At 41.3% G+C, this 106,851-nt stretch overlaps 5 protein-coding genes across 14 annotated transcripts; 2 read left to right on the top strand and 3 right to left on the bottom strand.

Moving 5' to 3' along the window:
- Positions 1–467: 467 nt before the first annotated feature.
- Positions 468–40,307, top strand: cpeb3 (cytoplasmic polyadenylation element binding protein 3). 6 transcript variants are annotated; one of them, XM_041049406.1, is made up of 12 exons: positions 517–596; positions 2,062–2,109; positions 2,386–3,293; positions 10,358–10,511; positions 18,841–18,897; positions 21,451–21,474; positions 23,337–23,504; positions 24,602–24,691; positions 32,938–33,056; positions 33,296–33,410; positions 33,914–34,095; positions 35,650–40,307. In XM_041049406.1, the coding sequence occupies exons 3-12, from the start codon at positions 2,397–2,399 to the stop codon at positions 35,875–35,877; spliced, it is 2,034 nt and encodes a 677-aa protein (XP_040905340.1). In that variant the 5' UTR covers positions 517–596; positions 2,062–2,109; positions 2,386–2,396; the 3' UTR covers positions 35,878–40,307. The 6 variants fall into 6 exon arrangements, with proteins under 6 accessions (XP_040905341.1, XP_040905340.1, XP_040905342.1 ...); XM_041049407.1 differs by lacking the exon at positions 2,062–2,109 and having other exon boundaries at positions 468–596; XM_041049409.1 differs by lacking the exon at positions 517–596 and having other exon boundaries at positions 1,443–2,109; positions 10,358–10,442.
- Positions 40,308–43,203: 2,896 nt separating this feature from the next.
- Positions 43,204–63,204, bottom strand: btaf1 (BTAF1 RNA polymerase II, B-TFIID transcription factor-associated). Of its 2 annotated transcripts, none has more exons than XM_041049883.1 (38): positions 62,786–63,204; positions 61,552–61,675; positions 61,118–61,232; positions 60,728–60,871; positions 59,509–59,708; positions 58,193–58,326; positions 57,756–57,885; positions 57,546–57,614; positions 57,197–57,286; positions 57,018–57,113; positions 56,023–56,199; positions 55,685–55,825; positions 55,439–55,563; positions 54,460–54,580; positions 54,191–54,295; positions 53,916–54,065; positions 53,256–53,398; positions 52,915–53,089; positions 52,574–52,777; positions 51,774–52,194; positions 51,355–51,539; positions 51,101–51,257; positions 50,102–50,211; positions 49,686–49,887; positions 49,405–49,553; positions 49,125–49,277; positions 48,424–48,545; positions 47,915–48,082; positions 47,755–47,832; positions 47,533–47,662; positions 47,279–47,420; positions 47,018–47,148; positions 46,679–46,801; positions 46,028–46,180; positions 45,663–45,874; positions 45,324–45,483; positions 44,814–44,984; positions 43,204–44,424 (listed from the first exon to the last, which is right to left on the bottom strand). In XM_041049883.1, exons 1-38 carry the CDS (start codon positions 62,797–62,799, stop codon positions 44,284–44,286), a joined length of 5,565 nt encoding a protein of 1,854 aa, XP_040905817.1. In that variant the 5' UTR covers positions 62,800–63,204; the 3' UTR covers positions 43,204–44,283. The 2 variants fall into 2 exon arrangements, with proteins under 2 accessions (XP_040905817.1, XP_040905816.1); XM_041049882.1 differs by having other exon boundaries at positions 43,204–44,433.
- A 7,673-nt stretch (positions 63,205–70,877) lies between these two features.
- ccnj (cyclin J) lies at positions 70,878–75,005 on the bottom strand. Its single transcript, XM_041049980.1, has 6 exons — positions 74,874–75,005; positions 74,552–74,641; positions 73,631–73,841; positions 73,236–73,535; positions 72,221–72,380; positions 70,878–71,897 (listed from the first exon to the last, which is right to left on the bottom strand). The coding sequence occupies exons 2-6, from the start codon at positions 74,618–74,620 to the stop codon at positions 71,552–71,554; spliced, it is 1,086 nt and encodes a 361-aa protein (XP_040905914.1). The 5' UTR covers positions 74,621–74,641; positions 74,874–75,005; the 3' UTR covers positions 70,878–71,551.
- Positions 75,006–78,621: 3,616 nt separating this feature from the next.
- On the top strand, positions 78,622–84,300 carry LOC121189611. 2 transcript variants are annotated; one of them, XM_041049927.1, is made up of 3 exons: positions 78,622–78,680; positions 79,908–82,166; positions 82,344–84,300. In XM_041049927.1, the coding sequence occupies exons 2-3, from the start codon at positions 79,922–79,924 to the stop codon at positions 83,027–83,029; spliced, it is 2,931 nt and encodes a 976-aa protein (XP_040905861.1). In that variant the 5' UTR covers positions 78,622–78,680; positions 79,908–79,921; the 3' UTR covers positions 83,030–84,300. The 2 variants fall into 2 exon arrangements, with proteins under 2 accessions (XP_040905861.1, XP_040905860.1); XM_041049926.1 differs by lacking the exon at positions 78,622–78,680 and adding an exon at positions 78,908–78,998.
- A 125-nt stretch (positions 84,301–84,425) lies between these two features.
- On the bottom strand, positions 84,426–102,461 carry blnk (B cell linker). Of its 3 annotated transcripts, none has more exons than XM_041049929.1 (24): positions 102,339–102,461; positions 101,970–102,032; positions 95,606–95,652; positions 92,877–92,942; positions 92,191–92,237; positions 90,871–90,914; positions 90,667–90,784; positions 90,216–90,319; positions 90,017–90,086; positions 89,766–89,849; positions 88,765–88,790; positions 88,653–88,681; positions 88,475–88,522; positions 88,283–88,310; positions 88,129–88,180; positions 87,902–87,953; positions 87,769–87,793; positions 87,565–87,595; positions 87,010–87,085; positions 86,840–86,868; positions 86,571–86,626; positions 86,385–86,468; positions 86,119–86,274; positions 84,426–84,965 (listed from the first exon to the last, which is right to left on the bottom strand). In XM_041049929.1, the coding sequence occupies exons 1-24, from the start codon at positions 102,405–102,407 to the stop codon at positions 84,849–84,851; spliced, it is 1,521 nt and encodes a 506-aa protein (XP_040905863.1). In that variant the 5' UTR covers positions 102,408–102,461; the 3' UTR covers positions 84,426–84,848. The 3 variants fall into 3 exon arrangements, with proteins under 3 accessions (XP_040905863.1, XP_040905862.1, XP_040905864.1); XM_041049928.1 differs by having other exon boundaries at positions 87,769–87,796; positions 102,339–102,459; XM_041049930.1 differs by lacking the exons at positions 95,606–95,652; positions 101,970–102,032; positions 102,339–102,461 and adding an exon at positions 93,410–93,615 and having other exon boundaries at positions 87,769–87,796.
- Between the last annotated feature and the right edge of the window lie 4,390 nt (positions 102,462–106,851).

A 106,851-nucleotide genomic window follows, 5' to 3' on the forward strand; every position in this document is an offset into this window, starting at 1 on the left:
ACAGAGGTAAGACCTTTTAACTAGGCTAGATTCTGTTTGACAGAGTATATGGTCCACGCCTTCCCTTCTTGTCTATCCTAGGGTGTTAAAGTTTTTTTTATGATAATATCATAACAAGTATTTCAGCAGAATAGATGTAAGTAATGTAAATTTATATACACTCAATATTTATTGCAGTCATATAAAACATGAGCGTGAGTGCATGCGCCTGAGAGAGAGAGCGAGAAAGAGAGAGAGAGAGATGTTACTGTCAGTCATCGCTATTTTTATTTCTCCTTTAACGAGTCGCTTCATCTTGTAACTTCAACTACGGATCATCTTTGACACTGATATTTACACATTGATATTAACTTTATACTTCGCCGCAGCAGCCAAGAAAGAACATATGCTACATATTTGTTGACCAGCCACTGCAGAGTGAGAAACTACAACTCCCTACAGCCTCCGCGGCATCATCCATGCGCCGCAGTCAATCAGCTGTTGAGGCAACTGCTGACTATCTCGGCACAAGGGTAGCTCGTTTGTCATATCTAAACCCAGGCGAGGCAAACAGAAATATCTTTATTTACAGAGTCCCAAAAAGGTGAACGATAAAGGTAATTCAAACTTCACGTTAGGCAGAGAAGCGACAGCGCTGTGTGTGCATGCTGTTTTGTCGTTTGTGTGGTGGGGGACACATATGGATTAAAGGGGGATTTCAAGGCTAAGACAGCTTCATGAAATGTATCGGGTGCCTCGATCGGCGCGATAAATGGGCATTTGAAGGGTCAGGTTTTGGCTGTGTCTGTGGTGAAGGGGCCGGCGAGGTGAGCCACTGTTGGCTGCTGATTATGCTGCTTTGATGACCTTGGAAGCGCAGCTCTTGGAGGAGAAAACACGGATTAACTGGTGGGGTGTGTGCAATGCAGGCTATTGCGATTACATTGAAAGTCCAACTTGTATCAGTGCCATCATGCTGCTGAAATTATCCTGCATGTCATCTGGCAGTGTTATTTTCAAAGTCCACAGACTATTGCATTCATGTTATTGAAAGGCCTCAGTGTAGATTGCGTGTTAGCTCTCCTGCAGCCAGGTTCCGACAAACAGTCCGGAGGAGCTTTTTAAACAATGTTTTCATTGGTTTTAATTTAGCATAATTTTAACCTTGGATGATCTGACATTGTGCCATAGTCTATGGTTGTGCCTTGACTGCGCTTTAAATGACATTATGCTCAGTACAGCCTTGCAATAATCAAGCAAATTGTGCCCTATTTATATTTTAGATTTTCCTGCTCTCTATCGTGTTACTAATGTGGCAACTTTAAGCCTTTCCGAGTGCAAAACTGTCCTAATTATATTTGAATGTGTGTTTGCTAATTTTGCTTTTTTTTTGCAGGGCGCTGTCTCTGATATGCAAAGTAAAGGATCATTTTGCATGAAAGGTCCAATATAATCTCTAACTTTGTATAGATGACACCGAATAAAGCTTAGAGTGATATTCCACCTTCGGCTTTACGATATTATATTATTGCCTTAAAATGCAAGGTACATGGGTACATCCTGTGAATGCCAACCGGTGGCTGTGTCAATGCGGACCTCAGGCAGAGTCCTTCTTTGCGCTATAATAGAATTATCTTACTATAAATCATATTATTCCTGTAGGGACTTTTGAATTACATACTCATTTGGGCAGTCATCTTTATCTATTTTATTAAATTATCATAATTGTGTACAATGTGCTGAGATATGATAAGACTGATACGTGTTTTATGTTAAATGGAAATGGGAAATCTCTCGCCGGTAGGCTACACGAGAGATCTTTGCGGTATAATAAAAGTGGTTCAGGTGCGTCACTTTTTTTTACTGCATAAAAAACGGCGAAGTGCGCCTTTTTTTGGAAGTCATTTTAGTCAGAAAAGAAGAAGAAGAAAGCTCAGTAGTCGTTTGTGTCGAAGTGACTGGGTCAAGGTAGAACTGTGTTTTAACCTTGTTGAAGGACAGCTGTATTTACTGACGTATGTAAATGAACATAGGGGAGGTCCTTGGGCAAAAAACACACACTGAATCAGTTTCACATTGCAGCTCCGGAGTTCCTGCGTGGAAGGAAAAAACGAGACGTGGCGAAATCTGGTGAATATCTGCAGCCGTATGCTCCGTGTATAATTTGTGGGATTTGTGAATCATTCTGGTGTAGTCTTGGGAAGTGTGTTTTTTTTTTTCCTCTTCTTTTCGGCTAAATGGGTGATCACGCATTCGCTTTGCAGTTGCCTGGTCCCTCTAACATCATATCCTTGTCGGAGTTGTCCCAGTTCATCAGATACTACAGCAGCCCAGCGAGCCCGGTGTATGATCTCCTAAATTACAACAATAATAATAACTCCTCGTCTCTGTTTCCCCCCGTTTCAGCTCAGCAAACCATGCAGGATGATTTACTGATGGACAAAAACAAAGCCCAGCCTCACCATCAGCAAGATCCGACGCAAGTAGACCCTCCTCCCTCCACCCCGACCCCGTCATCGGAGCCCACTTCTTCTTCATCGGAGTCGGAGAGCCCGTCGACCGGGAGCAACCAAGCGGCTTCAGCGCTGAACGTCAGCAGCAAGGACAAAGTGCCGATGGAGTCGCCGATCCTGCCCGGGTTGAGCTTCCACCACCAGCCGCAGGAGACCGGCGGCCCCCTTTCCTCCCCTTCCTCCTCGTTTGGGAGCACTTGGTCCACGGGAACCACAAACGCCGTGGACGATAGCTTTTTCCAGGGAATACCCTCGGTGAACGGGACGATGCTTTTCCAAAACTTCCCCCACCACGTCAACCCGGTCTTCGGGGGTAATTTCTCTCCGCAGATCGGCCTGGCTCCCCAGTCCCAGCAGCATCAACAGCAAGCCCAGCAGCAGCAGCAGCAGCAACAACCCCAGCAGAGGAGATCCCCTGTCAGCCCCAGCCAAGGCCCCTTCCCCCAGAGAAACGCTTATCAGACCATCATGAATAACAGCAAGGGGTCGTCTTCTTCTGCCTCATCGTCCGCTTGGAATAATCACCAAAACGCCGCTTGGAGCACAGCCTCCAACCCCTGGAGCGGACTGCAGGCAGGCAGGGACCCGCGGAGAGCGGTGGGCGTCGGGGTAGGGGTCGGGGTCGGAGTCGGAGTCGGGGTCCCGTCACCCCTGAACCCTATCTCCCCCATGAAAAAGCCCTATACCAGCAATGTTATAGCACCCCCCAAATTCCCAAGACCTGGTCCCCTCACCCCCAAGCCGTGGATGGAGGACAGCGCCTTCAGGACTGACAACAGCAACAACATACTGCCTTTCCAGGTAAATACATTCCCAGTAAGAGCAGGCCTAGGCCTAGCTGTGTTGCTTCAGTCCGTGTCAAAAAACGCTGACCACTTTGACATGTTGTCACTTTTGCCCTTATGGTCCACCTCTTAAAGTATAGGACGAGTTTTTCGATGTGTTCTATATAAATATTCAAGGAAAACCCTGTCCTTGTCCGAGATAAAAATAAAACAAAGTAGGCTAGCCTGGGATAAGGTCACCCTGAGCTCATCAGTACCACAGATTTATTAAGGGTCCATATATTATAGTGATTCACAGGCTATTTGTGTCATATTTAATTTGCAGTCAATCATTGTGTGGCACGAATCATACACAGTGTGATTTTTTTCTTCCATAGATTATGATTTTATTCTTCCATTTTACAGTGTTTTTCACACAGTCATTGCAGGTTATCATTAGGGCGCAACCACAGGCATATGATTTTAATTGATTTAGGTAATTCACCATAAATCACCTATAATTTAAATGAGCGATATACCGAAGGTGTGACTTGTATGGCTTAGCTGAACTGACAAATGATCATCGCGTTTTGCCGGTAGCTGTCAACAGTTTTATGTGACCTGTGTGCAGGTACATCGTGTCGTGGAGGTCAAATAAATCGAATAAGACAGGCAGTCCTTGAAGTATTAACCATCGATCATGCCTATTTATACGCATTCAAAGACAAACACACTCAGTGGGTCCTAGAAAGAGTCGCTGTGCACGGTTTATTGCACTAAATGGTTAAATTTCCTCTGCCAGCTCACTCTCCGTGGGATTTAAAGGACTCGCGACGCATTCAGTTGCTCCTCGTAACCTTCTATATTCCCATGGACAAGACCCTTAAATGCATACTTTATTATCAGTTCGCCCAAAATGATCACGAAGAATTCCTTATGTTCAGTGATACATGTTATAAAATACACTAAGTTGTATGACGGCGCGAGTAGCAGAAAGAATGTGCTATCCAGTAAATAGAACAAATCATTCAGCCTAAATGGCTGTGTAGAATACATGGTAACTAGGAGTGAACACTGAGGGTTACATTTAGGCTCATTATCAAATCAAACTAATATGTATTACTAAACGCCGAATAACAACAACGACGACAACCATAATAATAATAATAATAATTATTATTATTATTATTATAACACGAATAATGATTATGTATCAGTTTTCCGATACGCTAGCTCTCCTCTGTTTATCCTTAACATTAGAAAATTCTTTATTTTTCTGTCGGTATTTACAACATCGCTGTTGATTCATGTGCGCCCTACGTCTAATTACAAGACCTTCGGCAGTACCTGAAGGCAACGTCCGTTCTCGCATTTGATTGGCTTGTGAGGGGATAGTGGGCGGTGTTTGAACCCGGCATGGAACCGGAGAGAAGGTTCGACCCGGGTAGGTAGAGAGGGTTTTTCACATACCAGAGACATAAGAAGCCAGTTTTAACCTCTTATTTTGAATTTCGACTAAAATATGTAACATAATACCACAGCTGACATAGATATGTGTCTGTGAAGAAGCTGCACGGCCATGACATGTTAATGGGTCATGAATTAACTTGTTGTTTTTATACTAAAAAGGACACTAACAAGCTAACAAGCTAAACAGCCTTGTAGCACTGTGTACCTTTCAGCTGTACAACAACATATTTTGGTCTATAGGTTCATGTCACATCATGTGACAAACGTTAGGGCAACATAAAAATGTTGTCCGAGGAAAGCGCCTGTCCTGTTTATTGATTGAATGCAGAGTTGTGACAGTTTCATTAGCATAAAGAAAATGGGTACACTCTACTAATTGCTAACTTTGTTATTTGTGTTTTCCTGTCAAATTTCAAATACATATTAATATATGAAACACATGTGAATATATATAAATTCCACAAGATTGATCTGTCCTCACCAGCACCACAGTGGACAAACATGACTGCTTCAGAAAGACATGTCTGACTGCAGAGTAGACTAACATGAACAGTCTCAATACTGTATGGCTTTTCTTTTTCACATGGGTAGTCATGTGTTTTCCCTATGTTTAGCTATGCTGCCTGACAAACAAGCCAACAAAAAAATAAGCCGGACGAATACACCCCCTTTAAGTCACCGGCTTACTTTAAAAGGAGTACTTGTTCACCCGATCAAAGCGAGGACTTGGGAGAACGGAGTGCAAGCCAAAATGTTAACCTGTTACTGCAGAGAGGACTACATGTGCAGACGAAACACAGCCTGGCACGGGGTGAAATTCCACCCGGCCTGAAACATATAGCCTTTTGAGGAGATAATGATTGTGTGTGTCAGTCAGGCCTCCCTGGGCTTTATTACTTGGTTTCCTCTGCCTAGAGCCTCTATCTGTGTTTTCTTGACTTGGCCAGCTAGCAGCTCTACTTATCAACAGGAGACAAGGTCAAGGGGCCACATGTCATGCTGTATAGAGTGGTCTGTTTACCGAAGTGAAAATCAGGAGGATAGCAGAGACGAAGTTCACCCGTTTATATGCCAATTAGGGCTGAAATGATTAGTCAGTTGACAGAAAATGTAATCTGCAATAGTTCTGGTAATCTGTTAATTGTCTGAGTCAAAAATGTCAACTATTTGTTCATACCAGCTGCTTAAATATAAGTATTTATATTTTCTCATTTTCTCTGTTTCATACTTCCTCAGACTATTAAAAAGTATAACCCATTTTTAAGGAAATTGCAGTTAGATACGTTAGATACATTTGCTGTAAATTAACATTAATCAATACATAAACACTAAGACTTGTCAAAGACATTAAAAACAAGTGGCCTAAAGCAGTGCAAAAAAGATATCCTGATTTTTGTCCCATGTACATGTCCATATAAAAGAAAATGTGATCGTATCAATCTGCCGTTTATTTTCTCTATCAGTTGTCAGACTGTGAATCATCAAAACATTTGTTGTGCTGAGGATGACGTCTTCAGATTTCTCATTTTGTTTTGACCAGTAGTCCAAATTTGCGTGAGAAATGAGCGTACGATTAGTCGATTATCAAAATAGTCATTGGACTAACTGATTAATCAGTTTAGCTCTGGGCAATTTTTTTTGAAGTCTCCAGCCTGACTCAAATTAACCTCGTTAATCTAACGATGTCATCAGGGTTGTTTTCTCAGACTTTAGGAGGAAGCACAGAGCACATTATACAAGGATTTTCACAGGCTCACTAGTTTTCCATGATGAGTAACCTGACCTTTATGTGGAAAAAAAAGCTCATACAAATACTTATATTGGCACTAGAAATAATTCTGTGTATCTTTAAGCATTTTCTGCTACTGAACTATATCTATTTCACTGAGAGGGTATTTTTTTTAAAGGGCTCATGGGGGCCTCTGCGATGTGAGACCGGCTCTAGCTCACACTTAGCTGCTTAACAATTACGCCCATAATTGGAGAAGGGTTATCACCAGGATGCAAGGTCATGGTGCCACATGTCAACCGGCCTGTTTACTGAAGTGAAACTCAAAAGCAAATCGCTGAGCCGAGCAGCAGGCCTGGGTGCACACGGCGGTCCCGCGGTGTCATGTGGACAGCTGGCGACAGGTGTACATGTTGTCATTCTGTAGATGTCCCTCAGTATTCTTCAGATGCCGCAGAAGGAGCGCAGGGTGAAATGTTGAGTGCCGCGTGCTCCGATATGTGCTGGTACTCGCCTGCTGCTGGCTGCCGCTTAAAGGCCGAGGAATGCGCGGAATGCAACTTAACATGTCAGTGTGAGGCTTAAGACACAAAGTCACATGAGCTTCTCAGGAGATACCCTGATTTAAAATGATGGTAGTGGCGATTGTTGCGTGGTCCGCTGTCATCATAATCACTTCGTATCAGATCAAGAAGTTTGGAGTTCGTAGGCAGGCTGACAGGTTGCGTCTCACAGTCAGATGCTGTCTGATGGTCATGCAAAACGACAGGGTTGAGGGTGTAACCGCTGTGATTTGCATTTGAACCTTTTGTGGTTTTATCTGCTTTCTTGTGCTGTTTTGTTTCCCCTGCTAAACTTGTCTCTCTGTTCTGGTAATGTATTTGTCTCATCTTTAGCTTCCTCATAGCCCAGATTTAACCCTGTATGTATTTAAATAGGATATGTGATATAGGTTATGACTGAAAGGCACAGCCAACTGCTGGAGGTGCCAGGGAACACGGGGCATGCCGGTTCAAGCTCGTTGGGAATGTTCATACATTAATCAGTTAATCGCTCTGTCAATTAAAGGAACATTTTCAAAACATTTTGATAGTTAAACAATTAATCAATCAATTAAAAAAAAATTGTAAGATGAACCGATAATGAAAATAATCACTTGCTGCATCTCTAGCTGGAACAGGTTCTTGAATTCTTGAAGGACATGACTTGACATGATTGATTGACATGATTGATTGTGTGTGTGGTGTTAAACACTAATGTTTAACATAAAAAGAATTCACTGCTGCTCACACTTCACATAGTTTATAAAGGGAAAAAAAAGAGTAAATGATAAGTTCACCAACTGTTTGTGAACCTGGCAGCCTGTAATCTTGCGGGATAGACTTTATTAAATACAGGTACTCAGCCATATCTTAAACGCTCAGTTTGTTTCTTATCATGATCTCCCTCATAAACGTGCTCTTGTACCTTGTTTATGTATCATGAGGAAAGATGAGCTCCAGTGTAGTCAGGATAGGTCAACCTGAACCTGCATTCCACACTCTGGAAACTTATGTGGTGTGTGAAGTGTAGTCTGTTCGGGGGACTTGTATATACTTTGGTATATATATCTCTTTAGGTCGTTTGGCTACAGTAAGCTCTCCGACCCCCCACACCCGTCACTGTGATCATCCACATGTGTCAGAGAGGAGGTGAGGGGGAGGAAACTAAAAGGTCAGCGTTTTAAGTGTTTACCGTTTGTACCAAGTGGGCAGATTTTTATCTACGTGGCGCTGTCGGGTCCAGAGTGGGGGGAATAACACTTTTGAATGCTCAGCCGAATGGGCGACAATAGCTGTGGTGTGCAAACAATGTGGCCCCGGCTCGGGCAGCGGACACAGGACACAGCTGCCAAGGCTGCAGCCTCCAGCTCCAGCTAGGCGCTTTCAGCCTTTACCTTTGGCACACATGACATTCTAATAAATTCATTCGCACACGGTGGGCGACTTTAATCAGCAATGAGCACTTTAACCTTTTAGGTGTTTGATGTAGTACTGACTGTCTGGTGCTGGACTGCTTCACAGGATCAGGAAATTAGTTAGGAGAAGTTTTTTTAAATCAAAATACTGACCAAATGACAGTGTTACTGCTACAGGGCCCCATCACAGCCACAGCAGCCATTTCGACTTTAACTCTGCGGGCAGTTTCAAAACCAGCTGCATCAGGTGGAACTGAACAAGATGTTCCTCTCAGACGGGGGAAACCAACTTCAGAGAGATACACTCTTATATTAAACTGGTGTGACTTTGTCCTGTGCAATTATCTGGTTAGTTGAGTTATATTTGAATTTTCAGATGAGTCTGAAAGACTGGCCCATTAAGTTTATGTCAGCCATTTCTATTTAGGTTCAATAAAAATAATGTAAGCACTTTTCTGTTTCCTTCAAGTCTAAAAAGCTCCCAGTAAATTAACACACACACGACATGGTGAACACGAATAACCTTATCTATAAAATGTCTATAAAATGTCCATCTCAAATTCTCACATTCCAAGATGTTGTTGTCAGATTGCTTTTATAGTCCAGAACGCAAAGATATTCAGATTTCATAGAAAACTAGAAAACCAGGAAATAAACTGGTTTGTGAAGCTGAAACCTCTGTATTTTATCCATCTTGGTCTTGCTTGCTTGCTTAAATTCTTTTTTATCAAAACACCGATTATATTTTTGTTGATTGACTAATCTAATAATTGTTCCAGTTTTATTCAGACCCTCCTCAGGTGTGTGGTAGTGACATTTGTCAAAATGAATCATACTGCAGACTGACTGACTCCAGACTGGGTCACAAGCAAAAGTGAGGAGAACCTCATCAATTACTAGAAAGGCCAAGGAGTAACGGTTTTAATAATGGATCGAAGTGTTTTGATTCTGAAGGAGCCTCACTGTTACCTGTTCACCTGCAGACTGAACGGTTAAGAAATTCTCCACTAAATGATGTAAATTAAGATGGATGAGGCTCCTGAGGGCAGAATGCTGTCTGTTCTTTCACTGTAGCCGTTTGACATGAAAAAGCTTAAGGAGCCTCAGACTAAGATTCATATCTCCTTTTCAATATTTACCATAATCCCCAGGGCTGGCATATAGCGTATATATTTTCATTTATTATTATTTATTTTATTTTTTTTCCTGTAACATCTAATCCCACATCCCTAATGTATATTAGTCTAGATTAGCTAAGAATGCATCCCACCCCGTCTCGCTGTTGTGACATAAGTAGGAGATGTTGGTACATGCAAGTTGTTACCAGTGATTTGCCCTTGAGCAAGGTAACCAACCAACCAGAATTTCAACAGCAAGGCTAAATGTGAAAGTTCAAGTCTGGGAGTTTTTAAAGATGGTGAAGCATTATCATGTCCTTCATTCGGGGTGTTTCACAGCTGCTCCTGCTGTTGTTGATTCAGAAACTGCACATGAAATGGAGCCTTTATTTATCTCAGTTCATTTTAGTTTGTAATATTTAACATTGATGTACAAACGGAACAATATTTTGTGTTATACATCTTTGGAAGCTAAAATAAAATACTACTGAATGTGTATGTTAATGTGCAGGAAATACTGCATATTTATATATATTTATATATTGGTAATGCTGCGTGTTCTTTGCATGTGTCATACCTGATGGTTGCTATAAGTGTAGCGGCCACAGCAGTATGAAAATATAAACTCAAGTCAAATTTCATTGATATAGCCCAATATCACAAATCACAAATTTGCCACTACTTCTGTTCTGTAAGGGGCTTTACAATCTGTACAGCATACAACACAACCCAGCCCACCTTTCATGGGATCCCTTTTCCAAGACTGTCCATACCATGTCCTTCCCTGACTCTAATCCTAACCCTCTTCCTGTTTTGCTGTGTTGCAGGACCGGAATCGGCCCTTTGATGCATTTAGCTTGCACTCTTTGGAGAATTCCTTAATGGATATGATAAGGACTGACCATGACAAAGGTAAACCACACCCTGCCGGTGGCCCACCAATGACTATCGCTGATATTATATGGAGGAATCATTTTGCAGGTTAGGAATATTCATACGTCCATGCTTACAGTATTTGGGTTGTTTTTCTTTTTTTTTTTTATTGCTTCATGGGCATATATCACCTGGATACATTTGTTTTTCTTTTGCTGTATTTGCCAATCTGTCAACCAATTCAGTTCTGTTTGAAATTGAAATGAATAATTAACATTATGAACCTTACCTGCAAAATCTCACATTATTTCTGTTTGTGTGTGTGTGTGTGTGTGCGTGCGTGTGTGTGTGGTGGGGCAGAAGTGCATCAGCGTGCACTCGTGGTCTTTCTTGCACGATGCATTTTCTTTTGCCCTTTCTTTTTCTTTGCCCTTTGGTTTTCTTCTGATAGGAATCAATGGATTAAGTGATCAGCGTCACATGACTTGTGTGCTTTTGTTGACTGAATAGACTGTGAGCACGAATGTGGAGTGATCGGGTGCATTTGTTGTTTATGTTGTTACTGTTATTTTTCCTAAGTGACACGTTTACCACAAAGCAGAATTCGGAAATCGAGTTTTATTTTGTGTGTGATTGTGGGTTTAGACATGCCATAACTGAGTCATAGCCTCGAGATCGAATCAGTGTTTCTAGGCAACCTTGACTGACAGAAGCAGTTTTTCTTTTAAAGCTTAAAATGCAGATTCAGACCAAAATAAATTGCTGTCATGCTGTTTTATCTGCTGCAAAGTATAGAGAATTTATCACATCATGAAAACACTGTTGAGAAATCTCTCTTTACATCCCTTTAAGGCAATCCAATGTATGTCAGGCCTTCTAAGCCAATATTTTTGTAGCAGAGGTCACGTGTCTGTTGTAAAAACTCCTGTCTCCCAGATGGGGCCCTGTCAGGTTGGGTGTAGGGTATTCACGCTCCCCCATCCTCCCGTCTTAACAATGGAAAGATTGGTGGGAGGGGTGTATAATGAGCAGAGCATGTCGCTTCCTCATGCATAGAGTCTGTTTTCCCAATCTTGTGCTGAGAGAGCATTGTTACAGCAAAATGGTTATCCTGGCCCGACCTAACTTTACTGGAAAGGTGTTGTAATGTCCTGCGGGGCTTCCCTTGTGATTGTTTATCAAAGCACAACAGAGAGAGGGGAGATACAAGGAAAGACCGTGGACGGTGGAACTTGATCATGAGAATGCATTCCTCCATCTCTCTTTGCTTGCTTACCCCTCTCGTCACCATGTAGAGTTTGTGGGGCTGCGGTAGGCAACCGTGCCAACCACAGAGCTGAAAAACATACCCACATAACCTGAAAGCATACCCACTCACTGTCTGAGAAGAGCCCTGAGCTTTGGCCAGGTCCACGGCCTGTTGAATAATCAACAGCAAAAAGCTCCCTTTTTTTTCAGCTGAGGAAGTTGCACCTCGGGTTTGCCACCTGACCCAGCCCTGATACGTTTGGGCCATTTTGATGAGTAAAACTTCAGGTCAAGTTGGGTCCAGGTTTGGTCATTTGTTAAGAGTGCTTGTTGCCATTTTTCTGATGTTATTCTTAAATGAAGCTAGGTAACAAGCTAGATGTGTGAGATGATGACGTCCCGATTCTTAACCCCTGATTGGTCAACTGTTTCTCTAAAAGCTGTCAGTGAGCACAACCCCACATCTGTCTGAATTTCAAAATAAATCAGAGATGTTGGTGTAGATTCAGGGGCCTGGATCAAGGCTAGGTTTAGGTGTTGGTTTTAGGCTCATGTGCCCTAATGCTGCAGCAAAGATGACAGAGCATTTAGTGCTGCAGTTGTCAAGTTATTTTCCTCTTAGTTGTTGGTATGCAGTGAAAATGTCATAAACTCACCAGGGTTTCGTTTCCCAAGGCTTAAAATGAACGTGTTCCCATTGTAAATCGGTAGGCTAAGATCACCTTAGCCTCAAGATGCATTTTGGAAATGGGGCACAGGTAATATGAACATGAATATGTTATTTACTGAGGGTCAGCATGAGCGCTGGACAGGTGCTGCCCTACAAACCTCATCAATGTTTCTCTCAAGCAAAGTGAGAGTATTCAACCAAAGAACATATCCACCATTCAGACAGTTTGGACTTTAATCTCTCTCTCTCTCTCTTTGTTGTTGGGTTATAACTGAAGAATTCACAGATCTAGTTTGTAATTCTCAACTGAAACTTGAACACATACCAACCTAGACAAGATAACAGATTATCTTTTTTTTTTCATCCTAGTTTTTTTCCAAAGCGAAACTGCTGTTGCTGTAAGCCTGGCATCCCACTTTGAAGATACTACCCACCAGCTGAGAACCACCAGTCAAAACTAATTAACCCAGTAGACCCATGCATCCCCAACAGAATGGGTCCCGCCCACATCCATCCCATCACAGACATTTCTCGCATACTTCTCATTGTGACCAGAATAGTTGTTTTTCCTTGAGTGTTTTATGAGTCCCTGTTTGTGTATATGTATATATATATATGTGTGTGTGTGTGTGTGTGTGTGTGTGTGTGTGTGTGTGTGTGTGTGTGTGTGTGTGTGTGTATGCACGCTTTAAAGGCGAAGTAGTTGTGCTGTAATGTGAAGGACAATCTGTGGGTCTTCTAAAGAGAGTGTGATGCGACCCCACCCGCACCCCCCTCTCTCTCTCTGTCAGGACAGGGAGGAGGGCGACCACTTTATTTCTGAGCACTTGTTTGGGGAAGAGTCAGCTTCAAAGGGTGTGTGTTGTTTGTGAGAGAGACACACTCTGTTCTTGCAATCCTCCCAAACTTTTTAAAAGCTCTTTACTCCTGGGCGAGGGGAACAGGACTGCAGGGACATCTGAACAATTGGCATTTCTGCAGTGCCTCACACACACACACACACACACACACACACACACACACACACACACACACACACACACACACACACACACACACACACACACTGGTCTGCATGTAGTTCTTGAACTGGGTCAGCTGAGCTCACGTGTGGAGAGCTAGGCACCCCCATACTAACACACACACAAGAGATTCTCCCCTTGGCCTGGAAAAACACCACCAGTTTGACAACGACCACCACCACTGCTGCCAGCAGTACTGTCACACACACACACGCACACACACACACACACACACACACACACACACACACACACACACACACACACACACACACACACACACACACAGAGGATACACACACTCAAATTGTTTCTGACACATAAATCAACTCTGACATTCTATGTGAAACACTCTCACCTCACACACTGCTTCAGGCTGTCATTCATTGTTGGCTAAGACAAAGACGGCTCAACAGACACTACTGTTACTGCAGCATGCAGCCACACACACACACACACACAATCTCTCGATGTTGTTACTAACCACTTGAGACACTCACAAGTGTTAATAGGTCCCTAAGTCCTTGTGGAAGCTGCATGTGGATCCCATCCCACCCATGTCTCTGTTAACACACACATGCACATGGCCTCAGCTGGTTTGACTCACATGATCGTGCTCATGCGTCAGCTACAGTTTGCTTTACCTCTTTGTTTGTGAGAGCCCAGCTTTTAGAGGCCTGAACTTCATCAACTTAAATGCAACTTTAAGCCCTAAACTAGAGTTGTTAAAAAAATCCACCTACCAACACTTCTGAAACTCACAAATTAACACATTACATCCTGTTAGTTTAATCTGTACATTTTTTTTTTTTTTAAATGACAAATTTTACGAGAGTGTTGCATTATTTCATGACCAGGTGCTAATGCTAAGTAAAGCAAATTGTCTCCTGGCTGTAGCTTCATATTTATATTTCTACTATCCTCCATCATTCAGTCTATAAAATGTCACCAAATGTTACATGTTACATATGGACAACCAGTAAAAAACCCAAAGCAAATTCACTGATATTTGAGGAATTGCTTAAAAGCTTTTAAAAATCATGGGCTGCTAATTTCAACAATCAACTAACTACCTCAACTTAGCGGCTCCACCTGGCATTTGCTCTGCAAAGTACTAACTAGCTGAGCTTTACGCAAGCAGGTTTCCATTGATTTTACAGTTTGTGTTGTGTTTGGTTGTCAACTGCCATGTGCTGGTTAACAGTCTGTATGAAGTATAATGTAGTAAAAGATAGTAAGGGGCCAGCTACGACTGCAGTCAGTAGTGGAGGGAGAGCAAACAAGGGTGCTGTTTGACTTTATGTTTGTTGACAAGAGCATTGGTCAGTGGATAAGAGTTGACACACAAGGGTTTTTATCAGGAGGAAAATTTAGAATAACACACACAGTACAAGTCAGATGAGTAAGTGCGATTAATCAAGGTGCTTCAGTGATATGAAATGTTTTGTATTTAACATTTCTTGAAACTTTTGCAAAGATACAGCCCAGACTTTGAACTTTCTGTTTCTACTTAAGGTAAAGTTTAGAGGTTTAGAGGTCAGCAGGAACGTTTAAGTTAAGGATAAAGGTTAAAAGGTAAAGTTTTTATAGATTGAGAAAAAAAAAAGAAAAAGAAAACTTTCGCCATCTTAATTTGGGCCTTTAAAGATCACATTTGTTTAGAAGAGGAAGTCTACGTCAACTTTTGTGTGTTTAGGTTCAGAGAGGGGTCATAGCAGCTTAACTTGAGGTGAAAGGTCAGTATTTGGTTGGCCTGAAGTTTGGCTGACAAACTGGACTTGACCCCTTCACTTTTCAACCCATGTAGGTAACAACACTTGAGATGATCTCAACAGCAGAGGGATGCCCCTGTACTTTAATCAGCTCATAATGATTGTATAGAGATAAGAGGACGTGTTTGTTGGCTGTGTTAAAGGTTAAAATTGCACCTTGCCTCCAATAAACTATACTGTCAGAGTGCTATGTTTTGTTATGTTGGAAAATTCATGACTCCTGCAAGCATGACTGAGCTAATCCAGACCAGGCAACAAAACAAGTCTGGGCTTGTTTTGTCTATTAAAATCACGGTTTGTCCAGATCTCACAAGCCCTGAAAGCATTACTGTCACTGCCAAGTCGTGCATCAGGCTTAACTAGATTCTGGAAATCTTCTCTTACTATATGAATGCATTTAATAGTGTTATGATTATTATCTTTATGAAACATTAAATGACAGTGGGAGGTTGGTATATTTGTGGATTTACTTCTAGAAGCATGCCTTAACCCTCTGTGATTTATACTGTCCATAGTTTAATATCGTTTTACCTGTTAAGGCTTGATAGCTGAAGGAACCTTGGCCCTGTTGTAATCGTCTTGTCAAGGGTTGTTGGGATCAACTCAAGCTGGTGTAAAGTGGAGGAATTAGGGCATTCTGACAAACAGAGACACACAAAACACCCCTCTCACCAGGTTTTCTCACTCCTCTCAGTCTTTCCAGTCATCTGTTGAATGTGTGCCGAACACAGCCCCCCCTCAGGGGGTATTCTCATGATTCTTACCCCTTTCTGCTAATCTTGTGTTGGTAATTGAATGTTTCTTTGGCAGTAGTCAGCAAGAGTGAAGCTTTGGGGCACCCTGCTGCTGAGGTGTTTTTTTTTTTTTTTTTTTTTTCTTTTTTCATCATAGTTAACATTTCCACACCTTGCTGTTGGTACACCATGTCTCTTCTCATAACTTTTGCCGGAGCTTTCTCCCGGAGGTGTTATTGGGGGCTTAAATATGTGCTATAATGTGGACCAGAGGGAGCAAAACGTGACCAAAGCAGCTGAGAGGAGCCCCAGGTGGGATGCAGTCGGAGGGATCAGCCACATGGAATCTAGTGAAAATTTAACCACTGTGGAACTTGAAGCCTTCACAGCTTTCAGTAGTTTTTTTTTTGGTTTTCAGTCCAAGCACCTCCTTTCTTTCCCAGATTCCTCAAACCTTGTGCACCTTAGACAGGACCATGTGGTGTGTGCAACATGATGGCCATGATATATGTGTGATGATAGATAGGGTTGTTGTGCAGTACCAGTGACTCAGCAGTTACTTCATCAGATGATGAGACTTTTGGCTGCCCACTCTCACCTCCCTGCTGTTAATAAATTATGCTCTCACATTTAAAAAATTGGAGATGGTGCTAAGAGGCCAGTTTGCCCTCCAGCCAACAAAAGCTAATCAGAAAGCAGCATTGTTATTAATCATTTTTTAGCCTACATGTTTACTGTTGATGAAAAGTATAAATGTCTTTAGAACTGTTGAGTTTAAATAGCTGATGGTGATTTTATCCTCATTTGTGCTGATTTCTTGCAGTCTTTTAATCGGTGTGCTTTGCTCAAACCTCCGGGTCGCATTCTCCCTCACTATGACAACTTTGGAGGACCCCCATTTGGGCACCAGATCCCAAACTGATGACATCTGCCTGTGTCCAGCTAATCTATCTATCCCCTACTCTTTACCCCATTTCTACCAAAGCGGTCACAGCGAGGTCACTGTCCGGTCTGCAGATTGTCAGGCGGGTGAAGGGGAGGTGCTGTTGAATCCATGCCTAGGGAAGCGGATGGTGTGTCTCCCGAGTGGCTGCGCTGCTGTGCAGCCATCACGGGGAGGTTGAGAATAGCTCAGGGTCTCTGTGAGGAAATGTCACCAGAACAGCAGCGGCAGCAGCAACTCGGGGGCCCCTCAGGCCCTGCCACTCAACTCCTGGGGGAAGCAGATGGCACAAGCCCAGGGCTATTTTAAGGTTTCAGGAGAGCAACTGTCCCCCTCTGTCACCCAAAATGACTAATGTAGATGAAAAGGCAAGCACAGACCATAGTGTTTGTTGGAACTTTTGCCCTCCTATCAACAAAGTCACAGCTTTGATTGCGAATGTGTTCAATGGATTGTACTAGTCCCTAGAATGAGTCCTCTTCCTTTTTTTTTCTTACCAACTCAGCCAAAGGCAGTGGGACTGGGTCAAAGTGCACAGTCTGCTTTAGCGCTAGAAGGGATTCTCTCTCAAGGACACTTTAGCCAGTGACACATTTGAGCTTAAACCCCCTAATGTGGTTGGAGGGCTAACAAATAGACCACCCACATGCTTAGCAATACACGAGTCCCTGCATCTATCCCTTGGATCTGTTGAACTTGGAGGAAAGCCTAGCTGGACTATCAGGTGTAAGCTGGTGAGACAGAAAAAGCAGTGGAGAACACCCTGGATTTGGGTGCGTCTGGTCTTTGCCAATGAAACCGTCATTCCTTCATGATAATAAACTGCAAAGAGAATGTGACACTGTTGCTACATATGCGTATGTCGCACAGTCCACGTGTTCATATGAATGTGTGCATGAATGTGTGGGCTTGTCACACTCCATTTGCCCCCAAGCCCTATTGTTGTCTAGATTCTGATTGGCCAAGAGGAGTGTGGAAATCCACATCTGTGGAGCTGCAGTGTGGCCACCCCCTTGTCCTCCCCCTATACTGCCTCTCTGGTTTTCAAACAGGTCTGACTGCTGGCTCTGCTGGGTTGTTTGCGAGCTGGAAAGAAGAGGCCCCCTCAGTGTCCCCACTACCTGTCTTCTGTGGCCAGATTTTGAAACTATTGACGTGTCATCATGGTTTGCGCCACAGCAGCTTGCAACATGCAGCCTGTCGGTCTCTCAAAGTCCATGCCCCCCCCCTTCCTCTTCCCCAACCCCACCCCAGTCTTAACACTGAAGTGCTGCTCTGCATAAAAGCTGTGTCTCCTTGAATCTAATCCAATATCAGTGTGTAAACATATATCCAAGTGAGAATGCTGTTTCACCTTCTAGTTTAAATGACTCTCTGTAGGCTGCTTGCCTGCTGCTGTGTGCTGAGTAAAAAGCTGGTGTAGGTGGATTTTGACAGAGGGCCCTAATTTTAAGTGGTTAGGGATAAAGGGTGTGCCTCTGCGGCTGCTACTGCAAATGATGTTGACAGTGAGACGGCAATATTTTTCCTAAACCAGGTGGGATATTTCTGCCTCAGCTTAAGTGAATTTTTCTTGTTGTTGCATGCACAAGTAGGACGATGGCGACTGAGATAAACAGGAAGACTTCCATTTAGATGTCCCACACCGCCCCTCTCCCCACGAAAGAGCCGATAAATGGGCCCTTGTTACATGCACACAATGTGGCCATAGCAGAATGTCAGTTTCCTTGCCTTATAGCTGCCTTTGTTTGTGTATGTGAATGTGTGTGTGTGTGTGTGCATATGAGATATGTGACAACAAAGGAATGTGTGTTTCCACCTCACTTTTCACATCTGTAATCTATGGTCCTGCTTTCTGCCATTGTATCATCGGGTAAATGTGTTGCTTATTCATGTGGTGTAACACATTTCATCATGGCTGGCGTCTGTCCATTGCTGCCAGTAGAATGGAAGATTAAATGAATGTCTGTCAGCAGCCTGGCTTTTATCAGTGATTTCCATGTTTTCCCTCTTTTGTAAAATCTTTTCTTTTTCTTTGTCTTTGACAGGACGTATGGGCCTCAACTTTCATCATCCGGGAGCAGACCACATAATGCCATTGAATAGTAAGTCACATTTCACTGGAGTCACCACCATCTTCTTGGAATTCATCCGAATTGTTTCAGTTTTACTGACAAATGTGTTGCCGCTGCTTTTCAGCAAATCAGCAAAGCCCTAGTTTCCTCTCTGGACATGTTCAATTGGCCTACAGGGTATGGAAATGGGTAAAGGCAGAGGATGTCTAACATGAAAAAAAAAACTTCCTTGTTGAAGCAGTTTCCTACTGTCACATCTTGACAACACTGGTGCTCCTTCCTCGTTTTGTTCTTTTCATCATTCGTATCCTCGGAGAACGCGTCTCGGATTGATGTTAAACTGTTGTGTCGTGGGATTACGCTCAGGCAAGCGCAGATCTGCCCGAATCTTCCGAGTCTGTCAGAAGTGGCTGGCTCTGTTGCAGCCTGTGATGTGTGTAGACAGGGAAGCTTTGGTTTCAGCTTTTAAGTGTTTTACTCAGTGTTTCTCCCTCATTTCGTCCCATTAGCTCTGAGGCTTCACGCTGTGAGAAACTGTGAGGACTCCACTGTCTGTGGATGTGATGGTGTTAGCGCTTGAAGTAAAGAGGAAAGGGTGGAGTGTGGTAAGCATAGGTCCTCTATCCAGATTTATTACTGTTGTTCGCTTGTCAGCTCAGCAGAGGTGTCTGAGGCTTTGAAGCCGAGCAGAGCAGGAGACATCAAACTCATCGTGCCCAGAGGAATCACCCAGTTCCCTTTAAAACATTTTCTCTCTCCCAGACACCACACAGTTTGAAGTTGGTACTTATTCTTAACCCTCACTTTTCTCCTTCCTCCTCTCGCTCACGGGTTGTATTCACTCTCACCGAGGCATCTGACGGTTTCCCAGCGAAACGTTTTCTTCATTTTGCCCTGGTTGCTAGGTGACTTTGTTTCTGCCAAGGCCAGACGGTGAGAGTGCAAAGCTGCCGAGAGACTGCCCAGGTTTTTTTTTGGATTGGAGAGCCAGATCTTTTTAATGAAAACATAGCAAGGGAGAAGAGGCTCAGAGACAATGTATTCCCTGAGAGAAGCCAGAGGGCCAAGTCACACAATGGCGCTCTCACAATACAACAGCCCATATTGGTTTTTGAGGCAATGAGTCTGCTTTGTGACTGATGAGTTTAGAGGAGCAGGAGGATCTGTTTAGTACTGTGTTACCCCTCCTGCTGTTTGATGGAATTTGCACCACGTCTTGAGCCACATTTCGCCTCCTCTGTGGTTTGCATTCACTGCGCAGTGAGATTCAAGTCGGTCTTGTTTGTGAGAACATTTCAGAGATTAGGGAAACACTCAAACACCGTCCTGAAACAAGATATGGTGTTTTTTTTTTGTTTTTGTTTTTTTGCACATTAAACCTCAGCTACATTGAGTGTGAAAGTTCATTCTTGATCTTGGAGACGCTAGTATGGCAAAAAAAATCGAAACTAACGTCTGCTTGCTGGCTTTTCCAGAGCCTTTGAATGCATCTCGACGAGGAGATGGCTCAGTTGTTATCAAATAAGTATGGAAATTTTATGTCATATTGAGAGCAGACAGTAAGATGCTACTGAAAAAAAAAGTGAACCTTGCCAAATTAGAAATAATGTCGATCATCTCATCTCAATGTGCACTTACTGCCTATGTAATCTAAATCTACATTTAAGAAAAGTGCACAAGTGACTCCAGGAAAATTCACAGTTGTTGTCTTTAATTTTTTTTTAGACTTCATGTGCACCACTGCAGTGACACGATCGTTAAAAATCTGAAAAAAGATAAGACAGAGATAATTTGGAGAACTGGAACATGTGACCAGCTGATTAGATATGAGTGATCACAGTGCTGTACTTTTGCCTCGCCATAGATTTCGATCGGTGCAGCCCTGTCATCATAGCCTGCTCTCCGCTGACCACCCCACCCCCACCCCCACCCCCCACCGCCCACTGCATGTTATTCTCCCTTCTCAAAGCCCTGAGCCAGGGCTGCCAGCCACCTCCACACTCTCTCCTTATCCTGTGGGAAGTTTCCACTCGCACCTGGCCTGCCATACCTGACCTGAGGGCAAATTTTAATATTTCACCAAGGCCATGATAATGACTAACCTGCTCTACCTGCAGTCCTGCGTGCGCTCCGCTTTATGGCCTCATTTGTGAATATTCACAGAAGATTAGCACGAACACGAGCCATTGCAGGTTCATTAAGCTAAGATTACGATCTCCGGCTATGGGGTGTTCCATTATGCGGCTAAATATCTCAGCCATTTCCGTGGCTAAACCTCACCTATGCCCCCACCTCCCCCCTCCTCCTCCCTCCCGGTGCAGCATCTGCATGCGTCCGTTGCCAAGGCAGGTGCAGCAGGTTTACTGTAGGGTGGTGCCAGGCTGTAATAATCACCCTCCACCAGTTGCCGAAGCTTAGGTGCGGCCATCTGTGGTTTCACTGTTGCCTTAGAGATTTTTCTGGTTTTGGTTTATTTCCACAAAACCCATGTCTCTGTATCTCTTTCCTACCCTTGTTCCTGCCCCAACCCTCTGTCTCTCCTTGTGTCTCTCTGTCTTCCTCCCCCACTATGCTGACAAGCAGCCCGGAGCTATGGCCGCAGAAGAGGTAACGTGTGGCATTTTCTCTGGGGTTCTGCTTGCCATGCCGGCCGTGTCTCTCTCTCTCTCTCTCTCTCTCTCTCTCTCTCTCTCTCCAAGGCTGAGGGGGGGGGGGGGGGCGTCTTCGCGTGGTGTCACTATCTGCTTTCCATCTGTGCTGTGACTGAATGAAATCATATTAATTTCGACACACTGTTTTCCGTGTTGTGCATTTAATCAAGTTGGGGCAAGGGTCCACCAAATCTGTCAGTATGAATCCTGTTTTGCTTGATGGTGAGGGGAAAAAAAAACAATCTGCCAATTTTCTTTTCTCTCCATTCTGAGTCAGTGTTCTACCTCTAATATTTAGATGAACAATAGTGCATATTATTAGTAATGTTGTATTGCAAATGCATCCCATCGTACATGAAAAGTAACCACAGCTCAAAAACCACATGATCTGTTTGCAGTATCTGGTACAACATGGACACACTCCCTTTTTTTTTTTTTTCCCAAAGTCAATTGCTTGATGATCCTGACGCCAAATCAAACACCAAATATTTTCAAATGTTATAGCATGTTCGGGTGGAGTGCTTCCACTGTGAAATTGCAGGGCTTCATGTAGGAGTATGCTGACTCAGAAGTGATTCATCATCTGAATGGCAAAGACGGGTGCTTCCGACATGGCTCATCTCTGATTTGATGTGCTTCTTAACTAATTATGTCTTTCTTCAGCAACGGGGCGAAGGCTGCTGTGTGACATTTGTTAGGTCACTGCAATGTTGGGCTGGGGTTGTATGTTTTAGCTGTAGTGTGGGTGGAGCTGGTGAAATGCAGTGAGTAATGTCTGAATCAAATGGTTTGTTCATGAGGTGCTGACATGGACACACACAGGAGGAGACAGATAGTGTAGTATCCTTTACTATGTGAAAATGTCATTTCTTACCACATTTATCCAAAGGTCAAATATCACCCCTGCTCAAGAAAGAGAGACAGATGTGGTTGTACATCAGAGAAGATACAAATTCATTTTGGACAAGAAACACCACAACTGGAAAACACACCAAAATATTGCTAAGACATTGCTCCACCAGTGACAGCCTCTCAGTGGGAAGCACAGTTTGTTTAGACTTCCACAGGCTTGATGTGTCAGACTGGGAGAGACAACCATAACCATTTTCATTACTGGCCGATCAGCTGTCTCTCCATTCCCGTTCTTGTGCTGCAGTTCAGCATGTTGTCAGAAAGACTGTTAATGTTATGATGACTGGGAGCGGGAGTCACCAGCAAGTTTGCAGGATGGCTTTATGATATCATGATTATAATTTGATACGTGCCATGGCCAGAAGTATGTGGACACCACACCCAAATGTGATTGTTGGACATCTCATTCCAAAATCATGGGCATTAATATGCATTCATTTTCATTTCTCCCCCTTTTTTTAAAATTATAACAGACCATAATAATTTTAGAGAGTTTCACTTTGAAAAATGACAAATATTCAATTGACAATGGCTTTTAAACCATCACGAAAAATGAAAATATGAACCCCTGGGAAAGATTTTCTGATACAGTCTGGCTATTGTGGTGATTTATCTGGCATCCTTGTAAAACGAGAGTCAGAATGGATGTGTGAAGAGGTTGAAGAAAGGCAGACAATCACCTCACGTCTTCGAAAAACTGAGAATTTAGTCAGAACTGTGATTGTAACCTCAATATCTAAGCTGATTCTGCTACTATAATGGTTTCCAGATGTGATTAATTGGCTGTCTCTCTCACACTCTCCCTCCCTTTTTTTTTTTACTTCACACTCTTGTACCTCTCCGTCCTCCCCTGTCATCCCTGTCCGTCTTCCTGGTATCCTTCTCTCTCTTTTCCTCTCCTCCCAGGTCGTTCCTGTCTTTTTCCCTTTGAAGATGGTTTCCTCGACGACGGCCACGGTGACCCCTCCTTGACCCCAGGCCTGAACTCGCCAACCCGCTGTCAGAACGGAGAGAGGATGGAGCGCTACTCCAGGAAAGTCTTCGTCGGAGGCCTTCCTCCTGACATAGATGAAGGTAAACAAAAGGATTTACACATCTGAGAAGTTTTTTTTAGTCAGCTATTTTTCTGCACCGCTCTGCTGCAGATTTACACTGAAACATACTGTACAGTACATGCACAGTTGGAAACTTCTCAGTACGATCTTTGTCTCTGGCTGTTTGCCATTAACGGTTACACAGAAGTATTTGAGGCTGGCTTAAGGGCACCTTGACACTCCTTGTTATAAATTTACACAGTATTTAGTCACAGTAAACTTTTGTTGAAAACTGTTGGTTTGCTGTACAGTTTGAATGTTTTACAGCAGCGACTACTTAGTTAAAGGAGTTAGCTGCACAAAGACTGTAAATGAGAGGAAACTGCCCCCAGCTGAAAAATAGTTGAGCACATCCACCCATGTAAAGCCAGAACATATTATTTACATGGCATTATGGTTTTTGTGTGGAATAAAGAAATAAAGTTGTTACCTTCAAACAGAGTCGGGCTGTTTCCCCTTGTTTCCAGGCTTTGTTCTAAGCTAGTTTTTGACAAATTACCACATTTTTAGCAATTTATCAAAATCAAAGTGAAAATGTTATGTTGACCAGACCAGAGCCAAAGATTTACAGTAATTTCTGCTTTTACATGGAAATGTCTCAGAAATGTAATTAAAACAAAAAAATATTTTAAAGAACTTCTGTAGATTTTCTGTAGAAAATCTGTAGATTTTTAAATAACTTGAAATACTTTAGTCTAACGTCTGTGGCCTGTTGTTTCAGTTTAACGTTAATATAGAACGTTTACTTTCATATGTGTCTACAGCGTTGAACAAGCACATGTACTACTGAGTGGATGCTGTAATACGGGCCATTCACCGGTTGAAAAATTCATGAGTTTCCACAGCACGAGTCAGCCCAGTGCAGACTGGATGTGCCAGCCTCTGTTCCTGTTTAATGCAGTGGCTACTACTGCAGCAGGAACACAGCAAAAAATAGAAACTGTGCCTGTCTCAGCACCGACTGTGGCTCCGCATGGAGTCCTTCATATGCATATTGCATGAACAGCCGTGCATGTCTTATCATGTTATGAACATAACAGTCAAGTCCGTTTTTTTTTTTTTCCTGTATTTTTACAGATGAAATCACCAACAGTTTCCGTCGCTATGGGCACCTGGTGGTAGACTGGCCCCACAAAGCTGAGAGCAAATCCTACTTCCCACCTAAAGGTAACAACACTTTCTCAGAGTATAGTCATGTGTTTTCCTATTAGATCAAAGCCTACACCAATAAATATCACCTCCGGGGGCTTCGCTGTCTTAGTGTTTCGTAAAGAATCACATTACCCAGAATTCACTGCTCATGCTGGGTGAGCATGGAGGTGTCTGTTTATCTGTGCAACCCCCTGTAGCCATCTCGCCGAAAGACACGCAACATGTATAATGAGTCCATGACTAGCCACCGAGAGTTTTGACCCCAGAAGTGTTTTCTTGAATGAGTACCTGAGGAGTGTGAAAGTTTTTCACTTTTCTGTGCAGCCTCTCCGGTGTCATTTTTTTTTTTTGGGCAGGTGATCAGAGCAGCACCACCCTCATCCAAGCCCCTACATCACTCCCTCTGGCTCAGGAGCTGCCGTTTGTCATATTAGGGAAGCTATTAAAGACGCTCTGGAAATAACTGACATTCCATAGGCAGATGGTAATAAGCCGCATCTGGAGGACCTGAGAAAATCTCTGCCAGGTTCTCCCCCACTCTCATTACTCTCATTTTTCAACATCCCTCTCTTTTTTTTTTCTTTTTTTTTTTTTAGCTTGGGAGGATTATTTTGAATAGGCTTGGCTCTACTAATATCCAAAGCCAGGAGGAAAAATGCAACATCCTTTTAGGGGAATGAATGAGCTTACGGCGGCTGGAGGACGCCGCCATGTAAGGGGAGGAGACGTGGGACTACTGATTTGTGTAGCATTCATTTCTCACTCTAATTTAACTCCCCCCTCCCAAACACACACACACGCTCCACAACTCCAAGGGAAACTGCTAAAATATCCTGTTTATTTCACTCTCTCCATATTAACTGGCAAGGGTGCTTGGACAGATGCCTGGTGACGGAGTTCTTAGCATTAATAGCTTCAGGGTTGAGAGCAAGTGCATATCTGCATGTGTGTGGGAGTGTGTCCTCCTGTTGTGAAGAGTGTCTAACGGCTGATTTACAAATGTGGGATTCACATCAAGAGGTCAGCGGCCTCTCGTCGTGTTAAACATCCTTCCAAGCTTGACCGAATGGAAGATAGTTGTCACTTTCCGTCCTGCTTCACATTTAACTGCTGGCAGTGTGTGTCTGGACAGTTATGAAAGTGTTTTGGTTTAGGGATGACTCATATTGTGGCTCAGTCCGACTTCAGGGACAGGGTAAGACTCATTTGGTGCTTGGAGAGGACTGGCAGCCTAGAGAGGAAGTAGGAACTAGCTGTGCTCTTTGCTCTTATTTTCTCACCACTTTGATTCTGTGATTGTTCAATTCATTTTTTTTTTTTATCCAATTCAGGTTGAATTATTTCCATTACTATCAGGCATCATGTATCTGCAACTTTTCTGTCTTTGAATCAAGAGGTTACATTTACAGGGCATTTCTACTATAATTATGCAAATACGATTTAATAAGGGACTGTAAAACTAGGGGAAAGAATTATGTGTGTTTTGTTTTTGGTGAAAGGACTGAATTTGTTGGGAGAGTCTTTAACTTTTTCTCATTAAAGTCTAATGTTTTTTTCTTTCATTCTTCCTCTGGGAGATTTATTGTTGAATGAAATCAAATGGTGACATCAAATAGTCATATAAATAGGACCAGTTCTGTTCATTCACCGACTAAGTAGTTGTGGCTGCAATGTTGAATAAACATTATAAACAAAATGCTCCATTTAGTTATGCTCTCCCTGAAGTACCACAACATGCATTTTGCTCTCGCTGTCTTCTTACACTGCTTATATATTACAGTGGGTTTCTATAAATCTAACTTTTTCAGAACAAAGCCTCTTCCTCATTAACTAAATCATCCATGGTGTCACTTGTAGTGACAAACCTTAAAGAATTATCACTTGTTTTTGCAGTTAACCTCAGCTCTGTAGCACGCTTTAGCATCTTTTAGCTTCTTGTTTTGGTTTTACTGGTTTGGCTCACTCTCACCGCTCTCATCAGCCTGATTTCCAGTCACAGCTGACAGCTGCTTGGATCCGACACACTCTGCTGAACCCTCTTTAGCACCAAATGACAGACAAAGTTAGCGCCTACCTTGTGAACCAGTCTATGTTGTGAACACACTGGAGCATTTAGCAGTTAAAGAGCCAGATATTTTTTATCAGGAGCTGGTGGAGAGCTAAACAGAGCTGAAAGGAAAGAGAATATTGTGCTTGCTTTTATCAGGTGGCCAGAGATACAGGCCTAAATGAACCCTCACTTTGGTGTTGTCGCTCACACCCTCTCCTATTGCCCACCGTAGTCACTGTTGTTGGCAATAAGGTTGAAATGTTAGGGAGCTATTTCTGTCGGTGATTGGGGATAGAAAGAAGAGGAGGTGATGCTGTCTGTACGCTGGACCCTGAATGCTGGGAGCTATAAACTGCTACAAATGCTAATGCTCACGTCATACTGCAATAACAGTGTGTCACACTTGTTAGAAGGCTTCAGAAGGTCACAACCGAAGTCTGCTTTTGACTGCAGCCAGTCATGATCCACGTTTTTATAATGTCATGGGGCAGAATGTGCTTTCATATCAGAAGTCCGTGTTTTAAAGTGAATGCACCAGGGCTCAAAGAGTGGCAGCAGTGGCAGGTTGACATCCTGCTGCATTTCTGAGGCCTCAGATTATCTTTTCGACCTCATGTAGGGATTATATCCAGTGTGACTTCTTCAAACTGAGGTGATTAGCGACGCTTGATTTCACCCCTCCTCTACTCTATCACCGACTACTCTCCAATTGCTCGAAAGCCTTGGGGTCCATATTTGTCTTTTAGGAGAGGAGATGTTTGTGTCTCCCTCCATCCATCTTGCCAATCCCTCTTCTTCTTCTTCTTCTTCTTCTCCTCCTCCTTCTCTCCCCTCGTTGTGTAAGCTGCTGTCAGCAGTTGGTCTGTTTACATTTTGTGGCAGAGTTACAGCCCTCTGCAGATTTCTTTCTGTCTCCCTTCTCTCATGAGACATATAGTATACTGGAGGTTTGGCTTCACCCATGTTTTCACAGAAAAGTGCCTGCAGACTTTTGGATCAGACCTAAGTGTGTGTATATGTGTGTGTGGTGCTGCTCTTCAGACATTTTTCTTGCATGTTTGCTCTCTTTGTTTGCTCGATAGCGAGCACCTGATTAATTTCTTGGTCCTTCTGGTCACTGGGACTTAACAGGTCTGTGTCCTCGCCTGTGTGGAATAAATCTGCAGACACATGTCGGTTGCTGAGCGTGAATAGATAAGCCTGGATTTAAATGTCATCATTAAAGCCAGAGAGATGCACATTGCGACTCTGCTCACTCAGTTTATCTGGTCATCATGGATTGGATTTCAGCAGAGTCAACACAACTTTCAGTTGATGACGTAATGGAGGGAATGGGATCGCAAAGTGGGACTCTGATATAGCAGTGGAGAGATGTTTGTATACTAATTAGTGACTGACCCTTCAGCATCTGCTCCAAGAACTAAACTCTCAACTTGCACCAAGAACTTTCACTACTTTCACTCAGTAGTATAATTTTTAGACTCATAAGCGTTATTGAGATATTAGCATTTCCTGTAAGTTTGCTCTGACATATTGTATTTGATTTTCATTCTATAAAATATTTGCAGTAATAGATAAACAATTTTGGAATTACACTTATTTGCTTCCTAACATATAACTACTATCAGCAGCTGGATAACATACAGTCTGATTCTGTCCAAATGTTGCAAGATCTGGCTACTGGTTATATCTCATTTAATCCTTATGAACATTATGTCCACTCATGCCTGTACACTAAAGCTAAAGCCAGATGGAGATGGCCAGCCAAGAAATAGTCCATCATATAAACCCCTAGTAAAACTGCAAGTTTCATTTTTATGGGCTGGTTTTTGTACAGATTAAATTTTCGGGTGTTAATGAGCGGGCCTTAGAGCTGCTGGTCGGCCTGTTTAGTTGCTTTTGGACTGAATAACGTTAGCATTTTCCCTCGCCCTGTCGTCTTTGTGAAAACACAGACATATGAGATTGATTTCAAACAATTTTGTTAATACTTGTCTCTCTTTTACCATAGTAAAGCTCAGGCTGATTCTATTTTTAGATAGCAGTTTTGTGGTTAAGTGGTAGCAGTTAGTGAGTTAACGTCTCTGTTTTCACAGTAATTGTCATCAGGTTGCTGTTGAGGTAACTGTTTCTGTCCCCATGAGTCAAACTCCTGGCATCTGTTACAGGAAAGACCCGGTCCTACGTGAGGTCATTGGTTTGTCTGCAGAACCCATGAGGCACTCGGCCTATCGTTTGTCTGTAAACACCGCTCTGTAGGGTGGAAAATGCTGTGGATCTATGTATTCTCTCCCTCCCTGGACAGTGCTGGGAGCTCAGCAGCAAAGCCCTATAAATCTCAGGCACGAGCCACTGCAGATCTGCGCTCTCCTCCCGTGGCGTAAGCCTCTGCACTGCGCAAGGCTGATGGAAAAAGAGGCAGATCCCCAGCACCGTTCAGACTAAATATCAGAGCATTAAAGTGGCATAGTGCCCTATGGAATCTGGTACCGTCTGCTTTAATGGGAGACTTAAGGCTGTGTAGCTTTTTTCATGAAAAGCCCTGCCGTGTTGTTCAGACCATTAATCATGAGGACAAACTGTGTTTTGATGTAACCTTTAAAACCAGGACAAGAACAGTAGAAGTTGAAAATGACACATTAGGTGACAGATTAAACCCTCGTAGCTTTTAGCACAAATCTTTATGATTTTTTTTTTCTTAATAATTTACATACAACACAGACCAGTAACCTCAGGTCTTGAAAAATACCTAATTCTAAATGTTGAGGCTCTTATTCCTGTTAAATTATCCAAAACTGCAATGCAATCTGTTTGCATGAATTAGAGCTGTGCAGGATAATAATCGACACACAGCACCAGAGAGGTCTTTATGACTGTAAATATCTTGAATTTTTAATTATGTTTCCCTAAAGACTATTAAAAACATGAATTTCTCATGGCTAGGCGTCCTTGGTCACATGGAAATGGTTGCCGGTGTTGCTTTCCGGGCCTGTTGCATCAGTTTTGTAACTTTCTAACAGTAGCACCTTTGCGTCTGTCTGCCTTTATGTCCCCCTCCCTCCTCCTACTCCCTGTCCCCTCCCATGTACTTTCTTACTCCCTGTTTGTATGGCAGTCATTCTCCTTCCCTTCCTACCTTTTCTCACTTTTTTCCCCCTCTCTTTCCATGCCTCACTCCTCTCCCCCTCTGTCCTCTCTCTCTCTCTCTCTCTCTCTCTCTCTCCCTCTCTCTCCTGCCCTGGGTCATGGAACACGTTGTTCCCTCCTTCAGACTGTATGAGCTGCTGGCTAGCTCTGCCTTTTCATGCTGTTTTTTTGTGTGTGTGTGTCTGTGTGTGTGCAAGACTGCAGTTGTTTTTTCTCTGTCGGGGGATGTCAGTGCTAAACCACATGATTTCTCCCTATGACAAACCCTCTTTATGTAACCCAGCAACACAGAGACAGGGGTCGTATGTTGGGTGATGACGAGGCACGTGGGGAAAGATGACGATGCACAAAATCCCCGTTATGTCAGGTTTAATTGTGTCCTTCTCTGGGCTGGTCCGAAGAGGACTTGGCTCTGTGTCGACAAATTACAAAATGACAGAGATTAGTTGGTCCCTTAAAGCAGCTGATTGCAGTTAGTTTTACATTGTGAATATTTTGTTTTGCCCCCGATGGTACAGCTTGTTGTTAGAGAAAACATTAAAGCCCCACTGAGGTTATTAGCCTGTTACTCGACTCTAATAAGAACCGCTAAAAACTTTTAATTAGTAAGAGCCTCTGTGGTTACTTTGCATAACACTAGACGCACACAGTCACTTTACACTGTGTATCCAAAAAGGACTCATGGAGAATTATGGTGTCGCATCACTTAATGATTGTGTTTCAGTCCTTGTGAGGACACGAACGCCTCCTTACACTCCTGCTTCTCTTCTTCGTTTTCTTTTCGTACTATCTATGTTACCGTTATCATAACATTTCTTTTTTCTGTTGTACGTTCCTTTAGCCCTTTATGATGTATTAAACACCCTTTTGAGTGAGTTAATTATGACAAGGATTTTTCATTTTAGGCTGTAATTGTTTCTGATTCTCATTTTCAAGGATTTGCCTGAAGTCATCATCAAAATCGTTCATGTCGACAGGATTATGACTTTATCGAATTGAGATCTGTTGCAGACGCCTGAATGTGTGAGATACTAAGAGAAACTCACTGTTAGTCTGAGCTCAGAGTTGGGATGTGGAACAAAGATGACCATTGTTACCATCTTTGTTTCTAATTTTCTCCTCTCTCTGCAACCAAAATTGTAAATCGTTCTTGATGTCCTCATTGTAGGGTTGAAACCACCCAAGGTTTTTACGATCCATTAGTCTGTTGCTTTTTTTCTTGAAAAATGTCCGTTATAATTTCAAAGTGACATGTTCACGTTGCATTTCTACGACCAACCCAAACATACTCAGTTTACTGTCATATATGATGAAGATGAGCAGTAAATCCTCACATTTAACCAACAAACGTTTGGTATTTTTGCACTTCAGAGTAATCCTATAGCTGATCCACAGAACTGTCTGCTCGCGTAGATGCAAATGTCAGAAAGACACGCTTGTCATCACTGCTCTGGGCAGGACGATGCCAGGTCATTGTGACGGGGGATACGTCACACGCATGGGAACACACATCGCACACGTACAGTCACGCACAGACAGAAGCCTCCTCTCAGGGCAGCAGCTGTTTGAGCCCTCGTGAGGACGCACACACACAGACGCCTGCTTACGCACCTGCTTTTTTCCATTCCACCTTTGATGCTCGCTGCCTTTTCTTTATTGTCCTGCTTTTACTTACCCCCCCGCCCTCCCCCCTCTACAGCAGCATACACACACACACACTCTCTTCCTCCCTTTTTGCCCTGATACACACACACACACACACGCAGACGTATCCACACACCACAGTTGACTGGGTCTGCCGAGTCAGGCTTTTTTTTTTTCTTTCCTCCCTTCCCCTCATCTCATCTGCAGCAGCTCCACTCAGGAATGTTAAAAGTGAAACATGACAGTTGCACATTCCTCTTTGCCTTTTTCACTCATGCATTTGTTGACATAAGCGTGTGTGAGTTTATGTGTGTGTCTGCGTCTGTGTGTGTGTGTGAGGTTGACACTGAGAGACAGTTTCTAAAAGCAGGTTTCTCAAGAGACACCGGAACACATGGCTTTTGTAGTAGTCTCAAGAGACACTACAAACGGAGTGATTGGAAGTGGGAGACAGAGTGTACTCCAGTAGAAACAATTCAGAGTGTGTGTGTGTGTGTGTGTGTGTGTGTGTGTGTCTACCAATCCCGCTCGCACTGCTCAGACAGCAGCTCACATTCTCCTGACTCATGGGTGCCACAGGTGGTGTCGGGGCTTCTGCTCACATAATCAGAGCAATGCAACTAATAATTTACAACACACTCAGAGGCGACTGTGTGCACAAGCATCGCCTGCTCTCCGACAGCATTTCAGATACACTCGTCTCTCAGCTGTCAGAAAGAGGATTTGGGCTCTCTGTGTTCAGCCCACAGATCAGATCCCTATTGCTCACCGACCCCTTGAAGCACCGTGTGATGGATGTACCCTATTGAGTCGCTTCTCTGTCCGTCCCAGAACGGCTTAATAGCTCTGACCTTAGATAAGGTCTCTGCTCTCAGTGCTAAATAATTCAATAGTACAGAGTGAGTGTCTGAATTAGTCTTTCTTTCTGCCTTGCAGAGACATCACCAAACTCTCTCCACCTGACCCAACCTTTCAGGGAGGATGTGCAGTGTGTTAGGCTGATCAATTTTGCATGGTTCCTTTAGGAGTGGGCTGTTCTTAGCCATTTAATCTGAGGCAGCACGAGCAGCAAGGTGCCCCGCTGTAGAGCATCTGATGGAGGCAGGTTGAGGCAAACGTGGACAGAGGAACAGGCCACAAGGTCGTACGCCTGCATGGAGAAGGAAGTTCTCTAAAACTTGTAATTACAAGGAAAAAAGGATGAGGCTTAGTCATCGGATTGTGACTCGTACAATGTAGGCACTGTTTAAAAAAAAAAGCCACTCAAATGTCTATGAATTGTTGCCCAGAGGACAGAGTTTAAAGTGTCAGAGTCACAAGGTTATGACAGTTAAACACAACAGATGTAGTTTCTGTTGGGAAATTTCTGCTTTTTTTTTTTTTTTTCTTTTTTAAGTGAGCGTCTGATCTTATTTTCCAGGCTATGCCTTCCTGCTGTTCCAGGAAGAGAGCTCCGTTCAGGCTCTGATTGACGCCTGCATCGAGGAGGATGGCAAGCTCTACCTGTGTGTATCCAGTCCTACCATCAAAGACAAACCGGTGAGTGGCAGACATTCATCCAGTAAAATAAAATGTGAGTAGATTTATGTTGTGAAATGTCCACCTTTTCCTCCCCATCCATCCTAAACCACAGATCTTTTTTTAGGACATTTTTGCGTAGATAAACCCAAGAACAGACAAACAAACACATTTTTTTAGGATAGCTAAAGCATGGAACTTCTCTACAGGAATGTAGCTTCTTCTAAATTCCTGCATGTTGTTCCCTCTTCCTTACCCAGGTCCAGATCCGTCCCTGGAACCTGAGCGACAGTGACTTTGTCATGGATGGCTCCCAGCCTCTGGATCCCCGCAAGACCATCTTTGTAGGGGGAGTGCCGCGGCCCCTGCGTGCAGGTAACTGACTTATTTGAATGGAATATCTTTTTACTTTCTGAGATCCCCAAAAGCCTCTAAATTGGATTCATAACATTGAATGGAGCGCGGAGGCTGGAGGATGTAATGAAAGGTTCCCCCTGTGAGAAAGCAATCTTCTACTTGGCTTTCCAGGACGCAAGCCAAGTGGTCGTCATGTTAAGAATTCATGGTGTAATGGAAGGCTCAGTCTTTCTGTTCTTGGGATAAACATCGCTGGCTTGTCTGCAATGTGACCCCTACTAATTATACCAACAGATTGAGACTGCTGCTCTGATGAATAGTGCAGTAGGGTAGATTTTTACATCACTTAATAACAGCGTCAATCACTAAAGTTAAAGCTTTTCTTTAGGTTTTTTTCCAAGGGACGTTGAGGGCTTTCAATTTGAGAACAAAAGCAAGGGCAAAACAGTCTTTAACTCACAGAAACTCCTGAGAGGACTGGCTGCAGCACTAATCATCTGTCCTTCCCTTCCTCTCCTTAGTGGAGCTGGCTATGATCATGGACCGGCTGTACGGAGGTGTTTGCTACGCCGGCATTGACACCGACCCAGAGCTCAAATACCCAAAGGGAGCCGGCCGCGTGGCCTTCTCCAATCAGCAGAGCTACATCGCTGCCATCAGCGCTCGCTTCGTTCAGCTGCAGCACAATGACATCGACAAAAGGGTGAGCGAGTTCATGCGCTTCATTCACAATATCCAGCAGCATCCCTGCCACAGCTGAGGTTTTCGCAGTCATTCCTATGGCATGCAGCAGGGCTGAACTCTGCTTGAGCCCTCTCCCATGTATCAGAGCTTTCATTATAGCCGGGTTTTCAGCCAACTGCTCAGCACAGCCTACAATAACGGAAGGCCAGGCCTGGCTGTGTAATCACTATGGCCTTTGGCTGCGGGAGTCCCGACAGATGTTTCAAGTTGCAGACACATAGGGTTGGTTTAATTATAGCAGTTCCCTATACATGTATATCCACTCGGGCTGCGCTGCAGCCTGGTTATTTTAGGCACGCCGGCCAATTGCAGCGGGACAGATCGTGACCAAGAGAGACTGGTTGTCGGCCAGGAAGCTGAGCCTCTTTAGGGCGGGGCAGTCCACCCCACCCCAGCTATCACCATCTATCTTCAGTGGGGGTTCTTTATGGGCGTGTCTTTGTTACTACTGGGGTTGGGTGGAATACAAATATTATGTTCAAAACAAGTGAAAGAAAATAACACTTAAAAAAAACAACAACAACAAAGGGTGTAAATAAAGAATAAAGACATTCCTTGAAATATGAGTCACAACAACAATATGGGTTTTTTTTTTTTTAGCCCTTTGAACCAGTTAATTGGCAAAGATTTTTAATTTCAAGTTTCAAGTAAATATATTTTTCTTTTAATGTTCAAGAATCTAGACAAACTAAAAGTGGTCAGTGATTTATGTTGACAGCATTAACACTTTCCTTATACACTGCAGAGTGCAGACAGTGGGGCACAAAGGGACGGGAATCCTTGAGAATCGCTGTGAGCTCGACTTCAGAGCCGTGGTTTGGAACGAAGATGCCTGTTGTCCTCCCCAATCTTCTCTGTCTGGCCTTCGGCATTAACTAGCCCATTAACTGCAAATGGCCCTTGATGATAGCACATAGAAGGTCATCACCCGTGCTCAGCTTCGTGTCCACCGAGCTGACATTGGTATTTAATAGCATGGCAGCTTTGCCATTTCTCCCCCGTCCTCTCCTTCTCAGCTTTCTGGTGTAAAAAGCTTGTTGCTGGCAGCAGTGGAGTTTGCACTGTAGCTGTTGCAGAGTTCAGCTAAGAATGACGGCCTCCTACTGTTGAAGGATTCGATAACCTTTCATTTTGTGGCCACACTATAACGAGGTTAGCATCCCACCCCTGCCAGCTCATGCGCCGAAGCGTCTCCATGGAGACTCTCATTTCTTGTCTCCCAGCTTAGTGGTCAAACTCATTTCACTGGTGGACGAGAGGATACCTGCCTCGGTTTTATTTTAGAAAATTGCACAGAGATTGCCTCGTGTGGGGGTTTGTGGGTAATGGCTTAAAGGAGCTAACACACCTGGATCGACACAGCTGTTATTTTAGCACAATTACACCCTGTTTGTGTTAGGGTTTGCAGTGTATTGATCTGGCATAGAAAACTAGTACAATAGTTAGATGGGTCAGAGGAAGATGATTATTGAATCTGTTCGGAGAAAAATAAGATTCTGGTTCTCCTTCCCAGGTGGAAGTGAAGCCGTACGTCCTGGACGACCAGATGTGCGATGAGTGCCAGGGAGCACGCTGTGGGGGGAAGTTCGCCCCCTTCTTCTGTGCCAACGTCACCTGCCTGCAGTACTACTGTGAGTACTGCTGGGCTAGCATCCACTCGCGAGCCGGCCGAGAGTTTCACAAGCCACTGGTGAAGGAAGGGGGCGACCGCCCTCGACACGTGTCCTTCCGCTGGAGCTGAGGGGGGTCACGAGTCAGCCCTGCCCCGGTGAACCCACACCTGACCCCCCCCCTAAAAACCTTCCGCACCCCTGCTCTCCTACCTACAGCCCGGGACAGCGCTGCGACCCCTCCCCTCCCCCTCTCCACAGCCCTGCCTACTCCACCCTGCTCCCCACAAACACCTCATGGAAAAAAAAGCAAAAAGGATACCATCAAACACACGGGACTTTCTTCATTACCACATGGCTCTGAACTCATTGTCTAGTGTTCCCCTCTGGTGAAGCATTGTGGGGAAATGAAATGCGAAAGTCTATCAGCTTAGAATTTGCACTTTGGCACAAAATCTCACTAAACACATACACACACACACACACACAGGATGGTATGTTAGACACCTGGCTACTTTCAGTTCCCCGCTCTGTTGACTGGGTGGTGTGGTACGTCCTGTTGGACGCCCCCTTACTGAGACAGAGGTGGGACCATACATATATTTTAAAAAAGTATATATTTTTTGTTTTGTACCTATCTATACATATATAGATAATTTAAATTTTATGTAAAAGGAGCATGCACTTATTTTCAAAAGCTGTAGTTATATTGCCCCTAGTAAAAAATAATAATTACCAAAGGCAAATGAAATTAATGCATAGAGAAAAGCAAAATAGGTGGCATAAGATGTAGCAAGATTTAACAACTATCCCGTAGTGTGGGCTTCTGTCGCCCGGAGAAAAAAACATAACACGGCTATATTCGTTCTCAATTTTGACTCTGAAAATATTAATACCTCATTATGCGCAATCAGATTAGTTTGCTTTCGATTTCTAGGTCTTTATTTTTATAATAACATTATTTTTTAGTGTTATGTAAATGTAATGCTGCAATAGCTTTGCTGCTAAATCCATGGTATAAACAGATACCATATGTACTTTATTCAGGCTAGGGTGTAAAATAATGAATAACAGATCTAGAGAAGCACCTGGTGTTTTAGGACGATGAGCTATCATAGGGGGACGGGGCGCCCCTAGACAACGATGGCTACCTTTGTGGGGGTCGGGGTGGGTCGCCCCTAACTGCATGTTTATTTCAATCAGGTTGCTGCATGCAATACACTTTTTCAGTATCATGTCTACTATTCGATTCTGCCCATGTTTGCACAATACACTATAGACGTACGTTCGACTCGCACGAAACTGGACAGAAACAGGGAAGACTGGTCAAAGGAATCATGGCGGCTGTGCGGCGCCGGTCAGGCTGACGGGCCTCGCCACAGGGCGGCCGGAAAAGATGGTTCCTGCACAAACAGGCGGTGAACACATCCAGACAACGGGGGGGAAAAAAACAACAACAACAAAAAAAACAATCTTAATAATCACAAATCAAATTAAATGTAGGATTACCATTTAAAACTGTCTATGATAGGTGAAGTACTTTTTTGCAGTGATTGTTGATATAATTGTGCAATTTTTTATACCGTATGTAGTTAGGTCTGAGTATGCCTAGAACTGTGATTCGCTTTAACTGTCGTCAATGTCCGACATAGAAGTCCTGTGAAACTTCATAACTAGTGTATGCACACGTATATTTGTTCTCTTGTAACACACACTTGCACCAGTACACACACAGAAGCCTCTCGACACACATGAAAACATACAGACACACACACAGACGGCTGTCTTTCGTACGCACACAAACAGGCCTACAAACACCGAGTCTGATCCGAAGAGAAGACGCAACAATGTGAGCTTAAACTGAGAACTGAGGTCTCTTTTTTTCTTCTTCTTTTTGTTTGATTGTTTGTTTATTTGTTTGTTCCACCGTTGACAAAAGCGCACGTTTACGTCCCAGAATGCAACCAAAGAGCTCACATGTTCGACTTTTAACAGACCGCCTGACACGCAGAGCGAACAGCCACCCGCCGAGGAGGCTGCCCTGCTCGCACGGCCTCCCGCAGAGGAGCTGAAGGTGCAGTGGTGCAGTCGATTAGATGAGGAAAGAGGGCAGTTGCGAAAAAGAACCTGGGGGGAGGGGGGCGGCGGGGTGGGTGAGGGTGGGGGTCTAAAATGAAACTTTGAAGCTACTGGAGACTTGAGGTTGATAAACTGAGCTTTGCACATGCTCTCACTACATGACTGGGGCCGGGAGTGGGCGGGGGGTGGGGGTTGGGGGGGGGGGGTAACATTGCCAGAATGTGCAGATGTGCAGGCTGGGGGTTACCATATTTATCCAGATGTTTTGTTTTGTTTCCTGCAAAGCTTGAAGTAATGGACCTGCTTAAAAAATGGTGGACATTTATATATTTTTCTGTTTTCAGCAAAAGGTTATGGGGTGCAGTTCAAACAGGATTTGGGGGGGGGTCGGGTATTGGATGAATAAAAACTTAAGCATTGGTTGCTGAGGACAGGGCGGCTCTGGCCTGGGTGTGGGTGTGGGTGGGGTGGGTGGGGCAAGTTACACTGGTTTTAGCAGTTTTGTGGACAATCTGAATGGGATCTACATCATTGCAAGTTAATCTGTGTTGTACCCCCCCCCCCCCCCCATGTTTTTTTTTTTTTTTTTTTTTTTTTTGGTCCGTGAGTTGTGATTGTCCCGTGCTGGCGCCCCGCAGTCCCTCTCCCCTTTCTCGTTTTAGTCGCAAACTGTTCTTTGCTTTAGGATAGATGTTTTTGTTTGTTTGTTGTCCAAGGAAAAAAAAAAGAAAAACTAATTGAGACTAAGCAGAAGATACTTTTTTTACTGATAGAAAAAAAAAAGACTTTAAAATAAGAGGCTAACCATGAGTAATAATACGTATCCCTATGAAAGTGAATTCTGGGTGTTTTTGTGACATTTCTTTCCCCACCCAGACAGGTTTTCTATGTTTGTTCCTTCTCTATGATAGATATTTGTTATGCACTACTCTTTGTATCTGAACAGTTTTCGACAGTCAGCAGTTCTTTTTGTTAAAAGACAAAAAAAAGACGATAAAGCGTGCTTTCTGACTGACAAGATCTTTTGCAATACCTCAATTTTGAAATATATTAGGAGAGAAACTGATATTTTCTAAGTAAGTTTATTCAGATGAAAAAATATATATTAATTTAATTCTTCAAGAGAAATGATTTAACAGATGGTTGATTTTTCTTTTTTTTATTTTTATCATGCTTATTTGCTTTTATTTTAAGAATTTATTTTTTTTGAAAAAGACAACAACTGAAGGAGCTAGAGCTTTATAACTAATATAATGATGTAGTTAGTGAGAGTACAGTCTACTTTATTACAGCGGAGGTGAGGGTGAGTGTCCCATTGGTCAAATTGGACGAAACAGAGAAGAGCTCTTTAGAAAAAAACAAAAAACAAATATCAGGTGCTCAGAGAGAAAACTGAACATGTTTCCCACACGTTTTTTGTATATTTATAATCAATCATTTACTATGCTGACCAGAGTTGTGAAAGAGATCTTCTGTTCATTATTTTTTTAAGAGAAGTTTTTTATGTTTCCTAAAAGTATGTGCTCCCTTTTGTTTTGTAAAAAAAAAAAGAAAAAAAAAGCAACGTGACCCTGAGTTGTTGGCCTGACTTTGTTGGGAGGAAAACAGAAAGAGACTTGTGAGAGTCGCTGAACAGCTGGAGGTAGAGAGAAAAGAATGTTATTTTTAACACAAAACAGACACAAGTGTTTTCACCTGTAACTTGATCGAAAGCCCCCAAGGTGCATCAATTGACTGGTGGCCTTCTATTCACGCAAGACTTGAATTAGTCCCATTTTTTAAGGCTAAGAACCTTGACTCTTTGTTGTAATGTGCAATACTGTTTGTACTGTTTGTAGAAAAGAAGAAAACAAGAAAAAGAGGCATAAATCTTTATTGCAGAATTATTTTCATTGCAAGCATTGTGATTCACTAAAATCATTTTCTACTGTGTATTTACCTACTCTACCTGCTAGTACCTTCCAGTAGTAATGTAGCCTTTGTACTGAGAAATTTTCATTATTTTTAGAAAGTTTTGCTAAAAAAGAAAAGAATTTAAACATATTTACATATTTTCATTTTTTTTTGTTTCATATTTTTTCTTTACAGACTTATTTCTCAACCATTAATAGTTATTTCTGGGGGAGACTTTCATATCTGGTCAATGTCATTAATATTATTTTGTATTTTTACTTGGAATAAATTAATTTTATGATGCTAATTCCTTAAAAGTTTATTTTTTTCGTTTGTTCACTTTTTCTTTTTTTTTTTTTGAAGCTGAAAAAAACAACTTTGTAATATTGTTACTAAAGTGTCTCAATTCTTGAAATGCTAAGCTTTATGTGTTAACTCGCTGATGTTTGCTTACATTAGTGTGACAATGATCTACAGAGAAAAAAAAAAGAAAAAATTACTACTCACAAACAACAGGCTGGTGGTTGGTGATGTTTAAGTGATTCGCGATGTAAACAAATGAATGGGCAATAAAATAAAAATGGCAGAATGGAGCATACACGCAGTATGTTGTGATGTAATTGTGGAAGATGGACGACACCACTGACCATTTACATTGCTTCTGCTACTCCAGTACTACTACTACTACTACTACTACTACTACTACTGTTACCACTTACTCTACAATAACTCATCCTCACTTTGTGCAGTGGAGAGCAACACCTCCTCACATGTGAAATACTCAACAGCACCTCCTAAAGAAACAGCCATGTCTCGCGTCCTCCTCTTTCCAGTTGATTCAGTCTCTGTAGAGTGCACCAGTGTGATTGTATTTAGGATGAATGTAAATATAGATGCACTGTATAATATACAGTTTGGGAAGAGCATGTATGACACTTAATTATGCACAGTAGGCTGGGGTATAAAGTTTTTTTCTCTGCAAGTTTTGGTTTGTTTTTGTTTTTTCTGTTTGTTTTTTGTTTTTGTTTTTTTTTCCAAAATCCTATATTTTTCCCTCCTGGTCTTCAGCCTTAAAAGAATTGTGGGAAATAGGCTTATTCACTGCAGCCCGTAGTTTATGCACTTCGACTTTTGTATAAATAAAAAAATAAAAAAAAAGAAACAAAACATAAATAACATGGTAATTATAGAGGTGCTGCTAGGCTCATTTTTTTTGTACAGAGCTGCTTGCTTCATATTTAAGTCAGAAATCAGATTGGTATCAATCCTCTATCACTTTATTGCTGAGTCAGATGAGATGATGAATTCCACTGTCACATCTGTTTGATCAATACGAAGCTACTGTCAGCAACTGGTTAGCTTAGCATAAAGACTGGAAACAGGGGGGAACAGGCTGGCTCTGTCCAAACCAAACCACAGTGTAAAAATGACTCGTTTTGGTGTTGGGTGGGGGTTATGTGCTGGACCATTTCTTGGCCCGGGGCAGTGACTTCCTGGAGTGTTGGCCAAGAACAAGTACTACACTTTATATAGAGCATAATGTATCATTCTACAATATTTTTAAAAAAAAAAGTTGAATCAGTGAGAAACAGCTAAGCTGACAGAGCCAGACTAGCTGTTTCCAGTCTTTATTCTAAGCTATGCTAATTGATTTAGCTAACCAGCTTCAGGCCCGAGCTTCATATTCACAGTACAGACACGTCAGTGGTGTTTATATTGTCATTTAACTCTCAGTAAGACAGGAAAACAAAGCATATTTCCCAAAATAAGTGAACTTTTTCTTTAACTCAGGCTGAGGCTCCTGTCTTGAAATGTTTTTGACGTCCCCTCCTCTGATGGTCTTCGCCCGTGAGACTCCAGCGCTCATGTGAGAATGTTATTTCTGGCTTTTTCTACCAGTTTATACAGCTGATGCTAATACTACCAACCCCCGGCTCATGTCTTTTAACTAGTCCCACACTTTCCTCTCTCCCAGGGCTCTGTGTTATTCACCACCATACCACCAGGTATTTGTCTGTCTCTGGGCTTTGAGTTTGTTTCTTTCACTTAAGAAAAGAATTTATACCTGAACTATAAAACAAAGTGTATGTGCAAATGAAAAAGATCATGATTTGGATGATGGCAACCATTTTATATATTCCTCTCTATAGATATACGTTTGTATTTCATGTAACTAGACTTGGATAGTTTACTGTATATTCACTTATGCTTCATGGGCGTTCTATGGGTAGGTAAACACTGTGGGTCTCGTCATGTTGTGATCTCAAAGTAGATGAAAAAAAAAGACTGGTAATGTGCTTTTTTTTTTTTTTTTTTTAAACAAACATCCCACTACTTTTGAAATGTAACTTTTTTTGTTAAATGAAGGCATCTGTGCTTTTATTTTCTAGCCTTTTATTTCCTGACTTGAACACTGGTTCTATCTTGGCGAGGCTTTTCAGACTGTTGACTTGGACCTGTGGTTGTCTGAACTTCTTGCAGTATAACTGTGATTTGAAAACATGGAGCTCGATGCTGCTACTGCTTACTACTGCTTCAGAGTTTGTAGTTCCCATCTTAATTTTTCCTTTTTCTGTACTAATAAGCAAATCTTATTAAACGTAGTTGTATGACGCTGTGAAACCTTGTGGTCTTTTGCATGGCATCCTTTCCCATCTCTGTCCTCCTATATACCAGAGCTTACCAGTACTAACTTTGCATTACGCCCTGGGCAACTTACTGTCTTTACATTCTGAGCTGCTTCTGTATCTGACAAAACTATCACACAAGGCCCATTAAGTGGCTGTTCTGGAGCTTTTGACTGAATCACACAAGCTTCCTCTGCAGATGAAGAACTGTGCTGAAATATTTCGCTTTGAAAACCCATCTGTCTGAATTTATGCTTTGAAATTCATCGAACGCCATTTCAAAAAATTTTCAATCACATGACCCAAGAACAACAAGTTCAGATAAGTGACTGGAAACCCCATATTCTTAAATTCTCTGTCCAACATTGTGAACCCGAAATAATGTTTTTGAAATTGTAAAGCTTGAGCTTATTTTCTGGAAACTTTAAAGAATTCAAATCATACATTCAGATAGACTGAAAGAGGTTATAAATTTAGTGGTATTTAAATTCCAACATCATGTATTTAGTAGTGATTAGACACCGAGTTATCTTGGCCCGTCTCTTTGCAATTTTCTGAGCATTTTAAAGTTGAGATTTAAAGTTCAGTCTTGACCTCGCCAACATGGACAAAAACTCCTTCATGTGCTCAGAGGAATGAAAAATCTGTGACAACTATCTGCTGCAGCGTCCGCTTCCTGTCCTAACATTTTCCTTTTCAGCGTATAACTGTAATAAAGCAGTAAATGGTCCTTAAATATCTATATGACTATATTTTAGGTTCATTCACGTCTAATCAGAGTTACTATTCCTGGATGTACAACCACACCATCTACTGGATCATCACCATTAACATGCAACGAGAAAAATAGATATTTAGTTCAAAGGTCTGTAGAATTTATTACAATTCCACGATCATAAACAAAAAGCAGCAATTACAGAAATATGTACAAGTCTATTATTCTTTTAAAATACTTGTGACAAGTTTCAGGTACCAGTTTCAGCTTGGCCCCATGTTCAGTCTCTGTAATGCTGCTTCAAGTGCAGTGCTTTCCCAGGCCCTGTTGTTTTTCTGTGTTTTAGTTTTGTTTTTAACACTGGACCCCGCACAGATCACTTCTCCCCCAAAGCCTCTTGATGGCCACAGGTCGTGTGAATAGATCCTCCTGACGAGAGTAAAAACTAGCGCCACCTGGAGGATGGAGGAGCCATCTTGTTGAGCGCGCACACAGCTCCTGAGCTCAGCAGCCGCCAGCGTGCTATAAAAAGCCAGAACACTGTGATGACATCCTGTGGTTTCTCCAGCAAGCTCGGGCTCCCTCGCCCCGTTTCCTTTTGTCATACAAAAACATGTTTGTATCCATCAGTCAGAGAGGTGCTGACAGCCGTGGCTGGGTACAGCAGTGTTTTTAAGACATCGTGATGAGGGGAGTGATAGAGGGGCAGATAAGGGGGGGGAGGTGAGGGGGTGCAACTGGGTAATGGTGTCTGAAGCAGTTAACACTGTATACTCTGGCAATGCAACGTGAGAGGAAGGCAGTGGGCTGTAAAAGTAGCACCTGGTGCTGTAACTGTAAAGGATAACTATAATTATGATGCACTGTGTGACTCTGCACTGTTCACACTGGTGAGGCTGCTGTTAACTAACGCGGATGATGTGAACTAACACTGGAGACCCAACCACCCAGATCTGTTGTAAATCTGGGTGGTTTGCTCTCAACAAGGAATTATGGGATGCCTGACTGTTTCTTCGAACTAAAATATATAGATCTAGCTCATGTTTTGGTTATTGCTTTGGGACGTGTATTGTAACTATCAGCCATGGGTGACTCCTCATGGTTCGCTTGTTGAAGGTGTGGGGGTGGGCTTGGGCCTGGAAGAGATCATTGCAGCAAATAGGGGTCTCCTCAGGCTCTGACCAGGTCCTGCTTGGTCAGCACTCGGAGGCTTGTGTGGGGTGTCACTGCAGGGAGTGCATGAAGCTGTCCAGGTTGTACTCCGTGTCGTACTGCTGCTGGTCCCACAGCTCTCCCAAGCCGTCCAGGACTGACTTCATGGAGGCCTTTCCTGAGGTCGACGGCGTCTGCTCACCCTTCTCACCCTTCTCGTCCTGAAACACATTTATACACCAGGAAGTTCAGCCAAACGCGATGCATGCAGAGGTGTGTATGTAAGAAATACTGTGTGAATTAGCACCTGTGTTCTGTTGCTCTGAACTTCAAAGTTGTATTTCTTAAAAATGGGTTTTCTATAAATGTGTAATTCCTCATCTTACAGATGGGCTAATCTTTGGTTAAGGTGAAGCAGGGCACCTCTGCTGCGGAGGCTGCAGGAGACTCTGGCCTCAATTACACCTGGTATTAACATGTGATCTGAATCTGGATAAACTTAACTTAAACTTAAGCTAACTCCTAATACTAGGAGTAATTGGCGTGCCAGACATCTGTCCAATCTCTGTGTCTCCGAAACAAAAACACCTGGAGGTCTCACCTTGTCGAGAGTGAAGAGGTTGAGGAGCTGGTCTGTGCCCATGCTCTGCAGGCTGGCGTTCTCTTGGCTGATGATGGTGTTGGCGATGCTCATCTTGAATTTCTGCAGACCCATTATCTTCTCCTCCAGTGTGCCTCGCGTGATCAGCCTGTACACATTCACAACCCGTTTCTGCAGAAAACAAACGCAGAGCTAAATGTTAACAGAACGTCTGAGATGTGTGGGACAGTTTGTGTGGTTTCAGACAAGAGCAGCAACGTCACACAATCTGAGGCTCTTTAAAGGCCATATTCAACAATACATCAAACAGTTGCCATTTTGGAATACCCCAGGATACCATGCTACAGCCGAACCCTACTCCACTGCAAATATTTTAACTGGCAAATACTTTCTAACAAACAGTACATGCAGCTCTATCTCTCTGTTTGCAGTCACAGCCCATCCTGTTCACGTTCAACAGTACTGATCAGCGACTTAGTTCAAATGTAGCTGTGTATCCAACAACAGTACCTGCCCTATCCTATGGGCACGGTCCATGGCCTGCAGGTCCCTCATGGGGTTCCAGTCGTGCTCCACAAACACCACGGTGTCTGCACCCGTCAGGTTCAGACCCAGACCGCCAACATGGGTGGTCAGCAGCAGCACGTCAATGGATGGGTCATTGTTAAACCTGAGAGAAGACAGGCCAGGGAGACAAACTGGACTTTAGTGGAAGCTCACGGTCACGATAACTGGAGACAGCGGATGCAGTTTTCAACACAATTTCAAATTTGTTCATTAAAAAAAAAAAAAAAAAAAAAAAAGAAAAAAAAGAAAAAGAAAAGCAACTGTATCAGTCAACCCACTGACCTGGAAACGATGGAGTGGCGCTGGCCAGCCTGCACGCTGCCATCCAGCCTCAGGTAGGTGACAGTAGGTAGTTTGGGTTTCAGCAGGTCATGCTCCACAATGTCCAGCATGCTCTTCAGCTGACAGAAAATGAGCACCCGATGCTGGGCCACCACTGCCTCAGTGCCCCCCTCTGATCCTCCACCACCACCAAGACCACAGTCCAACAACAACTGGAGAACAGAAGGTGTTGGAAGTTGATCATCAAGGGCAGACACTTTGATTAAACATGATTTCATTCAAACACACACACACACACACACACACACACACACACACACACACACACACACACACACACACACACACACACACACACACATTACCTGTTTGAGAGCGGAGAGTTTGGGAGCGTGCTGAATGTCCCGCAAGCTGGAATTCTGACTTGCCAGCTGCTCAGTGATGCGTTTGTACTCTGGATGCTGAGATGTTAAGACCAAGCTCGGGTGGTTACACAGCTTCCGCAGGTACTGCAGGGCCTGGGAAGAAGAAAGAAAAAAGTAGGTATGAAGGAAAATGTAACTGCAAGAGATGCATTTGCAAAAGGAAAAGGTAGAGCTTTAATATTAACAATTCATTTTTTTTTTCAATTAATTAATGCTTTGATGTGAAAGTTTCATCCAAAATCAAGATCCTTTCTATGAAATGTTGAGCATTCCTAAGAAAATAACTGCACTTACATAATCACTTTAAAAGTAACCTGTGGAGTTTCTGACCTCAAGTAACACTAAGAAGAGGTTTCTCATGAGTGGGTCCCTGTTTTGTTTGTCTTGTGCACAAGGAAAAGGGAGAGGGAAATGAATTCAACATGTCTGTTAGACCTCAAGGATACACTCTGTGAATAACACTGAATGTAAACAGAAAGTCTGTTTACTCAAAAACTCCACAGGGCACCTTTAACTCCTGTTGTAGAGCAGGTTTACGTTTGATGCCCGCAGGAGATAAACATTTAGAGAGAGAGAAAAAAAAAAGAGCACCTGGAAGACATGGCCTGTGGCCTTCAGTTTGGGCTTTTCCTCCTCTTCTGTAGAAGACACAGAGATGCTGTCCTCCACATTGGCCTTGGCTCGAGACTTTGCAAAGTCTTCATAAAGCTGAACCTGCAGGTAGTGAGAGAGAATACCAGGCTTCTTACACTAACTGTTGTGCCATTATCCAGTGGAAGTACCACAGTACCAACATTTATCCCATTTACAAGGCAATAAACTTACATGGAAGGCCTTTAGCTGGCCTTTAATATGATAAGCTACGTTCAGTCAATAGAAGAAAACAGGGACTGGAATTGTTATTAGATAGCTCTTAGGGGCCACAAGTACCTGTAGAGGACTCAGGTTGCAGTAATAGTCCTGAATTATTTTAGGAGGAAGGTCCTGGAGGACGTCCTCTTTCATCCTCCTCAGAAGGAAGGGTAGCACCTGCCGATGTAGGGCCTCCATCGCCAGGACGCCTAGAGGGAGAAACCAATATTAACCAGAGTTAATATCCTGATATTAAAACGCCTCTTAGTAGAAATGGGATGTTAGAAAAGGTAATAATGAGAGATTTAAAAAAAAAAGACTAACAGAGAGCTGACATACCTGCCTCCTGTTCCCGTGAGGAACTTTTGGCATCACGGCTGGCCAGGATCGGTTTACCGTACCGAGCAGCAAACTGCCTTTCTGTTCCGAGGAAGCCCGGCATGAGGAAGTCAAACAACGACCAGAGCTCTAGGACGTTGTTCTGGGAATAGACAGAGTGGGCAAATTCAAGCTTTGACTAGTAAACATACAAGTAAAGTTTAAAGAAACTTCAAAGGCCAATCTCAGGTTTGAGATGTAACATGGCGTCTTACCTGAATGGGTGTTCCTGACAAGATGACTCGGAAGTTGGCAGCCAGCTGCTTAATGGCTTTGGAAAGTTTGGTTTTCCCATTCTTGATGACATGACCCTCATCGAGAATACAGTAATTGAATTTGATATTCCTGAAAGATTAGAAAAGATACTTTTACAATGGGACGTCCACTTTCCAAACACAAAGGCAGCGTAGTATTATTATTACTGGAACAGTACTCACCTAAAAAAGTCGATGTCATTTCGTACAACATCGTAAGAGGCTACTATAAGATTGTGTTTTTTCACTTGGTGTTGCAACCTGGGGGGAAAAAAAAAAATTTTTTAATTCAGTTAAACATAAAAATGAGGACAACTCTTGCAGTAAAGTGACAGAACTTTACCGCATTCGTTCTGTAGGAGGCCCAGTGTAGTGCAGCGGGTTGAGGTATTCTTTGCTGCAGAACTTGCCCACTTCGTCCACCCAGTGGCCAGTCAGCGTGGGAGGACATACCACCAGGGACGGCAGAGGGCTGCAGTCTGCAGCCTTCGTCTTTGCATATTCCTGTGCCCTGAATAGACATCACACATACAGAAGGCCGAGTCAAGTTTAATTACACAGCACTTTAAACATTATAAAAAAAAAAAAAAAAAAAGGATTAGAATGAAAATGAGATCAAACAAGTGCATCAGAACTGGGACAAATCACTGCTGATGTGGAAACAGTAGTACATCAGTATCTGAGGCCGACGATATACACCAGCATATAACGGCCATGCAAGTCATGTTTCTCCTGAGTTGTTCCATATGTGCAGTCAAACGACAGAGGAGCCAAGTCAGCGTGCTGACATGGTACAAATGAAAGTCAAACAGTACTAGTACTAACAGTAATAGTGCTGTTTGGACTGTGTACCTGAGGTAGTGATCTCCTGCCAGAATGCAGATGGACTGCAGCGTCTTTCCGAGGCCCATGTCATCACACAGGATCCCGTGCAGCTTGTATTTGTTCAGGAAGGACAGCCAGTTCACTCCATCCTGCAAGATGAGACAGAGGCCAACAATGAAAACACCAACACTAAAATCCGCTCACTAACAGACAGAAGAAGCAGCCTGTCCACTTTAACTGCAGTTGGTTTCAGAGTGACATTTTCTCCTGAGTCAGTTAAGGCTGAGTTGTTGAGGACCTGACTGCTACTGTTGCCCAGTAGCAGTAACAATGGTAGTAGCATTTACACTGGATTTCTGCACTGCTCCATTAAAGAGATGGATGGCTGGGCTCAGCAGAGCTGCCAGCAACCAACATTTCTAGACGGACCCCGCACACGTACGCCATCTCCATCTGACTGCCTTAAATTTACTCTGTCAGGAAAACCATTTGTTGTCAGTATCTCTGTTGTTTACATCGCCAGCCTGCAGCATTTATAGCAAAACCTCATTCCTGAAACTGACAGAAAAATGTTCAGTCTCCAGGTGCTGAGGCAGGTCAGACACAAAACACTCTGGTATTCCACGAGCTGTTTAAATGTGTAAAAGCACAGGGTGTGAATCCTTCACCTACTGCTAGAGGAGGAATCACAGATACGCAGTGAACCCAGAACACTGACACACACACACCTGCTGGTATTTCCTGAGCTCGGCCTTAATGGGCACAGGGATCTTATAGTTCTCCAATTTTCTGCCGTCTAGTAGTTGCTCCAGGAAGTGGCGCTCTCTAGCTTTCTGGCGGATGAGGTCAGCAGACATGGCCGGAGGGTCTGGTATACCGGCCTGGTAGACAGGAAGAAAAGGTTTTATCTTCGGAGACAAAACACTTAACAATGACATTATGATATCAGTGTATAGTGGTTTATAAGCTTAAAGACTACATTCTAGGCTCCTGTCTGAGTCCTCCTACCTCTAGTGGCAGCAGCCGGATGAGTGTAGCAAAGCACTGTGTGGCCATGAAACGAATGCTATCACTGGGGTCGCTCATACGGCCCAGAACTGGAACAACCAGCAGCACGATGTAGGGTACGATGTCCACATCCAGCTGCTCCATGACACCTGGTGACATGCTGGTCAAGGAAAGTACTGTACAGCAGTAACATAGCAACAATGCAAAGTCCCCATGTGTTATGTTCTAGGTATTAAAGCATGAACGTGGTATCTGAAGATCTGTCGCTGTGAGAAGGATACAGGCTAAAGCCTCAATGGCACCCTCCTGTTTGGTGCAGTCATCAATAGCAGCTAGCCAGGGGAGTACACACTCGAGGAAGCTGTTCATCGTGTCCAGCATGGCTATCTTACTGAGCACGCCCACACATCGAGCTGCCATGTGACGCACCGCTGTGTAAGGGTGTTGCAGGCAGGTGAACAGATGTGGGAGGTGCTCCAGCAGCTGCAATGCACCACAAAGAGAGCAGAGACATTCAATGAAGGGTCATTCAAGACTTGGCTTAAATTCAAGGAGATGTTTAAAGATGGCCTCATTACTTTGTCCTCTGGGAATCCCTTTTTCCACCCATCCTAAATACTGTTTAACTAAATGAACTTTCTGAGACTCTGTGATGGTCTGAAAGTACGACAAAGCAGCCTTGGTGAATTAGTCTTACCAAAGGTTTGAGCTCAGAAGCCATGGCCCCAGCCATCACCTCCAGAACTTGCAGAGAGTTGACTAGTTCCTGGGCAGCAGTGTCACCCCTCTCCAGCTGGGCCTGCCTATCTAGAACACACAAGAGACGCACAGTGATTCAGTGGGACACAGTCCCTCAGAGTACTGACTTCATACAGTCCAGGCAACAAGTATCTGGACAGTTACTGGACTTTGTGCTTGAGGAAACTGTATTTAAAATAATGGATACTGAATTAAAGTGCTAAGTCTCAGTTTTCAAAGACTGAAAGGTCAGGTAGCAGTTCACAAAAACATACAAAAAAAAAAAAAAAACCCCAGCAGAGTTCTGGGACAAAATTCTATGGACTAATGAAACAAAAATCAACCTCTCTTAAAAAGACAGAAAGACCAATTGTGGAGGAAAAAAAAAGGAACAGCTCAAAGCATACCACCTCATGTGTCAAACATGGGGGTTCTGTTATAGCCTGCAAAAAGACAGTGTGTGTTTAAAGGACAATGTGTCCTACACAGATCTTTCTATAAACGTTCTTAAATTAAAGCTGAGAATTGGCACTTTAACATAGTAACTGTTATATTATTTAATCTAATTTCAAATTGAATGTTCTGAAGTACAGAGCCTGAAGAACAAAATATTTATGATCTGAACTGTCTGCAAGTACATCAACGAGTGGATTATACTTTTACTTCCATGCAGTCAGGATCCATAGCAGTTTTGTTGAATGATCTCAAGACAACTACAGGTTTAAACTGAAATTTGAACCTACAATATAACAGCTTGCTGCATTCAAGTCCTTTAAAGGTCAAAAGTCTACAAGCTGATTATAATACTTGCTAGAAGACAATTTGACCTTTTCACAAAACACACAAGAAACAGCATAACCAGGGGTCGCTATGTTGGCAAAAATAAGTTTTAAGTGTAAGATATTCCTGTTGCTACGGTCTATCAAAGATTTTAATCTGATTAACCCAATCAGCATACCAATGCACTGATTTTCGGTCACCACTGTCCTCAGTGGTCCCACTGTGTTCTCCCAGAGGTACGGCAGAGACTTGGTGAGGTCTGCGCCGAAGTGTCTGGCAATAGTTGTCAGGGAGAACTCTGCTCCTCTTCTCTGAATAAGAAACGGCCTCTTGCTCTAAAAGGAACACAGAGTAGAAAAATAAGGGTAAACACAACCTGCAGTCGATACGACCTAAAAGGTGAGGTAAATGCTCTTTAGTAACCCTCTGTACCTCATCATTATCAGTGCTGATGGTGCTGCCAGGAGGAAGCTCTGTGGAGGGGGCTTTTGGGGCTTTAGGGGCTGGCCCCCTCTTACTAGTGATGGCAAACGCTGCCCTTTGGTGTCGGTAGAGTGTGATGATGCCACGGGTTTTGTTGACCATGTGATGCATGCCGTCTTTCTCCAACCCACCGCCTAATAGCATAAGAAATCAATAGAGACAAAAACATTGTCAGCAGCATGTAAACCAGCGTTTCTTCAGTGTTGACACAATTATCAGGGGGCTGTTGGTCTTTTTACAAATGCAGAAAGCCAGAGTCGCTATGCTGTGTGGTTTAGCTCTCTCCACAAAACCCAATTTTGAACCCCTGTTAGTAGCTGACAAGTTGAATAAAACGATTAAAGAAAATAAGCTTCAAGAGCTCTTACTTTTGGCATTTTCCTGTGTGGGGGGTACAGGGCAAGCAGACGAGGGTGTGACTGAAGAGTCCACGCAGGCCGAGGCACAGAGGTTTTTGATGATCTTGGGGTTGGGGCATGGTGAGCGTCCAGCACACTGCTGTAACAGCTTGGCTATAAAAGAAGCAGCATAACCCTGGATCAGGGTGTTCTCCTCTCGCTTGATGGCCTCCATCAAAGGCCTGACCAGTGGGTTGAGCTTGTCAGGAAGCACTTGCAGGTTAATCACTGCGCAGGCTGTGAACATGTGGACGCGCAGATGCAGCTGCTGCCATTCTGTGCTGGTCTCCATCACTGTGGCCTGAGCCTGCTGTCGCTTACTGTCCAGCGCCTGCCACTGTTTAGACTTCACATTCAGACCTGCCGTTGATTCTGTAAAGATGCTGGTTACCTAGGTGACAAGCAAGAGGAGAAAGTGAGAGCCTAGAATGGGAGCGATCTGTAACAGAGTGCAATATCCATTAACCTTTGGGGTTGTGAATCAGCTGGATACCAAACCATAAATACCAAAGCTGTCAGTTCAGGAAATAAAAACCTGGAGAGAAAACTAATTACAGGTGGGAAAAAGTGGACAACTTATTTTTGATAACAGCAGCCAAATAACACGAGACCTTAATGGGATGATAATGAAACAACATTTATTGTTTCATTTAGTTACACTAGTAGTGTTACTGGTGGTCCGCCCAAGACAATCTGCTCTTTTAGAGGTGTAACAGTATGGTGGACCCTATTGTGTGTGTGTGTGTGTGTGTGTGTGTGGACTGGCATACCAGTTCATTGGCTTGGTCGATGGTGAAAACGCTACAATTGAGGCGGTCCTGAAGGTCTATGTGGGCCTCAGCTAGCAATGCAATGAGCTGCTTGCACTCATTCTGCATGCGTGTGAAGGGGATGGCAATCTCATCATAGTACAACTGCTCAGACAGAATGGCCAGAAGACGAGGCTGCACCATGGAGGACACCACCTGACAATCCTGAAAGACAGAAATTGGAAAGGTAAACAGAGGTATCTGGCCTCAAAATGCCTGATCCTGATGGGCTCATATCGCATCCAAAAACCGTTCAATATGTAGTGATTCCACAATGAACAGTCGGTGCCTGAACTTTTCACCTTCTGCAGTGCAGCCCACTCGCAAAGAACCAGAGCCACAGCTATGCGCTGCAGGGCAGACTTGGAGTTGAGGTGGAAGAGCAGCAGCTGGCCTAAAGACTCAGCTGGTCGGATCTCCTGAGATGCAGCGTTGAGCTGAGGGTCACAGATACACCTACACAGAGCCCCCAGCAATCTGGAATAAAGAGATACAAAGACAGCAGGGAAAAACCATAAGGACTGTTAGCATCTTTTAAAACTATTTATCTGGCTATTCAAGTTTTTTCTTGAGAAAACTAATAAGTTCACCTCAAGGTCAGAACTGATAACTTTGTCCTTCTATTGCAACAATCACAACTTACTTGGCAGCCATGAGGCGAGCTCGAACCACTACATAGTCCCTCGTTAGTGGGTCGTCCGTCACAGTCTCTGCACCTGCTATATACTCCTGGACCGTTTCCTTCACCTGATTGGTCCCCTGACGTGCCTTTGTACCAGCCTTATCCTGTTGCATCACACAGCACAACATTCATTTTACAGTTAAATTAAATGGAACTCCACAAAATTTCCATCTGGCACTATGGACATAAATTAACATGCTTCTCCCTCTCTGTTTAAGCTGGGGGAGAATGAATTAAAGAAATAGGAACAGCTTTACTTCGCATGCACCAAATCAGTTCAACATGCTTGTGTTTTAAAAGCCTCACCTCATTTAACAAACTGGCTGTTAAATTACTTTCTCTGCTGTGTATTTTTATGTCCTTACACTGCTCAGGTTGCTAACGCTCCTCTGGCTCAAAGAAAAGATGCAAACCATGGATGTAAGACTCTTGTCTAACCTTCCCGCAGTCTGCTAGTCTGTCACCTAGCAACCTCAGTGAGGTGCATTCATTTTGCGTGATGTCCTGAAGTGGCTTGCATTATTTTCATGAACCCACATACACTATAAATGAAAAAAAAAAAAAAACATCAGCTGAGAATAGAAGAATATAACAATAAAGCTCAAGTCTGATTTAGCAAACCTTGGAGCGGGCTTTCACTTCCAGCAGCATGTTCAGGTCAATAGGAATGTGTGAGGCCTGCATCATGAGACACAGCCAGGCCCCCATCCATGGACAGCTGGCTGCCACCACATATTGCTGAGGGGCCTGAGACAGCAGCTCCATCCACACCTGCACACAGGACAGTTACATAAAAGAAATGACAAATGAGACTTATTAAAACTTAAATAAGTCTCCCCGGCAGTTAAACTTTAGGTCATCTTTTTAGTTTTGCCACTTAGATGAATGCAACAAACCTTTTGGATCAGTTCGAGGATCTCCTCATTGCTCTCCAGTATACAGGACTGGAAGATGTGCCGGAGCATATCTTGTAGGATGGGGTTGATCCATGCCGCACAGCTCTAAAGAACAAAATGCAAAATCCACCACCTTATCAGATACGCAAATATTAGCTAGCATTCAAGCTGTGAATGGAAAAAAAAACATAACACTGGTTGTTGTAAATATAAATAAGTCAACTGGGTTACAATACTTTTGACACATATTACATTCATGTCAAATTTACCTGGTCAGCTTTAGACAGCAGAGTGAAGAGGGTTTCCAGTGCTGCGCGTCTTACTGATGATATTGTGTGCCTCAAGAACGGCCAAACCCGAGGAACCAGGACTGTTAATGACTGCTGCATGCTAGAGTGGACGAGAAAGTGTATCACCATGAATACACAGCCAGGAAGGGTCATGAAAAACTACAAACTGAATAAAATAATTCATTATTACAAGGTTACACACTTTCTCACACTCTGCTTAGACTCAAAAGTTAGTGCTCATCTAATTGTGTGTTTGCAGAAGGTTTTCTCAGTGGTGGGCATGCACTGCCTGAACTAAGTTCAAGTGAAGTTCAGCCAACGTCCTGGCACAGCGGTGATACTCCACTGAACACACAACCACAGAATTCAGAGGAGACAATTTGACTAGACACAGCGTAATGACAAAACAGATAAGCCAATGGTGAGCTTCTAGTGAAACTGGGTGTATACTACACTGGATTTCACATGTCACACAATTGCAAGTCTTCTACTCTGTTGTTTAACTGAACAGTAACCAAGTCTCTAACCCAACACACTCAGATAAGATCCTCTGTTTGAAGAAACCAGCTAAAGCAACATGCTGCTGTAGATAATAAATTGGCAACTGACTATATATTTGAACCTACAGACAAAAGCCTCTTTGCTCAAGGTGTTTACCACTGTTTCAGCATACATAAAGTAAAAAAAAAAAAAAAAAAAACTACTTGGATTAAAATTTTCAACCATGCACAATACATTTCCCTTCATGACCCTCTTCACTGATTTCCTCTGTCTTGCCTTTTTTCCTCTACAATGTTGCTTGGTGTCCAATAGGACAATTAGGACGTTTGACTTTCATACCACAAATTCTTCCATTTAAAGAAAATTGTATTTTGAAATTTGAAATTATTCATTTCTGCTAGTAAAACATTAACTACTTTGTAGTCCAACACTGATTACTTGACCTTCGGAGACTGACCTGCACTGTCGGACCTGTGGATACGTGAGCAGCGAGGACAGCAATGTCATGATGCTGTTGGTGGAAGCTGTGAGGTCGTCCAAGTCTAAAAGAGCATCCCACAGTGTGTTCACTATATAGGGTACCTGAGAGACACAGAATTTTACAACTAAATTATGATCCCCAGAAAAAACTACCTGGAGGTGACACACTTCAACAGAGAGAGAAAGCTCAGTAGTTAAGGGTACTTGTTTTTGCCTCTCTGACCTTATTGGGCAGCAGTTGTACCAAGCCTTCCACCACAGGGATGAGGGCTGCAGCTGCCACAGCTCTGACATCATCATCGAGGTCCTGTAGGCCTACAGTGACGGCAGGGAGCACCCGGGGCAGTAAGACAGATATCAAGTCCTGAAAAACACAAAGGAAGAGACAGATGAAGATCACGTCTACAGTGTCCTCTCTCTCCACAAGGAGCACATATGCTAAAGCTTTCTGTCGTGCACGTATCGTCCTACACCCACGGTCTGTATTCATGACCATATGGCGCTTAAATCAAATCTATGCTTATTTAACAGCTCATCGTGTACACACAGAACAGGTGGTACCTGTCGGACAGCCAAGGCATACTTGATCCCCAGCAGGCCTCCATGACGGACCTCCCACTGGTCCTCTTCAAGCAGCTTCAGCAGGACATCTACTGTCATGGAAACACCAGTTTCATTCATGTGGCGAAGGGCCACGCCAAGCGTCTGTGCACATGTCTCCCTAACAGGAGCCACCACCTGGAAAAATGGTCAGGGATATAAGATAAATAGAACAGAAAAGAAAAAGATGGATGGATGATGAAAGCAGGATAATTTGTTAGACTCAGCAGTTTGCCAATGTATGTGTCTGACACTGGTCTAGTAGTAGGACAGCCACAATGTATGACATATGATGTCGTTTGCTTACGTATTCATTACACTGTAATATAATCATTATAGTATCATTATTATAAGTCTCAGTGGAGAGTTTTTTTTTTTAATCACCTCTTATCAAAACCAAACTGCATAAGGTCAATACACTGAGTCAGTTTCCTTCTTTGGCTTAACAAAGGTACAAGTCTTTTCCTAAACTAAATAATGTTTAAATAAGAATCTACTCAACTCCCATTAACCCTTGGTTATGGTAATTTTTGAGGCTGTCGGTTGGTGTGTTACATTGTACTGAGAGCGGTTTGCTAATCTGTCACACTCTGCTTGTAGCATGCATGCATAGTAAAGCAAATGTTTCACTGGCAAAAGTAACACATCTGACCAAATTAGAACCTTACTGCTACTCTATCTTGTTAAAACAACTCTTGTTCTTTACTATCATGTTTCACATCATTGATGTTCTGCAGCGTTGAAAACCACAGACACTATAAACAATGTCATTGAGATTCTGCCCACAGATGTAAATAAAACTGACATACTGAACACGAAAGATATTACAAGGACAATCACGTTTCCTGAGTTTCATCTCGCCTTTACCACAGCGCATGTCTCATCTTGTCTTGTGTTTTAATAGGTTAGTAACTTTCCCTTAGATGCTCTGTTCAGTTGTCTTGGCAAAGACCTACCTCATCGGAAACAAAATCCCCAAAGCGGTCCAGAGCAAAGACACAGAGTAGCCTGATGACCAGGTCCTCTATCCATTCCTGATGCTGCCGCAACATCTACAACAAAACGGTGGACAGTTCACATTGTGTTCAATTCTCACTGAAATGTTGAAAAGACTGAGGACAAGAAGAAAATATACCTGTACTACAGTGCTTCCCACCAGCTTCCCACCCCCAGCACCATGGGACTTCAGGATTTCTCTAAGACCTGTACCAGCACCATGACGAACCTGTAAACAATCACATACAATACAATTCAGTTAGTTTGAATTCATTTTGCAAAGGTCATATAGCAGGTTAGCAGGAGTTAATTTTAAGGAAACTTAAAAAGGGCTCAAAGTTTCTTTGACTGCATGCATTCATTCTCTTTTTTGCTGTTCACAACTGAATCTCAGCCTGTGCCTTTAACTCAGCCCACCCCCTCATGTTTAACCATGTAGCAACGCCTAAAATAAAGTATCACATAATTTAAAGATGCTTTGTTTTTACCTCCCATGAAGGATTGAAGAGGTCATTACAGAGCTCCCCACAGAAGCTCTCCAGAGGCCACTCCTGTGTCTAAAGACAATACAATGAGACATGAGGTACACATTTATATAATGTGCACTGTTTTTATATAGTCATTTAGACTAGTTATAGCAATGAAATAATTGACAGCTTGACATCAATAAGTTACTAGCTTGTTTTTTGATTCCTTACCTCTTCTAAAAGATTGGAGTTATCTGGAACGTTGTCGATTAAGACTTTATGCTCTGTTGCCGGTTGGTCAATAACTACATTGGTGGTTTTCCTTCGTTTCTCTTCAGGTTCACCCTCAAAACTGTCATTACTAAAAGAAAGATCACAAAGTAAAACATTTTATCATTAGAACTAATGAAATTTACATAAATACCCAGATCCGTCCAGATGAAACGGTTCAGTCCTTGACACCATTTAATACATTGGTGCTAAGAAATACACTTTCAGCTGTATGTGAACAAACAAAGATCCTTTAATAGGTATAACTTTGTATTTAAACTCTAAGCGTAATTACTTCCACCTGTCAATGTCTTTTAAGAGATCTCAATGATATATAATTAGAAAACTCTCTAGCCACCGTCACTTATGTTGTGGGTACACAGTATGTATAATCATACCTCTTTTCATTTGGATCCATGTCTCTGGATCGTTGTTTTGCCACCAGTTTAGCCATCCTCTTCGCCTTGTTTTTCTGACGACTGCTCATACCTGGCCTGAACTCTGAGTCGATCAACTCAGCAGCATGAATGGGCTGAAAACAAGACAGCGGAGCCGATTATACATTTCCAAATATTACTGAACACGCACATACATCCATCATCAGATGCACAACAATATAGAACTGGTTACTGAATGAATAATTTAACAACTTAACTCTCCAGTTCACCTCTGCTACACAAACTTTTAAGGGATTATTATTTGTGCCATGTTTGACACACTGCATACCAGTGAGACATATATTTAAAAGATATTCACTCTGCTGTATTATTACAACGATAACCAGGGCTCCAGACTCAACCAAAATGGTTGCATATACGAATACTTTGTGAGTGTGTGTGAGAGTCAAAATCACTTGTGAAGCACATGATGATCAGTAGGCTTTTTGGTGTCTCTTTAGCATGGGTAGTGCGCTAGCCACTGTGGTTGAAAGTAGTACTTTTAGTTCTTCACTGGCTCAGGCAGTCTCTCCCTGCCTGCACATACATGCAAAGTGATGGTGAAACCTGCTAAACCGTGTTCCAGAAATGAAGCAGTCTATAGCTGATAATTTTAAAAAAAAGAAAGAAAAAAAAAAAAAAAAACAACAAGAGAGAAAGAGGGAGGCTGGTGAAGAACAGCCCACGAGAGGTCCCAACTCAAACTGACGATAAGAGTGCAGGGCGAGGCAGGGAGAGAGTGAAGAAGAAAAAGTACAACTTTCCACCTCAGTGCCTAACACAGTACCGCTGGTTGCAGTACTAAACTTGTTACCTGGTAAACACAGTCTCCATGAACCATGAAACAGTTTTTGAGCAGCTATCCTGTTCAGACAAGCCTTAGTACTGCAATGCAAAAGGTGTACCATAACATAACATGTTACGAATCACATTTGTGACTAAGCACTTGACAGCTATACAGCAACAGCCTCTGTCATTGTGAAACAAGTTACAGCCTGCCTTTCTTGTCTTTACTTACTTAAAGTTACTTAAAGTTGGCCAGATAAGTTAGGACATGACCTTAAACCACAGTATCTCACTACAGGGCAACATTCAACTGCTGACAGAAGCAATGGCAACAGGCACCCACTTCCTGCCTCCTATTTATGATTATCTACACCTATTTTTGAAATTTATAGGCCATCCAGGGCTACTGCTTGCAGTAATAACCAAAGGACATTACATACACGCTAGAAGAACCTGCTGATTCAAAGCTAAGAGGCTAAAATGAAACCTACTACATGGTTGCGGGAGCTGGATCCAGCTGTGGTTTTGCTTCCATGGGCTCTCAGCCCACTGGGTTGACAGGTATAGTCAAGGTCTTCGTCATTGAACAGCTCCTCTGTGTCCATTCCGATAGCGGCACCCATGTCAAGACCCAGTTTCTTCTGAAGAAGTTTCCTCTGGCGAGCAAGACGTTCCTTAGGGTCCATCTCGCCTGGGAACAAATGACAGGAAGTCAGTGGAAAACTGCAGCATGGAAATATGGAGGACGAGCGCATCGTAGCTGTGTGAGGAATACTGATTATGTATATGTTAACAACAAAGTGTCATTCTGGCTAGGGTCACAAATAAATACGATACAGGACAGTATCATAAATAGCCTTGAAAGTCACCTAATGCCTATTGCCAAATTTAGTAAATGAGAAGTGAAATCAGATCACAGGGAAGCAGCTACTGGTATAACATCAGAATGCAGGAAAAGACTAAAGACAAGATGCTCTCAGGCAAATGACCATCAAAAGACAAGGATGAGCAGCCTTCCATATTTAAATTACATTCAAATTCATGACTACATAACCCAGCTGGCTGTGTGGTATTCATGTTTGAATCAGAATCAGCTCTAGATACTAGCAGTGATGTTGCAGTAGTCCAGTCACAGTTAAATGCACATATGTAATTTCTGCTGCTAGGAGCCTCTCAATCAAAACAATAATAAAACACGTAGTATGATGACGACTTGAAGTTGTGTGGGATCATGGGAGTCGTCTTCACCACCATTGCCAAGGAAAACATATCTGACATCACTGAAATCAAGTTCAAGGAGGAGGTTGTGTTCAAGTTTCATTCAGGTTACATTTTGTCACGCATATTCCAATTACGTCCCCATGACAATGTCATTCATTCTAACAAAACAGCTGCGAGTAAGTGTGTGTGGTGGTAGGGAGTAAATGTGTTGATTAAAGTTTGTTTAGCAACCCGCTCAAGTCAAAACAACACGCTGGAAAGTACAAACTCAAAATCTCCCAATGTGCTCAAAGCCAGACATAATCAAAGACCATCCTATTCTTACACTCACAGTTCTAATGATTCACACTTTTCCTTTCCAGAGGTTACAACCTGCACAAATAATCAACACAATGTAACAATCCATCTTATTTATGTGTGTGAAAGTTTAACAGCATGGATGCCAATAAATAAATAAAATTAAATAAATATAAAATAAAAACTACAAACCAGTTTTGTCATCCTGCAGTTCAAACTCAGCCCCAGCAGATCCCAGAAGAGAAGCCCCATGTTTGAGCAGGCGGGAGATATCGAAGTGGTAGAAACTCAACCGGTCACAAGAGGAGTCCTCTGGAGACAAGTCTTCACAAGATTCTACAGGAAACAAACAAAAGTGTCTCAGAACTGCACATTTGTCCCACAAACTACTAATGAATCTGAGGCCATTTGTACACTAACACAGATAAGTTTGACAAGGCATCTTTTCCCTCCAGACCAATCTTGTACCAATCAACTGAACAGTAAGAACAGCACACACAACTGACATCACATGCATTGTAACTAAACCCAAGCTACACGGCACGACACGATTATCTTTAGTGAATATGTCTAAAAGCTCACCTTCTTTAGGCTTGGGGACCGGGTCCCACTCAGGAATATTCTTCACAATGGCCTCTACAGCTTGGCCGGCTGCTATACGAGTGTCCCAGTTGGGACTCCTTAGGTAGGTCAAGACCTTGTAATTGACAGAAAATAGATTTAATTTACTGCACGTACAATTTAAACTGAAACTGTCCCATAAAGAAAGGAAAAGAAAAAGTAAAATGGCCAACACAAAACGGAATCTGGGATCTTGCTTTTTGCCCCTTTGTCACAACTTAAAGTTTATGTTGTGACAAAGGGGCAAAAAGCAAGATCCTTTAAGTCATAAAGGACTTTTTTTTCCATTGTTAATATTTTACACATTTGACTGCAGACACAACCAAATATACCCCGACATTATCATATGGAGGCTTGTGAAAGACCGTTAGGACAAGGATATATCAAATACACACCTTTGATAGGAGGTTATTGAGTTCATGTGGGTGGAGTTTGACCACTTCTCCAAGCTGCTGGGCTGCTGCTTTCCTGGTTACTGGTGTTGTTCCAGTGTCAAGCAGGATAAACAAACGATCAAGTCTAAGGACAGGTTGAGAAAGAAAAACAAATTAAGGTCAACAGAAACCTAAGAGACCATGCACAATGCAAATGTGCATGAACAAACCAAAACAAAACAAATGAAAATGAAATGAAAAAAAAATACATACATTACAGCTATCAGATTTTCTTTGTAAACAGCTTAATTACATTTGCTTGATCCATTAAATTCTAAATAAATACACAAATGTATAAAATATCACAATTTGATTCCTTATGACAATGCTCTCAAGGTAGTACATGCTGGCATGGATAACACCATTATGTATTATTAATTGTTTGGCTTTGCACCAAGGTAACCTGTTTAATGATCCTGCTCTTTCGCTCAAGTCATTAGCAGTCTATTAATAAAACGGAGTGGATTAGAGATGTACGGGGCATGACCCCACGTACCTCTAATACTTGGGCTGAACTACAGATCAGTCTACTTTGCTAAGCAAAAGAAGAGCACGGGCACCACGTGGGATAATCACAACAATCAGAACGGAAACACTTGTCAAGTAAACGTCAAAACGTCTTTGGCAGCCAAAGAAAACTCTTCTGCATTTTAAAGTGACGTTTAAGATCATCACAATTTAAGCATCGAGAACAGGATGCAAACTTGACAAGCTGATGCGCTTAAATCGGCACTGAATAAACTGTATCACAAACCAGCGTTCCTGTTCCGCTTACCCAAAATGATTTAAAGCTCTACACAAGTAGCCAATGACAGTATCTCACGCCGGCAAACTGGCTTTCGTGACACAACTTCACAATCGCGTTAGTTAACCTGTATCTATCGGCGGAGCATCAGCAGTGGACTGCTTAACACGGATATTAATTTTAACTGGCATTTCGCATCTGCGGTGACCATGAGTCCAAACTGAATTATGAGCCCAATCCGTTCCCGGCCTGCAAAACCCAAGCCACTAGTAGCGACTAAGTTACACCATCACATTACAGTCTGTTAGCTTACTAGCTACCGTTAGTCGGCCATCGCCATGCCATTCTTTGCCAAATGAAAAGCTAGCAGGTGTTAGCGGGTTAGCTAGCTAATTGTTAATGAAAGTCGGAGAGATAGAGATGAGTCAGTTTAGCGCAAGTTTCACTTACCTTGATACAGCCATGGTCAAGATCTGTATGGCCTTTCACGCCCCGCATTCAACAGGCAACCAGTAATTCGAGGCTTCCCCTTCTTTGCCGTTTAACGTTTCTAATGCGGCAGATAACAGTAGATGAAGTCATTAGCTAGTTAGCAGCTACCGCTAGCTAGCTGAGGCCCAGGCTTCTGCTTGTGACCACCCCAACTCACTCTACCGAAGACAGTGACTTCACAACCAATTCATGGCTTCAAAGTTGTCCCTCTTGTCTGATCGGTATCTTCTCCCACAAAATATCGCCAAGTACCATACGCATATCAATCTATAGCTTAAGCTACCCTTCAGAACTCTTCGCGGATAAATATTTTAACCTAATAAGATGTAAAGAGTTATTTTGTTGCACGTTGAGGGCAACCCAGAAGACTGTTTTTATATGAGGAGCCATCTTGCATTTATTCCTTCCTCCATAGCAGGCGGAAGCTGATTGGCTAGAAGCATCGGGGAGAACCAATCAAAAAGCACGTTAAAAGAGGAAACGAAATGAAAGGAAAAAAAACCGAAGAGGCATAGTTTACATTTTGTTTCTCATTTATTGATAGATACAGAGTTGCACTTTACTTGGCTCTGAGTTATTTCAAACAGATATTAACACTAAATGATTTCGGTAAGTGTGCTTATATGCTCGTATATGTGCAAGCCAGGTGTCATTTAACCGCTGTTATCTGAATTAGAATACTGGGGCTCTATATACCAAATTTCTTTAATTGTTTTTACATTTATTTAGTTATACTTTTGGTTGACGTTGCTCACAGTTATACTTGTAAGTGAACCCTGAGCTAACCATGGTCCTGAAAAGCCAAAGGTTTACCTTCTCAGCTTCAAACAATCTTTCGCATAGCCTTGGTTTAAGAATGGCAAAGAATGGTGTTTTAGAAAACACAAGTGGCATTCAGCAAAGGTTAATCGTGCTTAGTGTTTCAGTTAGCCACTGTGGTAGAAAGCAGGATTAACTAGCTGAGCAAAAATGCAGCAACTGTTGTATTGCTGGAATCTTAAACCTCACGTACATATGTAAATATGAAGATATGTTTTATTTTTTAAAACATATACTGGGATATATGTATTTTCTAAGGAGTGGGTATTGTAGTATTTTTTGTTTTATTTTATTTTATTTATTTTAGAATTTTTTTTCTCTTACCTCTGTGTTTCATTTTCTTAATTTTCCATTGAGAGTTTGACTGTAACCAAAGAATTTCCTTCCAGGGATTAATAAAGTTACTCTGATCTGATCTGATCTGATCTCACAGTTCAAGTATTTGCTGTATTCAAATGAAATATCAGTTTTTAAAACTGTGTTTAATACTTTATTGGATCACACATACGTCATTAATGATCTCTGAGTTTTTGCTTATGGCTTGCATATGCTAATGGGTCAGGACAAATGAAGTCTCCATGTGACTGGAGAGGGTCTAATCTACAGTATACACCAATTATTCAGATAAGTGACTTTTGAAGGCATTTGAAAACAGATCTAAACTCAATACTCATTCATTGCTGTCATGCCACTTTTTACTGAATGCTGTCTTTGATTTCTTGAAAAAAATAAAATAAAAGAGTCTAATAAACCCCTTTCATCATCACAGCACCTTAGTACAATCCCATGTTTATCACAGATTACAGGAAGAAAATACTATGGGTTTGTGGAGAACAAATATTTTGTTTGCAGAGTAGCTGTGTATGTCCATGCTTTTAGTTGAAATATTGCAAGAGAGACCAGGAAAAGAAGGTATAACTTTAGGGGTGTCCTGTCTCTGTGTCCTCATAATGTTTCATGGTCTTTTGAATTGGAGACTTTCATATTATAGATTTTAATTCTCTCTCAGAAGTTTAAGCATCCCAGAGGAGGAGTCCTATTTTTCTGCCATAAATGTAATGATTGAATATCACAAGTGCAGTATTGTTTGAAAGTTTATTCCTTTTCTTCTTGCAGCTGTTTGTTAAATTCACAGGCGAAGTTTGAGGACACCTGAGAACTGCAGCTATTAGGTATGCAAAATAATATTATTGATAATTATATAAACACAAATAAAACTACACAAAAAATCTGAGACTGTCAAACGGGAAGGGAACACTGCATGCATGTGATCATCCCAGTATGACACAGTGGATGAATGTCAAACCAGAGACATAACTTATAGAAGAGGGCAGGTTTTGATTTGACAGAGTTGCATCAAACGTCTTGTACATTGTGGTATGAAAGCATCACTGCAGAGAGTGTTGCATAGAATTTGAAATGATTTTTATCACATAATGAGCATCCTGTCTGTTTGCAGAATTTTGGTTATGAAACATTGTTATGCAATTTCTAAAATAAGCACCAGGCTTTGCAGTTTGGAGTACCATGTGTGCTCACATTTAGATTACAGTAAATCTTGTTTTATCGCTACGGGACTATACAAAGTATAGAATCTAAAGATGTTACAAGGGACAGTGACGGTCATTTTGACTTGAGTATTATTCAATCTTCAGCATGCTTTTCTAAATAAGCAAATATGATTAGCATATTTAGTTAAAAAAAAAAAAAAAAAAAATATATATATATATATATATATATATATATATATTTCTATTTTTGCTTGTATTTAATTAAAACAGAAGCATGTTCATGACACAGGCGTAAATTAAACACAATTTTTCATGTAATTTAAAGGATGTGTCACAGCTGCTTAATATGTGTAAAAATGTATCTATTTTTAACCCATTTTTTGTGTTGACAGTTGAGTTAACGACAACATTGTACACTATATATAAGAGACATATGTTCAGTATAGACTGCAGTATTGAGATGTAGCAGCTTGACCTGAAAATAGCTGGGCTTAATGCAACCTACCACTCTCCTATCCACACCTTGCTTTTGCTCAGTACAGCATCAGAGCATTACAGAAAATGGCAAAAGCTGTCACATATCAGGTGCCACAGCAAGTGGCTTGCAGCACAAACTACAACAACACATAAATACGGAGCACACTTATTTCAGAACTGACCGTGATGCACATTATTTTTCAAACTGAAATGATTTTGCTTCACTTGTTGACCAGTAAATCAGTAAACTGCTCTGCAACAGCTACAAAAAAAAAAAGTTTAAAAATAGACAAAGCTTCAGAATCAAGATTTTTGTAAACGGCATGGTGAGTTTTCTCTGACCAAATAATACTGGATGGGTCTTTCTTCAGCTATGCCTGAGGCATGTTTTCTTCAGGCAGACCCAGAGTGATGTGGGAAAAGAAAAAAAGGGACAGGTCTGTCTCATGAAAAACATAATGGGAGCTGATCATAAAACATACAGCTGACACCTGTCAAATTACAGCTGCAAAAGTCAGAAACCGTATGTTGCTATATATTGTGTGGCATATCAAGCCTCTTCATCTCATTTGAATATACTGCTGAGATCTCAGTGACATATTCATGCTGGCTCGCATTTGTACCATCTGCCTTCTGAAGGCAAATAGATCATCAAAACTGAATAAAAAAGAAAGAGGAGCTTTTCGTAATGTAATGATAGAAAATATATTTTCAAAACTTTGAACGCAATATATCACCTGAATCTGTGTAATGGGCTTATTAATCCTCCTTCAGTAGGTGGAAAATATGATTTTCATGAGGCACTTTGTGTGTAATGAGCTCACGAATCTGGAGGAGGAGGATGCATCAGTCCCTGTAGCATCAAAATGTGACTGAAGTTGCCCCCCCCCCCCCCCCCCCCCCCACTTTTTTTTTTCTCCATGTGTAATGTCCTGATGTGATCCCTGTTTAATCTGTGAGTGTGGTAGTCAGTCCCAGACTAAGCTGTCCAATGTAACACTATTACATCAAAATCACACCAGGGAACTCTGACTTCCTTATGGTATTAAGACGAAGACGAAGCTTCTTTGATGATATAACAATGTTAAAAAGATTTTATTGTTAGTCATTTACAACACTTACAGCTTCAACACCATAACAGTATATGCACATACTACAAAGCATACCACAGTCCAGAGGAAGCCATTTCTGACAGTGACCTCAAAGTTAGCTTCCAGCTGATCTTCAATATACAGACTGCCAAAAGTCCATGGATGTGGTCTGTGTGCTCCACTTTTAGACAGAAATAGTCCAGCAACATGCCTGACCTGGAGACAGTGGAGTTCATCTGCAGACAACTTGTCTAAGCTTGACTTATCGGCATCAGTAGCAGCAAGTAAATACTTGACTGTGAGTGTGGTGCTGCGTCTGTCAGATGTCCCATTCTGACTTCTTGACACCTCATCAGTATTTCCCATGACCTCTTGTGGGGTTACTGTTGGTCTGTAAAATGTCTTTATTTACCTTAACACTGAACTTGTAAAAATCTGCATGCAATCTACTATTACATTACTATTGTATACGGCAACAAGACACACACAGGGTGAAATAGGATATATGTCAAATTTTACAGTTTACTATTTTCAGCACCTTGACTAACAATACAAGGGATAACTTGCTGGCATGGATCAGGAAGTTAGACTTTGACCCTAAGAATAGGTGAGTTTGGAATCCCAAAGTGTTCAATGTTAACTAACTAGCTAGCTAAATAAATAAAAAATCATATAAATAATTGGTGTAAAATAAATAAATTAACAACCACTGAAATGATCAATTTTAAAAATATTTATCCAAGAATCCAAGAAGAATTCAAACGTAAAGTTACTGTTTTAAATATTACAACATTAGAGGTACTGGAAGAAGTCCATATAGTCCATATAGGAGAAAGGGTGTTTTTTAGCACTAGCAAAATGAAACACCAAGTGTACTGGTACCAGTAATGTACCAAAGTGTGCCTTGGAGCAGCCCTTATATCAACCTGCCACTGCTGTTGTTGCTGTTGCTGAGACAGAGAAACGTGAGATTTCACCTGAATGCCCTGAAGGAGCAGTTTCACAGTAGAACAGCTTGATAAGTCAGGTTTCTTTCAGAGTTCGAAGTTTAGGAGCTTACACTCTCTGACCATTTCTCCATTGGAGAAAGAGATATAACCAGATATATTGTTCATTCTGTTGGTACTTCTGTTTCTCTACCTTCATCCTCATTGCTTGCTCACTTTTAACAATTTTTTATTGTTATTTTTTTAAAGGTGGTTCCCCCCAACTGCTACCACACTCCTAGTCTGGTTGAAGACAACTCAAAACAGTTGTAACACTGGTCAGTATTACTACTACTATTATTACTATTACTACTGCTGATGTTTAATTCTGAAACTTTTGGCTTTAGATGCAGTGTTTATAGAAAAGACATAGATAAGAAGAAGTGTCCACAGCAGAATACTGTAGAAAGGAAAACACTGAACTGGGCATGAAGGGAAATCACATGAAAATTAGGAAGTTTAGACAAGTTTCAAGCTCCTCTCAGTATGACCAATTATTTCACCAGTGTTTCATTTTTTTACTTTTCACCTTTGACCGGATGGTTCACTGGCGGTGATAGGTTTACTGCTGATTTTGCTCCACTGGAAGATTCATGCTCATTGGAGACCTTCTGTGTTGTGGGCTGGCCACTGGCACCAAGACAAACCACCCAGGTTCTTTCCAAGGTCACCCTGATTTATCAGAGGATTACATCACACTGATTATTACACGCATACATGTACATTTTGAGTGTGGAAACAATTTGCTAAATCGTGATAGTGCAGTTTGAGCATGCATGGAATAACAGATGGGTGGGTGGGTGGTTGGGTTTTTCTCATAAAACACTTTAGCAACCACAGAGGAGAATGTGAAAGTCATTGAACTTATTTCTTTTACAGCTTTTCTCCTGAAATGTAAAAAAAAAGCTCATATGGTATTGAGTTTTCAAGTTCCCCATGCTGCCTGGTGGGACAAGTTTACTTTAATTCCTCCAGCCATGTTCATTGTGGTTTGCCTGCTTCACCCCGACCACAAACTAAACGCTTTTGACTGACAGAAGGATTAACACAGAACCAGTGTGTGTTTTGAAAGGTGTGTGAATTTGTAGCTACTCTACCCAGACACTGGGGGGACTTCAGATGAAGCAGAGTGGTGGAGTTGCTTGGATAGCTTCATAAATCTTGGTCCACCTACTAGTTTGGCCACTGAGCTGATATCCACAGTGTTTGGGAGGAGGAAGAAGCAAATCATAAGCAGCGAGAAGACTTTGGTCTTCGTCACCATGTTCATCAGTCTGCTTCCTCCTCCACAGGAAGCTCTGCAGCGTATATTCCCAGAGCGGAAATGCTATTTTAGTAAGTCAGCCACATCGTGACATGTAGGAATCAAGACAGCATCAGGGGTTTACTTGGAAAGTTTGTTTCAATCAGGCTTGACCACAGTGTTTTATAACACTGAATAAACAAAATGTTGAGGTAGAAGGAAAACAAAGTGATCTGGAGTTTATATAAGTAAGGAGATGGTTTTGTATCTCTCATTCTAATGTTGTCCTTCTCATCTTATGTCCAGGAGAGTGTGCGGTTGTGTGGTTTACCTCAGAGGTACAATTTTGATGCACTAGAATAAATATAATAAATATAGCTTATTCATTCCCAAGCTTTGACCAACCAATCCAGTTTATCAAAATTGGAAAAATTAACTGTGCTATTTTTTCTTTTCACTGAAGAACAAAGGCTTTTTTGGGGCAATTTTTAAGAGGCAGCATCCTAAGAACAGGAGCAGCATGTCAGAAATATTGAAATACATTGACTGCTGACATAATTTGAAACATTACTTAGTTTAATGTGTGAGGCAAAATCTCTGCCTCACAGAGCTTTTTTCTTTTCAGCTCACACATGCAAAAGCTGCGTGAGCTGCAAAGCCATAGAGATGAAAAGCATCAGAAATGTGCTGGATGCTGCCCTCTGCAGACAGTGGATTGCCTTGTCACTGTACAATGGTGGCATACAGTCTGCTGTACTGTATGAATCACATTTTGCACAGGGTGTTGCAAAGTTATGAACTGGTGGATGTATTATAGGTGTGGTTCAGAATCCACTAAAAACAGAGCAAACACGTTCTCAGTCAGATCTGAATTAATGTGATGGCCATACATTATTTAACATATTTACACTCAACAGAGAGTAACTATTATTATGACAAATTAAAATCAAGGGAGAGAAACAAGCAAAGAAATGAGTGCAGAAACAGACAAACAGTCAGAACAGCATGTGATTGTATTAGATTCTTCAGGTGTGTCCAATTAAGTGACCTCTTTGTGTAGTTGATTAGTTGTACTCTACAGCACTGAGGCTGCAGTAAGAGTTTGCTCTTTTGCTAAAGCAGTGGTTCTCAGTGTAAATTACAAGGTGGTTTTATTTCTGACTGTATGTATAAACTGGTAATGTTCCCTGTGTTGACATGTCAAATCCAGAATATAATGAAATCTGCCTTTTTTCCAGGTTTGCTGCCTCTGCGGTGGGTACATATTGTGTCTTTCATCTCAAAAAAAACAAAAAATATAGTCGGCCCATTTTTTTTCACGTTTCCCACTACTGAGAGGGTATGATCATTTCTGTGACTCCCTAGTCACCCAAAACCCAACCACATCCTGTCATTGTGCGTCGAAAATATGCTTGAAGCTTTCTGTGTTTCAGCTACTGTGGGGGATAAAAGTATTTGCATGCTTTACTTAAATAAAAGTAACAATACCACAACGTGAAAATACTCTTTGCTAGATGTAAAACTCGAGAGTTGTACTTTCATTAAAGTACATAAATGTTATCAGTAGTATCAAAAGTAAAAGTAATCAACATTTATTAATCTATAAGGTAATTCAAGCAATCAGATAAATGTAGTTGAGTAGAAAATATAATGTTTCTCTCTGAAATGTAGTGGGGAACAAGTAAAATGTAGCAGAAACTGGAAATGAACAAGGAAAGTACAAGTACCTCAAATTTATACTTACCTACACTACTTGAGTAAATGTGCTTAAGTTACTTTCCTGCTTGAGCTTGTCTTTCATCACCCATGTGTAAGGACTTTGATACAACTATTATAAGATAATTATCTTAAACCAGAACCAGTTTTTAGGAAATACCATGTGACATATCAAAGAAATTGACTGGACAATAATCTCAGTTCAACTAACACAGATTTGTATTTTATTTAAAACTATCATCGTAGAAGTGCACAGCACTGACTGAAATCCTCTGTGTACAAAAGAGCAACAATTTTCTCAGCAAAGAAATTCTGAAATCTAGAGGAGTAGATTCTTTTCTAGTTTTACAAATAACATCAAAACAAACAAACAAAAATTTAAGGTACAGAACTACGCAAACTATGCTTTCTTATTTCAACCACAAACTGACTTAAATCCCTTTTGTTACTTCTAACTTAGCATAGTAATAGTCATAAAGACTACAGGCACTAGGTAAATGTGTTCAATACTTCTGAGGTACTTTGGCTTAATTAAATACAAGACAACTTTTGGTCTGTAGCTAAATTATATGGTAACACTAGTGGGTATAGTGGTGCAAACTCTGCCTAAAGTCACCTCTCAACATCATTCATTCTTGATATCGCAAACATCTTGAAAACAAAATTCCTCACGCAGGCTCTCCACAGAAAATTACAGCAGAGCAAGCATATTGCACATTGTGTACACCTTATGGTTCAAAAGTGCTGCACCAATCTCATCAAGTCTCTTCAAATTAAAAACACCCTCTTTCCTTCAGTGTATTCTGTAATGTTCAAGAAAAACAGATCACCATCTCTTTTCGCTTCCTCCCCCCAAAAAATTACTAAATCCTGAAAACCCATCATCTGTCAAAGCACGGAGCAGGGCAGCTGTAGTGCATGCTGACTTGGTAAGCCCTGTTAGTGATGTTAGACTTTGGATCCAGTGAGGCAGCGATGGCCTGGGTGTTGCCGTGCTGGGGACCATTCGGCGCCTGCAGGTTGGTGGTGGAGTGGCTGAGGTAGGAGGCAGGTCTGTGGTTAGCCTGCTGGGGATACTGCACGCTGGGCCGGTGCAGGTACTGGGCCACAGTGGCTGTCTGGCCTGAACTGTGGTACACCATCTGCTGCTGTTGCTGTTGCTGCTGCTGCTGGCTGGGCTGCTGGCACTTCTGCTTGTTGGCCTCTTTGACATCACTGTCATGTGCACTGAGTAAACAAAAAAAAAAGGGACAAAGAATCACACTGTTGATTAGTGAAAGCCTTCAGTGCTATAAGATGAGCATTGATGTGTGTCTCTTGTTGAGCATGTAGCGTGAAATGTTCAGGCTACTGTCTGTTCTTACTTTGTGTGAGATGCTATTGTCATCGTGCAATGTGTGTCAGTGTGTGCTGGGAGTTGTCAGTATCTATCTGCATCACTGTCACCAAGATAAAATCATGTATTTAATTGTCCTTGTTGGCTACAGTCATTTTTTATCCACTGTCGAGTGTGTAAGAAATTCAGCTTTATCTAAGCAACAGATACACACATGAGCAGTTTCTCTGCACATGGGATGAGGTTCTCCCATGTGTAGCCTGTGAGGCGCTGCAGTCGGGGTGGCCATGTAGGGGACAGGTGGAGGATGAGGCGGGAGGCGGCCACACACGCAGCAGCCACCAGTGAGGGGGCAAAACACAAAAACACATGATCTGAGGGAAGAAAGAAAACAGCAGTTCATCACCACATGTGGCGAGAAAACTGTACTCCTCTGCAGAGGAAAAAATGCTGTAAGTTAATATTTTGTCATAATGGAGGAGAGACCAGAATTTAACTTTTTGATGTTTGTTTTTTTCCCCATATAAAATATTATTAAGCCATAAAAAGTTTCATAAACACAGCATATACAATTTGCTGTAACTACAAAATAGAGCTGAAAACTAAGCCAGATGGCTGTAACTGCACTCTGGCTGTGTAGCTGGTGGATTTTCACTTTGTACGCCTGTCCAGGATGTAGTAACTTGACTCTGGTTTGGTAATATGTGGGTTGTAGAAGCAGCCTTCACACTCATTGCGTCCCTGCCACATACAGACAGCCAACTAGACAGCTAAAACAAGAGTGCGATATGAAGTGAAAACTAGTTAGAGACACAACCTTGGCTAGTCTTAGCTAAGACTAAATGTACTTGTGTTAATGTTTTTTCCCTAGCTGTTATCTGTAATTGAAAAATAGGCATTTTAATGAACCAGTATGTTTATAATTCTGGGTGTTTTTCCACATGCCAACAAAAATTCCACATAAATCCAATCATGACAGAGCATTAAAACCTAGCTGAACTCCTGCTAAAGCTAACTAGCTTAGCAGAATAGCTTAGCTTTGCAGTTACTGCTCTCTGCCTTAGAAGAGCAGATTTACTTGAGTAACTTGGCTGGATGATTTCATTACAGTAGTTTAGGGACATATGGAGGGTGAAAGTTAAACCAACCAAGGACTACTACTTTTGATCACACATTGAGATCCACCTATAAGAGCTTAAAGTCCAAATACCTCATGAAATACAACCTACCTTGCAAGGAAACCTCCAGGAAATAATCAGCATACTTGGCCATGTATAATTTAGTCTTCTCCAGGCAGGTCATAGGCCAGCCATCATGGAGGTCTCCCTCATGGACGGCAATAGACAGGTAGTACTCTATGAAATGAGCGGCTGTGGGGAGGTACAGGTTCCACTGGAAGGTTTCCAGCAGGAGGAGCTCCATGTGTAGTAAACCCTGTTTGGTCAGGACCAGGTTCATGGAACTCATGCAGCCCAGGCTGTTCAGGGTCTCCAGCTTTGGAACCCGATCTTCCCTTTCCTCAAATTTACCTGCAGAGAGGAATATTTGGTGGGTAAGAAAACATAATACCAATGCAGAGACTGATTAGACAGACACAGGAGTGTGAGGTCTGTCACACACTTACTAGCCAACAGAAGACATGAGAGTGAGACCATGTGAAGCTGCTGCACCGTAACATCATAGCGGTCCATGAAGAGGTCCAGCAAGTAGACGGCCAGGTGTCTGGCTGCAGGACACAGCCTGAAGCGGTTACTGACGATGGCTATGAGGTCTGCAAAGTATCGTCTCAAGTTCAGCTGAGGGGACTGGCCTTTGTAGGATGGCAACTTGAGCTCCTGTAAGATAACATAGTTTGTCTGAGGTCTCAGAGCACACAAACTTGATTCTCATTTAATTTAAGTTGGTTATAATCTGTTATAATACTATGTATCCACAACATACTTGCAAAAGTACAATCAATACACATACACACACAAGAGCTTGACTAATATATCGGTCAATATAAGATCATCAAAGATATACTGATATTGGCACCAAAATGCGCTTGACATAATTCAGAGACAGTGTCTCCATTACACAGTTCTGTCCACCAGTGAACAAAGACAAGCTTACTTTTTAATTCCTAAATCTTTCTTTTACTTTCTAGTTATATATTGGGAGAGTATTATAGTTTTGTTTTGTTTTTTTAATGAAGGGATCCTTTTCAAATATGTTTGTTTATGTGATATACTTATTTTAAAAAAATGACCAATATATCATAAGATTTTTCATTGTTTTAATGAGTATCAGCCTTGAAAATCTCGTATGGGTTTCTCTAACAGACGAGCACACACATGCAAAGACACAGATCCAATACATGGAGCACAGATTTAACAGGGGATGGCTTCTGTATATAGAGACAACAAAATAAAAGCATAAATAAAACTGAATGAAACAAAGACAGGACTTTGTGCATAAAATGTGATGCATGACATAGGAAAAAAACACAAACTTTTCCCCATGTCTGTTTTGGCAGCCATCACACAAGTTATTGTGTCCCACTCACTTTGTACCGTAGCGCCTGGTATATATCTGCAGCCAGTTGTCCTCTCCACCATTGGTCCTCCAGCTCCATTTAACACAGTGCTTTGGAAACCTGTGAAAGGCGAAACAGTCAGCTAACTAATACTTGGTGCTGAAGGTGTTCTGCACATGGAAAAACAAAGTCTCTGACCCTTTTAAAGTCGGTTTAAGTGCCCCCCAACAAAACTGTTCACGGCGGCGGATCAGGAGCAAGCACCGTGATCGATCGCCTGTCGTTCAGTGTGTTTTTCTAAACTAGGAAATAAAAAATGTTCGTGTTGACGGTTCATAAAGTGGAGACTCACCCAATGAGCACATGTAGTGAACACTACGGGTAGTTTCACTAAAGTTAACTTCCATTCAAACTAGTCCAGTATGCTTGCTTACACTCATTGTTGTACTCTGAGAGGTTTTTCTGCTCAGCACGAGTTCAGCAAACGCTACTGCTGCCTTCAAGTTCTACCGGAAACACCCACTTCAAGTTGTGAGCGCATGAACAACCTACGAAGTGAAGCTGCGAAAATCGAATAGTGGTGTTTAGTGGGCGAAAAGCACACAGCATATGGTAAAACAGATTTATACACCACCCTTTTGATACAAGACCACATTATATATCACATCTTATTCAGTTTCCATCTTCTATTCCATTAATGTAAGCGACAAACATCTTCAGGCAGCTTCATATTCACTGTTGAAACTGGAAAACAGATATGAATAAACATTTTGGTAGAATGTGTTTTTTTTTTACCTGGAAATTTTACTGTAAGTCCGGATTTCTACGGTCTCACAGAGGAAACATATTAGATGAGTGAGACTTTTCCGATTAGCACCTGAAAGCATCATTCCATTGCCTGGACGAATGGCTTGGACTAACAGTGCACACAGGACGCAGCCAATTACGAGTTAGTATAGCAAGTGTCAACATCCAATCGCTGCAGAGACTGCTGGCAGCCAGATGCAGCCAATACCCAATAAAAGGGAATGATAAGATTTTAATTTGTATAGATCCCGATTTCCTGAGCAACACGAGTTTGCAGTGTTGTTTGACTGACTGTTTGTAATTTTATTGGAAAATAAAATAAATAAAATAATAAGGAACAGATTTCTGTCGAATGAAAATCCCATCAATAAGATTTCTGGTCATTCCACTAAATGTTTTTCTGACCATAAACAACAGCCAAAGTTAGAAACTCTTCATAATTTACTGATAATACCACTTTGTTCACTGAAATGCCAGTTTTTATGGCATTTTATCTCAGCAAAATTCTATAGCATGTAAGATATCTAGACACTATGGTGCACATTTGCAGGCTACAAACATTTGAACTAATCCACTCTAGGAGTTTACCTTCTGTTTACTTTTTGGTAATGTTGACATTAGGTCAAATCAGCCTGGGACATTTTAAGCCTTTTGAAGCAATTTGGAAATAGAATCCATGCAATAAAAGTGCTTAACATCTATTCTCTTTATTTAATTTCAAGCAATATAATGTAGAATATAATATTCATAGTAAATTAAAGCCATTTACCCAAGCTGGATCATACCAAGCTTTAAAAGTAAGTCTGTTAGTGTTGAGCTGATTTTCTCAATTTTGCTACATCATATTCAGAGAACGTCTTCTGTCACTGAACCTGTTTGCGTTACTCTCTTACACTGGTACTGAGCTGCCTTACAGTATGCTAAATGATGCCAGTGGGAATCCCTCCCAGGTCAGTCTGCCCCCTCCTACACTAGATTATCATCATGCATATAAAGTTTAATGTTGACAAAACTCTCAGAGTACAAATTCAAAACAGGACAGTTTACCCTAGCAGCACAGCTCAATTCAATTTGACCCAAATAGGTTAAAACAACATCAGTGTTACATAATGGCTTCCTTGTCTTTCAAGAGAAAAAGGACTTCCATCTAATGCACCGTCCCATGTTACCTGTACAACTCAATTTGGTGATGATGCATAAAAGCATCGGTTGCATATGTCAGTAAAAGGCTCGGGCGATTATATACATCCCCTTTTAAAGATAGGCAATATAGCTCTGTGCGTTAAAGGGGCAAGATAGATTTTAGCTGGAGCTACAGAGGAAAATCTAGTGTCTTGAGCCAACATAACAATGAAAAACTGAAAAAAGTGTGTAAGTTTTTCTGGGTCTTTAGAAGGCACATTCACTTTTACTGTGTATTATAGTTACATACTGTGAGGAAAATTAACTATAAAAAACTTTTGATATGTTTCAGTATGGAAACAGTGACAATGTAATGAAAAACATCATAGTTGTTCCGTGTTGTCGTTAAATAATAAAAAAGAGCAGTGGCTACATGCAGGAGGTGACTCTTAAAGAGGATTGGAAATGCTATCCCGCTTTGTGGTAGAGGCTATTGAGGTAGTGGGTAGTCTTGTTCATAATGGACTGGAACTGTCTCCCAGAGGAAACAAAGGGCGTCCTGGGTGGAGGGAACTGGTGGCCATCCTTTCTATGCTTTTCTTCGCCCTGGTGTCATGCAGCTCCTTGGTGGAGATCAGCTGGCAGCCATTGACCTGCTCAGGAGTGTGAACAACCCACTGCTGTTCTCCCTCTGAACAGACTGACATAAATACCAAAGTAGAGGATGTAAACGGTCTGTCAGTTATTGATGGTACATTGGATCAGTGAGTGTAATGATTCCTGAGTGTTTGCAGAGGGAACTTTATCTTCTCAGGACGGTGCTGGCGATGCCAAAGATCTCAAATGACTCATCTGCTTTCTAGATTTAAACCACTGATATTCTGCTCCATATCAGAAGTTCTCTGGCAACTCAAATGCTCATCTTTACCTTATCATAGTTTTGGGAGGATTCTGTTTTAAATTGTTGGCAGCACAAAGGTTATTCTGCTCATGTAGGGTCATGCATATGATTTAGTTGCAAACCTTTTTGCAATATGTCACACAGGATTGTGACACATACACTATGGAGTCTGTGGCAACTTGTGTCATGTAATTCCTGACAAAATTCACAATGAAAGTCAAAAGGTTGCATGTATACAATACTTTAATGTCATGTAAACAGTACAGCAGAAATAGAAAGTTAGTCCAACACATGAAATGTCAGTAAATATAAATATAAATACAAATACATGCTTCTTTTTAACTACATGAAGTTAAATATCAAAAGGACTCGCTACATGTGTCTAAAAACAAAGAATATATTTTTTACAAAAAGATCATCGGTGTGAATTAATTCACAGCCTCTCATCTAGGTGCAATAAAGTGTCTCACATTTACCGGACTCAGGCCCTGTGGGCTATTTTTATGGCTTTTATTGAACTGTGGGGAGTAGCACTTCATTATGAGTTAATGTAATTTGTGATCTGCTGGACAGACCTAGAGGGCATCCTGCTCCTGTCTGCCATAGCAGAAATGAAGTGCAGATTCGCTTTCCACATGTTTTGCAAGATAATGGACTTTACATTACACACTTTACCTGTTGCAATTTACCAGGATAACAAAAAAGCACATACCACCCAAAAAGAACAAGAACTCTGTTTATAAATCATTTAAAAAATAACAGCATATTATTATTTTTCCTTGCTGAACAAACTATAGTTAGTCTCTTTGGTTTTCTGTTCATTTATGGTCATAAAATTAGTATTTAAGTATCTAATTATGTATTGCAGTTGAATAAGAACAGTCTACTGATTAAATGCTATTTAAGTTTCATAAAATTCATGCATTTTTTTCTTTCACTTATTGCATCTGTTAATTATTGCTCTGCACATTTACACACTGAAATTCATTTTAACTGTATGATGCCCAGGAGCTTTTAACCCTTTAACCACCAGTCATGGAGTGCCCAGCATTCATGGACTAATATATTTGTATGTTCACTCCAAATTTCCATATTATTGCTATACTATATGTTTCATAGTTCATATATGTGTTGAGGTGGGTGCATATACTCGTATCTTGGGCAGACAATGTGTGTGTGGGGGGGGGGGGCTTGTCTGGTAACCTTTGTTTACATGGATACACTGAATGTAGTTGACAGTTAAACTATTTCAGTCCAGTTGTTTCCCATCCTGCGGTGTAGGAACTGACCTTGAACAATTCATCTGACGGATGTAGCTGTGACCATCTGGTGAAGACAACCTTTATTTATTGGAGGTTTATTAAAGTTTGTCTGCAATGTAATTTTACAGAATCGTGGTGTTATTTTACCATATGCTGGCAGAGGAGAATTATCCCCGTATGAAGTAAACACTACATTTATGTACAGAGAGCAGTGTTCGCATTAAAAACAGCTCGGTGTTAGAGCTTAACTGTAGGCCCCGGGACGGGACGACTCTCAGTCTCAGGCACCAGGCTAAAGGCTAAAGGAGCTCAGAGGCTGTAATCCCCGGATGAAACCATCATGGCTGCCACTCGCTGAGCTGTCAAGCTCTCCCCAAAAGAAAAGGTAAAAACCGAGACAACTACCCAAATAACTACAGCTACATTACTTATCTATACCACCCGGTGAGTTTAGTTGCAGTAATAACTCGATGCAAGGTTGTAAAGAAAATCGGGTCTGGCGTAACTTTGTTGCTCCGCTTTTTTTATTCCTCAAGTTATTTCGTCTTTGTAAGCGCTCGTGCGTCACGTTAATTCAAATCAGTCAAACGCTGTTTCGGAAAACGTTACAGCAGTCCTCTCGCTCCCGAAACAACAACGCGTGTCTGCGTGCGAAGGGAAAAGGAGCTTTGGAGGTTTCACGGCGTGATAGTTTTATCTCAACTTTCACAATTCCCATGGCGTTTTTTTGTTGCTCGTCACAAAAGGCAGCCTCAACACTTTGTTGTGGTCAAGTCAAACTGTACAATGGCCGCACGATTCGCCGATTAATCTTCCACTAAAAAGTCCCACTTAGCATTATTCTGGTGTTTTTATTCGTGCATTTGATAGTTTTTGTTGGTTTTTAATTGCACGCCCCTCAACCGTAGCGCATAGTTGTGCTTTAAGCGGTGAAGTTCATAACTACGCTGTGAGCAGGTGAGTTTAAGCGCAGCTTCGAGCACCTGGTGGCTGATAAGAATCTGAGTTCCTTGTTTTGTTCCTGATCGGAGTGTAATGAATTAATATCCATGTAGAGCCAGATGGAACCATGGGCAGCAACAGGTGGACTTATAGTAAAATAACTGTAGCGTAGGACTGTGAAAGCAGCCTCTGTTTACGGGTTTAGTGTGAAACAGCAGTCTAGCACACAGAGCATGCTGGGTCTTTTGAAAGCATTTCATTACAAAAGTGAATGAAACAGGCACTCATTGATTTATTGCATTCATCTTGCATTATTTTTTAGTTGGTTCTCTGTGTTTTTCTGCACTTTCAGGAAGCTGAAAACCCATGGATTCGATGGATTTTTCTGCAGCTACCTCCACAGGAGGTAATAAACAGCGTTTCAGCAAGAAGAGAAGGAACCGGCGCAAACGGCTCCACCTCAGGAAGACTGGCGTTCAGCCCCCAACTATGCAAAGTGAAGATAAGCGTGGACCAAAGAAGATAGCAGAAGAGTGGGAGCAAAGCAACGTGTGGCCTTCATCAAAGAAGACCTCCCAGGAAGCACAACAGAGTCAGCGCAGGACAAATGACAGTGGAAATACACTTAGGTTCACGTGCTCTCAGTGCAGGGACAACTTGGAATATGTTCCCAAAGACTTAGTGAGACACTTTGAGGAAAAACACAGAGGGAGCCCACCAGTTTTTTCCTGTCATTCGTGTACTTTTAGTACACACGAGTTCTCCTACCTACAGGTTCATCTGTTAAGCCACAAGGACACTTTTTCTAGCTGCAACATTTGTAAAGACAGTGTTCAACGCACATGGCCTGAATTCAGTGCACACCTGACTACATATCACTGCCAAAATGGCAAGTACTCATGTGGAATGTGTCAGAGATTCTCCACAGGTGAGGTTAGAGTGTTTTTAGAACATATAAATGTACATAATTTGGGCCTGGAAGGAGCTAATGATGAGCTATCGCTGCACACAAAGGACAAGAATCTGTTTGGGCCTAAAACAACCACTCAGATGTTACGTTGTCAGCACTGTGGCTATGAAGCATCTCAGAAATTGTTGATTGCTAAACATGTTAAAACTGTTCATGTTTGCCAGAACGTTAACCAGAGGAAGAAGCGGAAGGAGGTTCATTCCATAGCAGTGAAACCAAATGACCCAATCCCAAAAATGAAGTCTAGATTAACAAGAAGTGCAGTTAGGGAAATGTGCTGGCTGACACAGGACTGTCTGTCTCTGCCAGGGAGAGAATTCCTGGAAAAATACTGCCATCTGTCAGATCCACAAACAACACTAGAGGAGACTCAACAGTTTTTGATGAAATCTGTCGCCGGGGAAACTGGCGACCAGAAATGGACCAAGGCTCTTAAAACCGTTTTGTCAAACGTCCCTCAAGATATGAATCTTCACCCAAAGTCAGAGAATGGCATCATGTCGAACTCGTCGGATCTTACTGTCCTCACAGTCAAGAACAAGATAACTGTAGCTCAGAACGGTGCAGCGTATGCCAAAAGGTTGAAAAGGATGGCGTCATCAGATAAAGAAACCGTTTTCCCTGAAAGTGCTGCTGAGGATGCTCCATGTGTAATTGACCAGAATGGGTGTCAGTCAGATCTGAGCGATCATACACCTTGTCCGCAGACTGAAACCAAACTCCATAATGACGTCTTACTGTCAGCCCAGAGTGAAGTATCGGAGTGTACTCAAATGCAGGAAAACAGAGAGAATCAGGAATTAAAGACTGATCAGGAAATCGAGGAACATGGTAAAAAACACCAGGAGCCTATTCATGAGGATGTGATTAATATCTCCAGTGAGCTGAAGTTGACAAATGAGAGCACAGAGCAGGCATGCAGTCATAAAGCCCTACCAAAACGTAAGAGACGAATTCGTAGACACAAACGCAGGGCAGCATCTAAAAAAGTGGATAAAAGATCATCAGGACTGCCCTTAAAGATAGTTTTGAAGAAGAATCCCGTGAAGGAGAAGCAGTGGGTGTCACAGAGCTCTTTGTCTCCATCAGGAGTTGGGCCCATGTATGACTATCATGGGCTGCCAAGTCCTCATACGACAATGGAGAAGACAGCGCAGGTTCTTCAAGATGCACCGATAACAGAGGTTCACCAGAAGAAATGGACCAAAGTTTCCCAGACTGATTTATGTGATCCTGCTGAAGCCATCACTTCAGTTCTACCATCCAATCCAGGAGAAGGACTCATCGCCAGCTGTGCTGCAAAGCCAGTGGGGTCTCAAAATATTGACGGAAATGAGCCTGCCATGCTCGAAGGCTGGCCGTCAACCCATCAAGAAATGCGAGATGATGCAGAAAATCAGTTCTCGGAGACAGAAGTTGACAAGAGAAGTTCAGTTGCTAAGTCAGGACAGTCAAATTCGAGAGCTGTAGCAGAGATTGAAGTAGAGATGCGCCCCAAGAATGTACTGCTCCAAACATCAGGCAGTGGTACGGACTGCTATGTACCCAACGATAAGAAGAGTTCAGCAGCTGACAGAGTGACTCCTCATAGCAGTTACACCAAGTCTTCCCCTGTTTCCCAACCTGCTATTACACCACAGGGTAAGACGGCAAATTATAGTTTCTACATAGACATAATGGTTAAAGATTTAACATGCCATGGCACGTTCTTCACATTCATTTTAACTTTTCGTTTGAATTTTACATTCAAGAGCACTGGTCAGGCTGTTTGCTTTTTAAAGCACTTTGAAATGAGTATTTTCACCTTTTATCTTACAGATAAAGTAAACCTGGAAGATGGCAGCCTTGCTCTTTCTTCAGAGCAGAGTTACCAGAATGTTGTGGGATTGAGAGACAGAGAAGTGCCTGCAGACTCCTGCCCTGATCTCCTGAGTAGCACCCATTTTCCTGTGGGTAAAGCCATCCAACAGGAGCCCTCACCAGCCTCTGGGCATCGGTGGCAACCGGTCCCAAAAAACCAGGAGAGGACCCTGAAGTTAGTAGCCATAAATCCATCTCAGTTGATAAAGCGTCCGGCGGGAGACCAGCCTGTTGTGGTGCTAAATCATCCAGATGCTGACATCCCCGAGGTTGCCAGGATCATGGAGGTCGTCAACAGGTACAGAGGAGAGGTGCAGAAGGTCATGCTGTCCCGCAGGACTCTGAATGCTCTCTCAGCCATGTACAGTGAGGTCCCTGAAACAAATGACCCATCAGATATGCAACCTGACTCTGCAGGGCTTGGAAAAAACTCTGTACAGGAGAGGTTTATTTTGAAGTTGAAACTTCGCAGGTTGAGCAGGAAAAAGTACGAAGTAGTGGGTGCGGCGTCCCCCAGCAGGGATGTGGCGACAAAGTTTCGCTGCTGGTTTTGCGGCAGGGTCTTTGCAAATCAGGAAGCGTGGATGGTCCATCGGCAGCGACATCTGATGGAATGGAAAAGGCCAAACTGTGAAAACTCTTAAATGTCGCACACACTGGATGAAAAACAAAACTAGTCTGGAAAAAGATGACTTCGCAATACAACAAAACAATAATGGAAACCGTGATAGCCAGTCTTCTCATTTTTCTTTAAGGTCTTAATAAAGAGTGGTGGTCGTCACACTTCCTGGAGGGTTCATGTTCTCAGGGTAATATAAACATTTACCTTTGTCTCTCCCAGTATGAGTAGCTCAATACAGACTCTTTGTAGTTTAGAAATAATTTGTACGGCTACAAGGACGTGGTGTTGACAATTTAGTTTGTATTTTTTTTTTTTTTTTGTATTTTGACGCAATAGCTTTATTTAAAGTGATTTAAGTACACTGTCGTACGGAATCTTTTATAGAACACTGTAACATGTTTATTTGCCATACCATCTGAGTTTATGTACGGGTAGGCTATACAGTGTGGTAGCTATAATATTTATGTTTTTGGAATGGGACGCAGAGACCCACAGGTTACTCAGATATACCAAAACTGTGTGTTTAAAAAACAAACAAAAAAAAGTCAATAAGCTCTTTTATTCAACATTTATTTATGACTTTAGGTTTAGTCTTTATATGCTTTTCTTTATGCTTTTTTGGGCCTTTGGAAGAATCAGTGTATTTGTACAATTTTTGTATAAACTTCAAATTATGTTCATATATGGTATTATGTGTAAGAGGTATATTTTCAGTCATTCATTCAGTGGGAGCCGATATCCCTGAAGACACGATTAATTTTAAAAAGTAAACCTGTGTTTTGTGATGTAGATCAAATACTAACAAAATAGTTTCTTTTGAAATCTGGATTTTTAAAGATTAAGAGGCCTGAATGATTTGGTCATGTTGTTTTTTTTTTTTTTTTCCCTCAATGAATTTCCTCTCTTTTGACTTGAAATGATAATCTTATCTTTTAATTGCACTATGAAAGGAGGATTTATATTTCCCGTTACCTCACCTTATCAGGCCTAAGCCTATGACAATCAACCAGCGTCCTACTGTGGCTAAACATTTCCTTATGCAGCCATGATCCCTCAGTATTCACAGCAAAGGGAACTGTGGCTCCTCTTTGTGTGTGTGTTTGTGCGCGCGTGTGTGTCAGTCAAGGAAAATCAGACAGATGTACCTAAATTGTGCATGTATTCCCTGGACTGTCAGTAATTCTTTGTGTGTATATATATATATACTTTTTCAATTTAGATGAAAGATTTATAATTGTATATAGTCCAGTTAGAGGTACTGTAAAATATTACCAGAGAATTTTCACCAAGTGCCTAGGAGTTTTTGTTATGCAACAAATGTGCATGAGTATGATAGCATTACGTGTTGAACAGAGAATAAATGAAGCTGTTGTCAGTCTCTGGTGGTATTTTTGTGATGACTGAAAATGTGAGTTGAGTTGTGCAACACAAGAAAAGAGTTTTATTAAAACAAAATATACAACCTTGCGTTTTTTTTTTTTTTTTTGGCTCTCCAAAGTACTGCTGTCATAACTGAATTATTTGTCTACCTGCTTCCCTCTGCTGCAGCAACACTGTTTCATTCCTTGCTTTAATTTTCATACACTGTTTACTGACAGAGCATTAAAAAAATATCTGAATAAAAACACAAGTTAAAAAAATACATTTTCTGAGTCAGTGCTACTTTAGCTCTCCATGGCCAGCTATGCAGGCAAGTCCAGCGTGCAGTCCTGTTGACAGCACAGTGAATTAACAATGAAGGAGGAGAAAAGCATCACACGATCAGTGCTGTAAACAGTCTCAAAGTAAACACGGCAGGCTGGGTTGTACAAGCCCGATCGCTCAGCTGTTCGCCGGGTCATCTAAGGCTTCACAGGGAAACACAGCTTGGTGGCGTCCTTGGTGTTACTCTGGCTGTCAATCAGCACCAGAGGATTCCTCTGGTGGTTCTCGATGATGTGGGAGACGCTGCTGAAATACTGAAACAAAGGAGGATGATGAGTTAGTCTGAAGAAGTTCAAAAGATTCCACTGAAATGATCACATTAAGTTAATAAGATAAAGTCTTACATGTTCGTTGCATTTTTAAACGATCTTATAAGCTGATATGCTAGATGTTCTGATTAATGGCAAATACATTGTCTGTGTTTGACACCATCATTTCCCATTTACTAAAACTACAACAGCCTTTCTATCAAAATTGGAAATAGTTCTATTTCAAAGAAGACATTGTGACATGTCACTGTAGGGAAATCATAGATGTCAACAGTAAAATCAGTGATGGCTGATTTCCATTTAGCTCCTTCCGTTTTCCGTACCTCCTGGTACTGTGCCTGCTGGCTCCCTTGCTGTGTCTGAAATCACATCCTGTTTACTACGTACATTTAGTGTTCTCCATTTGAGCGTCAGATTTACACTGGATATGGTAACATCAAATGTGACCACAACAGATTGAAAATAGCAGTGTCCATGACATGTGCACAATCCTCTGCTAACTACTACTGTGGGACTGTGTGTGTGTGTGTCCAGCCACTGTCACACTCTCATGGCTTAGTGGGACACGAACAGACTCATGTTATTAGTTACACATGTGCTTTTCCTGCTATTATAAGTCTAAATATCTGCTGTGAAAAAGGCCTATTATGCAGTATGATGCAGGTGGGGATATGATTTTAGATGATAAATCAGGCAGTAAAGCCTCCCTCACCTGGACCGAAGGAGGTGATGACACTGTAACATTTACATTAGTATTTATTTATAGTGTCCTGTGGTCTAGCTGTTATTTCTAGGCCTCTAGGCATATATTTAAATTCTATATTCTAAATTATATCATTAAAGTCAAACAATAATAATATCTTTAATGAACTTAAAAATCAACCCACAGCTATAGCAAAACTATTCCCATCTTTTGTTTAACCTTTATCACTCAAGGCAAGCAGCTGGATCAACGTGGCTGCCTCAGACAGACGTAAACATGGCTCTTTCCACGCTTTGTATATACTTAAAGCATGCTGGGCAAAGCATGTTGGGCAAAGAGTTTGAGGCCTACAAACTCTATTTAGTCACCAACTGTGGGCCACAGCGACCATCAAACACAGTCAAAATGAGAGGAATGAGAAGCTCTCCACTGTACCTCCTCTCCTTTCTTCTCTCGTCCCAGCGCGTACTGCCGAGTGTTTGCTATGAGGCGGATTGGTATGTTGTACACTCTGCCCTTGTAAAACACCACTAATGTGTAGGGCTGCTTTGCGTCGTGACCGGAGCTCTTCCTCACCATAAACGCACCGTCCTGAAACAGAAAGCACTCACAGTCAAACCCAGCAGGGGGTTGTGGGAAATAATCTGCATACTGCTCAGTTGGATTAACAACAATGCTTCACCAAATAAAACAATTCTCACTTTATTTGAGCGAAGCAAGACTTCGTCAGCAGTCTTGCGGTCACATGTGCTGGCATACCAGGGTTTCTTATAGACATCTGCATCCTGAGAAGAGGTCAGAGGAAAACGGAAGAATCTTTAACATATTAATATAGTTTGTTGAGTCATTTAATTCATGTTTATGATGTCATGTTTTAGGTGGATCACCTTATCTTCATCTGTTGTCCCATTATCAGCAGAAACACTTGTTCTGTCTGCTGGTTCTAGGACATCAGAGACACAAACAGTGTAATTATGGAATTTTGTCATATTATAGCTTTTAGAGTAGGATTGCTTTAAAAATAATACGTAACAGGTAAAGTTATAAATACAGTGACATTTTGTGTCTAAATTGGTGTCACTTTACGTTAGCGTACAGAACTCCTGTTCACATGGTTGTTAACCTGCTGTGAGACACAAGAAGGTGAAGCACTTACTGAGGGAAGAAAACTGTGGAAGAGGAATCCTGCAACAGAGACCACAAATGGACCAGACCGCAGTAAATACACAGCACAAAGCTGCGATTAAATGCAATATTTCTAACTCAGGAAGCATTAATGTAAGAATGAATGTGCACAACAGTAAAGCTGCATGTTGCAGTTCTTACTTTGGTCGTTTCAAGTCCATTGTAAAAGCTTTTGGGAGAAATTTGTGGTCGTTTTGCATCACAGGCAGAGTTTGGCCTGTGGAAATCCAGACAAACAGTATTTAACCTGTTTACTATTTAGTAAATCATAATCTGTAAATAGGGTTTTTGGTTTCAGTTGTTTCAAGGCTTATACTATGCATCTTTATCTGTCTGCTTTATCTGCTTATCCCCTGTCTCTTTTAACAGGCATAGATCTGCTGCTAATTACTTCTACTTCAAGTGAACTCATCAGTGCACATCAATGAACACTCGTATATATGTGCAGCATATGTATGTATGTAATTAGATCATCATGGTACTGAAAGTCTGCAACTTGGCCACATTATTGCCTTCACATGGAGAATTAATTTACAAAAAATCTGCAGAGTAAATAAAATGTGCGCTGGTAACCTTTTTAATGTGGGTTTCAGGGATAGACATCAGTCACAGAAACAGATGACTAACTGGCCCACTGTCCAGTGTGTAATAAAAGCTCAGTCTGGTGTGACTAATAACGCAAATTAATAAACTTACTTTCAAATTCCCTTGGTTTCAAATCTGGCCTCTGCAACAGAAGACACAGTAAAAGGTTTTCAGCATGATTCAACATCAGTTCATCTTATAACAAACTCTTCTAATAATCCAAAGTAAAATACAATAAAACAAGGATAATTTTTTTGGAGCAAGTATTTTTTGGCTTTGTACACTTGATTTTTTTCTATTAAAAAATGTTCCTACCGGCCTTAAAGCTGGTTTTGGTGACCTACTGAGAGAAAAATGAAATGATCAGACAATCCCCTTCTTAAAAATTTAATCGGGTTGCTCTATATAATAGGAAAAATGTTATGTAATGTTAATAAGTAATGCTTACTCTCTGGGCAAAGGTTTGGGTAGAAGTGGAGGAGGAGGTTTATCATGGGAACCTAGAGGAGCACATAATCCAAATATGAGAGATGTACCAGTTGTTATGACTGTAGGGAAATCCGCTTATTTTTATGCCACTAACTTTCCTCTAGATGGCGCACCATGCTAGAATGATTCATGGTAGAAGTCTTAACACAAATCAGTGGGAAAACAATAGTTCAATTTAATACTCACTATCATCTGGATCACAAACTTCATATTCATCATCACCTGTGGGCTCCTGGACCTGCAAAATACACAAAACCAATGAGTCAGTGTTCTCCTAAATATACAAGTCTCTGCAAAACACCTCTTTGAAATGAAATCTTGCACATTTGCCATCACTCACAGGAGGGGGAGATCTCCTTATGTTCACTCTAAAAACAACAACAATTTATTATTAGTGTAGTACAAGGAAAGCAATGTAATAACTTAAATTGATGAGCTCATTGGGACCTTTTGAACAGACAATAAAACTCTCCTCCAAATGATGGCGGATCTCTCCGTCCTCTGAATGAAATGTCAGTGCTCTCAGTCCTACCTGGGGCTGGGTTTTGGTGGTAAAGATTGTGACAGTGTTGTGGAGAGTCTGCAAAATAGATGCAAAGCAATGATTGGTCCCTGTTTTTAGTTAAATTATTTCTACAACCCTGTTGTTGTTTTTTATCGTATGCCCGCACAATTAGAAAAAAACAAAACAAAGAAAGTGTAAAGCTGACCTGCTTGCTGCCGGAGATGATGAGTTCTCCTGTAAAGATGCAATAAAATGCAATCACACATATTGAAAAGACCTTAAAAATGCTAATAGGTTCAGTTACATAAACAGCTTACCTCTTTGTCAGGAACTTCATAAAAATCTGAAAAATAACCAAATCCTTAATTAGACGGGTGCCATATTATATACTCCAATAAGTCTCCAAAGAATGAAACTGATAAGTATGTGTTGAAAGCACAGAATGGAAGTGGGAACTTGTTGTAATCTTGTATATGGGAATGTACATTACTGTGACAGTTTTGGAAGATATGGAAGTCCAGGCTCATAGGTTTGGTTCAGAAATCCCCCTGACTCCTGAAGTACTAAACACCTTCTCTAGACCTATTTAAAGATCAGTGGAGTGCCTGTTTATTTGTGACATGTTTTTATTTTATACTACCATATGAACTTTTATATTCTGCATCATAACTGAAGAAAATTTTGACCTGACATTCATCGGTTCCTCAGTGAGTCCTAAAGACTGTAGTGATTTTTCCTCTTGCGTCACCATGAGGTTCATGTTTATGATTTTGACTAAATGACAGATGGATTGATTAACCTTGGCAGTTAGTTTTTCATTTAGCCCCATCATCACTGACTTTCCCATCAACCACAACTGTACTTTGTGTTTAGTGCTAATTAGCAAATGTTAGGCAGCCTGTACAGAAAACCTGTGAAACATCAGCATGTTGACATGTTAAACACTTTTACATCAAAGCAGTTTCATTTGTGACACGTTGTAAAATATGCCACCAGTAACCACTTATTTCTAAAATGGCAGCTTTTCACAAACAGTTCAGAGAAACTGCCTTGTTTTGAAGCTAGTGAATAATCAAATTCATGTTATCTTTTAACCTTTCTGACGTCACCATAAATGGAGATTCATGGTTCAGGGGGCGTGATGAACTAACTGTTATCATATAAAAAGTGAGTTCATCCTTTTATATCATACACAGTTTCTTCTTCATTTCCAGATGGTGTATACAACACAGGGTTTGATTGCATAGTAGCTGTGGTGAGCACAGATGATTAGGGCCAGTAATTCTATAGGTTGGCCCCTTACAGCGTGTTTACTTACCAGGACTGGGTGGACGCTCTGGTATGGGTTTAGGCAACATAGGAAGGTCTCTCCCTGCTCTGCGCCCACCATGAACCACAGGATCTGAGGAGAGGCATGGAGAGTGTTATTATTATTATTATTATTATTATTATTATTATTATTATTATTATTATTATCACACCTTTTATGGCAGTAGTCCTTGCAGCAGTAGTAAACATCTTGCTGCCATAAAAAAGTCTTTTTCCTCTATATCGTGACGTGTATCTTACCGGCAGGTGGATTCTCTGAGGGTTCTATGTAGTTGTCATCCTCATTGCCATCTGGGTTGATGTAGTCTTCCTACAAAACAACAAAGACAACATATTGTGAAAGAAGGGCCACGTCAGCTGCCTGTTTACCGGCGCACAGGATATGGCAAAATCCTCTGCGGTGTGGTATTTATGTGAACTTGAGTTTAAGTTGCTTTACTTCGTCTGTTCCCCTGTGGGTGGGTTCAGGGGGCAGTTGTTTGGAGGCTTTGCCTGGGCGGAGGGGCTTCCTGGGTGGCCGGTTGGGCCGGTTACGGCAGCTGTCTGGAAAGGAGAAGCAGAAGCAGAAACAGGACATCAGCATTTGCATGAAGCACTACTCTGAAGCCCTCAGTGTATTGTGGCTTTGGATGAACAGTGTGTCTATTGAAGAGGCTCAATGAACCAATTCCACGTCTGCAGGAAGGGAGTGATGACTGCAGAAGTGAAGCCATGAAAGATATAGAAACTGCATTTGAAAAGGACTCAACACGTGCAGATTTTGAAATGAATCACCAGAAGAACTAACGGAAAAAAAAAATCAGCATGTTCATACTGAGACAAAAATAAGTTAAAAAAAGAAGGGAATGACGTGCAGATAAGACCAGTTCATGTCAAATGAATTTTCTGACCAAGGTACTCCCCCTTCGGAAAGGAAGCAGAAGGAGTTGTGGTGAAGACTCTGTGGCTGGGTGGAGGCTCGTAGCTGTTGTCTGGGTCTTCATGTGGATCCTCGTATGTGTCATTATCCTGGAAACAGCATACATGCCATATTTTAAACAAATATCTCAGGCAAAAAGAAGTATTTATATCACTTACAATTTTTTCCAGCTTACATAATCTGGTTCAGACAGTTGTTCATCACTTTCCCTGTCATCATCTGTAAACAGAGAAATTTAAAGGGATTTCATTACAGAGTTGGAAATACGAAGCCAAAATGGGTCCCAGGTACAGCAAAACAAACACCTGAATTGCGGATTTCATCAAACCAAGCTACCTACGACATGTCAAATATATTATATTTATCTGAGTAGGTGAACGTTTTCTAATTTTGGAACATCTCTAAGTCAGCTTGTAGGTTGAGGAACCAGCAGAGTGTATCTCCTCACCTCTTGAACTGTTGAATAACATTTCAACAATTGACTTTCTCATAATTTGTATGGTGCAAGTTGAGAAGAATTTTACACAACTAAGCACAGAGTGGTTTTTTACTCAATTCATTGATCTGACTGCTAATTACTAGTTTGTTTTGAGGTTGAAAGTGTTGCATACAACACCTATGGTGATGATTTAAAAGTAGCTTACATGCTATGCTGCCCAGAGAGGAATCTTACTTTTTTTTTGACTTCTTGCCAGCATAAGTTAAATGATCACTGGATAAAAGAGATTTATTTTCATTACAGAGACTCCATCATTGTAGGTTTGAATAACACCATAAAAATAAGCTGGACCACAATTAAATGCTGTACACGGTGAAGTGTGTTGACTATGATCGACCACATTTGTAAAATGTAATATTGTCTGTGCGGGCACTACTTTTGTATAAAAATCCAAACTTCTCCGCACTCTGTTTTCCCCCATTTTTTCACATCTGTCTTACAATACTGACACACACACATGCCCACTGTAAGAGTTAATGGTCGCTGGAATCATTTCACTGATGCCATTAAAAGATTCCCCTCCATCAGAAATAAGATTCCACATGGATGACATGGGGTAAAATCCACAAAATCCACAGGATGTCTGAGTTAGACAAATCTTCCAGTTATGATCTTTTTAGTGTACAATCCCCTCTTTGTGTATGCTGTGATCTTTCTTTGCTAAGTCTTGGTGGTGGATGGTGAGTAATACAAAGAATGAATTTTGTACTAAAAACATTGTAACTTTGACAAAATACTGACAAAATACTGTGAATAACTCACAAGGGATCTCTTCACAAACAGGCAGGGAATGATTACAGTGGCCAGTAACTCTTTCAATTTAGGTATGGGCATTTGAGTATTGCTATAAGACAGACATGAATAAAGATGTTCTGGATATTTGTGCATCAACCAGAGGACACTCCACTATGTTCTGTGTGTAGCACAATAAAAGAACCATGTGTCACTGCGTATCACCACTTCACGTGGAAGCGGTGATAAAAACACAGTTCTTACCTCTGTAATCTCGAGCAGGTACCTTTGGAAGCGGTTTGCTTTTCAGTCTGTCGTGTAGAGAGATATTGACAACAGTGATTTGAGAATGATGTGAGTCTGAGCGCATCCCCTTACTATTAATACAAGATGTCAGTTTTAATAATAAGATGTCAAGATTTAATGTATTAAAGTAGGACTGTTTGGCTAGTGAAGCTTTGTCTTGGTGCAAAACACATTTCAGTTGTACACACTGTATCACAGCAGAGACCTTTTCTATAAAACTGTGAAAGGTCAATACTTAAAAAAGCACACATAGCAGACTAATGTGCATATTTTCCAGACAGAATGAGAATAAATGGTTTCAGAAACACTTGTGTCTTTATTGTACACATCCTTATGTGTCTTGAGAGGACACATTTCAGGAAAGGAAAGTGAGACAACAGACATCTGTTCAAGTTATTTATGGTTTGCGTTTCTCTCTCTTATTCCAACGGTTACGAAAGAGGAATTGACATTCTCCACTGATGCATTTATACACAGTGCCTTGAGAATTTATAGATCAGCAAACCTGGAGATTTGTCTCCCACTTAACAATACATATAATTTTAGACCAATATATTTCCACTACGTTTTTTTTTTTCTCCATAATGTCAACATCCTGTACTACAAAAAAGTTCAGTAAAGACCTGGAAAGTTTGGACACTGACCTTTTCAGTTTGTTCAGTAAGCTGCCATCGTTTTTCTTGATGTCTTGAACGATCTTTTGAAGCTGCCTGGAAAACACATAATTTGGCACTGCCATTCAGAAGCAAGTCTTCAGAAAATGAAATTTGTAGTGTTGAACAAAAGTGTTGAACAATTACTTACTGTTACTTTTCTGTTTACAAAGGTACAATCTAAACTTAGGAAAGACAGTTGCAGCATTCACATCATTTTCTCACTCATTTCTCACATTTGAGTTTTGTTTTATGTAACAACAAAAGCATCTATTTCATACTGACATTAAATGCCTTCAGTGGTATTTTTTTGGCCCAAGTTTCAACCCTTTAGTTACACGTGGAGAACAGATGTAACAAAGCTTTTACTAACACCATACAGAAAAAATGCACAAAACTGTGGTTTTGTTTTTGTCCAAAACACCAAGTGTAGCAACAGGTCAGCAGCTGTTAGAAAGGATTAGCAAGAAGTCACAGAGTGCCATCGTCCACATAGACACAACAGTTCAAATAAAACCTCTTACCGAATCTTTGCCGTGGCAGGAGCAGCGAGTTTACCCAGAGTATCCATATTCATGTTTTATCTGGCAGTTTACATTTTTGGGTCTCATTCCTCTCGTGAATTAAGCCCGTGCTGCCAGATTGCTCGTAGCAACAGAAATGAGTGCTGTGTTTGGTTTCAAGTCACGTCTTTGTCACAAAGGGGAGGGCATTTGTTCCTGCCGACTGTAAGAAAAATCACTTCTCTTTTCCACTCACTGTTACAAGTGCGCGCACACACACACATTCAAAAACAGATTTCAGTGACCACACTTTTAGCAAACCTCTTGCATCACATCTCTCTTGACTCTCCTCGATTCCACTTCCATCCAGACCCTACCATTTTAACGGCTGCTGACAACAGGAGCACTGGAGGACCCCTTCAAATCAGTGCATATAACTTTTGGAACTGTTTTTACCAACGTCATTCATTCACTTACCACCATTTCACTCACGTCTCTCATTTCTGAACATTCAGTCATCTGCAAAGAACTGCACAGCTGTATTTCAAAAACTTTCTCACATGACAAATTGTCATTATCATGTATGTTATTATTACTCATGTCCTTGTTGGACACCATTGGCGGTTTTTGGCTTTAAAACTGGCTTTTTGTGCAAGTTCATGCATGATGTGTCATGGAAAGTACCGTGTTGTAATCCTGAGTATTTTCTATAAATGGAGTAGAGAATAAAAGAATGCGCAACCTTTCCTGTTAGACTGGCAGGAGGATGGTCTACTACTAGTATGTGTGTGTGTGTGTGTGCGCGTGTGTTTGTGTGATCATCATGGGGATTTTTTGCAAAATAAATGTCTGTTCAATTTCTGAGTACAGTGAACTGTAAAATAAGTGGAGAAACCAAGATGCAATCTGTGGTGAGAAACATCCATACTGTTCAAGAATTAAAGAGACAGTTCTGGATTTTTAAGGAACTAATGGTGTATGATTCACAGTGACAAAAAAGTCCCTTAGTCACTATTCAGTCTGGAGCAGCTCAGTTGGAAATTAATGTGAAATTTCTTAGGGGACCTACATGATTATACGGGAAATTTAAACTCCTGTGAAGTGTTTTCCAGTTAGCAGCTGTAAAGAAATTACTACAAATCCTCTCAAAAGTTAAGTTTGTCTACACAGAGTTTAAGTGTATAGGAGGACCAATGGCTGCATGCAGGTTCAACAAGTGTAGAGTTGTATGGAAGTTCAGGACTGACAATATTATAATGAAACGATTCAATTAAGTGAAATTTAATTTGCCATTTATGTGCAGGATACACAACAAAATTTGATTTTCAATTTTCTCTTGCATGTTATCAATATAATAAGAATAATCCTGCCTCAGTTATAGTAAAATTGAATGTGAAATGGATTGTTAATGTCAGAGTTTTTGCATTTGAATTTTGTAATCAAACCATAAATTAAACCAGATAAATGTGAATCTTGTCATTTTCATTTAGTATTTAGCAGGAAGATGCATTTTCAAACACAAATATCTTTAATAATTATATATAACTACAAATATTAAATATAACTACAAATATTATATATATCTATCAATTAAAGTGTCACTAATTTCAATTCAGTAGAGTCAGTTTATGTGAGACACACACGCACACAAACACACATACACATGGGGATACATGAACAGGAACATACCTCACAACTCACAAACACATGCTGACAAATGTGCAGGTGCAGTCAGACAGCCGGACAAAACCTCTCTACACGCTTCTGCATACACCCCCCCACACACACAGACAAATCCAGCAGTAGTACAAGCTAACTGTATGCATGCATGTACACACACCTGCCAAGGCACTCTTTGTACTTTTATTTCTGGTATCCTCTCATTTTTAACTAAGTATGGCAGCTTTTTATTATATATATGTATAAAGCACATGACCTTCAGCCACCTCATGTCATTTTGAGTCCATTACTTCATAATAATAATAATAACAATAACAATAACAATAACAATAATAATAAACAGACAATCCCAGGGATACAAAGAGTCCAACTATGTTTTGTCAATAACTTCAGCGTTCCTGAAATGTGCTACACTCATGGTACACAGTACAAGAGCACTTGGTATGGTATATGGTATGGAAGAAATGAAAAGGGAGGGAAACAGGGTGAGAAAAAAAGGGCTGTGCGTGATGACAGTGGTAATAAAGTGTCACTTACGGCTTGTGGACGATGCTTAACTTGCCCATTTCACTGTCAGACAGGTTCTGTGAAAGCAACAGAGAAATCAGTTGTGAACACGTATTGAGAAGTTGGGGAAAAAGAATCAGACATGACTGTGACTCCTTAGAGAAGAATTGATACTGTCAGTATCAGTATCAGTGGTGGTGCATGCAGTTAATAAACTGCATTACCTCTCAGCTAACAGGAGATGGCAGCGTCTCACTAAAGAGTCATTTCAAATGCAGAGTTAGGTGTTCTCATGCAACCCTCATTTTATGAGTGGAGAGCTAATGCTCAAGGACATTGTGTGAGATGCAGGGTCAGAGACGGTTACATACATTACATTCATACATATATTATAACGATACCTAGCAGCACTTTACTTTCACACTGTTGGTGGAGGTTGGGTGCCTTGCCCAAGGGCTCACTGATGATATAATCCTTAAGAACAGGAGTAATAAGTCAACTCTTTTTTTTTTTTTTTTTTATGAACGGTTTGTGGCTCATTGAATGCAACAGTGAAACTAAAAGTGACACACCGGAGGTCAACGTCATGAAGAACAAAAAGCAGAGGACACAATCTCTAAAAAGAAAAGCCCAAATTTCCCCTATTATGAATAAAAAAAATACCTCCAGGTGAAGCGCTTGCTCCTCAAACCAAAAAACACACCACTGCCATATTACACAATGTCATAAATTATCAAGCATTTAAAAAAGTTTATCCCACTACCCGCTAGATTGTAATTTTTTTGTTGCATTTTAATGTCTGTGTTACAGTGAGGCAATTGAGATTTGTAAATGAAAGGAAAATGATTACCATAAAATATGCAACAAATCCCACTAAATTATGTATTCCCCTCTTCATTCATAATTCATTGCTCCAGGTCGTTACTTGCTCTGTCTCTCTTCTGTTTTATATTTGTCATAATGTAATGAAGATCCATGACAACAAATGTTTGTGAAAGAATGTTTATTGTTTCTTAAGGTTCCTCAAACGAAAGAAACAGATAGAAGCCAGTTAGAAGAGGTTAATGTATAAGGTATGGGTTTAATACGGCTGGTTAATTTAGATATGAATAATGCAATGGCCCTTTATCTGCAGAGTCTCCTGTGAAACATGTGCAATGATGTACTGCTAAGGCTCCTACAGTTGATTGTATGGTAGTTTTTCAAGGCCGTTTATGATTTATTTCACAGGGAGGGGCTTGATAATGCAGCTCACGTTACCTTAGTGTGTGAATATGGGCACCTTGGTGCAACAAAAGCGTGCGCTACCTCTAGGAATAAGCCCATGGCACAGCGAAAACCCTTTAAGCAGAGCTTGTGATTTAATCATTTGTAAATCAGAGAGTGAGATCACTTAATATGAAAGGCTTTACCTCCTTCAAAGAACTGAACCTTGGCCTCACAGATACACACTTGATCATCCCACTGGCTTACAGGGGAAAAAACCTATCTGTATAAAATCAGACTTAGCCTTTTGACACCGAATAAAATATCAAATAGTCGGCCCCAGTGGATACTCAGGCACTGCTCCCACACTGAATTATTTATAGGATTGTCTGTGCTCGTTCGAATGAGACACAACAGTTTTACAAGCTGCAGCTTCTCCTTTATACTACAGACCAGGAGCCCTCACTCACAGTGTGTGCACAGCATTCGGTCACATCTTAATTTTTACATGGTTTTATAACTTACATACAGACCAATTTGCATATGTGAACAGAAATTTCAGTCTTTGTGGACCAGTCTTTCTTTCTCCACCTTCAATTCCTGCTGGCAATGATGTGATCTGTATAAACAGTAATATGTGTGCATGCCAAATTTTGAGCCGTAGATTATTTGAATCAATGCTTTAATGGTCCTTCTATTGTCTCCTGTTTCAAAACGAAAGTCTTGGACACATTATAAATATGACCTGCAGTTTGGCACTGGGGAAAAGATCAGGGGATTCATTCAATTAGGATTCATCCTCTGGGTACAATGAAATGTCGACCAAATTTCATAGCAATCAGTCCAGTGATATTAAAATATTTCAGTAGGGACCAAAGTGGTGGACCAACCCATCAACACTGCCGTCTCTAGAGCTATGTTGCTAGTGTGGCTAAAGAGACATTCAAGTAAAAATGATGCCATTGGAATAATTTAAAAGGTGCTATATCATGTGAAATATTAGCAAAATTCAATTTTCATAGTACCTAAAACATTAGCATGTTTGCAATGGACAGATCTCTGCAGGTAAAATTACCTGTGGCCCAAAAACACCGTGGGTACAGCTGACAAAGCTTACCGAGTGTGAAATCTCAGTTTCACCCAAAAACAGGCACATGAATGACCACTTTTTGTTTCTGTTCACATGCGGCTCGGTGATGGAATGGCCAACAGCGAGGGTTTGACGTGTAGAACATTTGTTAATGCTCTCCTTTGAAATGAGTTTCATTTCTCGACGGGGAGAACGGCTTCGCAGCCACATGCCCACAAAATTACCTTTGGTACTTTCACAGCAGTTGCACAAGGTCTCATGACTGTCATTAGGTGAGACTTTCCACATGTTCACAAATCCACACTAAATGTTCCAAAATTACAGGTGTTATGAGATAATTCTGGTTTGATATTTCTGGTGTTTTTCTCCTGTAAGTCTCTTGTGTTTTGCTCTTAACACCTCATTTCTGTTCTGAAAATTGTATTCACTCTTTCTTTTTTCAACTATGCCTTATATACATCCTTATATAGCTCATATCATTTGTATTTCTGTTTGTAGATGTTTAATACCAACAACAAAGTAATCGTATAGTGGCCTTTGTTTGTAGTGTCGATGCCTTACGCAGAAGTTGAAAGTGACTCGCTCACGCAGCTGCAGCGTCACAGAGATGGAGGCTGACAGTTCTTTTGATCTACAACATATCTCTCTTAACCTGTCTACCCGTGTGATCGATCATGGCATCAAAAAGATGGAGATTACCTTTATCTATATACGCTTTGCTGGCTGACTGTCATTCCTATCCACACCATGTTACGCTATAGCACTTTGCCACCCACCACACAGACAGAATTAGATTGTGTTTTTTTCTCCCCTCATTCTTACCAACTGATGAGGACATACTGTAGGTGTAATGTGAAGAAGATGCAGCCGAGGCAGAGCCCGATGTTGTCTTATGATGGCAGTTCAGATCTGTGTTGCCTACTTACTTGTATCTATTTACTTAAGGATTTCATGACCTTTGCTCCATCTACTGTATAAACATCATATGAATATGCAAAGTAAGCCAAAGGCAAAGCTCAGCAGCAGCACATGTGCTGGTTGACATTCAGGCCTTCTCTGCCCTTAGACACACGCTGAGCTGAGCCCCTGATGAGTCAAATACAACTTGTTATAAACAATTTCTCCTCCTTTTCCACTGCATTTTTAGCAGGAATAGATTTAAAGAGTGTTTGTGAGTATGTATGTATATTAAATTCACAGAAACGTCTTATTGGCATTGGTGCAGAGACATATAGTGTTATAAATTTAAAGATCCCCACCAGACATGTTTTTAGACATGTGAAAATAATCTCCTTTGAATGATATTTTGTATCTGACATGGTTTTTTCCACAGAAAAATTCAGTTACAATTTGTCTTAGACTTCACTTAACTGAAATGTCCATTCTTGGTGTATATGCAACAACACACTTATGTAAGTTGCATACTGGAACTATTTTGCATTTAACAAAATCATGCTTGCAGACACCTGTGTCTTAAACTCCTTCAGACCCATTCACATAATGTAAAAACATCCTCCCAGTGGCAGTGGCTACTTGTAAGTGTAACACATTTCTGAGTGGAGGTTGGCTCTAAGTTCATTGAAGAAAAAAAAATTTAAGTAAATATACTCGTAAGTAAATATCTGTTATTTTTGCTTTGTGACAAAACACTGATTTGATCTACTTTAAAGCTCTTACTCCAAAGCTTTTACAGTTGCTCTTGTAAAATCCTCCTGCAGCAGAAAGTGACATTTCACTGCCAGAGGCAACTCAAAAAAAAACCCAACAACTTTTTGACAGAAAAAAAAGAAGAGGAACTGTTAATTACAATGAGCAGCAGCACTCATGCAATGACGAGTAAAGAGCACCACCTACTGAAACTCACTGAAACTCACTTCATCAATGGAACTGCTGAGATAAACCTAGTCTCAAACTGAAAAATGTCTTTAGAGTAATGAATTTTTAAAACATGTTAAAAATAAGTTAGAATGCAGATTGCAGATTAAATATTAGAACTATTCTGTTTTACACATAAGTGAACTACAGACAGTACAAGTACAAGGACACACAAGACAACAAATTATATTCAAAGAGTGCCAATTTTCAGCCATCAGTCTAATTTAACACAAAAAATGTGCAAAAAGTGAAGGGGTCTGAATACTTTCTTTAGCCTGTTAGCATGATAACCCTTGTTATTTAGCACTAAACACAATGTACAGCTGAAGCTGATGTCATGTCATTAGTTTTGTGTGTATTCATGTGTGTAGTCATCATATTGTGCTATTTTGAATGTTGACCTGATGGTGGTGCTAGAGGGAAAAGTCATAAGGATTCATCTTTTGGGAACCATGAATGTCTAAACCAAGTTTGAGCCAATCCATCCAGCAGAGTTGAGATAAGTCACTCTAGAACTAAAACAGACAACCAGCTGGTGGCGCTAAATCAAAAGTCAGGGATTCCCCAAGTACTCATTCATTCACCACAGTCATTAGAATTCATCCTCTAGGGACTTGTTGATAAATTCCCCTCTGAACCTTAAATGTCAACCTCACGATGGCACAAGTAGAAAAACCAAGGAATCATGAAAATTAGTACAGCTCATCATCTGGGGACCATGAATGTTTGAACAAAATTCCATGGCAATCCATCCAATAGCTGCTGAGATATTTGAGTCTAGGCCAAAGGGATGGACACTAAAATCCATAGAGTCATGCTGACAGAGAGGCTAAAAATCAAATACAACAAACAAAAGTCCACACAAATAGGTGCAAAAATTTAAACTGATCGTGTATGAGACTCCGCGGGCTTGAAGCTGCTTAAAACTGAACGTGTGTGTAGCCAGCTGTGTGGCCATGATGAAATATTCCTGTTCAATATGAGCATGTGCTTGCCTCGGCTTAATAGAGCTCTGGTGTTCTGGCTGGATCTGTAGCTACGGGATCTATCAGTCAATACACATACTGTATGTATATGAATTTTTCAGATCTGCACTGGTAACCTGCACATCAAAGCCTCTGTTCTGAAACATTAATCATTTTCACTGATAAAAATCCACACCGAGCATATTTTGGGGGAGGATGGCCTGTGAGACATAGTGGAAGTATTTCAGTGATGCAATATTCCACCTGAAATGGGATCACTTCATGGTCAGTAAATAATGAATAGAGGAGTGGATCGTTGCTTTCATTTGTTTGTATGAACAGAAGTGTTTAAAAAGAGCCACTAAAAAGACGCATATGAATGAAGGCTTATAGAATCATGCCACTGCACAGGAGGTATTAATCAGGTATTATTAGGATCCACAAAATACTAAATATTAGGAAGTTATAAACCCATACTTAAGTTATTTCACTGCATAAAATCCTCTTCCTCTTTCCCTGAAGGAGATTTACTGATACTTAACTTGAATAAGCAGGGATTACAGCTTTAATAGCTCCGTGACTCATTTCACAGTTCTTGCTCGCTCCCAAACTGAGACACAGACAGTTTTCACCTGCACTCATTGTGTCAGCGTGCATCACAGAAACACTGGAAGTCCCTCCGAGATTGTACACACAATCACAGATGATGGTGACAAAGCAATGAGGCCGATATCAAAGCAGAAGTTGCAACTAACGTACTCACTTCCATGTTAGATGGGCCACTCTAGAGAGTGTGAGAGAATGTGGGAAGTAACGCAAGCTGAGAGAGAGTGGGAAGTCATGTTTCATAATCTGTGAGCTCTCCTCAGTTCTTCAACTTTGAAATTTTTTAATTCTGCTTAAGATTCACAGTAAAATTTATTCATTGATTTATTCAAGAAATAGCAATTTAAGGGGTTTTCGATTATAGCTATACCGGTATGTGTATCTTTTTTTTTTTTTTTTAGCCAAACAGGCACAAAAATACGCTAGAAAACAAAATTATTCTGCTGGTTTTAATACCATAATCACAATAATAATAATGATTATTGCTTGGCAGGATTTGTCCATTCTGGTGTAATTAGACGAACAAACTGAACACAGCCACAACCCTGATGATCCCGAATGGATTACTAGATTATGTGACTACAAGAGGGACAGAAAGAGTGTTTTCTAGAAAATTCAGGTGAAAGAAGGAAAATACGAGGGAGTAACTCACCAGGAATCGTTGCCCATTAATTCTCAGCTTTTTTACAACGGTGGCACATTCTTGCATCTTGTTCTGAGGGCAGTAAATATATGGATTTAGTTTTCTGAACTGACATTTACAGTTAAACACAGAGGTTAACTGAATTTAATTCCAAAATACTGGTCTGACAGAGAGACCATCCCATGATCTCTTTATCTTAACACTTGCTTGAGCTGTTTACAGTATATACAGTATGTATGTATGAAAAGGTGGTGTAAACCATGATCCACTGCTGAAGAGCCGCTGAACTAAACCGATGAGAAAAAAGCTCCTCCTTAGCATCTCCTCTTCCTGATTACATCTTGTTACATCTTTGTCTCCCATTTTTCTTGCACTCACCTTGCACATGAAGAGAGCCAGTTGCGACTGGTCCCACCCCTCGCACTCCTCTCTGGACGGCAGGTTCATATCTGTCTCACCAGGGAGCCTCTGAGCAGGAGTGTGCTTTTGGAAGTACAGTAATAGACTGACCCGTCACGCACCACGGCGCCAACACTCCAGCCAGCTTCAGCAGGGAGAAGTACACACAGGGAGGTCACCTCATTAAAGCCAAAACATATTCTCTGTCTCATAATGTTGCAATTCATGGTTTTCTCTAAAATATCTAAACCAGTCCCTGAGATAGCACTGAGGCGTCCACAAAAGGGAAGCAAGGACTTCCTTCCTACTTTAAAAGTCATTCTACAAGAAAGACTTAAGAAACAAATGTGTCATAATAGAGTGTGACTCTTTCACCTCCCAGCTCAGGGACACTTCATTAACAGTGAGGCCGGGTGTATAATTTCTTATACATTTATTATTTTTGCAGTCTAATGAAAGTCACATATAGTATGAGCTTGTTGGTAATTGTCATCAAGAGAGGAAATGGGGTATTTTTGGGGATTAGCATCTCAGATAGATGAAATGTGTCTGTGGATCAGACATGTAAAATCCAATACACCTGTAAGAGCTCAACATACGCTACAATATTTTCTTATTATTATAGTTTTATCAGACTGCATGTTGAAGATAACAAAGCTGTATCACATAATTTGATGCTATTTTGTTACTCAATGTTGAGTTGAGTCAAGATTCAGACTCAGACTTATTAATAGGACATGCAAGTCTCTATCATGTGATTTAGCAAAGGAACAGTTTTGGGAAATGAACTTGTGAGCTTTTTTGAGCTTAGCACATAGAATGAAACCACAGAGAAAGCACTTGTCAGGGTTTGTCCAAAAATAACAACACAGCCTGTGTTTTCTTTTGCGAGATATAATGTGTTAATTTGTGAGGTTTAAAGGTGCTAGTGCACAGATTTTCTTACCTTGGAACAAACAGCAATCAAACAGCAATAGCAAAAAATTGTGGCTATACAGGGAACTTTGTGTTGTAACGTTTTCTTTTTGAACAGTGGTTGGGTGCAGTGACCACAGATTAGTAAGTGGTCAGAAGCTAAGCTACAGTGGCTCCCTCTTTATTCTTAATACACAGACATGATAATGATATCAATATTCTCATCTAAATCAAGAAAGCAAATAAGCACATTTCCCATTCAGCTATTCTGTTAATGCAGGAACTGAGTATGATGGGATGAATGGGCCACAGCCGTTGTGGTTTGAAACTGTGTAATTTAGTTTTAAATCTCAAACTACAGAGTCGTCACTTTTGCAGATAGAAGATTACAATTACTTTTTCTTTTTTTTTTTTAGGAACAGTGTGCATGTTTTTGGTCCTCTGATCACTTAACAGCAAACTGAAAACTCCTCATATAATGAATACTACCTTAAAATACAGCCACACACTTCCTTAACACAGGCAAGTTAATGAAGAAGCATTTCCAAGCGGAAACCATTACACCTATATGACCTTACTTGATACATTTCCTCCGTACTGCCCTTTGCTTTGTTAGGAAGCATCCTCAACCTGAAATATTGATGATACAAAGCAGTAACTCTTCAGCAAGAAAACTGGATAATAAGACTCACCTTCAGGCTGTGTTTCTGTTTTCTTTTTTGATGCTCTGTTGGCTATTGATTTCAAAATATTTCATGCAAAGCCTACTGGACCGGGTACTTGACACCATATGGGAACAGACGCAAGGAAACAGTGCTGACAAAACAATGCTGTTCCGAGCAGGTTTTTATTTTATATCAGTGTTTCATCATAAAAATTCTATCTCTATCTATATATATTCTATCGATATCTATCTATCTTTCTATCTATCTACATGGATGAGGTGATGAGGAAAACACTTTTAAATCCTTTTTCATCCAGTTTTTCCTGTGTGTTTTTACGCAAGTAGCTTTAAAGCTTTATACTAACATTTTTATATTTTTTATATTTCTCTAATGTAAAAAGAGTTTGCTCATAGTGACAAACTCTCAGAGAACCACTCAACTCTGCAGCTGTCATGACTAGCCCCTAATGGAGCTGTTGTCGAAACCCTTTTGTTATGTTCTGAACTCTTTTGGGGACTTTTGAACTCTTTTTTACTTTGTTAAGTTTTGTTTATAGTTCCTGTTTTATTTTGAAATCATTGCCCTTGTTTATCTTGTCTTGTTCTACTTCCTGTCTTTGTCTTGTTTCCGTCCATTTGTGATTGTCTGCCCCGCCCTAATTGGTTTCACCTGTTGCCCATTGCCTTGTGTATTTAAGTCTTGTCGTTGCCCTGTCTTCTTGGTGGTTCGTCTGTTACCATGTCTGTGTCCATGCTCAAATCTGCACCATGTCAAGTCCCTGTGTTTGTTCATGTTCCTGTGTCTTGTGTTTTCCCCCTCATGGACTTACCTTGGTTTTCAGCTTTCATGTAAGGACTTTCATGTAAGTATTTTTGTTTGGTTTTGTTTCTGAGTATTTTTCTCTTGTGTAGATGATTTTTGGTTGTTTGGGTTTTGTTCCTTGGCCCTGGACATTTCCAGTGATTTTGCTTTATTTAAAGGCTTTTAGTTCACTCATTCTGCCTCTCTTTGGGGTTTTTGCATTTTGGTCCAAGTCCTTACCCCCCCCCCCCCTGTGACAGCAGCTCCCCTCAGATTTACAGAGCATTTTAGTATCTTTCAGGTAATTGTTTTAGGATTTTTGAACGAACCCCATTTCTAGCTGCACCAGACAGCTGCGCTCATGGTTGGCTTGGGTAAAAATGAATTAGATGTGGGCAGGCAGTGGGCGAAATATTCATGAGAATGAGAAAAACAGAAATGAAAGTAAATGCACAGTTTTTGTTTTTTTGTTTTTTTTAAAAACCCTCTTAACCATCACTCTCTCCTACGAGACAGCCGACCAACAACCACCGACGACAGCACATTAAGCAAAATGGCAAAATGCTTTGTTCTCAGCTTGTCCTGCTAAGAACAAAGCTCAGCCTGTGGAGAACCTTCAAAGAGTCCTCTTTAAAGATCATTTGAAGAACATGAGGTTTGTTAAAAGTTGCAATAAAATTAACTACTTTAAACTAATAACTTCAGTTGTGTGGTTTCCTCAGCGTCTCATCTTCTGCACTGCAAATAAGGTTGTTGACGAATACATTTCATGATTTTCGTTTGTGACGTTAATACTTTTGTGTTGATATAGCACACTTGTTAGGAAACATCCTACATTTGTGGAGCAACATTAACTTCCATTTGGAGTTGTGTTTCTGTCCATCTGGTGAACACGGTTCACTGTTCACTCTCTTTTAGCTCTGTTTTTGCTCTGGTCTCTAACACCTGGGGGAAATACCTGGCTCTTGAGCTCAAGCTTGAGCTCCGATATGTTCACTTGCTAGTTGCTAACTGTGTGTCTGTCTGCTGTTTGGCGCTGAGCAGGTAGTGTACAGTGGCTTTATAGAGCTTTTTTTGCTGAAAACTGCCTTGTGTGATTGAAAACAACACAATGAAAGCAGCAAGAGTGAACCAAAACAGTAAACAATGAGCCGAAACTCACTTTAAGTCTGTAAAGCCAAGGGGAGCTACAGAGTGCCCCCTTTCATTGTTACATTGCTTTAATATTTTTAATATATTTTTATTGTAAAAATATCAAGTGTTGCTGCTTTTCACCAGCAGCCCACTCATGTAGACTGACCTCGTTCAGTGTTATATTTTGACACCATGTTGAATTATTACTGACATAATAATGTAGAGGTCACATTTTAATGTCACAGCTGGTTGAGGTGGATCTAAATGTACCTGCAACATTTCTCTCTGAAATTAGTGGGGTGTTAGTATGAAGTAGCATAAAATGGAATTACTCAGCAAATTTCAAGCACTGCATGTCTTTACCATCATTTTGTGCACATTTCCTCAAAACCTGAATTTACAGTAAAATAAAGTCCTGTGGTTTTGACCCAGAACAATATCTGAGGGAGTGTGGCTCACAATCTCACTGTCACATCATCCTTAAAAACCAGATTGAATATGTATGATAATTATAATTATCAGACAATTTTATCATGCAGCCATAGAGCTGCTGTAGAGACCTAGATGAGAAATTGGGTTCGTTGCTCTTGCAGTGATTGCTTCTGGCAGTGTAAGAGCCATTAGTCTTAGTGATGTTAGAGAATTTCATTGGTCTCTGTTTGGATGGGGGCCAGCATCCTCATATACAGCTGAGTGATTTGGGGTGGGGTGGGGGGGTGCAAATCGTCAAACAGTCACGCCTGCCCTGTGACACCCGTTAACCCTCAGAACTCCATGCTAATGAGAGCCATGTAATAATTTCTGTGTAGCAGACAGAAGCAAGGTGTGCTTATTAAAGCGAAGAAATGAACAGAGTGGTAATTAGATGTAGAATCAAGGCCCGTAATGATGTTTTCTTCCCCTTTGCCTAAATCAACAAATCATTCCTATTTGGTCTACTGAAGCAGATGCATCGTGTTATAATTACCTCTTTGGAA

Source organism: Toxotes jaculatrix, chromosome 11 (genome assembly GCF_017976425.1).
Source record: "Toxotes jaculatrix isolate fToxJac2 chromosome 11, fToxJac2.pri, whole genome shotgun sequence".
Classification (NCBI taxonomy): domain Eukaryota; kingdom Metazoa; phylum Chordata; class Actinopteri; family Toxotidae; genus Toxotes; species Toxotes jaculatrix.

Excerpts from the sequence above, each read along its gene's own strand:
- cpeb3 (XM_041049405.1), top strand. The coding sequence starts at position 2,217 with ATGGGTGATCACGCATTCGCTTTGCAGTTGCCTGGTCCCTCTAACATC. Across the intron at positions 21,475-23,336 it reads GAGCTATGGCCGCAGAAGAG|GTCGTTCCTGTCTTTTTCCC; the intron begins GTAACGTGTGGC and ends CTCTCCTCCCAG. Across the intron at positions 24,692-32,937 it reads ATCCTACTTCCCACCTAAAG|GCTATGCCTTCCTGCTGTTC; the intron begins GTAACAACACTT and ends CTTATTTTCCAG.
- btaf1 (XM_041049882.1), bottom strand. Across the intron at positions 55,564-55,684 it reads TACAACTGCTGCCCAATAAG|GTACCCTATATAGTGAACAC; the intron begins GTCAGAGAGGCA and ends TGTGTCTCTCAG. Across the intron at positions 45,484-45,662 it reads CGCCACTCCATCGTTTCCAG|GTTTAACAATGACCCATCCA; the intron begins GTCAGTGGGTTG and ends GTCTTCTCTCAG.
- ccnj (XM_041049980.1), bottom strand. The coding sequence starts at position 74,620 with ATGGAGCTGGAGGACCAATGGTGGAGAGGACAACTGGCTGCAGATATA. Across the intron at positions 73,536-73,630 it reads CTCATGTCTTCTGTTGGCTA|GTAAATTTGAGGAAAGGGAA; the intron begins GTAAGTGTGTGA and ends TCCTCTCTGCAG. Across the intron at positions 71,898-72,220 it reads TGTGCAGAGAAACTGCTCAT|TGCACATGACAGTGATGTCA; the intron begins GTGTGTATCTGT and ends TTGTTTACTCAG.
- LOC121189611 (XM_041049927.1), top strand. The coding sequence starts at position 79,922 with ATGGATTCGATGGATTTTTCTGCAGCTACCTCCACAGGAGGTAATAAA. Across the intron at positions 82,167-82,343 it reads ACCTGCTATTACACCACAGG|ATAAAGTAAACCTGGAAGAT; the intron begins GTAAGACGGCAA and ends TTTATCTTACAG.
- blnk (XM_041049928.1), bottom strand. The coding sequence starts at position 102,407 with ATGAACCTGCCGTCCAGAGAGGAGTGCGAGGGGTGGGACCAGTCGCAA. Across the intron at positions 102,033-102,338 it reads TGGCTCTCTTCATGTGCAAG|AACAAGATGCAAGAATGTGC; the intron begins GTGAGTGCAAGA and ends TACTGCCCTCAG. Across the intron at positions 90,320-90,666 it reads TCCGAAGGGGGAGTACCTTG|ACAGCTGCCGTAACCGGCCC; the intron begins GTCAGAAAATTC and ends TCTCCTTTCCAG.